Source organism: Callorhinus ursinus, unplaced genomic scaffold (assembly GCF_003265705.2).
Source record: "Callorhinus ursinus isolate GAN/ISIS: 27379988/994484 unplaced genomic scaffold, GSC_fseal_2.0 scaffold3, whole genome shotgun sequence".
Lineage (NCBI taxonomy): Eukaryota > Metazoa > Chordata > Mammalia > Carnivora > Otariidae > Callorhinus > Callorhinus ursinus.
In genome coordinates this window covers 41,008,116-41,136,067 of record NW_027397065.1, presented here as the reverse complement: position 1 = coordinate 41,136,067, position 127,952 = coordinate 41,008,116, and the positions used below count along the sequence as shown (strand labels likewise).

General features: G+C 36.1%; 1 protein-coding gene across 3 annotated transcripts; it reads left to right on the top strand.

Annotated features, from left to right (window-relative positions):
- The first annotated feature begins 12,976 nt into the window (after positions 1-12,976).
- GABRA1 (gamma-aminobutyric acid type A receptor subunit alpha1) lies at positions 12,977-72,276 on the top strand. 3 transcript variants are annotated; one of them, XM_073890303.1, is made up of 10 exons: positions 12,981-13,642; positions 15,959-16,047; positions 19,419-19,531; positions 33,305-33,372; positions 40,470-40,690; positions 42,942-43,024; positions 50,223-50,366; positions 58,786-58,938; positions 62,852-62,931; positions 69,399-72,276. In XM_073890303.1, the coding sequence occupies exons 2-10, from the start codon at positions 15,974-15,976 to the stop codon at positions 69,708-69,710; spliced, it is 1,248 nt and encodes a 415-aa protein (XP_073746404.1). In that variant the 5' UTR covers positions 12,981-13,642; positions 15,959-15,973; the 3' UTR covers positions 69,711-72,276. The 3 variants fall into 3 exon arrangements, with proteins under 3 accessions (XP_073746408.1, XP_073746404.1, XP_025722412.1); XM_025866627.2 differs by having other exon boundaries at positions 12,984-13,642; positions 62,729-62,931; XM_073890307.1 differs by lacking the exon at positions 58,786-58,938 and having other exon boundaries at positions 12,977-13,642; positions 62,729-62,931.
- Positions 72,277-127,952: the final 55,676 nt, after the last annotated feature.

Here is a 127,952-nt window from a genome sequence, read left to right as displayed (position 1 = left end):
ACTGGGCCGCGGATCACAGTTTATGGCAACCCCGAGCTGAGAGCCCGCGCCTCGGCTCCATCTCTGCAGCCGGCTTCCCCGCTCCGATACCTGGGAGCTCTGTCGCACTCAGGCACCCCCGGCCTTTCTGTGACCCCGAGGGTCCTGAGACCACACTGTCCCGCGAGGGTTCCACCCCCCGCTTAACCACTGGAGCGATGTCCCTCAGCAGAGTCGACTTCTAAAAGTTCCGATTTTGTGCTCCGCGGCGCTATCACTTGCCAGAAGCAGCCAACGCAGGCTCCCTCCCCCGCCGTCTATCCTCCCGAATATCGCCTTGGATTCACTTCTCCGCACGTCCTACCTTCCAGAAAGTGGTCACTTTTCTGTTCAGAGAGTTGTTGCTACTCTCTTCTTCGATCTCCTCTTGAGTTCGTAGGTGTTCAGAATGGTTTGATCCCTATTCAGCTGAATTCCTGAGACCAGACAAAATCCAGGTCTCCTACTCCTCCTCCATCTTGCTCCGCCCCTCCTAATTTAGGCTTCTTAAGAAAAAATGGCTCTTATTCCTAATTTTCAGATGAAAAATTGGAAATACAAAAAAGTTAAGTAACTTGTCTCAGCTCAGTAATTAGCTGAGTTCAGACATGACCCATGTTTCCCTGAAACTGCTTTACTGTTCTGTTGGACTTTTATTGAGTTTTGAACAGAACATCTCTGCCATCTTTATGCCCATCCAAGACTGGACACTTAGCCCCTACTGCCAACATCTACTCTCATTTGATTTCAAGAGAAAAAAGGAAATCCTTTCTACAACCAATCTGGAGACAGATGCATGCTCACACTACACAACTCTCAACTTTATCTTTACTTACCTACTCTTCTGAAAGGCAAACCTATTTTAGCTAAGTGAAAAATAAGAAATGCTAATCTCATCTACCACAGCTTAATAATAAATGTAATGATCAGAGTTTTAAACTTAGAAGTGTTTTAGTAACTGATCTTTTCATCCTTTAGATAGAAAGCTAGGTTTTCGGGGTGCCTAGGTGGCTTAGTTAGTTAAACATCCAACTGTTGGTTTTAGCTCGGGTCATGCATGATCTCAGGGTCCTGGGATTCGGTCCCACATTGATCTCCTTGCTCAGCATGGAGTCTGCTTGAGCATTCTCTCCCTCTCCCTCTGCCTGTCCATCCTCTCTCTCTCTCTTTCAAATAAATAAATGAATCTTAAAAGAAAAAAAAAAAGAGAGAGAGGGAAAGGTTTTCAACCCATAGAAAACAGATGCCCAAAGTCGAGTGTTATTCATATATGGAAGAATTGTTTTTCCTTCTTCAAACAAAGATGCAAAGCAGAATTATAATTCTCTCCTGACCATGAGGCTGTTTCTTTAATGTTTCCATAAACATTAACTTATGATAGTACATTTTTTAGCAGTGAAACAAAGAAATTTGTTTCATTTAAATTTACTCTCTATTTAAAACTTGCTCTTCTTGCTAAGGCTGTGTGTGTCAGGGGGCAGGGGCAGGGGGTGGGGAGACAACCTTTCAAATGAGAGAAAAGAACATGCTTAATAGGAATTTGGAGATGTTTACTTACATAACTGTTGTGGAAAACCACACAGCCAAACTTATACACGCTTCAACATAAGGAAGAGGAGGTGATTCATTTAACAATAGGACTGTGAGAATTATGTGACTAGTGAAGAGTTCCAAGGTCTATAGGCAGAGAGCTAGGTGAAGAGCTTTGGTTCCCATCAATGTGATGCTAACATATTTAAACATATGCTCCCTAGGGTATCCAGCAGGCACAAAATGAATTCTGCCTGAAACCAAAAAAAAAAAAAAAAAAAAAAAGAAAGAAAGAAAAAGAGTGGCTGTAAGTCTCCAGACTGGTAATATTATAAAATGATCTGAGATTTATAATATGCACCAGAGTCTTTTATACTCAACCATGTCTGTTTAGTTGATTGACAGCCTTTATTTTTCAATCATTTATTGTTGAGTTTATAGTAAACCTATAAACATTTCATTTGGAGTAGTGCCTATGATTGTGAACTAAGTGTCTTATTTCTGAAGGGAAGTTTTACTCCTGGATCACTATATAATTAGGAAGATGAAGAAAGTGAGTATGAATTTCTAGCACTGTGCTACCATTTCCTCTTCAACTTCTAAGACAAGTGAATGAAATCTCAGCAATTTTGAAAATCCAACTCTTCCTGGGTGATAACAATTACAATAAAAAAACCTAGAGTCACAATTCTGGGGTTAGTGTCAATGTTTCATTTCTTCTGTATCCAGGAAGCTAAATCATATCGCTTTTCTCTTTTTCTTTTTGTTGTTTTATAAAAAATTTTACAAAAGGTATACATACACAAAAAATACTGTATGGAAAGGATAAAATTAAAAGGTGTGATCATTATTGACAGCTCTATGTATCTGAAATGTGTACCATTTCAGACCTATATTTTGTCATGTTATTATATGTATTTTATAAAACAGTAATCATACTATTTATATGTTTGCTTTTTTGATGTAGCAATACACTGTAAGTATCATTTTATGTGAATGGGTCAAAATTTACTTCATTTTTTAAAGTACTACATATAATTTCATGATATGAATATACTAAAATTTATTCAATTTCTTCCCTATTTTTGGACATTTAAGATGCCTCTAATTTTAGGGGCATTTACAGATAATCCTACATTAAGCTTTCATCTGCATCTGGGCCAGAACTATTTAGTTTATTTACTATATTTTCTTCATGTACATTTTTATATCTGATAGAACAATCCCTATGCCTAGAATTTTCTCCCAAAAATATTTTGATGATTTTGTTCCTATTTACTCCTCAGAAGAACTTTTGAATTGACTTAAATAGTTCTAAAAATAATCTGATTAGATTATTCAGTATATTTGTAAAGATTTTATATGAAATAAGTTCTAGAAACTCAAAGGCAGTAATAATTATAGACATGAATTTTGCAAATGGGTATGAGAAAGTGAAAGTAGTAGACCTGAGCAAGTGAGTCCTTTAATACAGTGTGCTGTTAAATGAGGAAATCTCAGATTTGGTTTTAGATTTGGAAACTACATAAAAATCAGGATCTATACAAAGGATAGTTACTGAACCTTCTTTCAATAAAAATGTAATGAACAAAAAACTACTTAATATTGTCCAGGAGTCATTTTTGTTAAGACTTTTATATAAAATTTTAGTTTTGCAAGGTATTTGGTGTGCTGAGCTCTGAAGACTATACTTCTCTTTATGTCTTAATGTGCTTCAAAAGAGGGGTGCCTGGGTGGCTCAGTTGTTAAGCGTCTGCCTTTGGCTCAGGTCATGATCCCAGAGTCCTGGGATTAAGCCCCACATTGGGCTCCCTGCTCAGCGGGAAGCCTGCTTCTCCCTCTCTCACTCCCCCTGCTTGTGTTTCCTCTCTTGCTGTGTCTCTCTCTGTCAAATAAATAAATAAAATCTTAAAAAAAAAAAATGTGCTTCAAAAGAGAAGGAGTTTAGCAACTTTAGAGTTAGCACGATTTTTCAAAGGGAAAGAATGATAAAATTGGGGATTACAATTTCAAATATTGCAAACACTTTCTCTACCTGTTCCCATATATTAGAGTAGAAGAACTGCTCTACAGTCTAAACAAATTTAGTCCTAAAATATTTGGGTTTTCTCTTACCTTTTTTTGGTGACTCACAAGCTCTTCTCAAGGAAAATATTAACCCTTCTTCTATTTGTTTTTTTTTCTTTTGTTTTTATATATTGCTCACAACAAAAGCACACACTTATTTTAAAAAGTGGGAGGTGAGGTAGGCAAATTTTCTAATGGTTTTTTTTTTTTTTTTTTTTTTTTTTTTTTTTATGGGGCCTTCCATGAGAGTGTAAATGGGATATTGATGCTGTTTTGTCTGGGAACAGGGCTTGTATTTTTGTCCTCCTTAAGCCTTTGACAAAGGCTTCTGAACCTTGACTGACCTTCCCCAACCATGTTCTTCCAAAACCACAAGGCAATTCTCCTGAATTCGCTGACTTGCTTGGGAGCCTGACAAAAATTTCTCCAGGCACTGAAATCATGATTTAAACATATGGCTGTCAGACTAACTTAGGACAGTTCAATCCCTGAAATAGCTAGTTTTCCTAGAGGTATCAAGTCTCTCAAGGTCACCCAAAGAGTAACTATAATATTTTAACATGGTTCACAGAACTAATAATGAAGGAAAGGAACAGAACAGCAGTCTAGTGAAGCTGGTTTTCAAACATTTTTTCTGACGTCTGCCTTTATTCCACTTTGGCAGTTTAGAAAAGCATACATTTAACTGAAATTAGCTTATAGAAAGAATTATAAAACAAACAAAATGCTCTTCATGATTTTCAGTCTAGGAGTAGTTGATATTTGTGTTTAATTTGAATTCTAAAATATTGATATGATTCAAATGGTCTGTTATGGAATGAACCTCCTTGATAAAATCATATATTCCCACACAAATAAATAAAATCAAAAGCATGGTATAAAAAAATGAATCTCTGCACGACTGGTCCCTGATCCTTTCTTTGTCTAGTAAAAGTTACTTTTCAATTTCAGAATTTGCTGAATCCATAAGAAATAATTTGCCTTTCTGTGTTCCCTTCTAGAATTTCTGAACTGCTTCCTCTTTCAGGGGTATCTATCTATTCCAGTTGTCAGAAAAAAAGTAAGATGTAGTAAGAGTAGATCATTTTTCTCAACTTCTAATTTGTTCATTAATTTTCATCCCATTTATTTTGTTTTCCATTTTATCTGATTTTAATACTAAGCCATCCTATATTTTGACTAAACCTACATTGTCTTATTGGCAAAATAGTTGAGCAGAAGTTGGATAGAGAGAAATTTTCACCTCCTGTTGTGGAGTTATGGTTGAGTCTTGCAGTTGCTTCCGCCTTAAGCATTTTATGTCTTATGTTCTACCACCTGCTGAGTCGAATTTCTCTGAAATAATGAATTCACTTTCTTTGTAAAAGCCAATGCTTTCTTGCTTCAGGCAATAACTATATGATTAAAAAAAATCAAATGGCCAATCTGATATTTAATAAATTTGGGCTGAATGAGTTGGTCCAACTGCAAAGCCATAACTTAATTGGTTGCCATGTATAAAAACTTAATATTTGAAAAGCTAAGAAATGTTTTAGGGAAAGTTACATGTTATCACAAATTGTTAAGGTGTAAAGATTGTGTTAATAATAACCATAGTTACCAATTGTTGAAAATATTTTAATGTATTACCTACTTTATGGCTATTATCTCATGAATATTCCATGTAAAATGAAGTTATTAATCCTCTATTACAAAAAAAGAAACAGAAATTCAGAAAAATTAAGTGGCTGAACAGTAAGTAATTGACAGAGAAAGAAAACGTCTGACTCCAAATTGCACTTTCTTAAATATGTTATTCTGCTTCCCTGTTCTAAACATTTTTAAAATTTTAATTCATTTCTTCACAAACCGCAAACTGTGATCAGAAATATATTCATGAGTCTCTCATGACAGTTCTACTCCCAGCCTCTGAGGAAGGGACTTACCTTCACTTACCTTATAATCATGAGTTTTTGGAAGCCACAAAATCAATGTCTTCATTGGGTTCAAATCTGGGCCCTGAATTATGAACCAGGTGTGTCTAGGAAAGTCCACTATTCTTTTGAATCTAGGTTCTCTGTGAACAACATTATTGCAAGACTGCAATGGAAAAGATTATGTGGGGGGAAAAAAACAACACAGTTTCTGGTATACTTTAGCTACTAAAATAGGAGATAATCTCTTTTATGGGGGGAGGGGGAGGCATTTTAGAATTCATTCTCTCACCTCCTTAAATGAAATGTAAGAATGGTCCACTTTATGTGGAAATTCTAATACTAAATGTGAGTAGTGACGAGCAGTAAGCCCGCTCTATTGCTTTCAGAACCACACTTTACATCTTTCAAAGGCAATTATGTGCTGTCATCTTTATAAGCAGATGAAGTGTGGAACAAGTAAATCTAGCTTCACTTGTCATCTTGATCCTTTATGTTAAGTTGATATTGGTCTATATGGTTTCTGATGTTGTATGTCTTTACCCATCCAGAGCAATGCTTTCTGGGCTAAATCTCCAGTTCTATGGGGGACAGTCCACATTCCTGAGATATGCATGGGCTGATTGTTTCAGAAATGAAATTACTCAAGAGTAATTATTACTCATCTTTAAAACTCTTTTGTTCCCTCCTGTCCCTGCCCAAGACCATATATATAATTAAAATGGAAGTTGTGGAATTTTCTCCAAGAGAAAGTATGGTGAATGTTATTATAAGCAAAATTGGAAGTGAGTTAGGTTGAGATTGTTTAGTTGTAAATTATAGTTAAAAAAATTAATTGGTTCTATGTTCTACATTTAACACAAGGACATTAGATAATTTGGGATATATTTAAGACCAACCATAATAAAAATGCATCCATATCTACAAACTCATTTTCATTTGACGCCACAGAACACAATTATTGTAAACATCAAAAATTGGGAGCTACTGAACAGATGGGGCATTAGTGTCTTAATTCTTGATCTTTGTTCTAGTAAATCCTTCCATTTCATATCCTTTCCACAAATCCTATGGCCATTCAGGGCATGATGAATGATTTTTTCAAATGCTGCTTTAACGTTTGTGTCACTTTTTGTGTTTTATGATTTCAAACAAATATGTAAATGAAGCTGCCCAACAGGATAATGAGGCCATGTTGAAATCCTCAAATATTCTAAACTAGTTGTATCCTTATCATGTCAGAAGATTCTGCATAAACTAAATGCACTTTCTTGGTACCAACATGCCTTTTTTTTTTTTTTTTTTTTACTGTTTCTGATAAGTAATCTTTCTAAATTGATTTCCCAACTCAGATCTTTTTCTTTTCTGTATGCTAGACACTTAATAACTGATATTGATTGAAGAGCTATTCATTATGTTCACCTTAACAGAGAAAAATATGCATTCTAATGGGTTAGAGGAGTTTACCCAGACTATGTGTACACATACACACTTGAAGTTTACCAAAGAAAACACATCCTGAATGGCTTAATGTTACCATAAAAATAGAGACTGCATGTTTCCTCAATTCAAGTTATATAGGATGTACCATTTAAAAAACCCAATCTAGAGTTGTGACATTTTATTTATTTATTTTTTTAAAGATTTTATTTATTTATTTGACAGAGAGAGACACAGCAAGAGAGGGAACACAAGCAGGGGGAGTGGGAGAGGGAGAAGCAGGCTTCCCGCCGAGCAGGGAGCCTGATGCAGGGCTTGATCCCAGGACCCTGGGATCATGACCTGAGCCGAAGGCAGATGCTTAATGACTGAGCCACCCAGGCATCCCTAGAGTTGTGACAACATTTTAATAGACTATGCTCATTTTCTTACCTCTCTCCTGACTTGCATTGCAGTCTTCACATTGCTAATGGAATCTAGAGTCTAAAATCTTCTCAAAGTTTTGAAAATTATTGATACATGATATTTGAAAATAATAATTCTTAAAACTATCAACTTATTATCATTCCTCTGAACTCTGAGTAAATCTGCGTTTTCTTGGCTGAGTTGATGTGTTTGACATCTGTGAAAAGAAAAGATGTTGAAAGAAAATGGGTGAATCTGGGTTACATGTGAGTTGCTGATAAACTGAAAACTGCCACAAGAAAACTGGGTACTGTCCTACTTACGTGACTATTAAAAAGAGTCTGGCTCTCACATATATGTTTTATTCCTAAAAGGTATTAGTTGTGTTTTTCTTAAATCTTATGGGAAAACGTTGTAAAATGTCCCTTGGAGGAGGGGGTCTGTGGCTGACTGTAGAAGCTGTGGTTGAAGCATGCGCTGTGGTTGGTTCTGTCTTGGAGCTTACTCCAAATTTCCTGGTTTAGAGTGTATGTTAAATATTCAATGTCTAAGGCAGGTGTAGTGAGAAGCATTCTTCTTCTCAGAACACCTTAGAGATAAGAATATGGGCCTAGGATTAAGCCTGGCATGTAAGCCAGTTTGTTGTGGTATCTTGGCCAATAATGGGAGTTCTGTGTTTCAGTTAAATCTTAATATGTAATAGGGACAATAGAATCACTATTGTGAGTTATATGAAGATGCTGTGCAGAATGTGTTACAATGCTTGAAAAATAATGAATTCGCACTGAGATAAAAGAGAGTGAAGGAAAGTGGCATTCATTGGATACCTCCTAGGTGTATGCAAGAGGACTATGTGACTCACATTTGTTTTCCCATATAATGCCACAATCAGCAAATGAGGTAACATTACCTCATTTCATTTATTTTTTTAAAAGACGTATTTATTTATTTTAGAGTGTGCATGAGTGGGAGGAGCAGAAGGAGAGAATCTGAAGCAGACTCTGCGCTGAGCATGGAGCCCCATATGGAGCTTGATTTCACAACCCTGAGATCATGACCTGAGTGGAAACCAGGAGTCCGTCACTTAACCTACTGTGCCACCCAGGTGCCCATAACATTACCTCATTTTAAATCTTCAGAAAATGCGGTTCAGAAAAGTTCAGCAATATACCAGGGGCCATGAAGCTATTAGATACCAATGACTTCAGATATATATCCATGTGTGCCATGCTAACCCAGGTTCTACTACAAAGATCACAGGTTTTTCCTTACATAACTTTGATCTGTTAAATTGGTTGGGGCAGAAAATCTCTAAATCCCTTTAGAGTGACAAACATTTATGAGTCAAATATGAGAAAATGTTGATTTTGTTTCTATTATACATACCCTGTCTCTCACTATGCTAAGATGTCAAACTAGCCTTCTAGCATGGGAAAAAAGAATTTGTCTAAGTAACCCAGATGACAAAGGTGTCTAGGTGAAGGTACAAAAAGTACTCTATTACTTAAATCAAAGTTCTTTTTCCCACTGAGCTATTATTTCAATACCAATTAGAATAGAAGGTATAGCCCTCTGGATGTGCTCATATAGTTCATTAGCAAGATGGTCTGTATGATAAATAGGGAAATTAGAAAAGGGGGCCTAGTTTAGTGAGTATAAAAATTCCATTTTAGGGACGTCTGGGTGGCTCAGTCCTTAAGCGTCTGCCTTCAGCTCAGGTCATGATCCTAGGGTCCTGGGATGGAGCCCCACATCGGGCTCCCTGCTCAGCCGGGAGTCTGCTTCTCCCTCTCCCACTCCCCCCGCTTGTGTTCCCTCTCTCGCTCTCTGTCAAAAAAAAAAAAAAATCTTAAAAAAAATTCCATTTTAATACCCAAGTGTATATATAAATAAATGTAGGTGGCATCATGTTTAACTGCAACCTGTACATTTATTGTTGCAGATTGATAACCATGTTCCCTACATGTTAAAATGTACTTTCAGCATACATATCTAAGCCATGCAAAGACATTAAAAAGACCACTTTATTCTAGATTTCAGTTGACACTTATTTGATATCTCATTATTTTTACTTCTTCTTCTCCCTCACCCCAAATTATTTTGTAAATGATAAAAAGCCACACTGAATTAATGAGAACACTCTTGCTACTTTTTTTCTCATGTGGTTCACATTTAGTTGGAGAAAGTAAAAACATTTTTGTTGAAAAGAATCAGTACCACTTCTTCAATTAGGTCAGGGCTTCCTGCCATTTAAAATTGACAGAAAAAGCAAAAATGTACCAGACTACAACACTGGAAATAGAGCTATTAGGCCTCCCCAGGATCTGTGGTCCTAGGTTTGACCTCAAATCCTTTCTGCCTACAACCAGTGATGGTTTGGAGGTCCTTTGAGGGAGTGGCCTCGTAAGAAGGAAAATAGCAGAAACCTCTGAAACACTAAAGTAAGTAAGCCTGACACTGTGTTGCCATTTGATGCACTAAACCAGCAAAAGAAAGAATCTTGTCCCGAACAAATTTTTTTTTAAAGATTTTTATTTATTTATTGAGAGAGAGAGAGAGAATGATAGAGAGCATGAGAGGGAGGAGGGTCAGAGGGAGAAATAGACTCCCCGCTGAGCAGGGAGCCCGATGCGGAACTCCATCCCAGGACTCCAGGATCATGATCTGAGCCAAAGGCAGTCCTTAGCCAACTGAGCCACCCAGACACCCCCCGAACAAATATTTTTAAAAAATGTTCAGAGGTAGGTTTTATGTAACTGATATGAAGATGGTAAACATAGATATAAGATGAATAAAACAGATTTTAACGTGAACTTACAACTGTATAGTAATTAAGGAAATAAAGTAATGTAGAAGGGTGGTTAAGAAAATAAGCTTTGAAGTCAGAAGATCTGGGTTTGCATTCTAGCATGAACATTCCCTACCTACGTGACCTTTGGAAAATCTCTCACTCTCTCTAATCCATAATTTATTGAATGATTTGTAAAGCACGTATATTAAGACTATCTCTCACAGACATGTTTTGTGAATTAAAATAAATGGTTTATGGAAATTTGTTAGCACATTACTTGGCACCAAGTAAACACTTTAAGAATATTAAATATCATGGTTATTACTATTTCAAAAACTTACTTCAATCAGATGCACACACACTTTGAAGGGATTTATTCCCCTAGGTAGGAGAAAAAACAAGAGTGTCACCAATTATCTAAAAGATTCAATATAACAAGACAACATAAAGTAATTATTTCCTTGCCATTAATTTCTTATATTATTTCTTATATTTATTCCTTGGTATTATATGCATATCTTAATGATACCTTGATGGGAAATAATAAACACACTGATAATTTAGAGTTGCAATTGCTATTTTTGGAGTAGTAAAATTATCAGTGTTTTAAACGGCCACAATTTATTTATTAAATTCATTTATTAAAAACATGTGTCCTGGGGCACCTGGGTGGCTCAGTCAGTTAAGTGTCTGCCTTCGGCTCAGGTCATGATCCCAGGGTCCTGGGATCAAGCCCCGCATCGGGCTCCCTGCTTGGTGGGGAGCCTGCTTCTCCCTCTCCCTCAGTCTGTTGCTCCACCTGCTTGTGTTCTCTCTCTCTCTCTGTCAAATGGATAAATAAAATCTTAGAAAAAAATATGTCCCAAAACAAATCATACATATATCATCTAGTAAAAACTGCTTTGTTTTACTTAGAGGATCGTAGTATGGACATTGCCATTTCCATATGTGCACTATAGTTTTAAGATAAACCCAATAATTATTTATAAATATTTATTGTTTTAAAATGTATGGAAATGCTGTGCAGTTGTATCCTGTTGGATAGTCACATAACATTTAATCTGAAGAAAGATGTGATTGACATTGTTCTCAGAGAGTATTGTGCAAATGATAATGTTTCAGTAACTGTGATTGAAAAAAAAAACAATGAGTAGAGTGATTTGTTGTATGGTATTAGATATAGGATATAAAGTTATTCCCATTTGCAGAGGAGAATAGGAGCTGTGACAGTTTTACCGGGAGGAAAAAAAAGATGAAAAGATTACATTTCTAGGACTATCAGTCTTTGTGGAATCAAAACAAAACTATGGAATTGCATTTTATATTGTCAGGTAAGAAAACAATATTTTCTAATTGTTAACCCAGGGTTTCAGAACTTTACTGAAGTGAGTTTTATTCTCAGAACTGCTCAATAAGTAAGTGAATTAATGTGTAAGTACATAAGTAAATAAAAATTGAGTAATGTCATATAGGGAAGCTGTGATGATCCTCATTGGGTATCTTTAAGAATACATTGACCTTTGTCCTATCTGAACAGAGTAGGCAACATAAGATGATCTTCAAATCTCTCTTCCTTGAAGATTTATTTCTAAAATCTTTTCCCAATAACATTTCCCTTTCAAAATGATTTCATGATTACCAAGCCCGATTCTGAATGTGGTCATCAATTTTATTTTCCTTGTTTTTTTCAATAGGATAGGTTTATTTTCGATCACTTGTTCTAAGTTTTAACCACCTAAGCTGGTTGCATTGCAGCACAAGGTCAGGGAAGGCTTATAGCCTCAAAAAACAGTGCGTGGTATAGACTGGCCATTTAGGTTTTTCTTTACTTTGCCAAGCTCCGCCCCTATAAAAAAAAAAGTCTCCTCTGCTAGAAGTCTTCTTGGGCAAAATGACTAGGGAGCTCAAATTTCGGAATTTAGTCAACAAAAGAATTACCTGGAGGCACTTTATCTTTTCAGCGCCTCCTACCTAGTCTGGCCCAAGTACTGAAGGGAGTTTCCAGAGCTTCAGGCCATTTCAGAAAGCACCCATCTAAAAAAAAAAAAAAAAGAAAGAAAAGAAAGAAAGCACCCATCTCCTCTGTGCTACAAACACCCATTCACAAAATCCGAAGAGAGAACTACTGTTGCCCCTGGTTCCTTGGAAATTTAGTTAGATTGATGTTGAAACACACCCTCCTTCCCTAAGTGTATAATGATTCGTGGGTGGAGAGTCACCAGAGAGGGTAATAGAAGAGGGCAGGGGGAAAAAAAAACTCGAAGGCAGTTTTGTCCTGACTTCTAAAATCTTTTTGTTAATCTTCTCTCCCCCCCCCCCCCCTTTTCCTAATCCAGAGAATGATGGAGTTCGAGGCAAGGGAATGATTCCGGAAATGGAGATATGACTCTCAAACCTAGAAATGATCTGAGTGATTTATTTAAAGTTAAATACTCCTCGTCCTGGGAACCCAGCACAATTCTTATTTAAAGGAGCCTGTGTTTTCTCCTTCAAAACATAAACAGTTGCCTCCAGAGATTAAAAACCCGGTTCCGGAGCGCGTTTCTTGCTGCCCTCTAAGCTACTGACGAAGGGGGGCGGGGGGTGGAAAGCACTCACAACCTGTGAAAGTGCGAAAGCCTCGAAGCCTGGGGGCCAATTCCCTACTGGCCAGAACTCTTCTCCGCCATCCCTCATCATTCGTGACTCCGCAAGACACAGGGACTCAGACATGTGTGTGGGAGTCCGTGCGAGGGAGCCAGGCGAGAGGACAGCGGCTCTCCACATGTGCAACCCTGCAGCTCCCTGCATTCATTCAGATGCATGCAGTGGTTGAATCTTTGATCAAAGCTGGACTAGTTACACTGATCAGTTGTTTTTTTAATGGGCACACCTTAAAATAGTGTTCATGAATTGAAAGTGTGATTCTGAGGGGCGTCCCTAGGTCTCTAACCCTTTCTACCCTTTTCTCCCCCCATTCCTACTCCCCCACAAAAAAAAAAAAAAAAAAAAAAAAAAAAGGAAAGCTTGCAGCAGATTGTAGAAGGATTTGACTCCGCAGCCAGAGAGAAGGGGATTAGGGCCAGAGCGGTGCAAGTTAAATTGTGCTGCATATAAAAAATGGGCGGATTGGTCTCCAGATCCAGAGGCTGGTACCACCTTCCTTTCTAAAATAAAATCTCTCTGGCATGAAGTCACCGCCTATTTCACATCCGGTTTGCCCTGGGACGTATTACTACTGTCTTGGTAAAGAGAAATCTTTTGTTGTATAGCTGCAGATCGGATACTGGGAAGCAAATTTGGGTGTGAAATCTTCAGCAAAGGAGCACGCAGAGTCCATGATGGCTCAGACCGAGTGAGTGAGAGGCAGAGCAAGGACGCCCCTCTGCTCCCGGCGCGCCCGGACTCGCGGACTCGCGCTGGCTCCAGGCTCTCCGCGATTTTCTCTCGCACACTTTTCCCGGGTCTTGAGCGATCCTGTGCCCAGAGGGGGCCCGAGGTAAGTGCGGCTTCGGACCGCTACACACTGAGCTTTGAACGTGGCTTTTCCTAGCTGGAGAGACTGGAATGCTAGAGAAAAAAAGAGAAAAAGGGAACAGGACAAGAGCCTGATCCCATAGCAGGTAGAAACAACGAAGGTTTTTCTTTCAGGGTGAAAACCGCAGCAATATAGAAGCATTATTTTTCCCTCCTCTGTATCTCTTCTTTTCTTTCCCCCTTTCTTAGGCAGATATGAATTTATTCCGCGGGGTGGGTGGTGACATGTTGTTTTGATTCCTTTTTTTTTTTTTTTTTTTTTCAAGAGGGAGCTGGGATGAGCTGGGGAGGGGCTTTGGGGGGCATCCTCTAAAGTTCAGATGCTGGGACAGAAAGCCTGTCTTAAGGTTCTAACCTAGGGAAGGCACTCTCACATTCTGGCTGCAAAAATGACTCTTTTCTCCTTTCCAGTGGACGCCGCTAAAATGCCCTCTGGTGTAGGGGTCTTTCTGGTTCTGAACATGAAAAACTCAACTTATCATTTAATATGGATAGCATGGGATATGGGTGTTTGGAGGGTGTGTGTCTGGTGGGGGAAGGTGGAAGGTGGAAAAGGGTAAGGAGGCAGCATAGCATTTCTTTTAAACTATTATGCTTGTATTTGCAAGAAACTTTCTTACTCAACAACTCAAGTGCCATGATAGGTTTGTTTTTCTCTTTAAAATGCCAGAGGAGGACAAAAAGCTATGGTACCTTATTTTGGGATTTTGTTTTGTTTCATTTACCCCTTCAGGAATCACCTTTTTTTTTTTTATATATAAAGACCAATAATTATTAAGAGGGTAAGAGAAGTTGCTTTTCCTTCATAACAGATGTTGAAGATTAATGCAAGGATGAATTATAACTGTGCAATTTAGATGCAATATTTTAACATAATGATATTTATCCAGTATTTCTTGTCATCCATGCCAAAACCAGTGACTAAATTAAGTAAAAACTATAAAGCTCACAGCTCTTATCTGTAGATCTAGACCATTTCACTCTAAACACATTAATTATGTTTCATTGCTTACATGCCTGTTTGTAATGGTTTTTACTGATATAAATGATCCCCAAGAGTGTGGAAAGCATTTGTGTAGAGGTACTTAAAGGCATACCACATTAAACCATAGAGTGGTCAATGAAAAACATGCTTTAAAAGACATGCAATCCATTAATCACTGACTGTACTAAGGAGTATAGATTCAGGGAAGTGCTAATAAATACCCTTAACATTTCTCATGTTATAATTGCCATTAATTGTAGCACATTAAATAAAGTGTTACCATATCTGCTCCTTAACCAGGTAGTACACCGATTTTTAAAAATTGACACCACAAGTAAATCATAATTTTTTTGAAATTCTCTAAGCTTTCCATGCCCCTCCTTTCCTTCAGCATCCCACTATCAAGTCTAAAATTCAACAATCAGATGGTGATTGATTGCACTTTACCTAAGAGGGAAAAAAGATTCCCGTATTCATGCAAAGCAAAGCACTCCAGCTTCCATCTGCTTGAGATGAAACATTTTCTAGCAGCAACCTGGCAGAATATAAGAGGGCTTAAAAGATATGTGTGGGCATGTTTGTATGCACTTACGTGAGGGTGGTTTGTGTGTATGAGAGAGATCAGCACATGGCTTGACTGTAAAGTGTGTCCTTTAGCCTCACAGAAGCATTAGTGAGCATATTTAACAAGGCAATCACAGGCAGAGAATATAAGCACGACTTCAGCATTCAACAGTGTGTTTCCTATTTTTTTTAAGATAAATACAGTTGCTTCTGAAATCAAGGTACATCCAGAATTCAAAGATGAATTCAGTCATTGAAGCATATTAACCTACCCCATCTCAGCTCCAAAACATGCTTTCCCCGTTATAGACACCAGCTTAAAAATTTCAATGCACAGTTCAGGCGGGGAAACTCCAATCAGAAAGGTCAAAATTTTCAAATGATAAACAATAAGAAGAGAGTAATTCACACTATATTGGAAATATAAAACCTACAGGGAAAAAAAACTCACAGTTTTTATGTTGAGCAATATTGTCACCTGAAAGCATTTCAACTTGTATTCTTTTACAGGAGAAATTAAGACACTGATATATTTCTGAATGGAGAAATGGAAGGGAAAGTGGAGAATGGATGGTCCAGGTTTCCATTGCTTCCAATGAGGTGTCATATCCTAGTGAGGTCATTTCCTGACTTCAAAGCATTCATCTGAACTGCCTCAGTCAGCCCTAGTGGTTATAAACCTGATGTTTCTTGCAAGAGACATTGATCTCTACTTGTTCTACTTTTCAGCTGCACAAGCCCGCGATGAAGAAAAGTCCGGGTCTCTCTGACTATCTTTGGGCCTGGACCCTCCTTCTGAGCACATTGACTGGAAGAAGGTGGGGACACTTTATTTTAAATCTGCATGAGAATTTCTGTAACTTTTCATTTATTCTTTCATGGGGAAGAAAATTGTCCTTGGATGAATTCATGACTAAGGGAATTCAAAAAACTTAATGGCAATAAAATCCCAACTAAGAATAAAGAAGAGCAGTATAAAAAAATAGCCATCTTATTTGCATGATGGTTAGAATACACTTAACACGTTTTTGTTTAAGGAATGTATTAATTCAACATTTAAGTCTTAAATTGAACTTTTCACTGTTCAGTTGTAACTGAATGAAATATGTGATTTCCTAATTCAGAGAGAAAGTTACCCCAATTAATGTCTGCATACTCTATGAGTTGATTTTCCAACAAGAAAATTTCTAGCCAAATGTAAAGATCATAGAGTAACTTGTGACTGTATCAAAATGGAAAGTTTAAAATAATATTTGTAATTCGAAAGTCCTAAGTCTCTATAAATGTGTGTGCATATTATGTTTTGAAACCATTCTTTGTATAATCAATAGAGGTAGAATACACCGAACAAATATTTAAGAACATTACATAAAATCGAACTTCTCTATTTAAGCGTAACTATTGTGGGGACAAGTTATGAGAAAAATGTAGTAATAAGCTTAACCATACTCAAAAATCTGTTAATGATCAAATCAAGCATATAAACATATTATAGTAGCAGTGATATAAGTGACCAAATATTTTAGATTCTTCTTTATCTGCTTTAATACTTCTTGCATGGTCTACTCCTATGGCCCTTAAGAAAGTCTTAGACATATTAAAAAAACCTAAGGTTCTTCAAGATGTAATGGAAAGTGAACTCTTAACAAGTTAAGGCGGAGAGAAAGAATAATCTGGAAAGATATGGATTTAGGAGGATTTTTTTAATTGAGAAGTTGTCTGTTTTTATTTTTTGCTGTTGTGTGTGGTAAATAATGACTACCAGATGAAGAGGAGATTCACTATTGCCAGATACTCTTAATCTGAGGAGTTAAATGTTCTCCATTGCTTTTGAAAAATTATATGAAGTGTTACTATTGTAATGACCTGTAGATGGAGTTAGTGCACAGTGTTTTATTATATAGTGGTTCATATGGAATCAAAATCAGGTACTGTAACTGACATTTCTCTTCAAATTATATATTCAGTTTAGGAAACCTTACATTGGCATAAGTGTTTAAGAGCAATAAACAATCTTGATCTTTATCCTGGGGTTATTCTCTGACAGTTATAACTGGACATAGTAAATTAGAAGAAGAGATGAAGAATAATCTGATTAGAAAATCACAGGAAATAAAGATCACTATTCCAGTTGGGGTAGCAGAACTAGTTTTCTGGGAGGGACAGAAAAGTCTCTTTTGGCATTTGAATTCTGATGCATACAGTTGGTGGAAATGACACTTAGAAGATAAAACTGGGGATGAAAGCTTTTCCTGAATTTGGTATAAGCTTCAACACAGAGAAAATGCAGGAAAAGGTAATAGACAACTGCATATTCTAGGAATTGTATCCAGAATCGAACTGTGCTCTGTCACTCGCCCCGTCTCATCTTTACCCCTTCTTATTTGGCTGCTTTCTTCCTTGGACTACTTGGTCAGGCCCTCCTCACAACTTACAAAGTGTACTGGCATTTCTTTTCCACCTTTATCAAGATGACCTTCCTATGTCCTTGAAAGATGCATGCATGGCAGTTCGTTTTGTGACGAGTTTTTATAAATAATTGCATTTAGACAACTATCTTTGCTTTACTGGTATCACCTGCTAATGAGACATCCTGGAAGACACAGAGCTCAGTGAAAATTTGATTTCAAAAATTAGTAAGATGTTTAATTTTGCCAAAGGAGAGTAAACCGTCAATCTGTGTGGTATTAATGTTGAATTTAGGAGAATGGAAAATTATTCCATAGAGTTGCATTTCATATATTTAACATCCTGAATAGCTTTTAGTTATAATAACTTTAATTATTAAATTAAAATTTTATCAGAAAAATGGCCATTGAGCTTTGCCAATATAAAAGTAATTACCTTTTTAAAAATAGTGTTTGTTTTTGAAATGATACTTTCATTATATTTCTTGTTCCTGTCAAATAAGTAAATCCTGGTTTCAGATGTTACTATTTTTTTACATTGATCAGTAATATAAACACACAAGAGTGAAACAAAAGCATATTAAACAGAGAGTATGAAAGTGATATTTTTGTGGCATTTCTTAGTTTACACTCTGTATTCATTTTTTTTTTTTACTCAAGGTCAGAGCTATCTTTGAAATATATCAGTGAGTGTGATCCACTGAGATAAAAAATAAACTTTTCTCTCAAAGGATTTTGGAGGTGTCTTCCTAATCATTACGTAAAATATGATTCAATGACCATAAATGATAATGTGATTCATAATAAGACATATACAATATTTGAACTGTGGTCACTATGTGGTTGAAACTCTAAGACTCATAATGGTAAGGGGTAAAAACTATACCTGCAAATAGAAAGAAGAATTATAGAAGAATAGGATTAAAGTTTTTAGACTAAAAGTTGAAGAAAACAGGGTTCTAGTTCAAGCTCTGCTCACAGATTGCTGTGTTTTCTTAAACAAAACGCTAATCCCACACTACAGGTCAGTAAACTATAAATTAAGAATATTGGACCGTATTTTTTTCAAGGTATCTTTTACTTCTAATACTGAAATGACAAGAATTCAATTAATTAGAGGTTGAATAGACACACTGTAAAAATTGGTTCATAAAACTTAAGGAGAATGGAAATTGCACACTGATTTGAAACTATAATTATCCTAAGAAACAAGTTTTAACTATTTTTCTCATCTAAATATCCTAAAAGAACATAAAAAAAACAAATATATATATATATATATATATACATATATATATAAAGTGGATGAAGGAAGTGTATGTTGGTAGGTGAAATCTTAGGCTAATGCTACACATTAAATTAAATGAAAGCAAAACTACTAATTTGATAACTCATAAATACATATTTTTTTATTTGGGAAGAAGTTTGCCAGATTTTTTTTCTCCCTAGCGTGTATTAACATTCTTGGCCAGAGAAAACATGCATTATAGCATTGTATACATGCTGAGATTTACACATGCAGAGACAGAACTCATTTCCTGTAATTTTCCTTCCATAGTTAGAAATATTAGAATAAAGAGCTTATCATGCATGATAACAAATATGAGAAAATGGTAAAAATTAAAATATGGCTTTTTTTTTCTTTGCCAGAAGGAATTTTCAAATTAAAATTCAATAGAAAAGGAGATAGGAAAATCTAGGGAAGGCTTTATTTGGGAAAGGGTTTTAATTAAAAAAAATTGTATAATTTATATTGTTACCTGCCTTTATATTTTTTTCAGCTATGGACAACCCTCATTACAAGATGAACTTAAAGACAACACCACTGTCTTCACCAGGATTTTGGACCGACTCCTAGATGGTTATGACAATCGTCTGAGACCAGGATTGGGAGGTGGGTTGCATTATTGTGTTATTATTATTCTTATAGAGAACAGTATCAAATCTTTACTAATGAAGCCTTGCTTTCCTTTTAAATGGTAAAGTAATAAGAATGGCAGCATGTAGTTTAAGGACTAATCCTATTTTTAATAGGTTGCTTAATGTTAATTCAATTTACTATGGTAATTTTGTGCACATACCTATATGTAGTAAAAGGCAAATACAAACATCTCATAATTACATAAAAAATGTTATTTACTTGGCAGTCATAATGTTTTCTGTGCAATGATTTGATTATCCAGAGAAAAAATGAAGATAATATTCTCCCTTCCAGCCCAAAGACTGCATCTACTTCATTTGGCATTGCTATGTTTACATTGAATTCAAGTAGATTATCTCTGAGCCTAATGCTGTAAACATTTATTTTGGAATATTACATATTGATCCACTGTTTTGCATTAGATTAGCACCAACTCTGGGATAAAAGGTGAATGAGATAGATGGTAATATTTTTTAACCATGCATTTAAACTTAAACCCTAATTTTCTATGTAAAAATATGTTTTTCTTTGTATACCAATTAATTAGTTACACTAATGGGTTTCTACTTAGAAAGAAAAAAGCACTTAATAATACAATATTTATAACAATAAGAGTAAATAGTGCTAGACATTACTCACTTATTTAAATAACATTTGAATAAGATAATCAATCAATTTTATTTAAAGAGACTAATAAAGCCAAAACAAAATATTGATCTAAGACTAAAACAAAGGAAGCAAGGAAATAAATTATTGTTTAAAGTCACACAGGAAACCAAGGTGAGAATCTGTGATTCCTAACTATAGCTAATGCTGCATCTTCTCTGAAGCATTTGTTAAAAACTACTTAATAGCAATATTTAAATTGCAATTAAATGGTGATATTAAGAAAATCATCTCTTCTTCACTTAGAAAATATATACAAAAAATAAGAAGGTTAAGACTCCAAATTTTGATTTTAGAACTGAATGATAACATGGATTTAAAGTCTTTTTCTTTTCCTCAATATTTTGGGTAGCGTAATCACATGGATGTGGATCATAGGTCTGTTTTGAGGCTGCCAAACACCATTAGTGTCTCAGAGGTTTAAGGGGAACTGCTTTGTCAAAGACACAACTCAAATATACGTCAGAGGCCTTACCAGGTGTCCTTTCTTGTCAATTTCAAACATCCATTCTTGGACATGCTATACAAATTCCTTCAGGTTTGAATTCCACCTAGTGTTCCTTTAGTACCTTCTGAGAAAAAAAATCTTAAGGAACAAAATGTATCGGTCATAAAATGGAATGCATGACTTGGGTATGTGATGTATTACAATAATATTTGTGCATATCTAAACTTCTAAAGTGGCTTCAAGAAAATTGTTCTTAATTCATAAAATTTGAAATAAATTACAAAGACTGTAGGTAGGGAAGGAATGCACAAAAAGAAGAAACAAGATAGCAATATAACTTTTAAAAAGTAAGGCTTTCTAGAGTACTAATGGGCATGCAACTGATTCCCCTACTTCCCACTCCATGATATCAATCCTTACTAAATCAACAGAATTTTATAATGCATCTAGGAAACATTGTTTTCATTCTAGTTTAGGAAATCCCTTTTAATACTTTAACATGTAAATAGGAGTATCCTCTATAAGCTCTATGCATAATTTTCAGTTTGTTAAAAATTTTAAACACACACACACACAGGCACACACTTTAATGATCAGTTGTATTGTTGTTTGGAGTATAAGTAACAAACCCAGAACTGCTCCTTTACATTTAATTATATATAATAATTCTTAAATAAATGTGTATGTTAACTCTTTAATCAAATGTAGTGTAAGCAGGAAGCATTTTACCTACTTCTCATCTGCACACCTGGACTTTGGAGAGCCACAAAACTTGAGGATGTGTAATATAGACTAAGAATGAGTTGAAAAGCTAATTTTCAAGAATTGAGATAATGCGAGATCTATTAACAGAAACAACTGCATTGATTCAACCTGCAACATTACTATTTTGGTAGAATCTACTTTTAATATCTATTTACTCCCCCAAAATAAGAAAAATAGACATGTAGTTAAAGAACAGAGATATTAGTTGGCCAAACGTAGTCTAAGTATATTCTTTTTAATTGAAATGGATATAATGTGCCATGAGAATAGAGAATTTGACTCAAGAAAATGTAAGAGAATAGATATACTTTAATCTTTGCTAAAGATGACTTTTCTGATATCTATGATTCCTGGAAACAGTGATTTTGAGGATATGGTAGACAAAACAAATTAAAAAGTAGCTCAAATATTTACCTCTGTTTCTATTTTATGTATCATCCTGGAATGTACTACATACAATTAAATCTGATAAATTTGACTGTTCTGAAGAAGCTTTAATACTAACTTAATTTTTGTTAAATTTTTTGGAGTGCATCTTTAAACCTTGAGGGATATACTAACATGTGTTTGTTACATGTATCTCCAGAGTCATCAATATTTTTATGTACATTTTGAGAATGTCTCTCCGTCTTTAGAAAACTACACCTTAAAATATTAAATACAGTTTTTAGGTGTTTTCAAAAGCATAATCAGCTACAGAATTAAAAAAAATATTACCACCATGCTTTCTGGATATTATAAACTGAAATTGTTGAATAAATCTGTCTCTGTAGTTATTTAATTTCATTTCTTTCCATAGATTTCTGCTAAGTATGACATACATTCCAGTAGATCTCCATTGCAGAAATGGACCTTTCTTCTTGTTGTTGTTGTTGTTGTTACATGATCCATTTACTTTTTTATCTACGCATTTTCATAGATGAAAAGCCCATGTAAAGCAAATACTTGAAAGATTATCATTAGTATAAGAGGGTAAAAGTTTCCTCTTAACAGCTTCCTGATCACCACTGAGATAATCTCTTGCAAGAGAAATGGGCCCACTCTCTTCTCTGTTATGACAAAAGTCTGGTTTTATAAAAAGAATAACGTTATGCAGAAGGCAAGGATATTTTATTCTGAATGTCCTCAGAAGGTATAGAAATGTGATAAGTTGAGACTCGAGACTAATGGAAGAAATTCTTTATGTGCAAATTCATCATGACCTGTTTTTCAGAAAAACACACTGCCACCCAAAGGCATAGCAATACTCTTTGGAGATACACACCCTGGGTCCAATAACTAAGAAATAAAATATTACAAAATATGTAACTTGGTTCACCTAGATGATAGAAATCAGTTTGCAGATATTGTTACACTATTTAAAAACTTTACCTTTTCAGAGCCCAGAGAGCAATCCTGAGAAGATGGAAATGAAAGGATAATATAGAGATATCCGAGAAGGGACTTTTTTCTTTTTCTTTCTTTCTTTTTTTTTTTTTTTTGATAGAACACATGAAAAGAAATACAGTGTGTGGAATTCTAATGATGTAATGTACTCTATTCAGGAATGAGAGAGAACAATAATTTGGCCATGTTCATATTTTAAATACAAAGTTAATGAAGGAATCTTTAAATAGACTTGAATTGAAATAATCAGTAGCTAGAAAATACAAATCAAAATTGTCAGAAATTGTGGAATTCATTCTCGTTTAAAAATCTCTTTTTTTGAGGGCAAGGTGTAGAGGGCCACTTCTTCCTTGCAACCAGGCACTAAACAATGTTTCTGAAAGGTTTTTGCCTAAAGCCTGATCAGTACAGAAGAATAAAATGGTTGGGGGAAGGGAAAAGGTAAAAGCCAGAAAGAATGGCAAGATAGGAAAGGAAAGGTTAGAGAAGAAAAGTGAGCAAAAGGGGGCATTGAAAATAAGGAGAGGGAAGTGAGAAGGTGAAGGAGAGCAATATAGAAAATGGTAAAAGAGAGGGATCTGTGTTCTAAGGATGCGCAGCCTCAGATGTTCCTTGAATCAAGATTCCTTTTCTATTTTAAATCAGAACCAAACCAAGCACATTCTGAGACAATTCATTTTCCGAAGGTTTCTCCTTATTGACTGTGATTGAAATATACTAAATAAAATATACTAGAGAAGCTTGAATTTTCTCCAACTTCCTAAACAGCTAAATGATACAACCCCTGAACTGCAACCATCTAAGTTAAATTTCGGCCACCATCACATTGGTTCCCCCTGCACTCTAGGTTGGGTAAAAACGACCTAGAAACGCAGGTCCCAAACTTAACTCTGAAGGGAGGTTTCAGGTTTTTAAGGATAAGTAATGCCCTTCCAGTGACATCTTACCCTTCCCTTTGGCCCAGCCTTATGTACGGGCTACACTTTATGGATGATATGACAAAATGCCAGGGTGAGCTGGGTTGATGTGTACAGTTTATTGTCTGGAACATACTGCCAGGCTGAGGGGTTGCCCTTCCTCCTGTTCACAGGCTTCTTCTTAAGCGTCTTGCTCACAAAAGACCTTTTCTTCTATAAACAATTTTATTTCACTACTTGGAAAACTGATTAGGGTAAACCATTTTTAAATAGAACTCAAACAGGATAGTGCCAAAGGAATGAGATCTTGGTTGAGCCACATTTTCAAGGGACTACAGAACTTTTCACTCTCTCCCTCCCTGCTTTCTAGAAATATTATTCTAAATTTCTAAATATTGCCTTTAGTTTAATCTCGATAAATAATATATAGGTTGATTATCATCAACCATAAAGATGAAGATGGTAAAGGAAAGAGAGTGAATGCATACTCATCATGCAACAAACCCAGGTGGATGGAAGTAAATAAGGAAATGAGTACATAGGAATGTAGGTAGATAATGGACTTTATTTATCCCTACCACACCCTTAACAGATATTTAGTTGTGATTTTCTTCTTTTTCCTGTAAGTCTATAGAGTTAGGGTTTTTATTTATTTGTGTCATATTTTACTTGAATGTATTAGATGAATATTTATAAGTGGAATATAATTGTGGTTTTCTCTCTCATTATTTTAGCACTAACATAATGTTTAACAGACAATCATACTGCAAAGCAGACTTTCTGCTTATCTTCCTAATTTTCCCAGCTTTGGATTTGTAATTCTATATAAGACCTTTGAGACTTACTTTAGCCCAATCATTGCACGAGATCTCAGCTTCAAGTTGTAAACGTCTCCAGCTAAGCACAGTGACCCGGTTGGATGTGCATGTAACTGGCAAAGTGGTGTTGACTCCCTGGGGACTTAGCTTGGGATCTTCCATTATGGGGTTTTGTTTTTTTACATCAAAATAAGTAAAGGTGGAAAACTAAGTGCTCTGGAAAAAAAGCAGATTAACTTTTTGGAAATTTTGTGTAACTTTGTAAAGTTTAGGTCACTAGGGGATAGAGAAAGCATCATTTAATTCTTTTACAAAATTCAGCTTTGTTCTATCAGGATTATAAGGCATCCAATATTCATGTAATTTTAAAAATTATTAATTTATAATTTATATATTTATTATTTTATTATAATTATTATTTTTATTTGTATCCTGTGTGATGCTGAGATCAGAGGCAACCATTTTATTCATCTTCAACTGAAGTTAACACACATATTTTATATTTCTATTAAACAGCCAGAATTTCAAAAATTAAGAGAATGAGATATTAAGAGGACAATGTGATGGCTTTTGGCAGAATAAAAAGATTCTAAATTACTAACAATATCCAAAAAAATTTAAAAGGTTAGATTCATCTAATATTTTTTGTTGGTGGAAGTGGTGTTATATTTACTTTACCAGATCATGGCTTTAATATTATCTTTTGAAATTTGACTCTGGAATCCTTCATTCTGAATTTGCTGTAGCTTTATCTGGAGCTTTTAATGCAAAGTGTGGAGCAGATACTCAGACTCTGGCATAATGTAATCCATTTCCACAGAAATACTATATCTAGACATTCCATAATTCAGTTGAAGTTTTGAGAAAAAGCAGTTACCAAAAACCCAAGAGGAATTGTTAAAATGAACAGAGAACACCTTTTAACCTTTACTGGCTGAGATCTCTAGTCAGCTCCTGAAGCCAGCTTGTCTAATGAATCCAAGTTGGATACCCAAAGGAATGTTGTAGCATGTTTAGAAACTTTCTACTCTCATCTTTTCCTGTTATATATAAATCATCGACTGATCAGTGCCAAGAATTTCCTGGGGTAAAATGTAGCCACTGAGACTATGCTCAAGTTATAAAGACCAAATTATTAGTAAACAGCTGCAGTTTATTTTCTGTGCAGTTACTTTTGAACTTTTCATAGTTTTCATTTCCTGTCTTGATTCTAGAACAAATGTAGGATATTTTTTAAATGTTTTCTGTAGATGATTTTTTTTTCAGGTAGAATCTGAATTCCTTACTTGAAAAATAATGTTGTAGTGTTTCTGAGATGAGAAACTGCCATTTTGGAAAACTTAAGAGAAAACAAAGTCCTAAGTGGTTGCCATATTCCTCCAAAGATTGCTATAGTGTTAGTCTTATGTAACTAAAATGCTGTAATGGGAACAGGAAGTATGATGCCTCAAAGCTATTACAGGTTATACAATTTTGATCAAGATTTATAGAGACCAAAAGAAACCCATTCCTCCAACACAGCCATCATATTCTTTTCTATAGGTTACCCCCTCCCAATAGAAATTGCTTATAACCTAAGGAGGGAGGGAGGGAAATTTCAAATGGAAATGAGATAAATCTCTGCTACAGTAAAATTTACTTTTTTTTTTTATTCCCCTAGAAGATGCTTGTATCATTTGAGTACTTGGAATCTGAAGACACAAAAGGATCAGGGATTGGTTAGACACCTCGAAATGTGGGTTTCTACCCCATATCCAGATTTAGTAGCTGAACATAGCCACAATTAACTAGCTCTACATATCAGCTAGGGAAAGTTGCCAATTATTTTAAAGAATTTAGGGAATGGAAATGAAGGACAGGGAGCAAAAATGTTGCCCCAGGCAGACTGGCAAGGAGTTGAAACATTGTCCAATCCAGGAGATATAGGGAGCCCAGAATATTTTCAATTTCCAAACAGGACCATTTCCAAGTGGGGTTTTAAGATATACTTTATTATGATGACTAATGTTAGTCCATTTAGTCTCCATACAGTGACTGCCTCTGTAAATTAATAGATAGAAAGTAACTTAAAGGAGGCAATAAACCTCCTTCATAAGTTATAAGTCCATACAACAGGGCCTAGTGAATGTTGCTCCGAGTTCCTCAGTAGACAGCATTTCCAGTGAAAATATGGTCAATACCATATTAAATAAATTGTTGTGATAGGCATTCCTAATAAAACAACACCTATAATTCTTCATTGTTGATTCCCTATTCCATTTTTTAATTACACTCTTACAATGCATTATTCACACAGCATCAGCTGTCTTCTTAAACTGCAAGTAACACCATTTCACTTCATTACCCAAAGGCTTCTTACTGCATTAGAATAAAGGTCAACTGCTTAGTGAAATGCACAAAGCTCTTTAGGTGTTGCCCCACTTGCATCTGGATTGTCACCTTGTACCATTATCATCGGCATCACCAGGCTCCAGATATATTATTGGACTTTCTGTTTCTTTTTTTATTTATTTATTTTTTTTTTGGATTCTGTTTCTTTTTTTAAAGATTTTATTTATTTGAGAGAGAGAGAGAGAGCACAAGTGAGCGAAGGGCAGAGGGAGAGGAAGAAACAGACTCTCCACTGAGCAGGGAGCCCAATGCAAGGCTCAATCCCAGGACCCTGGGATCATGACCTGAGCCAAAGTCAGATGCTTAACCAACTGAGCCACCCCTGGACTTTCTGTTTCTTAAACATCACACATTTACTCTCACCTCAGATCTTGTTCTTCCCTCTCCTCAGTTAATTGTCTTTCCCTTTCTGCTCATCCCTGAATTTTTCTCATCATTGAGGTCTCCGTTCAAAAGACATTCTTTCAGAGCATTTATAGTGATCTGAAATGAATTAGTATAATTTGTGTATGTTTGTATATAACTATATGTGGAATTATATCTGTCACCTTCCTATCATCTACCAATCTGTGTGTCTAATCTATCATCTATTTATCTATCTTAATGTTTCTAATCTATCTAAAATAAGTTTTCCCCAAGACTGTAAGATGTGTTAAAGAATAGGAACATTTGCATTTTTGTTCACCAATGCATTACTATTACTTAGAACAGTGCCTGTCTATCACATAGAAAATGCTCAGTAAACATTTGTTGGTTAAATTAATATACCCAACAAATACATCTCAAAGTGTTTTTGGCATCAAATCTTATTCCACCCATACTCTAGTGTGATGTAGTCAACTGTGCAGGTGTTCTTTCTTCACTGAAAAGGCGAAAAAACAGGCTCAAAGAGATTAAAGGATTGTACCTAAAATCACACAGCTTGTTCTCCAGGAGAATCAAGTTAAAATCTGAGTGTTTTGACTTTTAATCCAGTGTGCTTATTATTTACTACACTATACTGCTTTTCTCATTTCTGCCTCAAGCACTAATCATCTTTTTGAATTATCACTTCAAAACATCTGTTATTTCAATACTTATCAGCAGGATATCAACATTGTAAGAAATCTCTGGTAAAAACAGATTTACTACTGTCTAACAGCTATAGAGTACATAATACAGTATGTGTACATAAATGTGTGTGTATATATAGTGTGTGTGTATATATAGATATATATTTGTGTATATATAAAACATACATATATATAAATCATATATATAAAGCACATAAAGCATTTATATATGTATATAAAGTATATCTTTGAAGAATATGCTTCTTTAAAGACTGATTTTAATTAGTTTATCACCAGAAATTTTATTTACATTGATGTACTATTTTAAGATGTCCCAAATCACTATAATAATCATCATCACCATCATTATAATCTCATTTTACACAACTATTCCATGATTATCCCTGTGACACTTGACCATGTATATAAATTTATACAAGGTTTAAAGACAGTTGATTTTTTTTTTTATAGTAGACAGGGAAGGATTATTGTGAAGAAAATACTTTAAAAATTATTTGCTCATTAATCTCTTTGAATATTTCCTCCAACTGAGTTATTTTAATTGATTTCCATTTTCAGAAAATTTCCTAGTTACATAAGGGGTTCATTCATGTTTAACTTTGGCTAACTATAAAATCACTCTAACAGAACTTCATTAGAAGTTCCTGACTCACATTGTATGGTCTTAAATAGAATATTTTGAAATATAAAGTATTTTCACTTTTCCTCATGTGATCCCTAGAAAGGCCTTGAGTACTTTCTAGATATTTCTTTTTTTTAAAAAAAAAAGATTTTATTTATTTATTTGAGAGAGAGAGAGAGAATGAGAGATAGAGAGCACATGAGAGGAAAGAGGGTCAGAGGGAGAAGCAGACTCCCTGCTGAGCAGGGAGCCCGACGTGGGACTTGATCCTGGGACTCCAGGATCATGACCTGAGCCAAAGGCAGTCGCTTTACCAACTGAGCCACCCAGACGCCCCACTTTCTAGATATTTCTAATAACACTTTAGAGTCCAGTGCTGAGTCAATAAAGTCTGGTATTAGAGCATGCAATTTGGATTTTAATGATCTAATGTTCCTTAAATAATAGATAATTCCTTAAGTAATAAATAACTCCCTAAAATTATTTATTTATTTATTTATTTCTCCCCTTCATGGGGATTTATGGGGATTTCAAGTTGGAAAGGAGGGGAAAAGACTAAATTTTCCCAGAATTGGGAAAAAGAAGTTTCCTCAACAGTTCTCTTAGATATCAGTCAAAGCCCTTAGTATGAGCATATCTTCCATTTAACCCTGGTCCTAGACCTAAAGAGGTCTTGATTTCAGATCATCATTTCTTTGCTGAAAAGGCAAGTTAACCATGTCATTTTTTACAATTTGACTAAAGTACATTCATAACAGTCCTCAATCTTGAACCTTTGCACTCTGAATTATAAATCTTCTGTCTAAAGAATGGGGAGGGTATGTGCTATGGTGAATGCTATGAATTGTGTAAGACTGTTGAATCACAGACCTGTACCCCTGAAACAAATAATGCATTATCTGTTAATAAAAATAAATTAAGAAAGAAAGAAAGAAAGAAAGAAAGAAAGAAAGAAAGAAAGAAAGAAAGAAAGAAAGAAAGAAAGACTTCACGTATCACTAAATTGCTAATGAGCTATAGTGAACGACATACTTTTGGTCAAAAGACCCTATTTCTTGTCACTGAAATTGTACTCAACTGAATGAGAATGTGGTTTGAGGATAATCACTTGAATAGAAAAAAAAGAAGGAAAGGAATACATCAAGATATTAGCAGATTTATGTGAATGAAGGTATTCTGGGGGGGGTTAATTTTTTTCAATTTCTTTTTAAATTTCCAAACATATTATCAAGTTTAAAAAAATTAAACAACATGATAAATTACATTAGCCTTATGTTTACCATAAAGCTTTTATAACATTTTATAATAGCATTCTCAGATAAGTTTGGGAAATATGGGGGTAAACAAGTTTGATCACATTTATTTAAAACATGATTTCTTCGAGACACTGGCATGCTAATTTTCGTGATGAGTCTTCCAGAGACAGACATAATAAGCAGAATTTTTCAGCAATGGAAACTGGCCACTCACAAACAGCTGATGACAAATCAAAGAAAACTGTTTGGGTATGTGGCAAGGAAAATATATTAGAGGGAAAAATACAGAAAGTGTTGTTCCCTTTCTCTAATTATCTTATCCCAAGTTCCAGATGGTTTCCTGGATCTTATTTCGCCCTCCTCCTTCCTCTTCTGGTGCCATGACCCACCTCTTCCACTTAGTAGTTGAGTGTCCCCGCACCTTCCCCACCCCCACCAGGCAACCTTCAGTTTGGTGACTTAGACATTTTTCTACCTTAACGTTAGGGTTTGTGAATATGTTTGGAGGAGAAACAGAATGAACAGAGAGCAAAAATCAGAAATTCTTTAAGAATATCTGTATGATTAGAGTATGTGGTGAAAAGGTCATCTGAAGGACTCAGGTGAGGGCTTTCAGTCAGGGTACATGCCTTGGAATATTAAAATGGTGACTTTTGGGAAATATCAGAGGGAGATAACTAGTAGAAAATAAGGTCAAGCACTTGAAGATGATGAACTGCTATGGTAAATATACTTAGGGGCAAGGATAGATAAAGGATTAAAGAAACAGACTTTTAAAATGTGATTATAGCCATTTGTGTGAACTGCTTTGCCTTTATGCCTAATCTTTCTATATGGCACACTAAAAATTATGTGTGGCAATAAATGTGTATAAACTTAACCATGCTCTACATTCTATTTTATTGGTACAGTAATCTTTATAAATAGGTTTTTTGGTCTTTATAGTTTGTTAGTTATGTAGCATCATCATTTACTAACAATTTAAAAATGGCAGAGGGAAATAGCCCATATATTTGGCAAGTGGATATCTCACTTCTTTAGAGCACTTTATCATGATAGATAAAACAGATTGGTTGCTCCTAAAACATCTGCTAAGCCAGTTTTTGTAAAGCTAGCTACCTTGCAGAGTTACCTTGAAGTGCAGAAATTATGCCTTCCCCACAATCAAGAAATAGATAATGGTGATAAAGGAGTTCAGGAAAGCTGCCCTACACTGCCAAGCACTTGCAAATATGCAGACAGGGATTCATACCTATTTCCCAAATGAACATACACTTAATAGTAGATCCCTGCCACAAAAATAAAAATGAAAGAATGTACATAACTTTAATTCTGTAGATGTTACCCAGATCTATAAGATAGTCACCGTAAGTCCCACAGTTTATAATCTGCAGAGAATGAAAACTCAACCTTAGAAACAAAATTAGGTTGAGTCAACCACTTAGAAAAGTAAATAAAATAACAGGAGGACCCAACTATTTCAAGATTTATGTAGAAAGAAAATACAGATATTAATTTGATCACATAACATAGGGTGCTTTTAATTGCAAAAAAAATCTATGTAAATAATAAGAATCAAAATTATTTCCAATAAGGAGCATACCTTGGGACACTAGGACTTAGGATGAAAACAGGCCCAATTCTCTATTATCTGCTCTTTTTGTGCCTTTTTCATGGCAATAAGTGCATGTTTTTTTCATATCAAAGTCTGCTGTGCTTGAACTAGAAAGGAAAATGCTGAAAGAGAAAGGACAAAAACGAGCTCAATTAATAAGATAAATCCTAGCTTTTGGGAATAGATAGCATGCAGTTTCTTTTTATTATTGTTTTAATTGAAAGTCAGTCCTGGCATTCTAATAGTGTGAGCTCTAGATGGAGTCTTAAGAAATAGCAGATGTTTAAACTAAGAAAAAGAGCTAGTCGAGTAAAGAATACATATGGAGAGAGGGTGCAGAAGAGAAAGAGAGATGTGAGCGCTGGGAAACTGACTGCAGAAGGGGAGGGAATGGAGACAGCCAGAAGAAACCAGTGGTTACTCCAGCTAAGACATTGCTAACGGCTGTTCCTTTCAAGCTGTATAGTTGCCGTAGAACATTAACACTGACGTTGGAAGGAAGTGAGATCTAAAAACACAGCTCTATTTTCTTTCTTTCAAACTATGTCCTCCATTTTCAAGTTTTTAAAGAGTAAATCTCAGACGATTCTTACGTCAAGGGGCTTAGTTAAGCATTTTTGGAGCCAATGAAATTGTTAGAAAAAAAAGGAAGAAAAGAAAGGGGGGGGGGAGGGAAATGAGCCAAAAAATATTGTATTGGTTATCGAAGGGGTTATCTCTACCTCCAAATTATATTCTCATTTGTGGTACACATTATGGGCAGTATATAACAAGACCTTCTTGAGAGAAATTTATACTGAAAGTATTAACTGTTTACAGGTGAATTGCTGAGAGATAAAATTCTTGATTTTCAAAAGAATTCATTACTGCATATATTGGATCATCTTTTTAATGCCCTACCTCAGAGATATAAATGTCCTGATAAATAAAATGAATTGCTTAAGATACTGGACCATTATTTCTCAGAGCTACAGTTTAAAATTACAAAGCCATCCTTTTGATTCTCACCTCTAAACAAATCGTGTCCTTTTGTGAAAGCAACATTTTTCTATCTTTTTTTTTGGGGGGGGGTGACTGAATTTCCTTGAAAATGCCTCTGTTGTCACCAGACTACAATGAATATGTTTTATTGGTTGATATATATGCCTCAGAGACTAATAAAATAAAATCACATTGAACTTGAAATGGAGTCTATTAAATGAACTTTTGCTGTGCCATAATATATTCTTCTTATCCTCAAAATTGAAAATATTTATATAGGTTGTCAGCTTTTTCCCAGGGAGTAATTTGGATAATCCAGTTATGATTTAGTGCCAGAAAGCATCATTTACAAAACATACCCTTTAGTCCTTAAAGAGTTAATAAAGCTTGCCACAGTATACCATATACTTCCCAAGAGTATCCTAAATACCTGGAGGATCTGGTGAGCTCTGTAAGAATATTTAAGCTTAAATGACACCCATATACTAACATATTTTTTTATTACAATGTGGAGTGGCTTGGTATCATTTAGGAAATTGTGCCCATTCTTGAGGAATTCATTAAGCAGCAGCTGACTTCATAAAGTCTGCCTCCCAAAGTGGCATATTTAGGCTCTGTTCTCCATTGAAAAATATTAACTGTGAAATTTCATGTGTAAGCAGTAAATTATCAGGACTACACAGTGGACCAATTTTAGAAATAGCTAATCAAAGCCAATAAATTTCCCATTTGGGTGTGAGTATGTGGTAGTGAGATCTAATAAGGACTGTTGGTAGACATTCACTGTCCCAATTTCCTGCTTCATCAGAGCGTGTAACTGAAGTGAAGACCGACATCTTCGTCACCAGTTTTGGACCTGTTTCAGACCATGATATGGTAAGTGACACTGCGTTTTTGGTTTTCTTGGTATATTTTCTAAATTTAGCTTTTGAAAGGAAATTACAGACCAGGTATTTAGAGAGCAACTTGAAATAGCTTGGCTATACCTTTTTGTCTTTCTGTATGCATAATATGTAATATATACTAATACATAAAATTTATATAATAGACAATACCCACTTACTTTCCAGACCAAACCTATTTATGATATCAACCACTGCAGACTTCTTTTTTTCCATCCCTGAAATGATTGCTTCACCTTGGTTTATGTTCTGTAAGCCAAATAGTATGATCTGCCTTACATTTTATTTAGGAGGGCATGTTGATTCAAAGATGCTAGGTCTCAAGATAACCAGCACTCATATAGAATAGCCATGAACATCATGATTTCTGAATTATTCTTGGCTAAAAAGGGGATGTGAGTGTAAAAGCTGAGTGAATACTTGACCAGAATTAGACAGAGAAATAGTTAAACACACCGATGGGAAATGTTCAGCTTCACTGCAAAAGAAATTCATTAAATTAGTACCAAGAATGAAAATAAAATTAATACATACCTGTTCTTTCTTTTCCCAACCCAATAAGTTAACATGAATTTCTCTTCTATTTGATGGGAATTGGTAAAAGAGTAGAGCTCTGTTGTAATATTTGTGTACTCATAATAGCCAAGCTCCTATATAATCAAAAAAATCATAAAGAGGCCATGAAGACACACCGTTATGAAATATTTCAAAGATATATTTATTGAATATTATTTTTAAAATGCCTTTTTGTTGACACCATCTGTACATAAAATCCTCTGACTTCATAATAGTTTGAGAATAAAAGTTACAGAAAATACCAGTTTGGACCAGCATTTCTCAAAGTGTGGAAATTCTCAAGTGTACCCACTTTGGCAGAGTAAAATCTCTGACAAGTCCTGAAGTAAGGAAACCTGTTTACATTTAATCTAGTGTTTTCCAATCATATTTGTCCAAAACCTTTTATGCGATACCTGTTGACATTCTGTAGAGCTAGTACTCTGTGAGTCAAACACTGGGAAATGCTGTATCAAGATAATTAGATGGTCTAGATCTTAACACAGGTTATGAAATGTAGTGACTATGCCAATTAAAATCAGCAGAACATAAGAGAGTGGTAGGTAAGAATACAGATTTCCGAACCAGAATGCTGCCTTGGTTTATAATCCCACGTTCTGCTCTTATAAAGCTGTATTGTTGGGGAAGTTCCTTAATATCTCTTTGCTTCAGTTTCTTCATGTGTAAGATGGGAGTGATGATAATACCTCATGGGGTTTTCTTCATGTGTGAGATGGGAGTGATGATAATACCTCATGGGGTTTTCTTCATGTGTGAGATGGGAGTGATGATAATACCTCATGGGGTTATCACAAGTATTAAATAAATTCATACATGAAAAGCATTTAAAAGTTCTTAGCATATAGGAAGCACTCAATGTATGTCAGCCATTATTACTATGCAAGAAATAGAGATATAAGAATTAGCCATAATTGTGGATTTATTCCTTTGGCAACTTATTACAGTGGTTGATCTGTAGTTCACTTTCTTGAAATATTGTTATACACTATTTTTTGCTAAACTGATCACTCTGAGGACCTCTTGTGATTCTCCCATGTTGGAACTCTGTCTTACAACACTATTCTCTCATGCTACTTTTCTAATTAAGAACATTTAATAGAGCCCAGTCAGGTTTAAGGTCAAATTTAAACTCCTCTGCCTGTATTTCATATAGTCCACAGATGATGTTACCATTTGTCCTCATTTGTTCCTAATATTGACTATTTACTTTAGTCGTTTGCTTAAGTACTACTTTCTGTGAAGCCATACCACTTGGAGGTGAGCTGAACTTGTCTAGGATCCAGGCTGGCTGAATTCACACCTCACCACTACCAATAGCATCACCTTGGGCAAATCACTTACATGTGTAAGCCTCAAAGTCTCTAAAATTGGTATATTATTATAATTGCCTCTCCTTGTAAGATAGTTAGGAATTTTAAATGAGCTATGTAAATAAAGTGTTTATAGATAGCACTCAATAAATAATAATTATTATTATTTTTGTCTCTGAACTCCTTATCATGCTATTCCCTTCATGGAAAATTCCCTCTATTTCCCACCCATCTGAATCCTACATTTCCATAAAGGCCCAAATCAAGACCCAAAAGCTTAATGGAAACCTTTTTTTATTAATCCGATAATGGATTAAGTTTCCCTTTCTGTATTCTAGTCACATTTATTGACTGTAAAATAACAACTTAGCTTTTGGCCTCATTATAACACTGCTTTGTGAAGTTATTTCTCTTATATAAATGTCTTATTTTCCTAAAGTAACGCCAAAAAAATGTAAAGACATTTGTTTCACATCCCTCACAGTATCAGCACATTGCTGGCTTATAGTAAGTGTTGAATTAGTACTTATTTAGTGATAGGTTTAGGAGTCTATATTGACTTTAAAAACATAAAGTCTTATGGGACTCAATAAATAATACCCTCTTTCCTGAGTTCCAAACCTTCCGAGAAATAAGATAATAGAATAAGGGATTTGGAAAGTGAGAATATCATCTTTATTACTAATAATTATGGCCCTGCAGAAGGTGGTATATATCTGTAGATATGTGAGTTTTCAGAGAATAAATATCAGAATCAGTCAGATTAACCCACCCAGTCACCTGGCAAGACTTTGGCCTCCCTCTGTTAGGGCAGAGACTGTCCATATAAAACTTCTAGCATGGAAAAACATCAGAAATTGTGAGTCTTGTGGACAGTGCAGCAGGAAGAGGCTGAGATAGGCAAGATTGATTTCTCCTTCCATATTTACCCATCAAATGAAATTATTCTTCTCTCTTCCCCTCCCTAAATAGAGAAGTATGAGGGACTGGAGAGCATTCAGAAGTTTTGCACTGGTGAAGCTCTCTTCTCATAAAGGGAAACATCGAGAGGGATGAAGCATTACAAACATCACACACTGATAATGATATTATTCCTCCTCCTCATTATCATTATCATCATCGTAATTAAAAATGAATATTCTCTATCGCTGGCATCTTTCATATTGCCTCACAAAGGCTAGATGCTCAGTAGGAGTTGTTACGGGACAGTGCTCAAATAAAGGCACATTTTCTCTTGAAAATATTTGGTATACCTTTGAGTTATTGGTTTAGATTGTCATTTAAAAAAACTGATTTTTTTTTGTCTTGGACTAAAGGTGTACGTTGGGATTTTTGATACATCATTAAGCCTATGATTATCGTGAATTACTTTTCATAAATGGCCTTTGGTCAAATATCACATAGGAAGAAGGAACAGAGTGTCTAAGCCAGTTATACTCCCTGTTGCCTAAAATTCCTGAATGAGATAATGTTTGAATTGTTCTGTCAGAGGACCAAATTAGCCCTGCCTACAACTGATATGCTGAGTGGCTAGTGGAAATTATACCTGGCCAATTCATTTAAGGTTACTCATTTAAACCACATTATGGGTGAATTACACATAAAGAGCAGTATGATTTAGAGTCTATCAAAATCAGGCCAATGACAAAGCTATTTTTCAAGGCAAGGAAAACTTTGTAGTTTTTAAAAGTGAGAACTAGTAAAATATCTAATAAGGATAACCATAATAACAGAATTCAATAGTATTGAATGCTTACAATATGTGAAGCACCATGCTAATAGGTTTATAGATCATATTTCATCTAGTACCCGTACCATGATTTTAGCTAGGCATTATCATTATCCGTATTTTCCAGAGGGGGAAAGTGACCTAGCTAGGTAGCAACTTGAACTCAGGCTGTGTGTCCCTAGAGGTTCCACAGCTCCCAAGGCATCTGACTTCATCTGGAATAGAAAACAAAATTAGGACAACTCCTTAACTTTATTTTAAAAACCATTAATTGGCAATCAAACGGCACATTCCCAGGGCACTAGGTTCTGACAGAAATATCCAGGCAGCACAGTCACAGAGCCCTGTTTTCCATGGTGCTTAAAATGTATGAAGTCAAAGCACACACAGATGGTAATAGATGGTGCAAGTGGGAACACTTCAATACAGTATTTATTTAGGAACATAACGGATGTTTTGTCCCAGTCTTCAGAGTAAGACTCACATTCTCCAGCAACCTACTCTATTGAACAGGGGACCGTGGAGAGACATCTCACTTGAATGGTGGGGGCTGGCACGCTGAACCTTGAACAACATCTTCGCCAGAGCTTCCTACTTGTTCAGACAGTGTTCTGTAGGGTCTTTTCCTTTGCCTTCTGATTTTACTTTGCTTGGTTATGAGCACCTCACTTTCCTGAGGTTTCCTATCCTGCTACCAGTCCAAACAAAGAGCAACTTTTCTCATTCCCAGCTACATCGGAATCTGATAGAAATTTGTGTTGCTAAAGCAAAGAAATGGGGAGACAAATAACTTCTAATGTTTACTGAGAACTTCCCATGTTTCAGACATTCTGGCAAGCTGTTCACTTGCATTATTAACTCACTTCTCACAATAGGCAAGTGAAATCACTACTGCATGATCCCCGCTTTATAGAGTGGAAACTGGAGTTTAGAAAGGTCAGAAAATGACTTGAAGTTACACATCTGGCAGACAAACAATTTAGCTCCAGTTAGCAGGGGTAGAACTTATATCCATAACCGTCACGTTATGGCTCTGCTCTCCTCCCCTTATTCCAGTTTCTTGAAGAGGGAGCTCTGGCCCATGTCAGCCTAGTGCGCTATGACCCCCAGGGTAAGGTCATGCAGAGAACCTCCGGGTACTACCATGGCAATGTTGCAGGGGCAGTTCTCAGAAAATGGGAGACCAAATACTTACACTCTTGGTTAGACAGTATCTGATCATTATCAAGTGTTTTTATTTCAGTTTTCATTTCCACTTCTAGCTGAAGGGAACATGGAAATGAAAGCTTATCCAGTTACTTTTGCAGGGTGTGTGTGTGCCTGCTTGTGTGGCCAGTACAGTATTTGAAGGGAGAATATCATAAATGAATTTGGGGATTTCAATGTCTGCCATTTAGCACCAGTAAGTAAAGCTGGTTGTAAACATGACAAATACATAAACATGAGGAATTTGGCAAGTTTTGACATAATTTTTGGAATCATTGACTTTGGGGTGTATCTATTATGACTTGATAATAAATATATTTTAAGGTTTTTAAAATATTTGACATTTATTTCATTTTCAAAAATCTCCTTGGAGCAAGTAAACAAATGAACAAAATAAAATTTTGGGGTTCATAGGAATATGGTCAGTTGGGCATCTTGATTTACAAGTGACTATTCCCTCTACTGTTTGACAGGCTAAAGTAGTTCAGTTGGACAGAAAATAGAGCTTATGTGGCTGATTCCTGAGTAATAGAAATATCCCGATTATCATATCCCTATCTCGTAAGCCTGTCGTCCGGAGAAGAGAACACACACAGCTCAGGGTAAATCCATCCATTTGCTTCCCTGGCAAGCACTGCTACTCTGAATCACTTCCCAATGTAGTCTATAGGCTCCCTCCCCATCTCTCTCCTCATGGAAAATATCATTGTATGCCCATCTTACTCCATGAGTTTTCCGTACAGCATCCAAGTTTAAACAGTTTCTCCCTCTGCTAAATTTAGAGATGCTTAACAAATGGTTCCTGGTATGTAAATTCCTATCTCTTGTATCTCAGTGCGTTTTCACCTCACACTTCCAGACACAGAAAATTACCTAAACAACAAATAAGGTAGTTTCTCTTGCCCATAAATATAAACTGGCATCATGTTACACTTCCTTGTTGCTGCTCTCTCAATCGACATTTAGCACTATGCCTGGTACACTGTAAACTATCCAATGATAATACTAGTTACTGGATCAGAAGGGCTCAGCTATATCAAACGTGTGGCAGAAGGATAAACCTTTATCCAATCTTTACCTAATCTTACATAAAGCCTGAGAAAAAGACAGGTAGTTAAGCTCATGCACAAAATGCCTAGACACAGATATTATTTTTTATGCATGTTCTAAAGATGATATGTATAAGATTTAAAAAAAAAAAAAAAACAACAGCTTTCTAATGCATCAGAGTTTAGGGGATTAAGAAAATGTAGCATGATGTTTTCAAGTTAGTCTTCCTTCCAGTTTGGAGCATGCTAAGATTAATGGAGAATGTGGTAATCTTTATTTCAAACCATTAAGTTCCAAATTTAGTGTCAGTGTAGCAAGTGCTGCAAGGAAGATGGATATTACCCTTTTCTGTTTTAGGAGCTGGTAAGTCACATTGCTTGTTTTCAGATTAGCAGATGTTTGTCTCTGGGTATTGCCATAAGGAATGCTGTGTTTATTCAAATAAATAGATTCCCTGGCTGTGAATGATGACGAGCTTCACACATTTCTCATGTGTCTTATACACACATATACTCAGATACACACTCACACACATACACACACACCCGCATATTCTACATTTGTTTTTTTTTTGGCGAAGATCCCAATTAACAGTGAAACAGATTATTTTCATAATCTTCTTTGTTGTGAAAAATTTAAAGTCTATATACATTATCTGTAAACAAAAAAAATTTTTTTTTTACTTAGCCAAAAAGGAGATGGGGTTATCACGCTAGTATTAGAACCATGGATGATTTGAAATTGACTGTGAGGTTTTCAGACTGTGGAAGGGCCCCCCAAAAGACTATGCTCTATCTTTGTAGCTGTCATTATCTAATTTAAACATTTAAACATATATATCTAGTAAGCTCCAGGGTGAGCTTTGTTTTAATGTGTACTGTATTCTATTTTTTTGAGTGCTAGTGTGGTAGAGGTGTAGGGAGTAGGGCATGATTTTCTTTTCACATATCTGAGGAGATAGTTGTGGAGTTTTTCTGACCAAGAAATATTTCAGACACTTTAGATATTTTCAAAAATGATTATGCTGACCACTGATTCACCTGAAACCAGTATGTACAGGCCACCACAAGTTTACTTCTGAAAACATCACCTAGCTCATATTTTGCTTTTAAAGTTGCAAAAAATAAGCATTGTCTGTGTAAGCTATTTGCATTGCAAAATACAGCTTAGTGAACTCTGCCATTTTCCAAAATTACCTAGGAATATACAATAGATGTATTTTTCCGTCAAAGCTGGAAGGATGAAAGATTAAAATTTAAAGGACCCATGACAGTTCTCCGGTTGAATAACCTAATGGCAAGTAAGATCTGGACTCCAGATACCTTTTTTCACAATGGAAAGAAGTCAGTGGCACACAACATGACCATGCCAAACAAACTCCTGAGGATCACAGAGGATGGCACCTTGTTGTACACCATGAGGTAAGGATGACTTCATTTCTATCTGTGATTCTTTCTGTACTTCTTTCTCTTCCATATATATGTGACCATGAAGCTGGTGGGCCACAGTGGAGCATCTGGTTTCCTGTTTGCCCTCTTTTTCAACCTTAATAATTACTCCGCTATGAAAAATAAACCAACTGAAGTCTTATGCAAGTATTAAAGCATTAAGTAAAATGATTAGATAAAGTGGGGGGGAGTTTATAATGTATATTAAGTAATATATCTCAAGTATCTCTCCAACATGCTCTAATTCAGTATGAGGAACTTCTTCCCCCTACTACTAACCTCATATATTCCTGCATCCCAATAAGGTCTAGATCAGATTTCTAGAAGCTATCTCAAGGTATGTATCCAAAAATGTTTCTACTTAAAAAGAAGGAGAAAAATCCAAAAAAATTAGAACAGTTCAAGTGTCATAAAAACCTTAGAATCATGTGGAAGTATACATTTAGGAGAAGTATATGAATTTATAATAACATTGTTAGAATGAGAATATAAATATTCTTAATTTTGTTTAAGTTGAAGAATATTTATATATATGAGTTATAGATAGATAGATAGAGAGAGATATTTCTGCTTTACAAATATTTCTCCCATTTTGAGATTATTGGAAAACCTGGCAGCTAGGTTTCTTCATTTATGGTTCAATGAAGCAAACATGAATCAAAAAACGTTGTTAATATTTTTAAAGAAAAAATGTTTAAAATATTCCTAATTTGTAAGCAATTAAAAATTGTCCACAACTCATTCTTAAGGGAAAAGTTATTTCATCCCCAAGAGACTTGTTAGAATGTTGTTTTTGTAGATCTGGACAGTACTTGGTAGTTCAGACTGTCCAAGTATTCCTTTGGCACAAAAAGGTAATGGAGGCAAAACCCTAGACTTGGTGGGTTTTGTTTAGTGTGGGAATATAGTGATCCTTTGCTTTTGAAGAAAGCTGCCAGAATTTCTACCTTTTTATACAAAATATCCAAATGAAAAAGAAAGGAAATAATGCCTCAAGAGCCGCTTCAGATGTTGGACTCAACTAATAGATATTTAATAGAATTAAAGAATGACAAATCTCAAAAAAAAAAAAGAGAGAGAGAGAAAATGGAGGATCAGTGGAGGAGACCTGTTGAGACCTTTCCAGATCATCCAAGTAGGACCCATTTATAAGTGAAACTTGAAACATCCTCCCCTTATAAAACACCCTACACTTGTTTTTGAGCCTAAGTTCAGTATTTGTTCCTCCCAGCTGGCAATGTTCTGGGGCAGGATTTGCACCTATTGAAAAGTTGATCAGTTCTTACTTTCTGATGCATGTAATGTTCTTCATCAGTAACTAGCCTGTTACTGCCCATCTCCTAAACTTATCTCCACCTTTGCTAATACAGCATCACTGTCCTTAATATTTTGATTTCAAAATGCAAGTTTGATCATTAATTTGCACATTTCATATTTGCTTTAATCACTTAATGAGTTTACTGGCTATAAAGCCATCCCTACCACATTTCTTGAGCTACTTAATAATATGGGTAAATATATTTTATAAAAACCAGGTGAGGAATTTGGTATAAATTCCCTCATAATTCCACCAAACAAAATCAAATATATTTCAGTGAATTATTTTCTTTACCCTTTTTCAAAATGTAAATAGAACTGAAGATAGGGACTAAAGAGAAGACTAGCAGAGTCCGCCTTCCATTAGGCAGTAAATTTGTATAAAATGAAATGGTTGGAATATAGTGAAATCACCCACAGACTCTCCTTTGCCTGTTCCTTTGTTGTTTTATGGGGACCGGTGCTGTTTTAAGGAAGGCGATGGGGAGAGCTGCCCTGAGGAGAGGAGACATCCTCTTCTCTCCATGTCTTCTACTCCACCAAGTCTTTATCCAAGTATTTATTTGCTTACATCTAGTTTTAGTCTCCAAAGATTTTCTGGGTCTAGGTGGCCTAGGTAGATTAGGTAATGATGCTTGTCTTGGGAAATATTACAAATGCTTGCCCATCATACAAAATCATACCTATTTTCTCAAAACAAACAAACGGATAGAATCCAGTCATTGTTGTAAATAATTCCTTTTAGATCTTTTGGTTAACAGCTCAGTATCATGCTGCAGTTTGTGCCTGCCTCTCTTGCTTTTCTTAATATATTTGCTATAGATAATAACATCCTGGTCGTATTTATCAGTAAGTGTCTAATCTATAGGGCTCTTGTTTATGTCTTCTGTTTTCCTTAATTGATAAGGCTGACGGTGAGAGCTGAGTGTCCAATGCATTTGGAGGACTTCCCTATGGATGCACATGCCTGTCCACTAAAATTTGGAAGCTGTGAGTAAATTTTTAATTTTGATTTTCTTTATTCTTATGAGAGACCTAAGCCTTTGTTTTTTTTTAAATATTTTATTCATTTATTTATTTGAGAGAGAGCAAGGTAGCAGGAAGAGGAACAGAGGGAGAGGGACAAGCAGATTCCAGGCTGAGTGCAGAGCCTGATGCGGGGCTCAATCTCAGGACTCTGAGATAATGACCCGAGCCAAAATCAAGAGTCAGATACTTAACTGACTGAGCCACCCAGGCACCCCTGAGACACCTAAGTCTTTAAGCAAGAAATTTCCAATTAGTAAAGTTTGTTAGGAGACAGATAAAAACCATGAAGAAAGTTTAGTGATTTGCTGCAAATACTTTCTAGGGGTGCCTGGATGGTTCAGTTGGTTAAGGTTAAGCTGAAGTTGCCTTCAGCTCAGGTCATGACCTCCAAGTCCTAGGATCAAGCCTGCATCAGGATTCCTGCTCAGTCTATTTTTCCCTCTCCCACTACCCCCTTCTATTCCCCCACTTCCACCTCCTTGTTCTCTCTCTCTCTCCTCTCCCTAAAATATATAAAATCTTTAAAAAGGTACTTTCTATAAGTAATAATCTTTTATTTCATTTTTAATGTTATTTCAGGAAGAGATTATTATGACAAAGAATGGATTTAATTAATTAGTGGAAAAATTCTACTTTTGTTAAAGCTGTATTCATAGAAAAAGCAAGTGGAGTACGGATGTTTTTACCCCATAGATAATATCTCCCTGCCAATAAATGGGAGATCACTGTACTTATTTTGTATCATTGCTGACATTTGTTTGACCTTAAGAATATTGCAAGTTGTTTATCAGATGGAAATATTGGTAGGTGCCAGCATTGGATGATAGTTGTTTCTTAATAATGAAGTCTACTCCTAAAAAAATATTGCCTGATGAGAATTTACCCTAATCAGAGTCTTTTGAAAAGTTCTAGATCTGTTTGGATATCCCATGAAATTCATGTGTGGTAATGCTTTTGAAGGTATCCTAGATAACTTTATGATAACTGTTGGGGCTTCTGCTATTTGAAACTAGGTAGGCACACATTAGAGGAGCCAAGAGAACAGTGGACAGCAGAGTCAGGTTCTCTGGTCTTCCTCTCCCCTTCTGCTTTGGACTAGTATGCATATATAAAGGGAGTGAGAACAATGTATTCCTGGTTTCCTGCAGAAGAGTTACTTACAAGGACTGCGTCAACTCCGGGACTACCTAGCCAGCTTTCTGTTCCCACTAGACAGACAGTCTAAGCAACTATTTTGGTGAAGATATGATTCATAGAAAAAAAAATAGTGGTGGTGTAGGAAGACAGCAAGCAAAGAAAATAGCAAAGGCCTTCAGGCTCCTAGCAGCACTAGTCATGGAGAGACAAGTTTATTTATAAATCTAATTCTATACTGAAACCCAAGGACAAACCACTTCAAAAATTGTCAGCCAAATGGGCTGTGGTGATAACTCCCTCATCCCCACTCTTTTCCCAATTTAATTTATATTCTATGTTACGGACTACTATGTTTTCTCCTGATTACCATTTCCATTCCTAACAATATTATGTATTATGTGTTACTTGTATGCTAGGCAGGATATTCAACATTTGTATGTGTATCAGTTCGTCTAATCTACAAAATAATCTTTTACTTAGGAAGATCATGCATTATAGTTTGCCTGGGGCAGTAATTATTTATGCCTAATATCCTTGTATAACTACTAATAGTGCCCCCTTTTCCCTCAGAAATACCTTGTTTTGGACAAAAAATTACTTGTTTAGTATACTAGTCAGGAAGGCTTCCAAGCAGTGAGTATAGCTAGCTGAAAAGAAGAAGGGTTTATATTTTTACATGAGATGAATGATGGTGATTGTTGGTTGATTGTTGGTTAGTCAGCATCTTAACGAGGATGATGTTTTAAGATGCCCTTATATGTTCTTCCTGATCACGAAATGGCTGCTGCAACTCCAGCCATTGCATCTGCTTTCAAAATAAAGAACAGTGCACTGACAAAGAAGAAAGAACCAGCACCTGTATCAAAAAGATAAAAGCTTTCCCTAAAATCCTAGCAGACATTTACTCACATCTCATTAATCAAAGATGTGTCTCATTGCCAATGCTAACTGCCAATGAGGCTGGGAAGAAATACTCTTAACTAGGCACATTGTCAGCCTGAAGAAAATAGGAAGTATTTTTAGGAAGGGGGAAATGGATAGCGAGTAGAAAACAAACAGTGTCTCATGTAAGAAAACTGAAGCTAAATAAAAACCTGCTTTCTACCTCAGAGCCTTTATATATGCTCTTTTCTCTACTTGGGTTACTCTTCCCTTGGTTCTCCATGTAACTGGCTTCTTTTATTTTTCACTTCTCAGCATAAATGTCATCTTCGGGAGCCTTCCCTAATGACCTTGTCTAAATTTACATACAGTCCTACCCATCTTCTTCATTATAATACATATTTAATTTAGATGTATTACAGCAATAATTATTAGTTTTATTTATTGGTTGACATTTTTATTGTCTGGAGACTGTAAACTCCCATGAGAGCACAGCCTATTTTGTTTAGCATTTCCTAGCACAGAGCCTAATATAATGTAGATACTTAATAAATATTTATTGAATAGATAAAAATTATAATAATCAGGTTTTAAATGCCCCTTCAATGTTTAAGTCTTAGAAAAGATAGCTTCAGAAAAGGATTTAAGACCTGTGGGGAATTAAACAGAGAAGATTTGACATTGAAAAGTAAGCATCTGAGCTCAGTGGGAGAGCACCATGACTAATTACCATCGCCTGCCATTGGCTTGAGAAGAAGCAGTAGTGGTTGATTTATTGTATAGTTAGTTCTCTGACCTGGCCTAATTAGCACACTTCTGAAATGAAGAAACTGAGGCAAAAGTGGGCTAAAAATGCATTGACCCGGTTTTTGAAGCAAACATCTTGCCAAAATCTCACAGAAGAAAATAAGCAAAAGATAAGCTAGAGGATTTTGTAATAATTTAGTAGAACACCCTGTAATAAATGTTTATGAAGAGAAGTCATCCAAATGTTGATAAGAACTAAACTCAGAAAAGCAGATTTTTCCTTACCACTTTCCATTAGACCACGATTGTCAATGTTATATCACACTTTTTGCTTATTGGGGAAAGAGCCCTCTTCATAAGGCCAGATAACCAGAAGACAATGTACATGATTTAGCTGACATCTTTTAACTCCTTTTTAAGGAAAATACAAATAAGGCTTTGATTCTAAAAGAAGAGATTCAGATGATATTCTGACAATAAGATCTAGGCAAGTGCTAGATCTAGTGCGGACTTGATAAATGATGGTTTCCTGACTGATAATCAAGCACAATGCCTTGTAAATAAGGAGGGAGGGATACATAGATATTTAAATGAATTCTGAATAATAAATAACTTTGGAAATTATTTAGTGCACCTGCTTCATACAAATGGAAAGACAAAAGCCCCTAAAGTGAAGTGATAGTGTCTATTAGCAGATGCTCTTCTGATACCAACTCTCGTGTTGTAGCACCACAAAGTTCTTTCATAAACCCAGCCAAGTATTCTTTTTAAATTTTTTTTCTGAAGTAATCTGCTGATTTATTTGAAATCTGAGCTTAGCATTTTGACTGAGTAGCTGAAGACTTTTTAACCTTATTTTCTTTATACTGAATTGTCTCAAATGAAGGAAGTAGTCATAGGACCTACTTTCTAGATATGAAGAAGTAAGGCATATCACCTGTTGTGATGCCTTAGGTATAGTTGTCTTCTACATCTTAAAACACCAACTTTATTTTTTAAGTTTTTACTTAAATTCCATTTAGTTAGTTGGGGCACCTGGGTGGCTCAATCTGTTGAGCATCTGCCTTCAGCTGAAATCATGGCCCCAGGGTCCTGGGATCAAGCCCCATATCAGGTTCCCTGCTCAGCAGGGAGTCTGCTTCTCTCTCTCCCACTGCCCCTCCCCCTGCTCATGCTCGTGCTCTTGCTCTCTCTCTCTTTCAAATAAATAAATAAATAAATAAATAAATAAATAAATAAATAAAATCTTTTAGAAAATAAATTCCAGTTAGCATACAGTGTAATATTTATTATTTTCAGGTGTACAATGTAGTCGATCTTTAAAACATCTGGTGCTCCTCACAACAAGTGCACTCCTTAATCCCCATCACCTAAACCATGTGGATCCACTCTGCATTTTGGGAGATTTCCATTGAGAGACATGAGCAATATGTAATCTCCACTTTCACAGAAATGCTGTGTTTATTGTAGATTTCGTACACAATGGAGTTTCTAAGAGATTGCAAGTGTGAGACATTGAATTATATGAAGTGAAAAGTGGATGGTAACAGTTTTTTTCCTCTAAAACCATATTAGCAGCCCGTTGGCAACACATGATGAGGTACAAAAAGGTAGAGTCCAGGCACTGTCCCTAATGATAGTGCAATACTGTAGCAAGAGTTTTTTTTATTTGTTACAAAATGACACAATCTCTAGAATTGGTTTCATCCCTAATTACTTGACCACCAAGAATCCTTGCTTGGATTTTGAGCATATAATATACAGTTTTTGCCTAAGAAATTCTTATTAATAGCATTAAGGGAGAATGAATGTCATTCTATGCTCTTACCTCAGTTTTCCCATTAAATTGCTATTTAAATATGTAAGACCTTAAATAGGCTATTCAGGGTTTCTCTGCTTCAGTTTATCATCTGTAAAATGAGACAAACTATATGACCTCTAAAGTCCTTCCATGTTAACAATCAGTGATTCTGTGTTACCATAAACTTGAGATGTTTTCCTAGGTAAGACACTCCCATTAAAAAAAGAAAAAAAATTACCATGATCGGAAAAATATTTTACTGAATATGGGTACCTACAAATTGTAAGCAATATGGTTCTTCTCAATCTAGTGTGCTCTGCACTTCTTTGAGGGATTTTTAAAAATAAGTCATGTTTTAGATGCTAACAAATGCAGTCCTCCTCCTTAACAAATGCAATGCTGAAACGATTCAAAATTTAAGTTAATGAGATGTGTTAACTCAATGGTAGGAATTATTTCACAATGTATATGTATATCAAATCTTCATGTTGTACACTTTAAATATCTTATAATTTTATTTGTCAATTTTACCTTAGTAAAGCTGCAGATAAATACATATATACACAAAAGTCAATGAGGACAGCCACAATTAAGAAATAAAAATCGATGAGAACAGGGCGCCTGGGTGGCTCAGTTGGTTAAGCGACTGTCTTCAGCTCAGGTCATGATCCTGGAGTCCCGGGATCGAGTCCCGCATCGGGCTCCCTGCTCAGCAGGGAGTCTGCTTCTCCCTCTGACCCTCTTCCCTCTCGTGCTCTCTCTCATGCTCTCTCTCTCAAATAAATAAATAAAATCTTTATAAAAAAAATCAATGAGAACAAATTCCAAAGCCACTCATTTATCAGTCTTACACATTTATGAAAGAAGCAGTAACCACTAACTTAATTCCTAGCATATTCTCTCAAACTTCTGAAAAAAATTGATTAAAAAGATACCTGATTGTAAATTGGTCCAGAAATGATGCTGGAGCACACCAGACACCCACATAAAATCAGGAGAATACTGACTACACTTTTCTGCAAAACTCATCCCAGAGACAAGAAGTTTTGGTTCAGAGAAGGAGGGGGATGGCTTTCATCTTTCTTATGGCAGCTCCACATGTGTGTAAAAATGCCACCATCACTTCACATCTCATAATGTTTTAGCTTGGAGAAATACATATTTGAACAAAACACTCAAGTTTGTTAGCTTGGGGTGGGCATTGGGTGAAGCAAGAATGTATTATGACTTTTACAGGCTCAAGGCACTTGTGTTTGTGAACAATTCCTCAAAAAATAGATTAAAACTGTATTTTAATTTATAATTTGATATTTTTAACTTTTATATTTTAGGTTAATATACTCCAAGCAGGGTTGTATTCACTTTTTTCTGACTTAAAAAAATAATAACACATTGCTTGGCCACCTAGAAGTATTGTGGACCCTGGACACTTTGTCTACTGTGCCTAATGCAGAAGTTGGCCAAGGGGTAAAGCTTTCACAGTAAAGCCAACTTTTGGTATCATATCTGCCTCTCAAACACCTTGGAAACTCTTTGCTTTTGCTAATGTGCTCTTCTTGTAATTTTTAATATCACCCTACATCTAAACCAAGGGAAGTATATACTATCATTCCATCCCCTGTGTAGTGGATGTTCTGTGACTAGAAACCAGAAAAGGTATGGAATCCCTTCTTCTTTTCCTTCTCACTCATTCTATACACCTCTTCCCCCAACCTTCCTGAGTTACAGATCATGTAGAAGGATGGCTAGGTTAAAAGTGACATGGCGAATGAAAATGATTGAGAAGTGTAATGAGCTAAGTGGTGAAACTCATCAATATCATTGTCGTGATAGTAAACGTCCATAAAAAGGAGAATTAATTTAAAAGGAAGTAAAGTCAGACTTCCCTTAAAAATGGATGCTTGGTAAAATTTCCAGTGTTATATTTCACATTGATCATGACCTTCCCCTGGCCTGACATAATCTGGACCCAGGCTCCTTCCGTATTTCATCTCTCATGTACTCAGCTTTAGCCACATTGCTATTCCTGTTCTTCCTCAAACTTATCAAGCTTTTACCTCAACCAGAGGAAGAAAGTTCTTTGCTCACCTATCCAGCAAACTCTTCCCCAAGACATACCCTACTCTCATTTCTGTCATGCATATAACTGTCATTTCCTTAAGAACCCTCTCTGAGTCCTTTACCTAAAATAGGCCCATGTCCTTCATTCTCTACCCTCTTAGCCTATTGTGTATGGCTTTACTGCATTTAACGCTACTTGAAATTATGTTTATTAGCTTGTCTGTTTTTGTCCCCATTACTGCCGTGCATGTTCCACAGCATCAGGGAAACTTGTTTGTTATGGATTTTTTTAGCAAGGTACTTTGTCTTTTGTAGGTGCTTAATAACCATTTGTTGTAAGAGTGAACAGATGACTGAACAAATCAGGAAAATGTGTTTTAATTTTCCTAAACTAAGGGATATGGACTCTTCTTTCTTGGCCTGCCCTCTGGAGCCATGAAATTGAAAATATGAAACTAATAGGACTCACCAGCTAATGAGGAGTACCAAAGTAGCGTGACACATGGGCCATTTTCTTTCCTGTCCTTCCAGATGCCTACACCAGAGCAGAAGTTGTTTATGAGTGGACAAGAGAGCCAGCACGCTCAGTGGTTGTAGCGGAAGATGGATCACGCCTAAACCAGTATGATCTTCTTGGGCAAACAGTAGATTCTGGAATTGTTCAATCTAGTACAGGTAAGTGCCAGTTGATTATTCCAGAGATGTCAGAAGAAATATAAACAGTTTTTGTGAGAATGTGAGAGAGAATTCAGTAAGTTCTACAATAACACAAATAGAGAGACAATTTGACTAACCTGAGACCAGTTAAGCTAGGAACTAGTGTAAACTCTATAGATTTGTGCCCTTGGATTCCTCATTTGATGTCTTTTGGCCTCTGTTTCTTTGTTTGCAAAATAAGATGCTAGTTCTATGTGATCAGGGAAGCAGAGTATTTAGAAATGTGAACTTTTGGGAAGAATGTATGGATTAAATTCTTACTCTTCTACCTTGCCTGTTGACTGTGGTCACCTCACAGAGTTATTGGAAGGCATAAATTCAATCCATGAAGAGTACTTATGATAGCTCTGGCACATAAAAAAACTCTCAATAAATGTTAGCTATTAATATCATCTAGGCCTAATTATTATAACGATTCAATGAATCTTGGTGAATTTGTAGCAGTGATCATTATACGTAAGATACCAAAAGAACTAGAGCAGATACTATTAAGCAGCTGGACCCAAAATTTTAAACTTTTGAAGTTGTTTCAAGAAATAAGAGTTTAGTTATGCAAATATCCATTTTGTGACTAAATGTAATGTGATCACTGGGCTGGAAAATTATAAAAGTTTGGATTTTAACCCTCCCTCAATCCCAATAATTTTAATTATGTTCAATCAGTGAAGGCGTAACAAGAGCCAGCAGTTTTTATAGCTGTCTTCAAAATTTTAAATTAGTTCATTCACTTTGGTAATTTCTAAAAAAATACAGTTAGGTAACAAATAAGGGCAGAAGTGCTATTCTTGTCAGAAAAATTTCTTCCTTAGTTTTCAGGCTTTATATTAGGACTCTGATAATTCTAACAAGTTCATGTAATAGATCAATATATCTTATTCTGGTTATTGGAAAATCCCTGCTTAATGGGATCTGCCTTTTGCTTATTTTGTCACAACCATGGCTACTCTGGAAGCCCAAACATTTATGTTCCTTGTTTTGAAAAATGGAGAAGACTGTTGCTCAGTTTTGCCCACATTAAAAATTTATGTGGCATAGTGGAAAGGTTTTAGGCTTTGCAGTGAGAAAGATATGCACTCAAGTCCTGGTCCTGCCACATAGAAGTCTTGTAACTTTGGGAAAGTCATTTATCCAACTAGAAACTCTGGTCTCTTCTAAAAAGTGGGGATTTTATACTTTTGCATTAAAGATGAGATAATATAAAATACTAAGCAGAACATTACATTTGGTAAGTGCTCAAAATGTTATGTAGTCCGAGATTCCAGAACTTGGAAAATACTGAACATTTCTCTCCCTCATAAGTTATGTGGGAAATCATACTAAAATGAGCAGTGTTCACTTTTAAGAATCAAATGCTATTATAAGCTGGATATTGTGGTAGGCACTGGAGAGTCAGTGATAGACAAGGCGGAGAGCTTGCTGCCTTGGAAACCGAAGTCTAAGGGAAGACAAACACATAAACTATAATTATCAAAATGGGTGGTAAATGCTGTGATTAACATTTCTGTGAGGGCAGGGACCATATCTGTCTTCTGTATCCCTACTATAGTAGCTGAAACAGAAGAGGCACTAAATAAATATTGTGAGTTAATGAATAAAACAATAAATGTATCCAGCCTAGGATAATCAAGGAGGAATTGCTGCAGGGGTTGACTTTCATGTTGTTAATCTGTATTTGTTGGGAACCAAATAATCACTGTTTTAGGCCCAGAACATTGAGAATAATAAACATAGAACTTTCCCTCAAGAAATTCTCCATTATCATTAGAATGAGGGCTGAAGGATGTGAAAGCAACAATAATTCAACCCCAGGGACCAGTGACATGCATTCAATAGTAGAAGTGTATACAAGCCAGGAGGGTTACTAGAGAAAGGAGTGCCTCCACTCTAGTTCTAGTGGTAGTGACCTTGACATGTCACTGCATCCCTCTTGATGACCTATTTCCATGTCTGCAAAGTGAGTGGCTCATTCTGATGAACTTGGAGACATCTCTGGCTTCATCAGGATTTAGCCTACATATATTTTAGTTACTCAGAAATGAAATACAGGCATAAATGGAACTAGGGGATGAGAGGCAGTGGCCCAACCCACCACCACCAAACTGGTTGGACCTCATATGTTGGGTCTGTTAAAAGTACTCATTCTTCACTAAAGCAGCAAGTTTACCTATATAAATAAGAGTTTTTTCTTGTCATTCCCGTAATGGATATGGGGGGGGGAGGGAGGTGAGGAAAATAGTGAGCAAATTCTCAGATGTAGGAACTCAGTTTGGTGTACTTTTCAACCTCACAATAAAACACTGAACTATACTTCCTCTGGGTCTACTTTAGCTCATCAAAAATCCACCCTGATAGATTTCTGTGGGAAGAAACAAAGATCTTTTTAAGGTCTTCAATCCCATATTTCACATATATTTGTGGAGCCCTAAAAACATTAAGATAAATGGCATTGAGTGCTTTACCTCCCTGTTTCTGCCAGAAGACTAGGAATGACAGCAAGAAAGAGCACCACATGGAGAATGATTAGATAAAAACCATCTTCCTCTACCTTAAAATCCTCTGCAGGGAGAGAAACAATTCAGGTCACCTCTTAGAAGGGGTTGTCTTACTTGCCTGAGCCAACTCACATGTGAACACTCATTCAGACATACTACCAGTGATCTCTTTCAAGCCAAACACTTCTAGATCACTCCAGTGACATGGGGGGTGGGGGGAGGAATATAAGGCTCAATCCAATGCTTGGATTTTTTTAATTCAGTGCAAAACCATTAGAGGCCTAATATCTTTCCTGGGGTCTGCCATAAGATTTGGGAGAAGACAGTAAGTTGGAGATTTAGTTTGAAATACACCTACGCACCTGGCAGAGAAAAACCTTTATGGTCACATAAAAGGATGAGTCCAGTCAGCTCTCAAATCCAGTACAATTCTATGTTATTCCCTCATTTATTCACTAATTCCTTCAACCATTTGCTCACTTACTGTGTTTGACGTCGTAATTGGGCTTGGGAAAGATAGATGAAGGACACGTAATTCCTGCACTCAAGAAGCTCATATTTGATTGATATAAGTAGCTAACATGCATTTGCCATTGTTCTAATACAACAATCCCAGGATAGGGGTATTAATGTTATTATATCCATTTTATAGATGGGACATAATTGAAGCCAGAGAGATTTAACTGTTTTTCTTAGGTCACACAGCTAGGCATGGCAGAGCTGAGATTTGAACCTGCAGGTAGTCTAGCTGTAGAGTGCTCTCAACCACATGACAGGCAACATAGACATGTGTGAAATGCAGTAATGTAGTGCAGCATGGATTTAAGAGTATGGACTCTGGAATTATACCATGAAGGTTTAAATTGCTGGTTATACTACTTATTAACTGTCTGACCTTTGGCAAGACATTTCTCAGTTTCTCTTTCTCTTGTACAATTTGGAGATGATAAAAGGATCTACTTCATGAGCTACTGTGAGATTGAAATAAAAATGCATGTAACCTGCTTAGCAGACTATCTGACATATAAAATTATGTAATAAATATTAGATATTACTATTAATAATAATGATAGAGTTAGTGCAAAGGAGCTACACGACATAAGGAACTCATTTCTGCTTGAAGTATCAGAGAAGGCAGTTTGGAGCTGGACCCCAGACGTGGCACCTTATCTCATTCTATTATACCCCATTATGTTTCCTAAGTAATTCTTTAAGGAGAGCCCGTGCAAAAATTACAACAGTGACTAAAGAGCAAGAAAATATGACTTATACAGAGAAATATAATAATTAAATTAGTAACCAGGCATAATGATAATATCATGGCCAGAAAACAGTAAGAATATAATAATAGACAATGCCTTTATGAAGTATATGGTGATGGCTATAAAACCTTCATATTTACCTAAGTCAATAGACAGATTTGATCAAAGGAAATTTAGGTTAGCTTTGCTGAATAAGAATGTTTCTTCTTTATGAATGACTGTCTTTTATCCTTAGAACAGATGACCAAGAGAAATTGTGAGATCTTCTTTCCTAAAGATAGTCTTCTCTGGATAAGTTGATTTAAGGATGACCCTGCAGGGTCAAAATGAATGAGGAAAGCAACCATTTTCCCTGACCAGGGAGCAACAGCGGTGATCGACATTCACCCAAGGAGCTTCAGGGCCCGCATTTATGAAGCCTAGTACATGATCTCCAGAGAAATAATTGTAGCCATAAAATGTAAAAACTAGGGATTGAGTGTAGGGCAAAGAGATTTCTATAGTTTTCTGGTCAACCTATTCATATTTCAGATGAAGAGACACGTCTAGAAAGGCTAAGCGGCCTAGAACTCTAACCATTTTTTTTTCTTATTTCTATTCCAGAATTCTTTGACGCAGATATTAAAAACACCAATTCCTCCCTCAATGATATTTTTGATTCCTCAATCCTATTAAATATGTAACATAGAAACTTAGGGAAAACATAGCTTGGAAAACACAAAGTTTAAAATACTTGGAAGGAAAGTGACAGGTTATAGGGACCTAATGTTCACTACAACTTTGTTGACGTGAATGGTTGCTTTCTAGAGCTGGAGAGAATACATTTCTATTGTTTCTGTCTTCACACTGTCAATCTGCATGTGACTCAGCTTTTTTAAATGACTTTCGTATCTGTCATTTCATTTTGTCCTCCCAGCATCCTAGGAAATAGTTAAGTAAAGCACTATTATTTTAATCAAACAAATGAGGAAACTGAAGCCAAATAAAGTTAAGCAAAGTATTTACTCTTCAAGTAAACGGAAACCATTTACTAAACAAACCCTCGAAGCTGCTTTATAGAATTATATCCTTGTTTTTTGTCTTTCTTTCTCCTTAATTTTGTATGGTAATGTATCAGAAATATTGTCACATCTAATTTACAAGCTTCCCTGAGGGTTACATGATATGCAAGGATATTTGAATTACAGTTCTTCTAGACTGTTGAATTAGAGGAAAATAATTTAACACGTTTAGTGCATAAGCACTTGATGTCTAGAGATACTCTTTCAATTCAATTTAGGAGATTGATTTTTTTTTGTTGTGTTTTTCTTTTATTTTTAAACTATTACAAAATGATTATGATTTTGCTGCCTTTTTTTTCTCCTTATGTGTTTTGTGCCAAAACTTCTTAGATTTTTTTTTTTAATTTAAGAGAATGATTTCAATAGATTTGAAATCCTCCTATTCTTTCTCTAATTTGTTAGGAAGTGATTTATATAACAAATATAATGTGGAATAATAGCTCCTCCAAATTAGTATTCTTTGCAGAATCTTCCTAAAATGTCACATTGTGGACAACAAAAGATGATAATGGAATATGTATAGACACTCATCTTTCTGACATTATATGAAAGATGGGATTTTTTCTTTGAGCTGATGACATTTTGTAAACCACAGTTGAATGAATGGTTAGGAATCATAATAGCATACTCCTGAGAGGGTGAAATGTAACATGGCCATGTCCACACAAGACTACATTTTAGGAGTCCTGGGAAAATTGGTTTTCTGCCTTTTTCTCAAGTTTGAATCACTCCTTTCTTTCAGATGACCTTGGAGTCATCACCCAAAGTATCACAGAAACTGAAAAGAAATTAGTAAACGTTGTATTTCCCCTCCCAAAGAAAGAGTCTCATGGATGTTAATTTGAGTGAGTGCCCTTAAACCTCAGTGCCTCCTTTTCACCATACACAGATGTTGAATACTTAAAATATGTAAAACCTTCTATATTCAAAGAACTGTCCCTCTTTCCAATTAACTTTCAGTTTAATGAGAGGGATATAAGCATATAAGTTAGCTAAAATAAAAAGTATGAGATTTTATTATAAATGTAAACAGAAGCTATAAATAAATTTGAAGTTACTTCCTAGTGATCAGTCAATGGCAATTGTTATCATTATTAACAATTAGCAGTGAAAGCATACTTGTGTGTGTGTGTGTGTGTATGATTTTCTCCTATAAAGAGTAAATGCATTTATTTTACCAATATTTTTACGAATTCTGATTGGAGGGAAAAGAGGAGAAAGTGGAGAAAGGAACTAAAATTTATTTTAAAACTCTTACATAGCATGATCTTAATCAGAGCCCTTATTCTTTATTCTCCCCACAACATACTTCTCACTTTTTTATAGATCAAGAAACTGAGGATCAGAGACTGTAAGTGAGTTACCCAAGTCTATCCAGGAAGAAAATAGCATATCTAAGTTTTGAACCCAAATCCAAACCTAATAAACTTTCCTCTGTAGTGCATTTCTTCCTATTCTGCTATGGACTGAGCCCAGCCTATAGATGAACAAAATATTCAGCAATAATAGGTGTCAAGTAGAGAATTTTGTATCAAGATACTGAGATGTGAAAATGTGTGGTAAGACATGAGACACGATAGTGAAAAGCATATTAGAGCTGTGACACGGAGAGTCTTAAATCCAGGTAATGGAGAAGTTTGCTTGTCAGTAGATGATACTGGAGACATTGTTGATTGTCACACTGGGGGAGGGCGAAGTGTTTACTAGTGGCATCTAGTGGGTATAGGTCAAGTGAAAAATCCAAAAACATATAGGACAGCCCCCACAACAAACAACTATCTGGTCTGAAATGTCAATAGTGCTGAGGTTGAGAAACCTTAATGTAGATAATGGGAATCCATTAAGGTATCTTAAGATTTTATGTACACTTTAAAAAGATTACTCTGACATCAAAATTTAGGGAAAACTGGAGTGAGGAAGTGACTGGAGATAAACAAGGCAGTTAATAGATCTACAAAAGAGTTAAGAGCAGTGACCATGAGATAAGAGATAGACTAAGAGATACTGCACAGGAGAAATTAAAATTGTGATCAACTGATTCCTTTCTCTCTCTCTCAGAAGCCCTACTTAACATCCAAGGTTTGATTCTAGGATTTTAGTCTGAGTGAGCAGACAGATGAGAGAGTACCATGAATTTAGAGATGGACTCTAAGGGAAAAAGCAGCACAACTATACGTTGGTCATTATATTTTTTTATGGGAAAGGTTAACTAATGTCAGTTTTTGAACACATTTAGTTGATGATGTCAATGAAAAATCAGTATCTCTGAGATGTCCAGTAGGTATTTGGGCATACAGGTTGATTTTAAAGTAATATCCCTTAGAGCTGTAGATTTGGCAGCCCTCTAGGTACAAATGATGCTGGGGCAGAGGTGAGAAAGGCAATTCCTGGATAGAGACAAAAAAAAAAGGGGGGGGGAAGCTGAAAGCAGAACTATACCAGGAACCTCTATGATTACTTTGCAGAAAGATGAGGATTGGGATATTAAGAGATCATGGACAGTTTTAGCCACATTATAGGGCTGAAGGAGGATGGCCATGGGCTGGGATATAAATCCACAGATTGCGTAGGGCAAAATTTGGAGTTGAAGGGAAGGAGAAAGCTGGAGCAACATGAATACCAAAGAAAGTGATGTTTTCTTAGTAAAAACACACCTATTTCTCTCCTACCCACCCACAGATAGCTCAGTATATATTCAGAATGGATAAAGCTAAAATTTTAAGATTTATAATTGAGAAAATATAACATCAATTTAAAAAAAAAAACTCCTATAATTTGGGTTGCATGTCAATCACTTTGGATCTCTAGATGAAATCAGACTTTGATGTATACAAAGACCATGAAGTGTGCCCAGCTAGTCCACTGTTTCCTAGCCCAGGCTAGGAAAAATCTATATTGAAGTGGATTTTCCTTGGCCTCCCTTAAAGAATAGTTTGTGTATCTAGGTGGGACCTGAAGAACTGAATGTTTCAAAACCTTCCCAGGTGATTCTGGTGAGGGTATTCCTCAAAATAAATTTTGAAAATCCCTGGATTCCATCCCACTCTCCTCATTCCAAAGATCAGGCTAAGCTAAATGACTTACCCAGGATCACAGAGCTGCTGAAAGGAAGCGCTGGTGTTAGAGCTGGAATTCCCCTAACTTGGACACCAAAGCTCCTTCATTAGACAGCCTAAATGTCCTCCGCAATGGTAAACTGGGGATTTGGTCTGTTCTAATCCATTGGTATGTGTTGTCAGGATCTCGCACATTGCCTTCAGGGTCATTAAAGCCAATCTGTAAATAGTTGCTCATCTATGTCTCTTAAATGTGTGATATACCAGGATAAGGAGGTAGCAATATCCATGAGATCTCTGGCACCTCAATTTCATACTCAAACCCATTCTGGTGTTTTCACAACGTCTTTTTTCTTTCCTGGATAAACATTTTCTCTTCAGGAACCAGATGTCACATGGAGACAGGATATGTCTTAAGTCTAGGTTTTTGCTACTGATGGAAAAATCCAGAGATAACTTCTTTTCAAGGTCAAATTGCTCACCTTACTGTCTGTTTCACCCTCTAGGAGAATATGTTGTTATGACCACTCATTTCCACCTGAAGAGAAAGATTGGCTATTTTGTTATTCAAACATACCTGCCATGCATAATGACAGTCATTCTCTCCCAAGTCTCGTTCTGGCTCAACAGAGAGTCTGTACCAGCGAGGACTGTCTTTGGTAAGTGCCAATCAGGACATGCAGGCAAGGGTCTGGGGAGCAAGTTATATCATCCTGATGATGTTGCAAATGGAATGAAAAAATAACTATACATTAAAATCTGAAGTTAGCACAATAGAAAGGTTCAAAGAATTACCATTCTCATTATGGTGTGATTTTAAAAAACTCTTTAAATTGCAAGCTGTTTTAATGTATGTAAATAGATGCATGTGAATATCAACTAGGCACATGCTATGTTTAAGACTCTTTACTATGGAATAAAAAGCCTTAAGAGGCTTATAATCTAAACTAAAGATTATTCATGTGCAGAGATCCCTATGGTATCATTCTTCAAGAATAGGCAAGGTATGGAAAATCAGTTATCTCAGGAAAAAAGCAAGACTTTGCTACAAGTGCCCAGAAAAGAGTTTTTTCTTCTGAACTTAGCAAAGGGCTTCCAGGTTGGAAACCACCAAATCTTTGCTCTGACAGTAGCCTAGAAACACAGGTATATTAAGATCCAGAATGAGGGCACCTGGGTGGCTCAAATGGTTAAGCATCTGCCTTCAGCTCAGGTCATGATCCCAGGGTCCTGGGATCAAGTCCCGCATCGGGCTCCCTGCTCCTTGGGAGCCTGCTTCTCCCTCTGCCTCTCTCTCTCTCTCTCTCTCTCTCTCTCTCATCTCTCATGAATAAATAAATAAAATCTTAAAAAAAAAAAAAGATCCAGAATGATTCCAGCCGCAGAGCACAAGAGTAGTTCATTTCAAACTTCTTTTATTACCATTTGTTAATATTAACTAGTGTTGAAGCCACTTACTAGAACTGAAGATTGAACTCTTGTCAAGATGCTTATTTATAGATGTATATTCACTGGAATTTGAGAAAAATAGAATAGAGAACATATTTTATGTTTTATGTTTATTTTTGTAGAATGAATAATAGTACTAGGTGAAAAAGATTTTTTTAAATGCTCACTCTTCCCCCTTCTTACCCTAATAAATCCTACCCTTCCTGTTTGAAAATTCTCTAAAGCATTTTGGAATGTTTTATAAGTCAAAAACCTTACTCTTAACATTTTCAACAATCTGATATCTCAGCCAACTTATGCCCTTTTGGTGAACATAACTACATATCTGTAAACTCAACTGTGGCAAGTATTTCCGTGTATCAAGTTATATATTTCAATGTTTTAAGTTCAGTACAATCACAAATACAATTTCCCAAGACCTTTAGCCTTTTAACATTTATTTAGAACACATGTTTCTATTGTTTTTAGTCTCAACTCGAACATTCCTCCGCACTGGGTGAGATGCCTGAGAGGGTCACAGCTATTTAAAGAAAAAATACACAAAGGAAAAAGAAAAAAAAAGTACTTTGTAACAGTTTATTATAAGGCATCAAGAATGCAACATAGCTGAAGCCTGTTTTATGTCGTCAAAGGTCATCTTCTTGCTGGTGCCTGTTCTCTGTCATTTAGAGGCAATGTGATCATGTAATTTTGTTGCCAGATAGATCAAAGTTTTAGGTTCAATCTTCATTTTTTTTAAGATTTAGTTGCCTATAAAATGAGAATGCAATTAAAGTAAAATAGTGCTGTTTAAAAGATTGAGAAGAATACAAATATGTCAATTGTCAGGTTGAATTCTTGGAACTCGATATATGCTCAACCCATTTTTGTTCTTTTCCCTGTCCCTCTAGCAGGAATTGTAAGACCACACACACACACACACACACACACACACACACACACCCCTCTCCTTATGCCCTTCTTAATTTATGGATGCATTTGGTTTAAGAACACACATTCCCAAATTACTTCTGACAGTTGCCTACATGAACCAAAATTTGAGAAAAAAATGGAATTCACTGTAGCAGAGGTTTATTAACAAGGACTGAAGTTGCCAGTAATAATAGCCATTAACTTTGTTCAATGCTGAACACTTTTTTACAGTAGTTTATTTAATACTCATAATAGCCCTCTGAGTTAGACTTATTAAAATTAATTTGCAAAGAAATAATTTTTTTTAAGAAAACCAACAGAAGTTCAGAATTGTGAGACAATTTTCCCAAGGTCATTCAGCAATTAAAGAGCTGGGACTTGAAACTGGGTTGTTCTGTTCCTCAAATACCGACATTTAATTACCTTGCTCTTTGCTCAAGTTAATATTGATATGTAAATTTAAGAGCTGTTTACCAGCCACTATTTCTTAAAACGTTTGTTGGTTACATAATACAGATAATGCCCCAGAACTTTCTGTAACATCTCCAAAGTTTAAAGTAAGTCTATTCCCTTTTTTTATCTGTGACCGTGTATCAAAAATATGATTCAATAAAAGTCTCTGTGTTTCTTCTTACTCTTATCACTTCCTAACATAGTTACAAAGATCATCTACCTTAAAATTCATGGAAAACTAGGGAATATTGGATGTTTTAAAGCAGCTATGAAAAATTAACCACCTACCAGCTGTGTGATACTGCTGATTCTCTAAAAATTAATCAAAAGGGGTAATCATAGATATGAGTTTTAAACACATCGGATGACAATATCTTCCACAGCAATAATTTATCATCTTTAAAACGTTTTACATATTGTTACATTTAATCCTCAAATAATCTTGTGAATTACTGCAGAAATTTCTCTTAGAATTTCAGCAATGATATATAATTGAGAGAATGAAATCTAAATTACCCCTCTTACAGATATGGAGACTGAGGTCCCTAGAAGTGAATATGCCTATGCGGCCATTGAGCTAGTAAGTGGTGAGTCTGGGACCAGTCACTGAAAAAGGTTTGAAGTTTTTCCATACCGTGCAGCCTGCTGGGTTACTGTGAATTTTTTAATGCCCTTTCAAATGGCTTAAAATGTATCTTATAATATTAGATCATACTGCATTACATATACTAATTATCTAAATAAGCTAAAAACAACTGACTTGAAAACCGCTTTGAATATTGGTAACTTGAATCACTAAGGATGGATGTGCAGACCAAGGGCAGATGAGGCAGCATTAACAGAGAAAGGGAAAGATTGTGGACATCTAAATCAGGCAAGCTTGTGCTCAAATGTTTGTTTTGTCACTTCTGTGCCGTGTGCCCTCAAGCAAGTGACATGCAACACATTTCAGGAGTTTCTTCAAAAAAGGAGCTGTATCAGAATTAGGAGGGAAAGATAATTTAAAAGTAGAAGAGTTTGTAACAAAATATTACCCTAAAATAAATAATTAATATTACCCTAAAATAATAATTAAAATAAGTTTGTAACAAAATATTACCCTAAAATAAATTAATTAATTAAAAGTAATGTAACAAAATATTATCCTAAAATAATTCAATTATCTATCAGTGATTAACAAGAAGCTGTTGACTTCTTGGTTTATACATTTAGGATATGCAGATAGAATATTAAACAGGGCTGAGGATCCAGCAGTTTCTTGTGGATCAGAGACAACGAAGATCATTGCTTTCTGTTTCAAAAAGTTGGGGACAGTGAGACAGTATTACTTCCTTTCCTGCCCAGGACACCTTGTTCAAGGCACCCAATTAAAGGAATTCATGCTGTTATTAACAGCTTCCCAATAGCAGAGCAGTTTATCCCTCCAAGAGATCCCCCTCAATACTGCCGCACTGTGAACTGCCAACTACAATAGGGTTAAATTAAAACTCATCCATCCCAAACCAAAGTGGGATGAACTAAAAAACACAATGTATCTGTGGTCCTACTGGTTTCCCTTTGCCCTAGTAGGCTGACCTCCAGTGATCAAATTTTGTAGTGTGAACCTACAGATTCACTTAATTTCTTCCTTTACAGGAGTAACAACTGTGCTCACTATGACAACTTTGAGCATCAGTGCCAGAAATTCTCTTCCTAAGGTGGCTTACGCCACTGCTATGGATTGGTTCATTGCAGTGTGCTACGCCTTTGTGTTCTCAGCTCTGATCGAGTTTGCCACGGTCAATTATTTCACCAAGAGAGGTTATGCATGGGATGGCAAAAGTGTGGTTCCAGAAAAGGTAAGTACTTCAGTATCCCCCATGATCTGTCACTGGTATGTCTTATTAAACCTGTGAGATGGCATGTTTGGACTTTGGGGAATGGATGAAGAATGCAGACACAGTAATGAGGATTCTCTGTTTCTTGTATCATAAGTGACTGTCTGCTGTGGTAATTTTGGAAGTGCTAAAGAGAGAGGTTGTTTAAGTGAGCCGATGTGCAAAGTAGAGTGAAGGAGATAAAGGAGGGACAAAGGTAAACATTTCTACTCAAATATGCTTTCCTGTGGTCTCTATTGATTTGAGAACAGTTTTAATCAACTTGACATTAGGAGCAAATAAATTTATGCCATTTATAATTTGAACTTAAAAATCACAGTCTTTTGGTTGTTTTCTGAGCCTAATCACTTTGGTCATAAATACCATTAACTCTAATGCCTCGACTGAATTTAGTTTACAAAATGTATTATCTCCAATTTTCAGTGAAGTAAAGGACAGGAAATATATTTCCTTTCCAAATTAGGTTTGCTTTAAGGATCATACACAAATCACAGAAAAATCCTTCATTGTAGAAAATTATCAAGTCAAGCTCATTACCGTTTTCCTAAATTAGAACCTATTTTAGAGCGTATTTTAAAGCACATGAGGCGAGGATATTTCTACTTGTATGGCTTGAAGGAAAAATATGTCAAAATGCAAGCGAGCCTTGGAATGGTGGAAAGAAGTCGAAGTCAGAGACACAGAGATTGTAAGATGTCTAGAAATAATCTAGGAAGAATCACTCTATAGCAGCTTTTTCCCAAAAGTCTATTCCTCCGAGTACTAGTATCATGAGATAGTCTCTAAGAATAAAGTTCTATGGTTGAATACACTTGAATAATGCTGCATATTATATCACAGAGTCACGGGATATTCAAGAATATGAAAGTCTATTGTAAAGAAATTTACTTAATGGTGTTTCCCTCATAGCTCCATGGATGTACTAGAAAGGAAAATGCTTTGTGGTGGAAACATCTACCTTATTTAGACTAATTTAAGGGGCGCCTGGGTGGCTCGGTTGTTAAGCGTCTGCCTTTGGCTCAGGTCATGATCTCGGGGTCCTGGGATCGAGCCCCGCATCGGGCTCCCTGCTCCACGGGAAGTCTGCTTCTCCCTCTCCCACTCCCCCTGCTTGTGTTCCCTCTCTCGCTGTGTCTCTCTCTTTCTGTCAAAATAAATAAATAAAAATCTTTAAAAAAAATAAACTAATTTAAAGTGTTACTGATTATAAGATGAGCTATTAATATATGCATAAGTAGGAAAGAAAAGATTTTGCCAAGTAAAAGCTCTTTTAGATTTACCCATCAGGCACAGATGAGTCAGCTGAACACCCCAATGATCTCCTACACAAGTGAAAGCAAAAGAAGGTCTGTATAGAATGCACTATGGCAGCCAACAGAACCCTAACCAGGCCCTCAAAATTCACTTGCCTTGAAACGTGCTTGCCAAGTATAAAAAAAAAAAAATCTGAATTTGCAAACCAAGGACCTTGGCTCAGGTTCAGGAGAGAGAAGGGACAAGACAAAGGGATTGCATTTACCGGTTGGAGAGAGGAGTAAGGAGGAGTAAAAGAGTGAGCACAGAGTGATTGTCAGATACTTACTTTAGACATTGATGGTCTCCATTTGTCCTAGAACAGAAGAGCATCCCAAAGAAGAGAGATCCAAACATGGGGAATAGTTAATCATAAGACACTACCAAGTATAAGACATAACCCAGAGTCATAGATGTGAACATTTTTAAATTCGTATCTTAGAATCACTAAAATAGTCTGCTAAAGGGCTTCAGAATTAATGATCTGTAAACGTGGGTGATATACAACTGAAAAGTGATATGCCAACATTGGGAACAATTGCTTTTCTATCTGAATACTCTCTTTGTTGCAAGAGGCCAGTGTCTTTCTGATTCTGTCTCATCAGTATCAGTTGTTAATGACTTGTTAGTTGAACTTGGTCCAGAAAACATAGAATTTGTGTTGAGGCATTGGTTGAGCTCAAAGTTCAGTTATTTATTTCTGTCTGACCCTGTATTCGGAAATACTCTGATCTCTAGCAATCTACAGTCCATGTTATTCAGTATACAAATATAGATATAGAGTCGTATCTTATCTATATAAATATATACATATGTCAGTAATTCATCTATAGCCATCATCCAAATGAGAAAGATAATATTTTCTGTAAATTATCTATGCCTCTGTAAAAATCTTCCCCAGGGCTTTGCCAGTTTGATTGGCTTTTTACAGGGAGTGTGAGCACAGTGTAATCCAGGTCTCATTTTGACATTTAGAGAGAATTAATAAAATATATTTTCTATGACCAGGTGAGTGTTTTCAGGAGAATTAAATTTTCAATCTCTAACATGGTATAACTTGAAAATAAAAAGAAAAGTTCTCTAAGTCATCACATTATCAACTGAGCATTCAGGAGCCTGCTTAAGATCCATTTTCATATGGTAAATTGCTAAAAGAAATATCAGTTTCTTACAAATCAAAACCTCAATGAGATACCACCTCACACCAGTCAGAATGGCTAAAATTAACAAGTCAGGAAATGACAGATGTTGGCGGGGATGTGGAGAAAGGGGAACCCTCCTACACTGTTGGTGGGAATGCAAGCTGGTGCAGCCACTCTGGAAAACAGTATGGAGGTTCCTCAAAAATTTGAAAATAGAGCTGCTGTATGACCCAGCAATTGCACTCCTGGGTATTTACCCCAAAGATACAAATGTAGTGATCTGAAGGGGCACGTGCACCCCAATGTTTATAGCAGCAAAGTCCACAATAACCAACTATGGAAAGAGCCTAGATGTCTATCAACAGATGAATGAATAAAGAAGATGTGGTGTATACACATACATACACACACACACACACACACACACACACACACACATATATACACAATGGAATATTATGCAGCCCCATCAAAAAACACAAAATCTTGCCATTTGCAATGATGTGGATGGAACTTGAAGGTATTATACTAAGCAAAATAAATCAATCAGACAAAGACAACTATCATATGATCTTACTGATTTGAGGAATTTGAGAAACAGAACAGAGGATCATAAGGGAAGGGAGGGAAAAATGAAACAAGACAAAACCAGAGAGGGAGACAAACCATAAGAGACTCTTAATCTCAGGAACAAACCGAGGGTTGCTGGAGTGGAGGGGGTGGGAAGGATGGGGTGGCTGGGTGATGGACATTGGGGAGGGTATGTGCTATGGTGAGCTCTATGAATTGAGTAAGACTGATGAATCACAGACCTGTACCCCTGGAACAAATAATACATTATATGTTAATAAAAAAAGAAATACCAATTTCTTAAAGAATGTAGGGAGCTCAACATTCTTGAAAATTAAAAAAAAAAAGATTATTATTCTTTCCTGATAATCCAACCAGATATTTCTCAATATTTTATTCAACATGATGTTGCAAATAAAATCACTTAACTTGAGAAACTTAGTACTGGAGTATTATAATTTGGCACTGGGAGAAATGAAATCTATCAAAAATATAAACTCTTCCCCAAGAATTATTCCTGCTGCAGGTTATTCATTTCAGTTTATCTAACAGGGTGTCTCACTCAACAACTTTTGATTAGATTGGAACCCATTGCCTCTCTTCCACAATAGAGTACATATACTTTTTTTTTTTTTTAAAGATTTTATTTATTTGATAGAGAGAGACACAGTGAGAGAGGGAACACAAGCAGGGGGAGCAGGAGAGGGAGAGGGAGAAGCAGGCTTCCCGCGGAGCAGGGAGCCCGATGCAGGGCTTGATCCCAGGACCCTGGGATCATGACCTGAGCCGAAGGCAGACGCTTAACGACTGTCACCCAGGCGCCCCAGCAGTTCCTGAACTCTTAACAAACAGGCGCCTGAGTACATATACATTTTATCTAAAGGACATGCATGCTTTTTCATGTATTCTGCAATGTTAGAACTCTTATTTTTTAAGAAATGAACTAATACAAATTTGGGCTGGCTATTTAAGGGTGTTGAAATAATCAACCATATCTACTTTTTTATTCTAGTATAGATGATACAAAATGTTACATTAGTTTCAGATGTACAACCTAGTGATTCCACAACTCTATGCATTAATGCTGTGCTCACCACAAATGTAGCTACCAAGGGTCACAATCCAATGCTGTTATGATACCATTGACTATATTCCCGATGCTGTGCCTTTTATTCCCGTGATGTACTCACTCCATAACTAGAAGCCAGTATTTCCCACTGCCCTTTACCCATTTTGCCCATCCACCCCCTTGTCCTCTGCTCTGGCAACCAACAATTTGTTCTCTGTACTTATGGTCTGTTTCTGCTTTGTGTTTGTTTATTCATTTGTTTTGTTTTTTAGATTCCATATATAAGTGAAATCATATATATGGTGTTAGTCTTTCCCTGCATAACTTACTAAACCATATCTATTTTTGACCTGTAGTCATTTTGACATTGAAAGAATCACTGTTACTTGTTTTATTTTTGTACAAATAATTATGGAAATTTCTGTCACTCTTCATAAAGCTTAACCAAATCTGTATTCACTATAAAATAGGAGTACACTTGGAGTAAGTGGCCTTACTTTTAATGATGTAATACTAGAAAGAAAAAATTCTGAGCTCTTTGTCATTGTCTTAATGTAATTCTTAAGGATTCGGAGAAGGGAGAAAAAGTAGCAGATAGGTTACAGGGCTGGATAAAGAAATTAACCTGTTAAAATACCTGACTAGCGTGCCTTGTGAAAAGCAGCAGGTCTTCTGGTAGTAAGATTTTATTCTGATTCAATAATAAAAATACAAATTATTCAGAGAGCATTGAGTCTGGTTGGTCAGGTTTAGCTGCTCATCAGTATTCTCTGCATACCCTTTTGCAGTATCAGTAACCAGACTCTGCTCCTGAGGAATTTTGATTCAAAATATGGATTGTGCCCAAGATATTTGCCCTTTAAAATTTTTTAACTAGTGATTTAATGAGCACAAAAGAATGAGAACTACTCTTCTACATTAATGCTGTCCAGCAGAAATACGTGAGACACAAATGTGAGCCATATATATAATTTAAAATTTTAATAGCCTTATTTAAAAAGTACAAACCAGTGAAACTAATCTTTTTTTCTTTTTCGACTTTTTATTTAATTTCTAGTTAGTTAACATACAGTATGGTGTTAGTTTCAGATGTTGAATTAATGACTTAATAATATGATTTAACCAATATATCAAAAATATTATATTTACAATGTGTAAACAATAAAAAACACTATTAAAGAGATATTGCATTCTTTTTTCTTTTTTTTTATAGTAGACCTTCAGAATCCTATACATATTTTATACTTAGACACTAGCCATATTTCAAGTACTCAGTAGTCGTAAGTGGCTAGTGGCAACTGAATCAGACCACATAGCTGTAAACAATGATCCACTTCGGTTTTTAGAAATTTCTATATGACAGAAACCCCAAGAAATGCTGCGCGTTGAGACATCATTGCACAGATAACATGGACAAGCAGCTGACACTGAATAAGAATTGACTTCAGGATACCCTGAATCACTCTGCTTTATCATTTGCCCACTTGCAACATAGGGAGAAGGAGCAAATAATAATTGGCTCAGCATCTTACTGCTGCAAAACAAACCACTCCAAAACTTAGTGCCTTAAAGTAACCACCAGGCGCTTGGGGCTGGGAACAACCTGGTGGTACTTAAGGTTAGTAGACCGTGGGCTCAGTAACATGGTTGCAGTACATGAAAGACTCCACCAGGGGGAGAGAATCCACGATGGCCTCTCATTCGTCTGGGGCCTGGTAACTGGCGGGCCCTCTCTACTGCACATGATCTCTGGTCACCCAGTTTTCTAGTCCAGGCTTCTTCATGAGGCAGTAATATGTTTCTAGAGGGTAAAGGCTGAGGCTATAAAGCTTCTTGAGGATAGGCTCCTAAACTGGCATCACATCACTCCTCCTCCTGATTGGAAAGCCTGGAAAATACTGTGCATTTTTTTTCCAGCTTTATTGAGATACGTGACACATGACATTGTGTAAGTTTGAGGCATACAGTGTGGTTCATATGATACATTTATATGTTGTGAAGCGATTACTGCCATAGCATCAGTTGTCATCTGCATCCTGTCACAAAGTTACCATTTCTTTTTTTGTGGTGAGAATGTTTAAGACCTAGTCTTGGCAACACTCACGTCTAGGATATGTATTATTAGCTGTAAACACTGTGCTGTACGGTAGATGCCCAAATTTGTCAATTTTATAACTGGGCATTTGTGTCTGCATTTTTCTTTTGTCTCAATAATACAGTCATACATGACATTTCTCACGTTTTAAACAAAGCATAGGTTTGGGTTCCAAAGTAAAGTTCACTTTGCTCAACAACTTATAAACTTCCTTCCCACAGTTTACTGAACAAAATGCTTTTACTCTTTCCTTCTATAGCCAAAGAAAGTGAAGGATCCTCTCATTAAGAAAAACAATACTTATGCACCAACAGCAACCAGCTACACCCCCAATTTGGCCAGGGGTGACCCCGGCTTAGCCACGATTGCTAAAAGTGCAACCATAGAACCAAAAGAAGTCAAGCCGGAAACAAAACCACCAGAACCCAAGAAAACCTTTAACAGTGTCAGCAAAATTGACCGACTGTCAAGAATAGCTTTCCCGCTGCTATTTGGAATCTTTAACTTGGTCTATTGGGCTACATATTTAAACAGAGAGCCTCAGCTAAAAGCCCCCACCCCACATCAATAGGTCCTTTCATTCACATTCTGTTGTTCAGTCCTCCGCACTGGGAATTGCTTTCTGTTCTCAACGCAGTGATTTCTACCTGCTTTATTGCCTCTGTCTTAAAGAATTTGAAGGTTTCCTTATTCCATAATTCATACAAGAACAACAGACCCCTGTCCAGCAGTCCAGAGCAAAGCAGAGCATACAGCTGAGAGACAGGATTCTGAGAGAGGAAGCAAGAGAGAAAAGTCACGACAGAAGGAGACAGAATGAAAGAGAGGAAAGGTTGGGGGAGTAGGTCCAGGCTATGAAGAAAAGTAGAAGGAAAATAAAACTTTTAACTCTATAACTCCCAGGTCATTTGTAGATATATATTTCCAAATATTCTAAAAAAAAGATACTGTATATGTCAAAAATATTTTTATGTGGAGGTGTTTCAAGGAATAAATTATAAATGTTTATTGAAAGAAATTTTAAAAATCTATGTCTTTATTGCGCAGACTGCAGTGTACTTTACATTTTGTTTTGTTTTTTAAACTGATGTATAGCTTTAACGCTTTGTTTCCAAAGCTTAAGATCCCCATTTTTTTCTCCGTTTAAAAATGGCTAATGCATTATTCTGTTTTTAAAGGATATTTTAAAATTCATGGAAATTGCATAGGCAAACGTGCAGTTCCTTACCGTTAAGCACATTTAATCCAAAAGAGAGAAATGCTTTAAATAGGTTACTTCACCATCATCTGAGCTTTTATCACTAGATTCAATGAGGAATCATTTTAACAGAGACATACACTCAATAAAAACTAAATACTAAAAAAAAAAAACAATTAAAAAATATTCCCTTTGCCACCCTGTCTATATCCAGATAGCACATGGGTCCAATAATCACTTGATTCTCATTATGAAAAGATGTTTTTAGAGGGGCAAACATATTTTGCAAGCTCTAGAATTGTTGAATGTATTATTTTATATAACAGTACATTAAAAGCTTTAGATTGAAATTTATGACTAGTAAGCAAATATAGAATATAGAAATTATGTATGTAAATATACGGCATGAGATTGTACATTTTTTACTTTTTTAAAGTTGTGTTCTTAAAATATTGTGTAGGACTCACCGCTCTTAGCTGTTAGAATGTTGTAAAGTGCTATGGAAATACCTTAGAGCCTGCATTAAAAACAGAACAGCCTGTGGGAATCAGATGGAATTTAAAATAGACGGGTATAAATTCTGCTTATATAGAGAAAGCTTATAATTTCAAACTATCGTCCGGTGTACAGTAGTAAATCACTTGCTCTCTGCTCAAGTCATGCCAGATTTCCCTATTTGAGGCTCTTGTAAAATACAAAGAAAATGGAAAATCATTAGTTGGAGCTAGAAAATCAACTGTATATTATTGCTATAATTGCTGATACCAACTATCTCAATAAGTGTTATACCATATGTAGCATTAAATATAAAAACACATGAAAGAATGTACAGGAAATAGCTTTTATTGAGTAACATTATTACATTTCATTTATACTGTAGCAATATATTTGTAGGTATACTATGTAAGGGCTTTAACTACAAGAGGTCCATTAATACTCCCTATAAAAATTCTGGTCTGTTTCATTACTTCCCAGATGTTTTAGAGATGAATATTTATGCAGAAGGTATTTTTGAAGTCTCCTTTTGTCTGATAGAATTTCAGAGATGTTTAAATTTAGCATCCAGAATCCACAGGTCATAGTCTAACCACATTTAGAATACTACAACATAGACCTATCAGCATAATTGCCAAATAAGTCCATTGGGATCCGTACCCAAGTTTTGAGCAATGTTTCTTTCAAAAAGCTGCTATCCAATGATGTAGGAAAAAACACAGTTTGTGTTTTCCTAAACAAACTCTGGTTTTCTTTTTAAATGTGCTTTATTGTTTGATTTGGTCCTGCCTAAATTCAACGAGCTATGCCAATAAAGACTGAACCAAGGACATTTCATCCTCTGGTATCATGTGTAGATATCATGTATAAAAAATAAAATGAAATATGGCTCTAATCTCCGTGTTGCTGTTTATATCTGTTATTTTTCGGCGTTAACCCAATGTGTTTATTAAGAGCATTTTATCTTCCAGACTCCTCATGGCTAACATTTGGTCTGTATTTTGCTCATTAGATGTGAATATTTCTTACTAGTCTGCTTTCTGCTATGCAATGATTGCATTTCTATCATTTCTTAGTTTGTTAGTATGTGTGAATAGTATTCTATTGTATAAATTGATTGCACAATTTATCAAAGACAAATTATTCTATGTAGCTTTTCTACAGTGCTTTGCTAAACCATGTAATACTAGTTAAGTCTTCCTTGAAAATAAAGATACACTCTTATAGAGGACAGTTCCTGTTTACCCCCAGGAACATTTTTTAAAAGATGACACTGAATGTTTTTTGCACCTTAGTGCAATGAAGTGGCAATAAAACCTAACATGAATCGAGGTTGTTTATGGTAGATGCATGTATTGCTTTACACAGTTTAGCAAAAGTTCTTAATTTTATGTCATACTGTATTCTATTATAATAATAAAGCTAATATTATTCAATAACCAAATGGAATGTTTGACTCTCTTTTCCTGTTATCCATAGGACTTACTACTGACCTGTTTTAAACATTTTCGCGTGGGAGCACCTTAAAGTGCCAAGTGCTAGCAACAATCTAGGGTACAGAGAAGAGTTTTGAAGACATGTCAATAATATGACCCTAAACTATGATTTTTAAATGAATCATTTGAAAAGAGGAATTATTAAATGCCCGATCTCTGGTGCAACCAGTAGCACTTCAACTCAAAATTCATAAAACATAAATAGAACGGAATCAAAATGCTGAAATGATAGTAGAGTATCTATTGTCAATACAGCCAATCTGTTTTCTGAACTACTGCACAGAGACTCTGGTTTAATTGTTTTGAGGGAGGAGTCTGAGCATTGTCATTTGAAAATCTCCCCTGGGACTGTTCTTTTCCTCAGTGTTTCTATGACCACAAAGTCAGATTAAAGTACAAAATACTTATAATCACTTGAAAGACAATAGAAAAATGATTTCAATGACAGGGATAAAACTGTACCGGGTTTCCACAGACAAGACTATGTGAGGCAAAATCTTTCTGTGTTAGATGGTGGCCAGGCAAAATCAAAATAAATTCTGTCTCTACAAATAATCTATCAAAAAAATGATTCATGATTTAGCAAAATTAATAATTTTAAAATCCTCCAACCAAATTGTTTATTCAATCCAAATAAAACTGCTCACGTAAACTAGCTGAATCCACATTCACTGATTCCTTGGCTCTCACAAAAATGAATGTAATGAACGATGGTAATTTTGGCTATCAAAATACATCCATGTCAGGGCCCACCATAATAATTAGCTAAGAAATCAAAATCAGAATGGACCTGGCATAATTGCTGACCATCTGTTTGAATTTCATTATACCTGTTTGTTAAGTCCTTCTGTTGGAGTTTTCTAAAATCTCTCCAACTCTGGTGACCAACAAGAACAAACATCTGACTTGATTACATTATAGTCACATTTCAGTCAAACTCCAAATGTTAATTTAATTATGCTAAATTCTGCTAACATTTGCTGAGTCTCTATCCTGTATTAAGTATTGTGCTCCATGATAGGGGTGTAGACATAAATATTTCATGGCTTTTTTCCTTAAGGAAATTGCAATTAGGAAAGGAAGACAGAGAATCAAGCAAAGATAATATAAATACTGTGAGAAAAGTAGAGGGTGCTAAGAGACAAATAGCAGGGCTAACTTGGCACTCTTCATAAGTTACATAGTTGTATCTGTAGGAACTAATCATGCCCAAGCTAAAACTTGAACTGTAAGAAGAATTGAAGTGGTCCTGGACCATTTGTCAATGGCTGGGGGATATAAGGCCAGCCCTACGCGTTGTGAGCCATTTAACCACCATCTAACACATGAGACCTCTCTTCAAACCCTTCAGCTACTGTGGTAGGTACTGAGATGAGAGAAGTGGAGATGACAGGATGACCTTGGAGAGTTCGTAATTCATAGAGAATCCAAGTGAACCTAAAGTTATAACATTTTGAACAAAATGCACATCTACCCATAAATGTACAAGGTATAGGGCATTTAATGCTTGGGCAGTTTTATGAGTTTTTAAAAGATGACTCAATATTTATTAGGCATTCTGTTGTTGGGGATGGCTGATGATGATGAGGGACAGGCCTTTCATTGAAAGGTGATAGTAACATATTAACACTTAACTCAGAGAGTCACAAACTCTTTTGTCAGGGAACTAACATGTGTGTGGAGTAGACCTAATATGACACCAGAGCAAGCGCTTGGGCCTGTGAGAAACAGGCCACATGCCCAGTCTCCTTAGCCTCAGCCACAGCCATTTTGTACCAGGTAGAGAAGGGGACTGTGTATTGCTGCAAATATCCCAATGTAACAAAAAAAAAATACTGAAATTCTTTTTAACTCCACAATTTTGAAACCACTGTATTTGTCAAACATAATATATGAGCCAGTTGAATTTGGCTAATTCAACTGATTAATGACCTCTGTTTTTCAGAAAATCAATACAGATTCATACATTAATTTGATAATATTAATTGAGCAACTATACTATGGTGCAAGAATTACTTCACAGAGAAAGGGAAGGTGTTCTTTCTTATTAATAGTGAGCGAACTTCAAAACTGTATTTGAAACAATGCTGATTACCCACATTTTCTAAAGTCACATTATTTTTCAACAAAACATTTGTGGTCTAAAGAGAAGTCGATATCTTCATGGGACTGTAAAATATTAAGGTTCTTTGGTTTGGGTTGGTAACTTACCTGTATTTCTCTAACTGTAACATGTAGCACGTTTGATTATGGAAAGTATGATTTCTTCATTAATAGTCCATCAAAGTATAATTATGGATATTACTTTCTTTGATTCTTACCATAAGCAGTATAGTTATAAAAGAGAAATTTATATAGGTCTGTTGATTTGCCTAAAACACTGTGTAAGTAATATTGCCTTCATTATAAAGCTGATACTTTCAAAATTCATTTTTTTTAAAAAAATTTACACTGGATTTCCTTGACTAATGGTCTATTAGTCCAGTCTCTTAGCACCCTATTTTCTTGTTTGAAAAACTAATAATCTTATAAAATATTATGAACAACACAAGTAGTAATTTCATATCAAAAGGAAAGATCATGTGAAGTATGCTAGAGATGAATAGGGTGGCTCATAATGGACACTTTGGTATCCATCTCCATCATAGCATAAAAAGCCACTGAAGTTAGAGATCTCACTTTAAATACTGACATGGCCCACTCGGCAGTTCCTGCTGAGCCTTATTTATGCAGGAAACAGGAGTAATAATAATAATTAATGTGAATATTCCTAGAATGGCAAAGTAAAGACCTGAGCAAATCTACTTTCCCAAGACAAAATGAAACTTGACAGGTTTTCTAAAACAATAATTCAGGACTCTAGAAATCAACCAAAGCCCCACAACAAAGGAGTATTTATTTAAAACAAAAATTAAACAGGGCTGAAACTTTTGTAAGAATATTTACATGCCATGTTTGAACCTGGATTTACACTCATGATCTCTTTATCTACATTTTTGAATAATGCTACCAGAGAAAGACAGGCTGTGTTAACAAACACCTTCCCACCTGAAGTGGTCCTTAATTTAGGGCAAAGCATGCAGAAGTTCCATACCCATGGATATTGTTAGAAACAGTAGTAATCTTATAAGCAAATGAATAGGAAGACTAATAATACTGACGGTAACTAGAAGTTACAATCCCAGGTAGAGCAAAGAAAAGACCAAAAGAACCAGAAATGGAAATTTAACAGAAAGATGAGGAAAATAAGGCATGCAGAGCAGGCTGACTTCAAAGCAGTATAATCAGTGTGTCTGAAGAATCAAAAAGCTATGTTCAAGTAATAAAAGTATTGTGACAATGATACATTAAATAGAGGATCTCAATAAAAACATAGAAATCATTAAAAAAGTAAATCTAAAGGGAAAATCTAGATTCAGAAATAAGAATAGCTAAAGTGAGGGGTCCCTGGGGGGCTCAGTCCGTTAAGCGTCTACCTTCAGCTCAGGTCACGATCCTGGGGTCCTTGTGTCAAGCCCTGTGTCAGGCTCTCCCTGCTCGGCGGGGAGCCTGCTTCTCCTCCCTCTGACCCTCTACCTGATCCTGTGCTCTCTCTCTCAAATGAATAAAGTCTTTACAAAAAAATAGCAGAGGCGATACAGTCATGCGGGGCTTGATTCCAGGACCAATAAGGAGGATTTTATATGAACATATATAAGGGGAAGTGTAACGGGTTGAACGATGACCTCCAAATTTGCTCAAAAGCAAATTTGAACTATTATTTTATTATTTGCATGTGGTATCCACATTACCCACGGCCTATGTTTTTATGGGTTCATTGCTTTTATTTCAGAAACTAAAGTAACAATTCAAGGATGAGGAAGGAGGTAAGACTGAGGATTTAAACAACAAAGCATGGCTTTAATAGGGAAAGTATATACATTTTACTGTAAATGACAAGGAATTCAAAATTTTATTGAATTAAATCTTAGAGAGTTTGTCTCATTCAGTGTAAAACTGGTAACTATTATAAATCCCACCCACAAATGGAAAAGTGAGTACAAATAAAATGAAGAAATAAAATTTAATGAACCTGTTAAAACAGAGCGTTTTTTTTCTGACATAATAAAATTTGAATATTTCTGAAAATTAAATTGCTTTGTCCTTTAAAGAGAAAACTCAATTTCAGACAGTACAAATGAGAGTCTATTCTGCTCTCTACATTCTAGTACAGCTGTTTGTAGGTCATTCAGTAACATTTGCTCCTGCTGTTGGCACCTCTCTCCACTGGCCCATGAGCTGCAGTTTTCAAATGATTTAAGAGCAGAAAAATGTCTGTGGACATTATAATTATTATAAATGTGTATGATCTTGAAAGATGAAGTACAATCTATGCTTAGAATGATCTAGTTTTAGAGTGTGGCAAATGTGCACACAATAATGAAACACTGCCTAGGTATTCCCCACATTGAAGGTTATGAAATGACATTGTTGAATAGAATTAGAATTTCCAGCATCACAATTAGCTCAGGGTGAGGGGTGCCATAAAGGGTCTCTTCAAAATACTGTTGAGCACTTCTCTTTAACAAAGTTATTCAGATACTGAAAGGTTAAACATGTAAATTTGGTTTTACAATAATGTGATTCTCTGTTCTTCAGCAGTCCTATTTCTGCACTGATTACCATTAGGAGTTGATGAGTTGACGTGGGGAGATTGAATCCACATATTTGGAGGTCAGCTGTCCACATTAAGTTCTGCTTCTTCCCTTCATGGCCACGGCAAAAATAGAAGACAGAAATAATATACCAAAACTGCTTTTTAAATCCAAGCCTTAGGTAGTACCAGTAAAGAAGTTCTCTCGGGAACATTTTTTATTCAAAAACAATTTCTTGAGTGAGGGATTATTCAAAGGTAAGATTAAAATGCTATGTGGTCCAAAGAAAAGAGACTTTTTCTCTTCAACCAGTTATGACCCGTGCCCAGGATAAAGTTAAATCTTGATGTTCAATCACATCTGTGTATTCCGTGGATCCTAGACAAAACTCCCATAGGAAAATAAGCCATTGTATGATATAACAGGAATAATAATCACTGATGAATTGTTCCCAATAACGTATTGCTTTCTTAGTGTCAGGGATTACACTATATTATTTTCATATACTATTTCATTTAATTCTCATATCTCTGTGATGCACTGATGACAATTCTCATTTTACAGATGAGAAAACGAAGCCTTGCAAAGATTATAGAACTCACCAATTGGTTTGGAGCTATAAAATGCCAAACCAGAAATAGGAACAGGATCAGAACTAGGTCACTTTTTATGAGTTTAAATGGATTTATAAGGTAATCTAAATTAATTCCTTTATAAATAAAAAAATTATGCAAGCCATAATGGATAAGCTCCCTGCTAATGGTAGATTCAAGATTATAGTACACATTTTTTAAATTTTCATAAGAAATAAAAATATAAACTTATTCTTCTATACTGGACTTTCCATTGCACTATCTTAATCTTTAGTTCTTATCCTTTACAGAGAAGAGAGATATTTAACTGAAATGATACCAAAAGAATGTTTAATCCAATCAAGATGTTGAAGGCTATGGGTATTTCCTTAAGCAGATATGTAAGTCGATATGTGACAGGAACTGTGCTAGACACTGGTGTTCCCCTAGGAACAGATCTGCTTTAAGAACACATACATGGCACACAGAGTAATAGAATAAAGAGGTTTTTTTTTTAAGATTTTATTTACTTATTTGAGAGAGAGCAAGCATGAGTGGGGGGAGGGGGAAGAAGGAGAGGGAGAGCCAGAATCCTCACTGAGCAGGAAGCCTGATGCGGGGCTTGATTCCAGGACCAATAAGGAGGATTTTATATGAACATATATAAGGGGAAGTGTAACGGGTTGAACGATGACCTCCAAAAAGATAAGTCGATGTCCTAAACCCTGGAAACTGTGAATATGACCTTATTTGGAAAAAGAGTCTTTGCAGACATAATTAAGTTAAAAGATCTCAAGATGAGGTCATTCTAGATTATCTGGTCCTAGATTCAGTGACAAGTCTTTTTAAATCATTATAAGAAAAGCATGGGGAGAGGGCTTTGCCACAGACAGAAGATAAAGCATATACGGAAAAGAAGGCCATGTGAGGACAGAGGCAAACAGCAGGATGATGCAGCCACTGGGAACTCTCGAAGCCACCAGAAGTTTGAGGAGACAAAGGATTCTTTCCCTAAAGCCCTCCGAGGGAGTGTGGCTCTGCTGACACCTTAATCTCTTACTTTTGGTCTCCAAAACTTTGAGAAAATAAATTTCTGTTGTTTTAAGCCATCAAGTTTGTGGAAATTAGTTAGAGTTGCCCTAGGAAACTAATATAGGAACATAGGTGGATTTTCCTAGACCTAGAAGAAGAGGTGTTTTCTCTAAGCAACAGTATTTCCATTTGTCATTGAGCTCCTCCTCATGTGTCAGTAATCTAGATAGCAAACAGATACAGACCTTCCTTATATCAAAGCAAGGAAGAGTTAAAGCTTCTAATTTAAGAAATTTACCTATTATCAATTACCCAAGGATCTGCGTCTTGAAGTATTGACAACTGTTGACTATAATCCATGGTCTATTTCTAAGATTTTATCACAGTAATATATAATGGTATAATAATCTATTTAATGATATATAGTAGCTCTTCCATAGCCAACATTTGAAACCAAATAATTAATACTTATAAATCCAAAGCACGCAAGTGTTATTTACAATAAATTTAAAACCTAACAAAGGTGCAACAGAAATAAAAGCATTGTTTTCTCTGTAAACCTGTGTCTCACTGGGAGGAAGATAGGATCTTTTGACCAAACTAACATTCTCATTCTCCTCCTCATTTTTATTGTTTTAGTCATCATCCAAAAAGCCTTCATTTACTAAAGTCCTCCATCATGGATGGGACTGAATAAAAATGCCAACATACAGAAGTAACATTAACTTGTAAGAAAAAAAAAAAAACGAAGTATTATATATAAACCTGAATGGGTTATTTTTAAATACTAGGAATCAGATCCTCTTAGTTTAAGAATGAAAATGCAGGGGGCGCCTGGGTGGCTCAGTCGTTAAGCGTCTGCCTTCGGCTCAGGTCATGACCCCAAGGTCCTGGAATCGAGTCCCATATCGGGCTCCTTGCTCAGTAGGGAGCCTGCTTCTCCCTCTCCCTCTGCTGCTCCCCCTGCTTGTGCTCTCTCTGACAAATAAATAAAAATCATTAAAAAAAAAATGAAAATGCAGGACGTGAGACTTGAAAGCTACATTTGGCCAATAGCCTCATTTCATAGGTGAGGTTACTAAAGCACAAAGACATGAATTACCCAGTCTGCACAGTTTGTGGTAGAGATGGTGTCTAAAATGTGATTTCAACTTCCCAGTCAATGCTATTTCTAAGATGCCCTATTTGCATGTTCCTATCTAAACAATTGTAGTATCAGTGTTACTTAAGATAACTATTATAGGCATTGGTTTAGGGAGAAGAAGCTAGAGAAGATCCTTCTATTGTAAGTGTCAACAAATTTCATATAATCACAACAAACTTCATATGCAAATAGTGGCCCAAATTATATTTAGCAATCATGGATATCTGGAAATTATTTTGATGGCTTAAAAAATAATATGATGTCTCAGTAGGCGTTATTTTCTAATAGATGGCATTAGGCTATTACTAAATTCTCTTACTGACCCACTGAAAGCACATAGAAGGGTTTCCAGGCAAAACACAGGTCTTATCTCCTAAAGCTTGCCAGGCTGCTATGGGATTATTTATTTGAACTTCACTTCCTTGTCAAGTCATATAGAAGTTTATGATTCTTTTATACATTCTGTCAAAAGTAAGAGTTACAATGTGAGCAATACCTTTAGCAAGAAAATAATTCCTCAAACTGTACTTATATGAATATAAATATTACACTAATCAGTACAAACTACTGTGCAATTTTCCTCATGAAAAGTCAGTTTACCAGAGCAGAGGGCAGAATAGCCACGAAAAAAATAATGATTTTTTTTCTTTTAGAAAATGGGGATAATCTTGGTAAGCATTTGAAACAGCCTTGCAAATAGTTAAGTTTTATGTAACTAACACTAACCTTCCTTTCTCCTTTGCCATAAAAACCCTAACAGGGCGCCTGGGTGGCTCAGATGGTTAAGCGTCTGCCTTCGGCTCAGGTCATGATCCCAGGGTCCTGGGATCGAGTCCCGCATCGGGCTCCCTGCTCCTTGGGAGCCTGCTTCTCCTCTGCCTCTCCCTCTCTCTCTCTCTCTCTCTCTGTCTGTCTCTCATGAATAAATAAATAAAATCTTTAAAAAAAAATAAAATAAATAAAAATAAAAAAAATAAAAACCCTAACAATATTTACACACAGAATAATGAAATTGCTTATGGCATTGAGTGTGAGGATGATTTAACAGGGATATACTTATCCCCACACTCATCAAGTTGTATATATTAAATATGTACAGCTTTTTGTATATCAATCATACCTCAATAAAGTAGCTCTTAAAAGTTAAATCACTGGGGCAACTGGGTGGCTCTGTTGGTTGTGTCTGCCTTCGGCTCAGGTCATGATCCCAGTGTCCTGGGATTGAGCCCCACATCAGGCTCCCTACCCAGCAGGATTCTGCTTCTCCCTCTCCCTCTGCCTCTCCCCCCAAATCATGCTCTCTCTCTCAGTCTTGCGTGCTCTCTCTTTCTCTCTCAAATAAAATTAAAAAAAAATTTTTTTAAAGTGAAATCATTAAGATAGTAAGTACAATGAAGAACATAAACCACTATAGATAACGCCTATGGTTGATCTTTGTGGGAAGTCAACATGTTCTGAGACATGAATGACAAGGAAAAGCCAGAAATTGATAATCTACCCCAGCCAGACAGAAGGCTATATGGCTGAGATAAGCTAGTAAAAATTCTAAAGGATAAATAAAGTACACATGCTGAAGTGTTATGGATAGGAGCTGTAGGAGATGGTGGCCAGGTATGTGGGGACCAGATCTTAGCAGGTATTGTAGACTATAAATAAGAGGCTGGAATTAATTTTAAGTTTTTGAGACTCTATGGCAGTTAATCAAATGCTAGTGATTAGTCTTGTCTGAATTAAAAATTCAGGTCCTTTCAACGCTACCAATATTATACCCACATCTGTTTTCATAAGAGAGCTGGGGAGGTGGGCATGGGGAAACATGTAGAGTTGATTTGAAAATAGATAAGAATTGCTTTGGGAAAAAAAAATCATTATCACATACCACTTAGATTTTAGGGAAAGAAAAAAAGACAAAAAGGAAATAAAGAAAATAAAGCATATTTCTCCCAAAGGAAAGAGAAGTTAGAAAACCCAGCCAAGAGATTAGTAGGTCTTTAAATTATTTACAGATTTAAACAGTATGTCTTCTGCTTGGATATGTAGTGATATTTGAGTTTTATTAATTTTTTATTGATCAGGTAATGTATGGAAAGAATGGAAATATGAAAAATAGTAGGCACAGGTTGGAATGTGTTGTAAACTTAGACATGTAAAGAAAGATTGTCAATAGTAAATGAGAAAGGGCCATTTGAATAATGAGTAATAGATGAGGGTGAGGTTGGGATAGGAGAATTAGACATCCACAATTATTTTTAAGAATCTAAAAAATTTTGCATATATATTTTTCCAGTTTTATTGAGATATGAAAATCTGCCAACAATAAAGCTGCATCCTGCAAGGCAACTAAAGGCGAGTGTCTGCTTCCCCTTCCAGATCAGGCATGGAACTCCCAGTTCTTCATAATCCCCCCACCCTCTTGTATGCTCTCGCCACCACCCAGCACACCTGTCTGGTTTCATTCATTAATATTATCATTCTCAACTTTGTAGGCATTTGGAGGCCCCTAGTCTACAACATTGTGCACATCTCAGTGGAAACTGAACCGTCAGACTCTCTAATGCAGTACCTTCTTCATAAATCTGGGTATTTAACTCTTTCTCTCTTTCCTATATTTGGGAAAATAATAACTGTATGTATGTGTATGTTATGTAATGTGTGTATCTCTTTGCATCTCTCTCTATATACATATATAAATAGAAAAAGAAAAAGATACAGACACACACACACATCCGAATATACATACATAGTTACCATCTCCCCACATATTTCCTCCTATTTGCAGAGCCTGGTAAAAAGAGGGTAAAAGGCATAACAAAGATGGTGGCCATATGGTTTTTTGGTCTAGAATTATAACAAGCCCACAGGTGATCTTGATTCTAAATGAACCTTCTCAACAGTTAATGGCTTCTTGTGGTACCAATGACACCTGCATTTTTTAAAGTAAAGAAAGGGCAAATTCACTATATTGGCATCCTTGGCTTTCGGGTACCTGTTTGCTTTTGTTGTCGCCAAAGGTTATTGGGACAAAGCAGAAATGACAGATTGTCTGGAGACCATAAGGCTGGTAGCAGCCCACGGCAGTCCAGACAGCACCAGGGAGCAAACCTTCCACAGACTGCCAGGCCCTGTGCTCTTTCATCAGGACTGCTAACGGATGCAGGTGGCCTGAAGATCAGGACACCCTTGTATAACACAGGAGAAATACTGAGTATTTCCTTCCCACCTGTTCCATTTGGCTCTTCTTCATTTGATACAAATATCCTCAGGAACAAAGAGGACTTGCTTTTAAGGAGAGGTCAAATATCCTCTTTTTTATATCCATAAGAATAAAAAATAAATGCAAACCTAAGGAAAAACAAAACAAAACTATAAGCAAATAAAGCTTGTTTATCAGAAGCAGAAAGGGGCAGAGATAACCACAAGGTCAAAGATTTCTATAACTATGACAGATAGTATGTGTGATTTTTTTTTAAAGATTTTATTTATTTATTTATTTGTTAGAGAGGGAAAGAGAGAGAGAGCACAGCAGGGGGAGTGGCAGACAGAGGGAGAAGCAAGCTCTCCGCCGAGCAAGGAGCCCCATGTGGGACTTGATCCCAGGACACTGGGATTATGACCTGAACCAAAGGCAGACGCTTAACCGACTGAGCCACCCAGGCATCCCAGGATGTGTGATCTTAACCTTTCCCTGCCCTGGAGAGAATTATCTCTTGCATGTATTTGGTCAATTCCCTGGACAAAAGCATAACCTCCCTGGGAATATTTGTCTTACAGGGTATATCTCAACCACTCCAAAGTCTTCTCCAACCTCTATGGTGGAACTTTTGTTTTAGATCGATTTCTAAGTTTTATTTCTCCCATTGAATAGCAGGTTTTCCCTTCCTTATTCTCCTTATTCTCTTCCCTTGCAACCCAGGCTCCACAGGACTTGCCCAGTGCTCACAGCCTCTGGCTGTATCTGTCTGTCCCTGGATCCTGAGACTCACTGCCCAAGTGAGCCACAGTGGAGGGTCAGCATATCCCGAAGCAAAGCTACTGTGCTGCTGAATTGCCCACAACCTCAGCCCTGATTGACTCCAAGGACTGTGCTCCTAACCTCAGCAGAATTTCACTAAAACCACAAGAAAAAGAATGAAGGGACAAAATGCACTGTGAGCTCAGAGATGAGTGTATCAGCTGGAGTTCAGAAAATTAGGGAAGAATGTGACTTCAGCCACCCCAAATGGATAGTGTCTGCATAAATAGACCAAAAGTAGGCAGCATCACAAGAGGGAGAACACAAGACAAAGGTGCCAATTCAGGAATATCTGAAGTGTGTTGGGAGAATGATGAGAAAGCAGGCTGTTTAAGCTATTTTATTTTTAAATAGGGGACCAATAATGGAAGCTTGCCTTGTAAGACCATGTTCTAAAATCACTTGTCTTGATGTTTGACTTATTTCCATTCCCTTATTAGAAGGGGTCTAATAAAGTGCAGTACTTATGAGTATAGATTCCACTCTAGAAAGATCAAATTCAGATTTCCTCTGGCACTATCTATGTGGACAAGGATAAATTCCATATCTTCTCTAGGTCTTGTTTTCCTGATTTAGAGTGAAAATAATACGATCTAGCTACCAGATTCACTAGAAAAATCGAAAGAGGTAATGCAAGGAAAAACTAAGTACAATGCCTAGCACATAGAATTTTTCAGGAATTATAATATATTAATAACTAATACATATTAGTTATTCAATCATCCAATACTCTTTGTATTTTTGTACTTTGTTGTAACTTTTGTGACTTTGGGCAAACCCCAATTTCCTTATCCATAAGATAGGACAATTCTTCTCATAGAGTTGTGTGATTAACTGAGATAATGTGAAGAAGAGGTTAGCTCAGTGCCTAGCATATAAAGAAGACTGTTTGCTAGCTCTGCTTATCAGTCATTATTTTATTAATGGTAATAACTGCCAGTTAAGAGTGTTGGGCAGAGTTCCAAAGCCATGCCTGCTGCTGTCACCACCTCTGCTTGTGTAAATAAAATATAATAATTCATAAAATTTGTACAGAGAAAAGGAAAACTTAACCTTGAAAATAGACACCAGATTACAAAAGAGATGGAATTAGAGAAAACCTTGCTTAAAATATCATGCATGATACTTTGGTTTCTCTTCCATGTTTCCTCCTTCTCTAGACTTCTCTCTGTTCCCCAGTTCTCCTCCCCACTTTCTTCCATGATCCACATCCTGCCCACAATTTTCAGACTGTCTTCATCCCTGTACTGTATGAAATAGAGGAAAAGGTCATATAAAGAAGTTGCAATGGAATGGGTAGCCCTTTATCACATGGGACCCTACTCCCTTAAACAGCTAATTTTATCAAGGCTTGAAAATGGACAGAAAGTTTCTTCAAGGAATTTGGAAGTTGAGTCATTTGAATGTTATGTTTGAACTAAAATGTGACAATAGAATTATCTGATAGCACTTAATTTCTTACCATGTGACAAGTATTGGCTAATAACTGCATATATAGTATAGTGTGATCCAATTGTTAACTATATCTTTCTTATTTAAAAACAGAGGACTAAAGTAAATTGGGGAAGTCATCACAACTAATGGACTTTTGTTAATTCAGAGTCTTTGATAACAAAGAAACTCTTAAATTCGATTATATAACCCGAAAACTCCAAACCAAAAAAGGAAAAATAAGTTTCTGGCTAATCAGTTGGTGGGCATTTATGGGCAAGCCTTCTTCTCTCTAGCCATGGACTTCCAAATTTGTAATGTCAGTAGATATGTTTGAGACATCTTTACAATTTTATGTTTCTATAATTTTATATGAACCCTCAGTAGATTTCTCAAACTGACATTTCCTACATCTCCCTGGGAAATTCCTGGAACCATTTAAATCAAAAGGCAACTAGAGGATAATGGATTATACCAGCATATGAATGGAAAATACCTATCACTCCTGTTCAAACTTTCTCATTCCTCTTCCAAGGCAGATATTGCTAGTCAATCACCATACTCATTCATGCCAAGCAAGACTGGATGAATCCTCATTATCCCACTAAAAACCAGACTGACATGTGAGATAAAACTTACTTGTCAACAGATCTACATGACGCTGAAATGCTACCTTACAAAGAGCTGATTTCACATGCATCATTCGAACACACAGGTTGCAATGCTAGGGCCAAAATGTTTTCCCCATGTCTTTCCTGCATCCTTCCTGGGTAACCTGACCTAGCACAGTTCTATCTCTCTTTTGATCTCAACTCTTTCTCTTTTTTTTAATAGCCAGAAAACTCTTTGCCTAGGCCTTGATTATATTCAATGGGAAGCATGATTATACAATGTCTTATAGAGTTAAATAAGATTTTCTTATGTTCATTCATTCACTCATTATTCAACAAATATTTGCTAATTTGCTTTTATGTACTAGGCACTGACCTAGGCACCATGAATAAAATACGAAGAAGATAGACACAGATTCTCCACTTATGGAACTCCATCTCTCACGGCAGTTAAGCAACAACTGAAAAGTGTAATAAATGGGTTATAGGAGCATAAAGTAAAAGCATCTGGGATATAAAAGAAGTCTTCCTGGAGAAAATGCAGGCTGAATTCTAGAGGATATGTAGGAATTAGAGAAGTACAGATAAGAGGAATAGAGTTTCCACAAAAAAGGGGGGCATGGGGAGTAAATATCTAGAGCCAGATGAAAAACAACTAGGGCACTTTGTGAGAAGGATGGGAAAAACAGGCTAGTGAATTAATGAAGGACAGAGAATTCAGTTAAGTCTCAGATGTAAGGTGGAGCATTGCAAGAGATGGGGTTGAAGGTCAATGAAGGGGTCTGTTAATAACTGTTCTTGAAAGTAATCAAAACCAAGTGTGGATAACTTTTTAGAAAATAAAGGAACTTACTGAACTGGTTAAATCACATAGTTATTAGAGGAGCTATGTAGCCAGATCCCAAGAAATACAGGAATTAGAAAATTCCCAGGGAACTCAGTTGCAGGAATTCATGACATTTTCTTTAAGGCACATTCACTGCATTAACTTAACTCCAACCACTTTGGGTCGTATTGGGCACAATGTGGATTCAGTTCTTGGAAGACTGTGATTGGTCTAGCTTGTGTCATGTACTCACTCCTTAAAGAGATCCTGTAGTTGGCAGTTCTAACAGAATACCGTGAAATGGGAGAGTAGTTTCTTTCAAAACAAATATGCATGGAACATGCTGTGCTAACAAAAGGAGCTAGAATAAAAGGAATAAAAGGCAACAGACCCAAGAGACGCCTACTATATCATTATGGGAAATGTGAATGCTAAACTGAGAGCAATGGAGTGACACTGGAGAGTTAATACAGGAGAATAATATGAGCAGGCCTGTATTCAAGGAAACACATAAGGAAGAGTGGATTAGGGGTGGATCATCCTGGGGGCTGCAGGCGTAGAGGTATATAAGGATGGATGGAGATTTGTACAAAGGAAAAGTAGGAGGTGCAGAGAGAAGAAAATTGGTTCAAGAGACATTAATCCTGTAGAATGAAAAGGGCAAGAGATACTATATGTATCATAGCAGCTAGCATATTTCCAGGAACAAAGCAGGAGCTCAGCAAATATCTATTGATATGACTTAAATGCAGAATCCTCTGGCTTAGGAGGAGCTTTAAATTTTGGCATTTGTATACATTCTATGCATTACAATATCTACATTTTTCCTAACTTGTTCTTCATTTTTCACATCATTTACAATAATTATTTTTAATTCCACAATTTTATAGTTTGTTGCCTAATTGTAAGTGCACACTTGTTCATAGGGAGAATATAATCATTCTATTTGAATGAGAATCTTCATCTGAGAAGAAAAAGGATCATGTAGGAAAAAACAGTGTTGCTTAAAATGCAAGACAGTAGAAAACCTTAGTAAGAGAACACGTGGGAATAATTGTGATAAATATTCTAAAACTTTAGGTTTGTTAATAGTAGTGGCTTTTAAAAAGCTCAAATTTCAGCTTCTCTCTCTTTCATAACTCTAACACACACAGCAATGTTCTTAACCCATTTCTTTTTCTTTTTCCTTTCCTTTTTTTTTCTTTTTGAGAGAGTGCGAGAGCACTTAACTGAGACACCCAGGCACCCCTACCCATTTCTGAGAAAACAGAAATAATTGACTCTGCACATGGAATTTGACAGCAATTAATCAGAAGATACAGATGTTAATATTTTGATATAATCTGATATTAATTAATTAAATAACTTTACTTGTTAAGTTAGTAGAATGGCCCAAATTGCAAATAATTTTACGTTTCTCGAAAAGAGAGAGATGAGCAAGGGAAAAAGAAAATCACCAAAGTTCCAAAGCAAAACAAAAGGAAAACATTCTGGAGAGAAAGCTGCTATAGCATACTGACTCCAGTAGAGATTTGGGAGTTACTGATGAAAATCTGTAGTCATCACCCTATGCACCACTGTCACAAAAAGAAGAAAATGAGAAAGCAGAGCCAGGGCTCAAGAGAGTCAGAATTGAAATATAAATTAAATGTAATCATGCCATGTATTACCACCTCTGCTCCCGCACAGCTCGAAAACCCATTTCGGTATAAACACAGGGCCATGCTGTTCCATCTGTCACAGATTGACCTCAAAGGGGGAAAAAAAATGATCTATTCTCACAACTGAAGCTTACTCTTGATTAAGGGAATGTGATTGTAAGGGCAGTTTCAGCACACCATTGCAATTCAAATGAACTCTTCAAATTTAAAAGAATCTCATTGATCAACCTGGCAGTAAACCTTTCCTTTTCTTCCCCTATTAGTCTCTCTATCTTTTTTTATTGTTGAGCTATATGTTATAATATATATTATTAAAAGCTACCATTCTACTCTCTACTTTCATTCTACTGAATATTGAGGATAACAAAATGGTTAAAATGTAAGAAAAAGATAGGACACATAAGATACCAGAAGAAATAAACATAAGACAGACAACTACTATTATCTTCAAAGTGCTGGAAAAAAAATACTGACAAACTAGAATTTAGTGTGCACCTAAATTATCATTTTAAAGTGAGAGAAAAAATAAAGACATGTTCAGACTTATAAAGAATGTGTGAGTTTACAAATTAACTTTACTAAAGTAGTTATTAATCAATGTAATCCAGAATCCAGAAGGAAAGTAAACAATATAAATAATGAAATAACAAACTCCTAAACTCTATATAGTTTAATTAAATATACTTTCATTAGCAAAACTAAGTTCAATTAACTAATTGTTTAAAAATAATTTTTTTAATTTGTTTTGTCAGCTTCTGGCTATAATGGAATAACTAAGATCAAATGTACCTTCTCATTGCAAACAATTAGAAAACTGGAATAACACAAAAATCCACAGTATTCAGACATTAAAAGATAGACAAGAAAGACCGTGATCACAGAGAAAAGGGAAACAACTGAGGTGAGAGCTGTGATCATCCCAGCTTTCTGTCTAGGTACAATATCCTAATGTCTCAGCAAGGGTGGTGTTAAGTGGGGGAGCATGGTGGTCTCATGGACACGAAATGATGCTCAACGTCATTAATCATCAGGGAAATTCATATTAAAACCACAACAGGCGGGTTGGCTGGGTGGCTCAGTCATTAAGCATCTGCCTTCGGCTCAGGTCATGATCCCAATGTCCTGGGATCGAGCCCCACATCGGGCTCTCTGCTGAGCGAGAAGCCTGCTTCTCCCTCTCCCACTCCCCCTGCTTGTTTTCCCTCTCACTGTGTCTCTCTCTGTGTCAAATAAATAAATAAAATCTTAAAAAAAAAAAAAAACCCACACACACAACAGGGGCAGCTGGGTGGCTCAGTCAGTTAAGTGTGCGGCTCTTGATTTCCGCACAGGTCATGATCTCAGGGTTGAAAGATCCAGCCCCGCATTGGCTTAGGCTCTCAGCAGGGAGTCTGCTTGAGATTCTCTCCCTCTGCCCCTCCCCCTGCTCGTGCATGCTCTAAATAAATAAATAAATAAATAAATAAAATCTTAAAAATAATCAAACCACAACACATACTAACCCCTACACACCCACCAAAGCAGCTAAAATTAAAAATATTGAAGGATGTGGACTCATCATGTGATCTAGCAATTGCCCACCCAGGTATTTGCCCAAGAGAAATGAAACAGGTCCATGTGAAGATTTGTACATGATATATATAGAAACTTTATTCATAATAATAAAAACAGAGAGGGAAACAACCCAAATGTCCATCAACAAATGAGTGGATAAATAGTTTGTAATATGTTTATTCCATAGAGCATTATTTACAAATAAATGGAACAAAGTACTAACATACATAGCATCATGAATAAAAGCCAAAAATATGCTGAGTGAAGGAAGACGGACAGAAGAGACTGGGCACTTCATTTCACATTTCACATAAATGATTTCATTTATGTGAAATTCTAGAAAAGAAAAATCTAATTGAGAGTGACGGAAAAGAGGTTAGTATTTGCCTGGGTCCAAGAAAGTGAGAGACTGATAGAAATTGAGCTTCATTGAGATTAAACAGGCAAATTATTTCCTAATTTGTTGAAACTACACACTTTCGTTGTTTTTAAGCTATACCTTAATATAGCTTATTAAAATGTGATAATGAAAAATCTAGGGAAACATCATACAGCTAATACACATATGAAAAGATGTTCAACTTTATCAGGATTTAGGGAAATGCAATAATACGCTATAATCAAATTTGCAAAAATTAAAATGTCTGAAAATACCAGCTGTGGACAAGGATGTGGCGAATCATGAAATCTCATACTTGGGATGTGGGAGTGTCAATTGATACAACAGCTGTGGACAATCTCAGGTAGATTTGGAGTATGCTGACTCTAGGGAGCTACCTGTACAATGACACTTGTAGTCAGATGGCCTTGGTTCAAATCATCTTATCTAATTATCATAAACTTTTGAGTCCTTATTTGTAAAGTGAGGATAATGAGTAGAGCCACTTCATAAAAATGTTAGCAGCAGATCAGTTAATATATGTAATATATGTAAAATCTTAGAACAATGCCTGGTTTGATCTTAGAAGGTTACACAGGGAATTTTAATTCTTTCAACATTTATTTTTGCTTTTTTCTTTGAAAAATACTTGAAGCAAATTGGATAATGTCACATTTTGTAAACCATGTGTTGAGTCACAGATGTTTATATTACTCTATTTGAATGGTTCAAGATACTGGAATTTTATCTTAAAATCATAATTCGTCATGTCTTTATAAAAAGTAAGAAAATAAAGGATAGGCATATAAACTTTACAGTTTTCTTACACTGGAGCTAATTGATTTGCTCATTGTATCAGCAAGCCCCAGCAGCAATTATATTTATAGTCCCTCCTCTAAACTAATGAGACTTATTATCAGCATAGCTTTCAAACATATTTCACATTTACATTTTCATACACATTTTCATCCATGTATACATACCCTTGTAGTTTTACCAGATATGGATACTAAAATTGAATTTACATTACTAAATATTAATATAAAATGTTTCATTTTTTCATTGTATCTAATATAATTTCTTTTACTAAGATTTTGCCTTCATTATTTTTTGAAAACTTTTTTATTTTGCTTAATTCCTTTATACTCTAGTCAGGTTTAAAGATGGGGAGCCTAGACTCAAGCATCTGGAAGTAAGTTGCTTTTTTTTATGAGTTTAACTGTTGATTTTATGCATTGCTCAGAGAAGCATTAACTTTTTATCCTAGTGCTCCAGATTCCATTATTGGTTATAATGTTTTTTGAAAGAGCATTTTTAATTATATCAAAAGTTATTTCTGAACATTTTCCAGAAATCAGTGGATAAAAGTATGTAATTTCAACATTTCCCTTAGAGGAAAATTGAGTTGGTGGACTGAATAATCTGAGAATTAATAAAATTAAATTAAAAATTCCTTTTTGTGAAAGAGAGAGAAAGGGAGAGAGAGAGACAGACAGAGAGACAGAGAGACAGAGGGAGAGAGAAGGAAGGAAAGAGAAAGAATGCAATGAAACTAATAAAATACTAGTTTGTAACAAAAGGTCTTCCTCATACAGACTCTCATGAAGCTGAGATTTAGAGCATTAGATCCATCACTAAAATAAACAATAGATGCAGTGAGAAACAAGAACAAATATTTGCTAAATAGATTTAAAATAAAAAAACATGTTTGTGGATTATTTGTTCTTTGGGTGTTGAGTTTGATAAGTTCTTTATAGATTTTGGATACTAGCCCTCTATCTGATATGTCATTTGCAAATATTTTGTCCCATTCTGTCGGTTGTCTTTTGGTTTTGTGGACTGTTTCTTTTGCTGTGCAAAAGCTTTTTATCTTGATGAAATCCCAAGAGTTCATTTTTGCCCTTGCTTCCCTTGCCTTTGGCGATGTTTCTAGGAAGAAGTTGCTGTGGCTGAGGTCGAAGAGGTTGTTGCCTGTGTTCTCCTTTAGGATTTTGATGGACTCCTGTCTCACATTTAGGTCTTTCAACCATGTGGAGTCTATTTTTGTGTGTGGTGTAAGGAAATGGTCCAGTTTCATTCTTCTGCATGTGGCTGTCCAATTTTGTCAACACCATTTGTTGAAGAGACTGTCTTTTTTCCATTGGACATTCTTTCCTGCTTTGTCAAAGATGAGTTGACCATAGAGTTGAGGGTCCATTTCTGGGCTCTCGATTCTGTTCCATTGATCTATGTGTCTGTTTTTGTGCCAGTACCGTACTGTCTTGATGATGACAGCTTTGTAATAGAGCTGAAAGTCCGGAATTGGGATGCCGCCCGCTTTGCTTTTCTTTTTTAACATCCCTCTGGCTCTTCGGGGTCTCTTCTGGTTCCATACAAATTTTAGGATTATTTGTTCCATTTCTTTGAAAAAAGTGGATGGTATTTTGATGGGGATTGAATTGAATGTGTAGATTGCTCTAGGTAGCATGGACATCTTCACAATGTTTGTTCTTCCAATCCATGAGCATGGAACGTTTTTCCATTTCTTTGTGTCTTCTTCAATTTCTTTCATGAGTATTTTATAGTTTTCTGAGTACAGATCCTTTGCCTCTTTGGTTAGATTTATTCCTAGGTATCTTATGTTTTTGGGTGCAATTGTAAATGGATGGGCAGAAGACATGAACAGACATCTTTCCAAAGAAGACATCCAAATGGCCAACAGACACATGAAAAAGTGCTCACCATCACTCGGCATCAGGGAAATCCAAATCAAAACCTCAATGAGATACCACCTCACACCAGTCAGAATGGCTAAAATTAACAAGTCAGGAAACGACAGATGTTGGCAGGGATGCAGAGAAAGGGGAATACTCCTACACTGCTGGTGGGAATGCAGGCTGGTGCAACCACTCTGGAAAACAGTATGGAGGCTCCTCAAAAAGTTGAAAATAGAGCTACCATACGATCCAGCAATTGCACTACTGGATATTTACCACAAAGATACAAATGTAGGGATCGGAAGGAGTATGTGCACCCCAATGTTTATAGCAGCAATGTCCACAATAGTCAAACTGTGGAAAGAGCCAAGATGTCCATCGATAGATGAATGGATAAAGAAGATGTGGTGTATATATACAATGGAATATCATGCAGCCATCAAAAGGAATGAGATCTTGCCATTTGCAATGACGTGGATGGAACTGGAGGGTGGTATGCTGAGTGAAATAAGTCAATCAGAGAAAGACATGTATCATATGACCTCACTGATATGAGGAATTCTTAATCTCAGGAGACAAACTGAGGGTCGCTGGAGTGGTGGGGGGTGGGAGGGATGAGGTGGCTGGGTGATAGACATTGGGGAGGGTATGTGCTACGGTGAGCGCTGTGAATTGTGCAAGACTGTTGAATCACAGATCTGTACCTCTGAAACAGATAATGCAATATATGTTAAGAAAAAAAAAAAGAAGAAGATAGCAGGAGGGGAAGAATGAAGGGGAGTAAATCAGAGGGGGAGATGAACCATGAGAGACGATGGACTCTGAAAAAGAAACTGAGGGTTTTAGAGGAGAGGAGGGTGGGGGGATGGGTTAGCCTGGTGATGGGTATTAAAGAGGGCACGTTCTGCGTGGAGCACTGGGTGTTATGCACAAACAATGAATCATGGAACACTACATCAAAAACTAATGATGTAATGTATGGTGATTAACATGACAATAAAAAAATTAAAGAAAAAATGTTTGTGGATATTTCCTAAAATATAAAGAGAGTAAATGCTTTTTAGCTACTAGGATTTCATTTTCCTTATTTTTTAACACAAAATTAATTACAGTGTTGGTTTTTATCCTCTGGGTGGTGGCATTGAAGATGATATTTATTATTTTTGAGCTTTATGTTCTAATAAAACATATATTACTTTTGGAAAATTTTACTGTTAAAAATTTATCTGGGAATCTCAGAAAAGCACAAAGCTTAAGGTAAGAATTAGATTTGATGGCATACTCAACATCTAGGAACATTCCAGTCCCTGAAATTAGCCAGTTGTTAAAGAAAATAAAACAGCATATTATAGATAACCCTAATGTAAAAGATACAGATTTAACTTATTTTTCTGAGTAGCTACAACATGTAATCAATCACACTGTACAGCATAATACATGTACAGCACAGAGTGCAATGAACCGAACGTTTGCATCCTCCCAAAATTTATATGTTAAAGCCTTAACCCCCAATGTGATGGTATTTGGAGGTGAGGCCTTTGGGAGATAATTAGGTTTAGATGACATCATGAAAGCAGGGCCATTGTTTCTCTCTCTCTCTCTCTCTCTCCACCACAGGAGGACACAGAGAAAGGGCTACCAGCTAAAAGACAGGAATAGGGTCTTCGTCCAGACCCCCACCATGCTGGCACCCTGATCCTAGACTTCCCAGCCTCCAGAACCGTGAGAAATAAATACCTGTGGGTTAAACCATCCTATCTATGGTATTTTGTTACAGCACCCCACACAGACTGAGACATGTAGAAAACTAGTATATAACAGCAGTTACTAAATAAATGTTATTTTATATCATTTCATCTTTTGTTTGTTGCTGAGTATGTAATTTGCGCTCTAGTTTTTGATTTTGGCACATTTACTAAAATGTGAAGAAGGAAGGAAACACAGAAATTTAAAACTAAAGTCAATCTGGAACCATTTGCCCTCCTTCACTTTTGCGATTTACGGCACAGTCATGGTCCAACATTTCACAACCACACAAATAGTGAATAGGACCAGGATGGAACCCAGGATTTCTTGTTCCAGAGTCAGCACTTTTTCCACAGCACTTCTCTTACTGATCCTTAAGTACCTTTTCAAATAAATAATAGGTCATAACACCCTTCTAAGAATGTAGTTTAGAGTGATAAATATGAAATTATAATTCAACTCCCGCATCCCGCCCACCCAAAGTAGCATATTGGAAAACTTTTCTCTAGAGAAATTTGATTGTTCCAATACAAAATCAGAAATCTGGAGACACTAAGAATTTTGCTACAGAATTTTTGACACATGAGCATTTATTTCTTTGTATTTTTTGTTTGTTTTTATTTGTTTATTTTTGACATTGAAAGACAACTGAGAGCTTCAAGTTGAAACCCATGCCATTTGGACATTTCCTATTTCTTATTTCTGCTGGGTTGTCTTTCAACTGTTCTAGCAGTTCGTTGGTCTGCTAACTTTTCAACATCCCCATGCCTGTTCAGTTCCAGGAGTCATCATTCCTCACCTGCAATATCCTGATAGCTTCCTTAAATGGGCTCACAGCCTCCGGAATGGTCTATTTTGGGGGACTTTGTGTACTGTAGCTACTGATTCCTTCAAAACGTGAGTCTGCCTCTGCAATTGTGATGTATTGACTGCCATTTCTACAACACCCAGAAAGATTTTCTAAGCCCATGTATCATTTGTCTCTGCTTGATTACTTGCTTTTTGCTTCATTTCTTTTCTCATTTGAAAAAGTAATACATTTATTACAGAAATATAGCAAGCAGATTATGAAAAGGAAGAAAGTAAAATTACCTATACTTGCACCATTCAGACGAGGTGAGTCACTTTGAACATTTTGGCATGCATTTTTCCAGTAAAGCCAGGTTTTGATCTTTCTACCTACACTAATTTGGTCATAAGGACATTGTTTACTATGAAGGCATTTTGATCTCATCATTCATTTGCTTTTCATTTTGAAAATAGCATGGAGGACACCTGGCCCTGGGATCAAGTCCAACAGCAGGCTCTCTGCTTAGCAGGGAGTTCTCCCTCTCCCTCTGCCTGCTTGTGCACGCTCTCTCTTTTTCTTTCTGTCAAATAAATAAACAAATAAAATCTTTAAAAAAAAAGAAAAGAAAATAGCATGGAAATGTCAAGTACAGAATTCAAAGTCGTCAGAAACATATCACAAAACTATCACTGTGATAATATCTATCCATCTTGAATCATAGTTCAATACTGAAATAGAGACAATTTACTCAAAAATTTGTAAATTAGCTAAGAAATAAAATACAAATCATAAATCTTTTATTCAGTTCATAAACCATATAACTACATAAGAACATCAACCTAGAATAAAATAAAGAGTAGCTGGCAGTTAAAATTTGACATAGATGAGAAAATTTCAATACCATTTAGAAGTTACACTAACTGACACAGTAAAAATTAACTTTGTATAAACAATCAACAGGGACTAAAACTTAGAGTTTCTAAAATTATTTGGTAAAAGTTTTATTGCCTAAAATTGGTACAAGGATTGATTCTTACTGACAAAACGTGACTTCAACTTGACTTCTCTGTGGTTTGTTTTCTTATCAGACTATTGCCCTATCAACTTCGTTTTTGGAATATATGATACAAAGAACTGAAAAGAAACAAAACCACAGGAACTACAGTTAGCAAGAATCAAACAAAAATTCACTAAATTAAGTGAATCTTTATTGTAAAATGTGTCAGAAAATAACTGTTCCTCTTGTCAATTATGCTTAAACTGTCCTATTCATACTATTGATCATAGAATTACATTTGCTTAATTGCATTAATATCAGAAAACACCTTTTGGTAAAAATCCATTAGTATTGGTATAATTTGGCTTAATTATTCCCTAATGAACTGAGACTGAAAAGGTCTGGGTCAACAGAGCAGGAACAAAATGGTGGGATCACATTTCATACATCTCTTATTCCGCACTCATGCTAGATGGAAAGCATCATGCTATACATTTTACTTGATCTCTAATTTTCTTTAGTAAAGAATTCAAAATAATTAAAAATCATTAAATATAATTACACATCTAATTTATTTTGTGTCCAATCTTACTTATTCTAGACTGAGAAATTTCTATTCAAAATACTGTCATGTCATATTTTGCATCTTAAAAGACAAAAACCCCTTGTAGCTTAAGAATGAAACTGTGACTAATGCTGTTGAGGCTCTCTGGGTCCTTCTATACTCACATTCTCATAATTTGTTGTAAACAAAAGCTCCATCATACTCCTGATACGTTTCTTCTATTTATAACCATTCAAGTCTCTAGACAGACTGGAGCTTAAGCCTGGCTCTGCCATTTATTAATGGCAAGATCTTTTTTAATTTACTTAATCCTGATAGCTCAAAGTTCCCTCAGTGAAAAATTGGAAGAATAAGCTTACCATATCTTTTGTGTTGTTGTACTGACCAATGGTCATTCATAAAACCACTTAGCACTGTTCTTGGTGCATAATGTTTATGTAATAAATATTGAGCTATTATTATGGTGATTATCTTTAATAAAATTAAGATTAATTCCTAAATCCATATGATGTCCTCCCTGTGTGGTGGCTTTCAACTAGAGGCTTAAGAATAAAGTGGGTGAAGGGTTAGGAATAAATAAAACTTAAAGTCACACTTTACAAAAGACACATAAAATTGCCATGCAAATATTGAATTATTTGTGTAATAGTACAATAATATTTGTAATGTATTTCATATTTTTTTCAAAATGTATAAGTAACTAACTGCATTAAGGCAGTACAGAAAAATGTCTTCCAAAAGACAATGGTGAAAATAAAATAAATTACAACCTTCAATATTGGCATGGTCTCTATACCACTTTAAGACAGCTGATAGAAATTCTTTATGCACATTGATACCATAACCTGTGTGCATGAAGAATAGGTGACATACTACCAACATTTGCATGATATCCATTTCATATTTGAAGTGCTAAATGTATTTCTGGTCATTTATTTGTTTGTTTTTACACATTCTCCTTGGTAACTAAATCTAATTACACTTAACCATGCCCATGTTTACTCAGATCCACACTAAGGAATAATCTTAACCAAAAAAGGATCATTCACATTTTTGAGCCTCGAATAGAAACATTGAAAAATAACCATTTTAAAGATTTCCATGGGTGCCTGGGTGGCTCAGTTGGTTAAGCGACTGCCTTCGGCTCAGGTCATGATCCTGGAGTCCCGGGATCGAGTCCCACATCGGGCTCCCTGCTCGGCGGGGAGTCTGCTTCTCCCTCTGACCCTCCTCCCTCTCATGCTCTCTGTCTCTCATTCTCTCTCTCTCAAATAAATAAATAAAATCTTTAAAAAAAAAAAAAGATTTCCAAATGCAGAATAAGTAAACCATTCAGGAATTGTTTTCACATATGTAAACCATTCTAGGAATTGTTATCACATAATCTAAAATAAACTATGTTTAGTGTCAAGTGAAAAAAAGGGGGCATGGGAGAATACAGTGTTAAATCAATATGACAAGAAAAATATTTTCTGCAGTAATTGCACTTCCAATGCAAAGACGTAATGTTAAAACGTATCCTATCAGCAATTTATGTTAAATCACATGTACTTTTTATAAAAATTTAATGAAGTAGAAATTGCTGTTTAACTTCCAATTGGCTTGTCTTTTGAATTGTTCAAAGGAAAAAGTAGCAGAGTATAATTTAAATATCATTAATCTTCAGGGTTATCTTCTAATACAACCACTAAAATTGGGTACCTGTAAAGGATATCGATGATATGCACATATCTCATCAAATACATCTTTAATATAAAGGTATAGATATAATCAGTGCTACTGATCAATGCTTATCTCTTACTTAGTGAAAGATCAAAGACATGGGAAAATAGGCAAGAAGTGGAATACTTTTTTTTTCAGCTGTCTTATCAATAGCTAATGGACAGAGTACAATTAGGCCTAAATATATTTAATATTGCAATATTTTTATTCTTAACATGAATTTCATGGAATGACAACACATATATTGGCCAAAATAAATGTTTACAGTATAGCCTTCTCAACCTCTTCATTTTGCAGGTTTATTGATTCTAAGAATTTCAGTTTAAAATTTCATATAATTAATGTGTATATATATACTTTAAAACATTAAGTGATTTATATACATACATATACACACATATATACAAGAATATTCTTTGCAGCATAGTTTCTAATCACAAAATATTGTAAAACTCTGAAGTCCACCAATACGGAATTGAGTAAATAAATTATGATACATTATTACAATTAAAGAATATATCATCATTAAGAAAATATAGTATATCTACATGATCTTGATGTGCGACAATCTCAAAGATTTATTTTTAAGTGATAGTAAGTTGTGTAAAAACAAGTCGAGTTGAATAACATTGAGATTAATAAAGAAATGTACACACACACTTATAGAGATATTGTAGATTAATTAATGGCAAAAATTTCTCTAGAAGGAAGAATTAATGGCAGTGAGGTGGGAAACTTAGTTTACTCTATATACTTGTTTACATTTAAAATTTTTTATCTACAGAAAAAGTAAATAACCTATTCTTTTTAGGAAAAGAATATCTAGCCAAAATATTTTTGCTTAAGTATTTTGAGCAACTGTAATATCTGAACAACAAGTTACTGGTGCAATCATGTTCAGAACTAAATTCCAAGCTGAGCATCCCAAACAACTCTACCAAAGACAATAAAAGATATATAGCATAACACTATATTGTATGATTGAAATATGCTAAGAGAGTAGAACTCAATGTTTTCATTAAAAAAATGAAAAATGTAAATATGTGAGACAATGGGTGAGTTAATTAACTCAATAGGGAAACTCCTCCCAGTGCATGTGTACATATGTATCTATATGTCACATCATCACACTGTATTCTACAATCCTACAATATTATTTGTCTGTTATACCTTAATAAAGAAAAATACATTTTAAAAAATGTTTAAATGAAGTTATATAACATTATAGATAGAGAAGCATTCCTATAATCTTGATAAAGAAGCTAGCTATTGAAATGAAGTTAGGAAATTAGCAATGCTAGTTATAAAATGTGAAATATTGTTATTATTTTAGTGATAACTTGGATTATTCATACTGAAAGGCTACCATATGTAATATATTCATTATATATGAGATGGACAAGGATGCAGCCAAAAAGCTCCAATATGCTGACATGACCCAATTTATTCAAGGTCACTCAACCAATCTGTGTTAAAATCAGAAGTGAACTACAGCTCGTAATAGAGCCCTCATTTCACTAGACAGCACTATCTGATAGAAGCGGGTGGCATTCATCATGGTGACACATTACCTGTAGGCTGCACCAATGAAGTGAGACATCCATAATGAAAGAAAAGTAGTAAAAAAAATGAGAAAGAAAGTCCATTTATTCAAGTTAAAGAGTATTCCCCTTCTACAGTAGTTCCAGATTAACCAGTATACTCATTTTGTCCCATGGGCCTATTATAATAAGTAGGAACAAGATGGAAAAGCAGTATTTGGGGTTAAAAAAAAAAAAGCATCTGGCGTGACATACAAGTTTTAGACGCCATCCCTTCCCCTTTAGTCCTCTGACTGAATTTGTGGTCAACACTAACCAAATGCAAACATACTTTATAAAGTCACTTTCTCAGCTCCCTATTGTTTGCTCTCCTTAGTTATTATGATTAAAATGCATTTTCAGAAACAGAAATGTATCAAAGGTATTCAAATCTGACTTATTGTCCTCTAAATATGGCTCACACCTTCACTTATGACGTTACTTATCTGCAAAAATCAAATGCAATTTTATTAAATGGATGTATATTTTGCAGCTCACAATATTCAAATAAGTTTGAACAGTAATTGCATTTTCTCAACAGTCTCCTGGGAGGAAATAAAACATGATTTTTTTCCTGACCTTCAACTGTAGGAAAATGACTTCATTATTACTTTCCTCTGTTTGTAATAGACTGTCTCTATAATCATTTACTTTGATGTTATATAATCTACAATATTTTTACAAATAAATGAAAAACATTTTCCTTCAAAGATACCTTTCTACACACACACACACACACACACACACACACACACACACTCCCCAGAATGAAAAAGTTGTATCAAATAAATATTTGAAGATACAGACAAAATTCTTCTAAATTGTCTCTTTTTTCAGGTTAATTCTCTTCAATATTTGCTAGCCCATCTATGGATACATTGCCTTTGTGAAACCATCTTGGAATGTAAGATCCAGTACCCAAAGCAAAGAATTGTTTTCTTCCTTATGTTGACTCTATCCTTTCATTTATTATTACAGAGGAGATCACAATTATTTTTTAGGTACTTTCTATTATGGCTAGTATTGAATTAAAATTCCTACATCTTTTCTACCTTTATTTCAGTGGGTAACTAACTTGTTCTTGTGAATTTCCTTATGGCAAGCAAACATACATTTGTATTGTCACTTAATATTTTTCTTCTTAAAATTATTTCAACCTCTCAAGGACTTTTTTATATCTGATACTGTAATTAATTAATCATCTTTGTTTCTTTACAGTATCTGTCGCCTCAAAATTAGATAGGCAAGCTATCAGTGTCCTCATCCAAGTCATTAATAAAATTTTGAATGTGCGAAAGCCAAAGAAAATGCCATAACATTCTGACTTGACATTGACATATATCATCACTTTTAGACTGATTCCACCCCTCTCCATTATTAGCTATGATATATTTCTATACCTGGTCCAATAACATTTCTTAGGACCTGTCAAATATGTCACTGAAATGCACTATGACTTCCAGTCTATGAACCTTGGTTTGGGGACAGGTACAACAAATAGAATATTCACTTTGGTTACAATAAATAGCTTAACATGCATGGCTGTCACAAAAAAAATCACTAATTCTAAGCAATATTATTAAAAAATGATACCATATATCATTATCCTTTTTAAAAGCCTCTTTACTCTTACTTTTTTACGTCATCTACTTATGTCCTTATTTCTATGCCTCATTTCCTTTCCACCAGAATTTTGGATCTCATGTATAGTTAAATTTAAAAAAAGAGAGATCTCAGTAATAGAAGTTGCCAGCTTTTTAGTTTTCTAAGAAAATATAAACTAATTCATTTATTATTGCTTTCATTTAATTAAAGAAATATTTTTCTAAAATATTTATTTTTTAGAAAGAGAGAGAGTGCATGTGTGGGAGGGGCAGAGGGAGAGGGAGACAATCTCAAGAAGACTCCGTGCTGAGTGCAGAGTCTGACGCAGGGCTCGATGTCATGACCCTGAGATCATGACCTGAGCCGGAACCAAGAGTCAGTTGCTTAACCGAAGGCACCCCACCCAGGTGGTGCACCTAGGTGCCCAAAAGAAATAATTTTTATCATTAGAATAAGAAAAGCATATCTCAGAAATTAAAAAAAAATAATTACATTTATCTTTATGAAAACTGACTACATTTTCTTATTTACTTTTTTCACTGGCTGAGAAAATATTTCCACAGACCATCTTTTTAAAGGCCACTGATCTAGAGCTTGTTCTCAGTAGACCCAAAAAAGAAATACGCCATTTATTCAATATACATACAGAAAAAAGTGCTACGTGTCAGAAATTGTGATAGGTGTGTCAGGGATGGAACATTTTTGTAAGATACGCTTTATTGAGGAGAAGCGACAGGCCAGCAAACAGATAATTATGGTACAGACTGTAGGTAAGTGTTCTAACAGGGTCAGTATAGAGAGCTGAGAAAACATGGAGTGAGGGCTACTGTGTTAGCTAAAATGAGCTAAAGAAGTCTTCCCAGAGAAAGTGAGGGTTAAAAGCTAAGTAATTGACAATGATAATGACTACAGTTATGATGATATTAAAGAACAGTAAGGAATGAGGGAAAGAGAGGGGAAGGTTGTTCAGATATGGAAGCAAGAAATGAGGTCAGGCGTTGAGAACAAAATGGAAATTTTATAGTCACTAAAAGTAGTTTAGCATAAAGCACAAAAATCCAAGTATAAGATTGATCGGACATGAGAGATATTATTAGATTATCGAAGATAACAGTTCCTACTTTCTAATTAGTTTCTACTTGATGCTTTATAGCCATTTATTTAAATTAATTTCATTCCTACATTTTCTTATATTTAACAAGCACTTTTAAAGCACTTATATTGCCAGACTTTCTTCTAAGCGAGAGAAAGGAGAGACTAATTTAATCCTCAAAATATCTATGTATGTATATTATTTTCCCCATAATATTTATGGGAAAACCAATGCATATAGATGCTGCATAACTTGCTCAAATGATAGAGCTGGTAAGTAGCAGAATTTGGCATCAACACCAATCTAGCTCCAGAATCTATGCTCTCAAATACTACATTATGCATAAGAAATGCACAGTATCTCCATTTTGAAGCTGATGAACTCATTTAAAAGACTGGTCCGAGATTACAAGGACAAGAATTCATGTCTATCCTACCTCAACTTCCTGTTCTACAACTGAAAGAGCTTAACTATGAATATTCTGAAGCCAGACTGCCAGTGTTCATATTCTCAACTCTACTATTTATTAACTACCACTTATTAACTGTATTACTCTGGAAAACTTTTCTTGCTTCCCTATGCATCAGTTTCTCCATCTATAAAGAATTCAATTGTAAAATATATGCCATATAAGGTCGTAGGTAAAAATTAAAGGACTACTACTTCTAAAATACTTTAGAAGAGAGCATAATTGATAATGCCCAATAAGAATCATCTGTTACTATATTGTTTTACATGGCTTCCTGGTAACAGCAGGCTCTGAAAGTATTTGTCATGATCAAACAGAATTTCACAGATATATGTCCAAAGAAAATACTCTCTGTTTGTTAAACCACACCTAACCAGATCAAATGACCAAACTAATCATGTAATTTTCTAAGGCACAATTGGACCATTAATAGTTTTAATATTAAATTAGTCATTCATTTTAAATGTTTTGTTTTTCTTATTATTAAAAGTTTAGATTTAGGACTTGCAGGCATTGGTTTTAGCTAATGGGAAAATTAAAGACATTCCTTGGCTTTGTTGCTGAGCCTTTTTGAGAACTGGATTTCTGTTCAAGAAGCCAGTAAGCCCATTTAGAATGGTATGATCAGTCAGCTGAATGTACCATTTGTTGATTTCAGCAATGAGATGCCTACAGTTGATTTTTTCTATCTTTTAAGGCTCTTCAAAAAGTTAAATACAATAGAAATTTGGCTGAAATTTAGTGGGGGAAAATAAGATGAATTACTTACAATGAAAATGAAATTTTCAGGTATATTCTCTAAGCCAATCTATAACCTCATAAACTTGTCTTTTGCACATTTTGAATTCAATTAAAAAAAAAATTCTTGAGTGTCTATTGTATGTTGGGCCTTTTCAAAAATCTGCTGAATCAGGACTATCATATTGTGTCACATCATGTATCACACTGTGTGTCAGGTACATGTGTGTCAGACACCAACCATACACAGAATAGCAAGAAATGGTCCCTGCCCTAAAGGAACAGTTACCTTATAATTCTAAAATTTATGGGGCTCCTGAGTGGCTCAGTCGGTTAAGTGTCTGCCTTCAGCTCAGGTCATGATCTTGGGGTCCCAGGATCCCCACGTTGGGCTCTCCGCTCAGTGGGGAGTCTGCTTCTCCTTCTCTGCCTGCCTCTCTCCCTGCTTGTGCTCTCTCTCTCTCTGTCAAATAAATAAATGAAATCTTAAAAAAAGTTTAAAAAATATAATTTAAATGACCCCTAAACCTGATATTTAGCATTGATATTTATTCAATCAACAATAGTCAAAATATTTATTGGTTGCTATACTGTTAGTATCTAATTAATATTTATCTTCCACTTGAAAAGGGAACATACAAAGATACATTCACTGACATTTTGTTCACGGAGATCTCTCTTTCAAATTAACAAGTAGATATTTAAAAATTTGGTATCAATAATTTGGCCTATCTTAGATCCAGAATCAAGAATTATTGATATAGTTCTTAGTGAAAGAGAAAATTGATTACCTCCACTTTTGTATGGGTGAATGTTTTGTACTTAAGAAACAAACCTTATTCTCAATTAGAACAATCAGATAAGTCCTTTCCAAAGTAAAGTATAGCTAAATGTAAGCATTAGCATTGTACAATGTTCAATAGAACTTCCCAGATAAAGTCCTGGTTCCTTAATGATAGTGGTCCTTTTGATTTCTGCACTGATACTAACATTTTTTTCCTGTACATAAAAAAGAAAATAGTTATTAGCATATTTTGAATAAAATGCTTATTTTTCCATCAGGTATAAACTAAATGTTTGTCACTATCTTTTTAATGTCTTTTTGCTCTCATCTGACAGGAACTGCCATTAAAGAATATTTCATAGTATTGTAGGTAACCCTTCTTTTTATTTCCCCAAAGCAATTTGTTTAGAAAGTATTTCTAAAAAGAAAGATGACTTTCTTTTTCAAAAGGAGAAACACAAAAGCATCTGAATAAATTAGGGGGATAAATAATCATCATCCATAAATTTGGAAGTCTAGATATGCCATTTTATTAATTGTAAATAACATCCCTGATACTAATCTAGAAGAGAAATAGTTCATCATCTTATTAAATTAAGACTGTGCATGTCCCTCTACAGAGTTAGTGAGTGGAAACATGCACGCTGCATTTGACCTGCAGTAAGACAAGAGTTCCTGAAATTTTATTATGAGTTCCACATCAAATTTAGCAGGACAGTCTTTTAGGTTTAAATTGAATGTATGTGCTTTCTGAATACTGATTTTTTTAACTTTGAAAAGGAATATTTTATGCATGAATTGCTATGGGATGACTTAGTTGAGAAAAATACCATGATTATCCTTTTTATTTTTTTTACTGTGATTATCTTAAGATGACATTCAATCAGCTCCCTATTAAAAGCAATTGTGTTTCTATATCCAGAGGAATAACTAGACAGTTTTCTCATCATTCGAACTGGCATTGTTTTCTCTAATATTACAAAAGAAATGTTGGTCTTGTTCTGAACCATTCCACTAAATGCAAATAGGAAGAATGATGAGTTTTTACTAATTACTCACTTTGACCTTCATCCAGTTACCTCCATTAGGAGGAGCTCCAGCAATATTTGGCCCAGCTGGGTTTAACTTGGCAAGCCTCAGAAACTAGTCATTTTCACAATGCTATAAAACATAGTGAACTTTAAAAACCAGAACACATGCATTTTCTGTGCTTTCCCTCTCCATGTAACAGCAAAGTGCTTTGTGGGTTTTTGTTGTTATTGTTTTGGTTTTGTTCTTTTTTTTTTTTAATATATACATCTTAGAGTCTACACACTACTTTGGTTCTGTTGATCCATGCAAAAGGCCTCTTCAAGAATATTGGCTCAATAACTGAGTCTATTTTTTTGAAGCACTTAGAGATGGTGCTGGAAGAATCACAGACAAAAGAAATGGTAGGGACCTGAGAAGCCAAGTGAGTAAGCAGGGAACAACTTACTCAAATTCTTACTCAAGTATAATTTAATAATTGATTTCTGATGTTCATATTATACAACAATAACTGGGACTGTTTGAAGAATTTGCTATAGCTTATCTAATTTATTTCTAAATAACTTTTGATGTAACTAAAACAGAAAGTTCAGTAATTTGCCCAGATTACACAGCTAGGAAAGGGAGAAATCTGGCTTTCATTAAATGGCATTATTTATTATTCAAAAATGTTCACAAAGATTTTTTTTTTTTGCCCAGACCTCTCCTACCACGTCATTTTTTCCCATTCTAATAATCAAATGAGGAAACATAAAAAGAAATTGGAAATATTAGCTTGTTGCTATTGCTTTCATTTTTGATGCTAAGAGGTATCTGATTTTGTTTTGTTTTGTTTTTCCCCAGTGAAATTGTCTCGTTCTTTAATATCCCGGGTTGATCATGAACAAATCTTTAGGTTCGTTAAGCTAAGTTTCAAAATTCCTAAGAGTGGGTTTTCAGGTTCATAGGATAATGGCAGCTAATTAAATTAAAATCTGTTTTTCAGGTATAGACAGATCCATAAGAAGAGATTTCAAACAAAACCAGAAAACAGAAACCCATTCATACTGTATTATCAAAGCATATAGGGTAGTACTACTCTCAATTTCCATGTAAATGGCAAGACAAATTCCTAAGCTTGGCACAGCCTGCTCTGGAGCCCACGCTGAGTAAGGCCCAGTGAGGATGGAAAACAGGTGTGGGCACACCTGAGTGAGGAAATAATAACAGACCCAAGATGAACTGGGATCAGAAGATGGTCTACAGGGAAATCAACAGAAAGGACCTTGAAATTGGCCAGAAAAATAAATGACTGTTTTGAAAGAGTATTGCTTCTGACATATCTTAGAAGCTTGGGATAAAGGGAATAAATAAAATGGGTAGTGGAAATTAACGTTCCTACAGAACAAGGTGAATTATAAGTCTCAGCAAGGAGGTCAGCTCTTGTGAGTATGAAGTTCGTTACAGGCCCCTGGAACATAGAACTCACACAGTTCTATTAATCCCATTATGGACATACCTGTTGTTATAATCTTTAAAATGGAAGGAAAAACTAAGAAACAAATGCCTCCGTCTCTTCTTAGAGGATAGAAATGATTTTCTATTAGACATTTACTCTAATTAAATTATACATTTTTAAGTGTCTAACTTATAGATGAGTCTTAAGTCTACCTGGCTTTGTACCTTATGCTCTTTACCATGAGTACCACAACTCTACCCTTTACTTCATCACTGTTCCCTCAGTTTATGAACAAACACATGAAGACACTCAAAAATATATGTTGTGTTAAAAATTTAGAATTATAAAAGCTCCTATAGAACAAATTGAATCACAAAATAGAACCTACCAAATATTCTCTACCAAAAGAAATATTGCTTATTAAAGATGCTGCACTTTCACTACACAGCAGATCAGGACACTTCTAAAATAAGAAACCTAGTAAGTTATCCTAACTTTGGCTTCCTATCTACATGTATCTGTTTATTTTTCTTGTCCAAGAAAATCTGTTGTTTTAAAATTGACAGAAAATATCAGGCAATGTATACACAAAGTTACAGTAGGAAGGAAACAGAACCTAGTGCAAGGATTTAGTTGCAAGCAATTTATTTGAGATATGATCCAAAGACAGATGATGAAAACAGGGGGAAATGAGGCTCTGTAAACCTGTGCAGAGCATATATTAGAATTATCCCACTGAAGAATGTAGGAGCTGATTGATTTTTCCACCAACTCTGTCCCTCACTGGTTTAGGATAACTCCTGGGACAGTAACTTTCTAGCGATTCCAGCCTGTTCTGTGTCCAGAGTGCACATGCCTATAGTCAGTGAACTTTCTCAGACAGAAAACTCAGGCTTCTGTAGACCTTCCAACAGCCCTCATATTTGTGCTTCATATTTTCCAACTATATGCTATCGAGTTAACAACAAAATTCTCTCTTTCTTTCTCCATGTATATGAGTGTGTACATGGACACTCACACACACAATTATTAACTTGTTCGTTTCAAATATGATTAATGTTACCTTCTTCTTTTTCCGTGAATAATCTTGTTTGACTATTGAACCAGTGAGCATAACAGATGCCATAACACATCATCATTGAACATCCTGGACCTCATCTTTGAAACATTTTAAGCCTCTTCAATCATATCTAAACATTCATAATGTCTTTGATTCTTGTCTAACTTCTCACAAAATCAAGTAATTCATTCCATTCTCACTGCTATAGTCCTTTCTAGGCTGGATTACTACCACAGCCTTCTGACTCCACTCCATAATGCTGACCTTATCTTCTCCAGGTAAAGCTCCATAGATACTATCTGTTCTAAACTCCAAACCAACCAGATATCACTCCCGCTTTGTAAGACTCCAGTAAGTCCCCATTGATGGAGATGTTCCCCGCCCCCCGTGGGGGCCATTATGCCTGAAACACTTTCTCCATATGGAGAGCTTAATCTTTCTGTATCAGCCCACTTATCTCTTCCTTTCCCCTCCTACTGCCAACCTTTGTCAAATGACCTTCTATGTGCTTCAGGGATACCCTGCATTTCCCCATCATTGGAATAGCCTTTTTATCTCTCTGTCTTCCCCTACTAGACCATGAGCCCCTTGATGGCAGAGGCCAGTCTTTCTTATTTACAGTTTTGTTCCTGATGCTTTGTAGGAACATTAAATTTTGTTTGGAGTAACTAATGATGTCTTGAATGAGTAAATGACTACACATTTAAAGCTTGGGTGATTATTGAATATCATGTACTGAGAAACCAAAGTTTCAAATGTCCGGGGGATGTTTGGTTAAAAGTTTATAATAAATTTAAGTGCAGATGGAAGAGTTACTGAACTGAAAAAATGGTGTAATAAAAGATTTCCTCCATATCACTGGAAATTTACTTGAAGCTAAAAAACACAGTAGATAAGTTAGTGTTAATTAAACTACTTTCTGTTACACTAGATTTTAATTACACTTTTTTCTTGTCTGATAATTTGTCCTTTTCTATCATCTTTTTATCACCCCAATATTTTTTGCTACCTAGTAACCATTACACAGTCCTCAATAACTTACAATGTGTCTTGTGATACTAACTTTGAATTTAACAAGGCTGTTAAACCCTCATTGGATGTCTTAGTCGTAAGGATTACATAAGTCATAGTAGCATGCCCTATAGGCCCAAATGTTGTCAATTTACACTGTAAATATTTAAGCATTTTTCATCTAATACCTGTAACTTAATTCTTTTTTTAAGACTTATTTATTTATTTTAGAGATAAGAGAGTGTGCGTGCAAGTGGGGTGGGGGAGAGGCAGAGGTGGGAGAGGGAGAGAGAGAATCTCAAGCAGACTCCCTGCTGAAGCTAGACGTCCAGCACAGAGCCAGGCACGGGGCTTGATCTCATAACCCTGAGATCATGACCTGAGATGAAATCAAGAGTCAGACACTCAACTCACTGAGACACCCAGATGCTCCCTTTAATTCTTTTTTTAACTTTTTATTTTGAAATAAGTACAGATACATGGAAAGTTGACAAACAGCACAGGGAGGTCCTGTGTGACTATCCCGTTTTCCCTAATAAATAGTACAATATTAGAACCAGGAATTTGAGATAACTACAATGTGTGTATATAGTTCCCTGTCGTATTATCACACATGTAATTTGTGTAATCACCACCACACACAATCAAGATATAGAAGTATTCAGTTCCACAAAGATCTCCCTGCTATTATCCTTTCACTGTTACACACAACCCTTCCACTCCACTATTCCTAAACTATGGTCATAGCTCTGTTTTCTTCTATAGAATTTTGGAATTTTGAGAATATTATATAAATGAAATCAGAGTATTTGACCTCTTGAGATTGTCTTTTTTTCACTCAGCACAAGTGAAATAATTTGTTTTTTTTTTCTTGCTGAGTTGTATTCCAAGTAATGGATGTACCACAGTCTGTTTAAATATTGACCTATTGAAGGCATTTTTGTTATTTCCAGGTTTTTACTATTACATAAAACTGCTAAGACAATCTTGTATAAGATTTTGAGTAGACATCAGTTTTCATTTTTCTGGGATAAATGCCCAGGAGTGCTCTTGTGTTGGAGGAGGTGATGAAGAGGATGTGACTTTCATTTGACCTTGGAGCTGGACCCAGGCCACTGGAGTCTCCCTGCACCCAGTCCTGGGAGGGTACTTCTGCCCACCATTCCCACAGCTGAAGCTATTTCAAGGATGTAGCTTTGAAAGAGTAATGCGTTGTTAAGATCATCTGGAATGGATACATAATTAAAGCTCATTAAGGCCTCTATATAAACTAAGATCCTGGCCAGCCAGTGTGGAGATTTACCTGCGTTGTGGTCGCCCGAGGGCAAACCTCATATGTAAGTTTCCTTGCTTGTTAAACCTGCTATCTACTAATTCAGAGTGGTCTCCCTCTTTCTCTGGTCTCTCTCTGCCCTCTGTTCAGAAGTCGATTTTAGATTTCATCCAGGAAATTCCCAAGGTTACCAACACAATTGCAGAGCCAGCTAGGAGAAGACAGAAATGGGGTTTGGGAAAACGCTATCCTAGAAAGAAGTCTCGAGTTGGCGCTGAGCTCTAGGTGGTGGGAGGGGTGGGGGGTGGGGGGTGGGGGAGGGGAGTGGGGGGGTTGTGGGTAAGGGAGGTGGGGGCGAGGAAGTGACCCCGATGTTAGGTCCGTGTGTACCTGCCGCCTGTTGAGTACAGGGATGCCTCCCAAATGCCGGCTGGTTTAATAGGTTTTTTTGAGGAACTGTGCACAGTTTGATATGGAAAAACAATAAAGGAATCTTTGAAGAGCTAGTATCGAAGTTGAGATCCGAAAGATGAAAAAGAGATCATTTGTGGATTTGAATATGACTGTGAGTTGGAGGAGTAGGTCAATTTGAACATGATCATGTTTTAGGCTAACAGAACAGCAGTAAATTAGAGGATGGGGACAAGGCAGGAATCTCGGAATTTTTGAGGAAAAGAGAGGAGGCCAGTACTCCAGGCAATAATGCGTGAGTGTTAATGTGGCATAGGGTGGTGCTGGAAAAGGAAACGGAGTCAGATCTTACACAAGGAGCAGTGGAAAGCCATCAGCAATTTTGAAGTTAGGGTAATAATTTACATTTTAAAAGACCCCTTCTTGTTGCTGTGTGGATAATAGATCATCTGAGACCAAGACTGAAATAATACCAGAGGCATATTGCAAGAGATGGTCAAGGTGAGAAAGGATATTTTGGTCACAAAGGATTACAGATTTAGAGACTCTGATGGTAAATATCTAGAGGATTTGGAGATACTTTGGATGGATGGATGGATGGATGTGGTAGGGGGAAGAATCATTCTTACAATATGTTTTGATTTATATTCTATGTTATATCTGTACATATGTATTTTTATAACATACTGTTGAGTAGATAGTGCATGCGGTGTGGACAAGAGCGTCAGTTCCGGACTCAGTCCATCTGGTGTAAAATCCTATCTATAGTACTTATTGCCCATTGGAAATAAATGAGAGTGCTAAAACCACAATACTAACATGTGGGTTGTAGGGCGGTTTAAATGGAATACAACTACAGCATCTGTAACAGAGTCTGGGATTTTGTATCCAGGGAAATGCAGTATAATAGAGTGAAAGCATTTATTGAACATATGGGAAATAACCATCAATTGTACCTGTGCAAAGTCAGGAATGGGTTTGTAAAAAAAAAAACAAAAAAAAAACGGTACTTTGAGGCTCAGAATATCAGAAAACCTGGGCCAGGTGAACAAAGCAGATAAGCAGTGAAATCTCTTGATTTAATTGGAGGGGAAAAGCTAATCCTGCAAATAAATAAACATATCAGTGAGAAATGTCTGTAGCGTACAGGACACTTGTTCTTTTCAAGTAATATAAATTAAACTGAAAGTGAAGTTTCTTTTCCAAAAACATTTTGAATCTACTTACTGGATTTAATGTTGATGCATTTTAGAAGATTTTATGTTGATAGTGATGCTGTGTTCTTCTCATAAATCAGTCTGAGGGACCACCGATGTGTAATGCTTATCCTGCATGTCGTAGGTCTAAACCCGTGAAGCTGGGAAATGTCTGTCGAAGATCTCTGCAAGGTGAACCTCCTTTGGCTGGTACTGAGTAGTGTGGACCCTTTTCCGCCAGGATGTTTATAAGTCAGGCAGCCACTCTTTTCACTCAGGCTCTTCCAATTTATATTATTTCCTAGATCTTTGCAATGTTCATGTTAATCCCAGTCCTTTTAATTTTTTAAAATATTTTTCCTAAATGAGTCCCTGAGGTTGCTGGAGTTCATTTAATAATGGAAGACATGAAAGGAACATCCACAGTTCCTCACTGAAAGCACTTCAATGCCAGGGCTTTAGTAATATCTGGGGCAAAATAAACAGCTGCCAATGCCCTTTGTGATATCTTCATATGACCATAGATTATTGAGAAGTATGTTGTTTGATTTCCAGATATATAGAGACCATGAGAGATAACTAGTTATTAATGATTGCTAACAATAGCATTTTGGCAAGAAAATATAGTCTGCTTTATTTTTACCCTTGAAATGCATTGAGACTTGTTTCATTGCACACTGTATGGTCTGTACTGGTGAATATTGTCTATGTATTTGAAAGGCATGTGTATACTACAGTTGTTCAGTGTGTTTTAAAATGTCAGTTAGAAGTTGGTTGATGCTGTTTTTCAAATCTTCAGTGTTCTTGTGGATATTTGTGTATATATTATAAACTGAGAAATGCCATTAAAATATCCATGATTCTCTATTTTTGTTTTCTCCTTTAGTTTTTGTCAATTTTTCATTTTATAATTGCTTAATATCCCATTAAGCACATGCATATTCAACATTATGTCTTTCACATGAATGGATCCTTTTTATCACTATGAAATGCCATTTTTATCTCTGATAATATTCCTTATCACAAAATCTTTTATTTCATTAAAATTACAGAATCAAGGCCACTCATGCCTTAAAATATTTTTTAATGTTGCTATCTGTATTAATTAGATTAGTGGCACAGATTAATTTGAGATCTTATTCTATGAGGGGGTGAAAAATGAAAAAAACTGAGTTGCTCATTTACCTCCGCTTCAATTCATGAATTCATTAATTCAACTCAGACAATAAAGAGCACATATTCTGTGCCAGGCACTCTTCTGGGTGCTGGGAACACAGTAGTGAAAAGAAAAACCACTCTCCCTGCCTGCCCTCCCACCCCCGGGCTTATATTAATCAGAGACGCTCACCTTTTATCTATTAGAATGATATTAAATTCTTAGAGTATCATTCATTCCTAGAATTTAAGGAAAATATATTGTGTTGATAATAAAGTCATTGTAAATCTATTTTTTTTTCTCATTAAACTTTTGTTTTAATGGGTCTCAAAATTCTGTGACAGATTTTTGGTCGTTTCCATTAAAAAGTACTGATTTTAAAAACTAATAACTTAAAACTGCCACACACACACAAAAAAAACATGGTCCACAAAACATTCTCCTTTCCTTCTGAAGGTTTTATGATGCATTGTTATCATTAACCAGTCTTTTACTATTAAACTTAAATGGCCAATTGACACAAACAGTTCTGAGACCATTCTTCCACCACTGATTAAGACTGGGGTGGCAGGTATTGGGGATAATATTCATTTAGCCTTCTGAGCTTTCTGGGCAGACTTGGTGACCTTGCCAGCTCCAGCTGCCTTCTTGTCCACTGCTTTGATGACACCCACAGCAACCGTCTGTCTCATGTCACGAACAGCAAAATGGCCCAGAGGAGGATAGTCAGAGAAGCTCTCAACACACATAGGCTTGCCAGGAACCATATCAACAATGGCAGCATCACCAGATTTCAAGAACTTGGGACCATCTTCCAGCTTTTTTCCAGATCGACGATCTATTTTCTCCTTCAGCTCAGCAAACTTGCAAGCAATGTGAGCCGTGTGACAATCCAGCACAGGTGCATATCCAGCACTGATTTGGCCTGGATGGTTCAGGATAATCACCTGAGCCGTGAAGCCAGCTGCTTCCATTGGTGGGTCATTTTTGCTGTCACCAGCCACATTGCCACGACGAACATCTTTGACAGATACGTTCTTGACATTGAAGCCCACATTGTCCCCAGGAAGAGCCTCACTCAAAGCTTCATGGTGCATTTCAACAGATTTTACTTCAGTTGTAACATTGACAGGAGCAAAGGTGACCACCATCCCAGGTTTAAGAACACCAGTCTCGACTCGGCCCACAGGAACAGTACCAATACCACCAATTTTGTAGACGTCCTGGAGAGGCAGACGCAAGGGCTTGTCAGTTGGACGAGTTGGTGGCAGGATGCAATCCAGAGCTTCAAGCAGTGTGGTTCCACTGGCATTCCCATCTTTACGGGTTACTTTCCATCCCTTGAACCAAGGCATGTTAGCACTTGGCTCCAGCATGTTGTCACCGTTCCAACCAGAAATTGGCACAAATGCTACTGTGTCGGGGTTGTAGCCAATTTTCTTAATGTAGGTGCTGACTTCCTTAACGATTTCCTCGTATCTCTTCTGGCTGTAGGGTGGCTCAGTGGAATCCATCTTGTTAACACCAACAATTAGTTGTTTTACACCCAGTGTGTAAGCCAGAAGGGCATGCTCACGGGTCTGCCCATTCTTGGAGATACCGGCTTCAAATTCACCAACACCAGCAGCAACAATCAGGACAGCACAGTCAGCCTGAGATGTGCCTGTAATCATGTTTTTGATAAAGTCTCTGTGTCCTGGGGCATCAATGATGGTCACGTAATACTTGCTGGTCTCGAATTTCCACAGGGAGATATCAATGGTGATACCACGTTCACGTTCAGCTTTCAGTTTATCCAAGACCCAGGCATACTTGAAGGAGCCCTTTCCCATCTCAGCAGCCTCCTTCTCAAATTTTTCAATAGTTCTTTTGTCGATCCCACCACATTTGTAGATCAGATGACCAGTAGTGGTAGACTTGCCCGAATCTACATGTCCAATGACGACGATGTTGATGTGAGTCTTTTCCTTTCCCATTTTGGTTTAGGTTGAGCGGTGGTTTTCACGACACCTGTGTTCTGGCGGCAAACCCGTTGCGAAAAAGTTGTAAATCTATTTATAGTCAGAGTTTAACTAGATCTTGGGAACTGACAGCATAAAATTAAACATTTTTACTTTCCATTTTATGAAAATGAGTGGCTTTTGAAGCCCATGCTGCTAAATAGCTATACCTTTCTAAAAGCGTCAGAAGGAAATGCTAGAAGGAAAGAATAATTATAATAAACTTAAAATATAATTAATGACTTTAATAGTTATTTACACATGCCAGAAAAAGAATAAATTGTCTGGAAGATAGGCTTGTAGAAAATGTCAAATTTGAAGCCCAGAAAGAAAATAAAAGAATGGAAAATACAAGAAAGTAAATCTGTTTTGGAACATAGAGAAAATGTCTCATGTGCTTTTTTAAATGTGAAATGAACATAGATTCTGCAGACTTTCAAATTGGAAACCCATGAAGTGAAAGGAAACTGGATGGCTCTAGATAATATCTGAAGACACTATTTTCTGAAACTAGTGAGCTAAAACTCACATAGTTAAGAGTTTCTAGATACCCTACGTAAAATAAATCCAAAGAAAACAACACGAGCATATTACGTTAAAATTCTTGAAATCTAAAGATAAAGAGATGATCTTAAGTAGGGGAGGGGGAGAAAAGGACATAAATTATTAGAAGGAGCAGCTCACAGCATTTTAAAAGGGTAGAAGGCAGAAGAAAATCAAAGGTCATCTTTAAAGCACTGGAAGCTGGAGAGTTGCTTAATTATTATAATACCAGATGAAATAGAAATTAAGAAATTTTACAAGTATAAAGAACTTACCATACGGGGGGGGAGGGAAAGGATATGAATTCCACAGACAAATACAACCATGCCAGAGTCATATGCACGCAATCATGTAGTCTTAAGACACGCAGTAAATTTCATTAGTGCTTCAGTGAACATTGAAGTGCTAATATCATCTTGAGGTCCTGATTGGAAATTTTTTAGATGAATACCCAGAAGTGGGATTGCTGGATCATATGTTCTATTTTTTTGTTGAGGAAACTCCATAACTCTGTAACTCCATGCTGTTTTCCACAGTGGCTGTGCCATTTTACATTTGCACCGATGGTGTGCAAAAGTTCCAATTTATCTACATCCCAACCAATACTTGTTGTCTTTTGTTTTTTTGAGAATAGCCATCCTAACAGGTGTGAAGTGATATTTAATTATGGGTTTGATTTCCAGTTCCCTGACAATTAGTGGCATTGAGCATCATTTCACACACCTTTTGGTCATTTGTAAGTCTTCTTTGAAAAAAATGTCAATTCCAGTCTTCAGCCCATTTCTTAGTTTGGATTATTAAGGTTTTTGTTGTTTTTGTTACTGTAGAAGTTTCTGATGTATTTTAGAAATTAGTCCCTTATTTTCTCCCATTCCTTAGGGTGCATTTTCACACTGAGGTTGATATCTTTGCTGTGTAGAAGCTTTTTAGTTTGATGAAGTTCCATGTGTCTATTTTTGTTTTTGTCATTTCCATGAAATCCTTGCCAAGACAACTGTCATGGAACTTTCCCCTTTTGTTGTCTTCTAGGAGTTCTGTAGTTTCAGGTCTTAAATTGCCTTTCATCCATTTTGACTAATTTTGGTGTGTGGTGTAATAGAGGGTCCCAATTTCATTCTTCTGCATGTGAATATGCAGTTTTTGCAGTTGTCTCAACACCGTTTATTGAAGAGACCCTGCTTTCACCATGGCGGTGTAGTTTTGGCACCCTTATTTAGGATCAGTTGACCATAACTGTTGGTTTATTTCTGGCCTCTCTATTCTGTTCCATTGGTATATTGTATTGACTCTTATGTTAGTACCATACTGTTGTAATTATTATTGCTTTGTAATATATTTTGAAATCAGGTGATGCCTCTAGCTTTGTTCTTTCTCTAAAATTGTCTTGGTTTTTTAACATCCTTTTGGTTCCATCTCATTTTAGAACTGTGTTTTCAATTTCTGTAAACAATTGCTTTGAGATATTAACAGGGATTGCATTGCTATCAGCACTGTAATGTTTGCTGCGGCACAATTCACAACAGCTAAACTGTGAAAACAACCTAAATGTCCACCAGCAGATGAATAAAGAAAGTGTAGTATATACATGCAATGGGATATTATTCAACCCTTAAAAAGAAATCCCTAAAGAATTTTAAAAATAAAAAAAAGAAGAAATCCCTGACATAAAATGTAAACATGAGTAAACCTTAAAGACCTTAGGCTAACTGACATAAGCCAGTCACAGAAGGACAAATACTGTATGATCTCGCTTATACTCGAGGCGTCTAACATAGTTAAGCTCATAAAAGCAGAGTAGAATGGCAGTTGGTAGGGACTGGGGTGATTGGGAAGTAGGGACTAGCTAATCAATGGAAACTTTCAATTATGCAAGATGAAAAGTTCCAGAGATCTGTACATTTTGTCTATTGTTAACAATATTTTGTTGTACACTTAAAAAGGTACAAAGGTACATTTCATGTTAAGTGTTACTAGCACAATAAATAGTCATTGTAACTAAAATGGTAAGTAGATCAATACACAATCATAATCGAAGATAACTCCTTTCTGTATATAAAACAAATAAAAAATCAGTAAAAATAGATGAAGAAAAGTGATTTTGGGGAAATAGAGTGTTATACTAACCCAAGGCAGAATAAATACTGTGTGTTAGTGCATCCAGAACATTTACTAAAATATACCAACACTGGGCAATATATTCTCTACCACAGAAAAATTCTTCACAGGAAATTATTTACCCCCACCCTCCTTCATGCTTGAGAAATAAGAAATTGCATTCTATATAATCCAGGTGTTAAAAATGTCACATGGGAAATTAGAAAATACCTTTAAATAATAATGTAAATGCAACATATTAAAATCCAAGGAATGGAATTCCATGTTTAATGGAAAGTAATAGCCTTATCTCTGTAGAGTATACAAGCATACACATGTAGATCCTCTTCTAATCCTGTAGTAGGTTACTTTAATGAAACTGTTCGGACGTTTGGTAATCAGGGGAATTGTAGTTTCACTTGTCACAGCTATCCACAATTTCTCTGTTAGGTTCATTATATTTTAAATTATTTTCTTAAAAAAGTCTCATTTTAAGATATATAATTGAGATCTTATTTTTGCTTTTGTTTGCTAAAAATAACTCCTTACTATCAAGTTTGACCTTATAAGATTAAGGGCACCTTTTCTTCTTCAAGGCTACCAGGCTACCAAACAAGTATATATCAGTAGGAAAAAACCCATGTAAGAAAAAAAAGAATACTTGGATGTTAATAAGTGAAATGCTCATTTTATTAATAAAAACATTGAAATGCAAAAATTGTACATCAGAGAAAAACATTCGATGCATTTAATGAATATAAGCTTTTGGTTAGCTAGATAAAGACATACTTTTTAACTGAGCACATTACTTCTGTTTTCTTAACAGAAGGAAACTTAACAAAATTTTAATAATAGTTTCTAATCTTTGCTTCAATAAAGTCAAAAGCTCTTAGGAAATAAAGTCTCCCCGAAACAAGAATTAGGAGATCTGTATCCTACATATGCACTCCTATTAACTAACATCAAAACCTTGTTCAGAATTCCCTTAAATTTGCTGTTTAGAATCCTTCTTTACATAAATTAAGATTTCATGAGCCTTGATTATGATACAGTGGTGTCAAGGTCAACTGATGCAAAGTGAGGGAGTTTGCAATCTTCAGTTTAACTCACCCAGTGGCATTATTAGGGTTGTAAAATTGCTCCTAAGCTTTCAGTACAACCCAAAATTTTCTAAGGAAAGAAAAGCATTCATGAACAATCTACTCTTTAAACACACACACATGCACACACAATCTTATATTCGTTAGTTTATGAAGAAATATTTGATAAGCAACTTCACCACCCAAAATAGGATTTTTAGCCAAATGTCCTTTCATTTTCTATATTTATCAAAAAGAACCAGAATATAAAAATGGCAAAAAATAGCTGTGTTATAACATTACTCTTTTATATACAGGAAAAACTTAAACATAAAGTTTATCCATGAAGATAAATGTAAAAAGTTATCTACCTCTAGCATGCTGAACTAAATGAACTATAATTTACTTGACTTTAAAGATAAGCCAATAAAAAATGCATTATTTCAAAAGTGGAAATGAAAAATTAATCTTGCTACTCTCCTTATCAAAATCAGACTTCCTTTACTCATTGTTGAAAAATGTCAGCAAGATTAACTAATAAAATGGTGAGAGAACTTGCATTCTATGTATGTACTAATTATCAGACAATAAGTTGGAAAACAAATGATTTTAACCTAAATATTTAATCAGATACTCTATCATCATGGATGTAGCCAAATGGCAAAAGTGACTGTTTTTAGTGAATGCCTTATTTCACAATAGACACTAGGTTTTGGAATCCATGTATAGTTCCAAAACTATTACTTCTCTTCATCTATAAGATGGCTATAATTTCTGAAAATCTGATTTTGTTGAATAGAAGATATTGATAAGTAGAAAGATAAATTGTATTCTGGCATTTTCTATACATACTCGTTATCCTATACAATCTATAGCTATCATCCAAATAACAATAGCTATACTGACTATTATTACGGCTTTGAGGGAAAAGTATTTTTTCTGTGTATAATATTGTCTAAAATTTTAGTAGTTGCCTAACAAAAAATCAAGTCCTCATACCTTCTTAAGCATTTATCAAAATAGAAAAGTTTTAATATCACATTAAAATATTGAGGTATCTGAGCCCCTGGGTGGCTCAGTGGTTAAGTGTCTGCCTTCGGCTCAGGTCATGGTCCCGGGGTCCTGGGATCGAGCCCCATATTGGGCTCCCTGCTCAGCTGGGAGCCTGCTTCTCCCTCTCCCACTCCCCCTGCTTGTGCGTGCTCTCTCTCTCTCTCAAATAAATCAATTTGTTAATAAAATATTGAGATAGCAACCCAAATTTTTGTCTCCAAAATCCAGCTAATTCCCTGAATAAAATGTTACTTGAGTTGAAGTTTGAATACTTTAAAAACCAGCTTTATTGCAGTAGAATTTATATATAGTAAAATTTACCAGTGTGAGTATTTGTGTGTGTGTGTGTGAGAGAGAGAGAGACTATGATATAATTATAATACTAAGAACCCCAAAAGTTGTCTGCTTGTCCCTCTTTAGTCCATCCTCTTTCCCCACCTGACACCCCTGGAAATCACTGATCTGATTTAAATTTGTTTTTTTTTTTGTTGTTGTTGTTGTTTTTTTTTTAAAGATTTTATTCATTTATTCATGAGAGAGACAGAGGGAGAGAGAAGCAGAGGGAGAAGCAGGCTCCCAAGGAGCAGGGAGCCCGATGCGGGACTCGATCCCAGGACCCTGGGATCATGACCTGAGCCGAAGGCAGACGCTTAACCATCTGAGCCACCCAGGCGCCCTGATTTAAATTTGTTAATAAAGCCTCAATTTTTCTGAACTTTCATATAAATGGAGTTCTGTGATATGCAGTCTTTCTATCTACTTTCCCCCACTTAGTATGATGCTTTTGAAAATCACCTATACTGGTAGATATATCAGCAGTTCATTCCTTTTTATTTCTGTGTAGTATTTCATTGCATGGTTATACCAAAATTTCTATATCTACTCACCAACGGCAGGCAAGAATTTGACCACTGAACCACTAATGCTCTACTCACTAATGGAAAAACTTTTTCAAATGAAATTCTCAAAAGATGTTTCCTTTCTAAATGTCAAAAGTAAATAACATTGGGAAAAAAATACTCAAAACCTTCTAAAATCCCCATCTTCCAAAATCTACATCACTGTTAGTCACAATATACGCAGTCACTGAGGGCCCATTGTCAGACACTTTTATTTATTATTTTTTAAAAATTTTATTATGTTAGTCACCATACATTATATCATTAGTTTTTGATGTGGTGATCCACAATCCACTGTTTTCGTATAACACCCAGTGCTCCATGCAGTACGTGCCCTCCTTAATACCCATCACCGGGCTAACCCATTCCCCCTTCCCCCTCCCCTCTAAGACCCTGTTTGTTTCTCAGAGTCCGTAGTCTCTCATGGTTCATCTCTCCCTCCAATTACCCCCCCTTCATTTTTCCCTCCTTCTCCTAATGTCCTCCATGCTATTCCTTATGTTCCACAGATAAGTGAAACCATATGATCATTGACTTTCTCTGCTTGACTTATTTCACTTAGCATAATCTCCTCCAGTCCCATCCATGTTCATGTAAAAGTTGATCCCTTCTGATGGCTGAGTAATATTCCTACATATGGACCACATCTTCTTTATCCATTCATCTGTTGAAGGGCATCTCAGCTCTTTCCACAGTCTGGCTATTGCAGACATTGCTGCTATGAACATTGGGGTGCATATGGCCCTTCTTTTCACTACATCTGTGTCTTTGGGGTAAATACCCAGGAGTGCAATTGCTGGGTCATAAGGTAGTTCTATTTTTAAATTTTTGAGGCACCTCCACACTGTTTTCCAAAGTGGCTGTACCAACTTGCATTCCATCAAAAGTGTAAGAGGGTTCCCCTTTCTCCACAACCTCTCCAACATTTGTTGTTTCTTTCCCTGTCCATATTTGCCATTCTAACTGGTGTAAAGTGGTATCTCAATGTGGTTTTAATTTGAATTTCCCTGATGGCTAATGATGATGAACATTTTTTTCATGTGTCTGTTAGCCATTTGTATGTCTTCTTCAGAGAAGTGTCTTTTCATATCTTCTGCCCACTTTTTGACTTGGTTATTTGTTTTTTGCATGTTGAGTTTGAGAAGTTCTTTATAAATCTTGGATACCAGCCCTTTATCTGTAGTGTCATTTGCAAATATCTTCTCCCATTCTGTGGGCTGCCTCTTTGTTTTGTTGACTGTTTCCTTTGCTGTGCAGAAGCTTTTTATCTTGATGAAGTCCCAAAAGTTCATTTTTGCTTTTGTTTCACTAGCTTTTGGAGATGTATCTTGAAAGAAGTTGCTGTGGGCGATGTCAAAGAGGTTACTGCCTATGTTCTCTAGGATTTTGATGGATTCCTGTCTCACATTGAGGTCTTTCATCCACTTTGAGTTTATCTTTGTGAATGGTGTTAGAGAATGGTCGAGTTTCATTCTTCTGCACATGGCTGTCCAATTTTTCCAGCACCATTTATTGAAGAGACTGTCTTTTTTCCATTGCATGTTTTTTCCTGCTTTGTCAAAGATTATTTGACCATAGAGTTGAGGGTCCATATCTGGGTTCTCTATTCTGTTCCATTGATCTATGTGTCTGTTTTTGTGCCAGTACCATGCTGCCTTGGTGATCACAGCTTTGTAATATAGCTTGAAATCGGGCAATGTGATGCCCCCAGCTTTGTTTTTCTTTTTCAACATTTCCTTGGCGATTTGGGGTCTTTTCTGATTCCGTACAAATTTTAGGATTGTTTGTTCCAGCACTTTGAAAAATGTCATTGGAATTTTGATCAGGATGGCATTGAAGGTACAGATTGCTCTGGGTAGCATAGACATTTTAACAATGTTTATTCTTCTGATCCATGAGCATGGAGTATTTTTCCATCTTTCTGTGTCTTCAATTTCTTTCATGAGTGTTCTATAGTTCCTAGAGTATAGATCCTTTACCTCTTTGGTTAAGTTTATTGCGAGGTATCTTATGGTTTTTGGTATTATTGTAAATGGAATCGTTTCTCTAATTTCTCTTTCTACAGTTGGCGTTGTTAGTGTGTAAGAAAGCAACTGATTTCTGTGCACTGATTTTGTATCCTGCCACATTACTGAATTGCTGTATGAGTTCTAGTAATTTGGGGGTGGAGTCTTTTGGGTTTTCCACATAAAGTATCATGTCATCTGCGAAAAGAGTTTGACTTCTTCTTTGCCAATTTGAATACGTTGTATTTCTTTTTGTTGTCTGATTGCTGTTGCTAGGACTTCTAGTACTATGTTGAACAATAGTGGTGAGAGTGGGCATCCTTGACGTGTTCCTGATCTTAAGGGAAAGGCTCTCAGCTTTTCCCCATTGAGGGTAATATTCACTGTGGGTTTTTCATAGATGGATTTTATGAACTTGAGGAATGTTCCCTCTATCCCTATACTCTGAAGAGTTTTAATCAGGAAAGGATGTTGTATTTTGTCAAATGCTTTTTCTGCATCAATTAAGAGGACCATATGGTTCTTCTCCCTCCTCTTATTAATGTGTTCTATCACATTGATAGATGTGACACATTTGCAAATGTTGAACCACCCTTGCATCCCGGGGATGAATCCCACTTGGTCGTGGTGGATGATCCTTTTAATGTATTGTTGGATCTTATCAGCTAGGATTTTGTTGAGGATTTTGGAATCCATATTCATCAGGGATATTGGTCTGAAATTCTCCATTTTGACAGGGTCTTTGCCTGGTTTGGGGATTAAGGTAATGCTGGCCTCATAGAATGATTTTGGAAGTTTTCCTTCTGTTTCTATTTTTCGAAACAGCTTCAGTAAAATAGGTATTATTTCTTCTTTAAATGTTTGTAGAATTCCCCAGGGAATCCTTTAGGCCCTGGACTCTTGTTTTTTGGGAGGTTTTGATCACTGCTTCAATCTCGTTACTGGTTATTGGCCTATTCAGGTTGTTAATTTCTTCCTGTTTCAGTCTTGGCAGCTTATAGGTTTCCAGGAAGGCTTCCATTTCATCCAGATTGCTCAGTTTATTGGCATATAGTTAATAATTTCTAATAATTGTTTCTATTTCCTTGGTGTTAGTCGTGATCTCTCCCCTTTCATTCATAATTTTATTAATTTGGGTTCTTTCTCTTTTCTTTTGGATAAGTCTGGCCAGTGGTTTATCGATCTTATTAATTCCTTCAAAGAACAAACTTCTACTTTCGTTGATCTGATCTGTGTTTCTGGTTTCTAATTCACTGATCTCGGCTCTACTTTTAATTATTCCTCTTCTAATGCATGGCTTAGGCATCGTTTGTTGCTTTTTCTCTAGTTCTTTAAGGTGTAGAGTTAGTTGGTGAATTCGGGATTTTTCTATTTTTTTGAGTGAGGCTTGGATGGCTATGTATTTCCCCCTTAGGACTGCCTTTGCTGTATCCCATAGGTTTTGGTTTCATTCTCATTGATTTCCATGAATTGTTTAAGTTCTTCTTTGATTTCCTGGTTGACCCAAACACTCTTGAGCAGCGTGGTCTTTAGCTTCCAAGTGTTTGAATTTCTGCCAGATTTCTTCTTGTGATTGAGTTCCGGTTTTAAAGCATTGTGGTCTGAGAATATGCAGGGAATAATCTTAATTTTTTGGTATCGATTGAGACCTGATTTGTGACCCAGTCTGTGGTCTATTCTGGAGAAAGTTCCATGTGCGCTCGAGAAGAATGAGTATTCTGTTGTTTTAGGGTGGAATGTTCTGTAAATATCTATGAGGTCCATCTGATCCAGTGTATCATTCAAAGCTCTTGTTTCCTTGTTGATTTTCAGCTTAGATGATCTGTCCATTGCTGAGAGTGGAGTATTGAGGTCTCCTACAATTAACATATTGTTATCAATATGACTCTTTATTTTGGTTAACAGTTGGCTTATGTAGATGGCTGCTCCCATGTTGGGGGATAGATATTTACAATTGTTAGATCTTCTTGTTGGATAGACCCTTTAAGAATGATATAGTGTCCTTCTGTGTGTCTAACTACAGTCTTTAGTTTAAAATCTAATTTGTCTGATATAAGAATTGCTACCCCAGCTTTCTTTTGAGGTCCGCTGGCATGGAAGATGGATCTCCAACCCTTCACTTTCAGTCTGGATGTATCTTTAGGTTCAATATGAGTCTCTTGTAGGCAGCATATGGATGGGTCCTGTCTTTTTATCCAATCTGCAACCCTGTGCCATTTTATGGGAGCATTTAGGCCATTCACATTGAGAGTGATTATTGAAAGATATGAATTAATTGTCATCATGTTGCCTTTGAAGACGTTGTTTTTATAGATTGTCCCTGTAAATTTCTATTGTATATCAGTCTTGGGGTCTTTCTCCTTTTATAGAACCCCCCTTAATATTTCTTGCAGGGCCGGCTTAGTGGTCACATATTCTTTCAGTTTCTGCCGGTCGTGGAAGCTCTGCATCTCTCCATCCATTTTTAATGAAAGCCTTGCCAGATAAAGTATTCTTGGCTGCATGTTCTTATTTAATACCCTGAATATGTCTTGCCAGGCCTTTCTGGCTTGCCAGGTCTCTGTGGATAGGTCTGAAGTTATTCTGATGTTTCTTCTTCTGTACGTAAGGAATCTCTTCCCCCTAACTGCCCTTAAGATGGTTTCCTTGGTTCTAAGATTTGCAAGTTTTACTATTAGATGCCGGGGTGTTTGCCTGTTTTCCTTGATCTTGGGAGGGGTCCTCTCTGCCTCTAAGATGTGAATGTTTGTTTCATTCCCCAGATTAGGGAAGTTCTCAGCCACGATTTGCTCAAATACATCTTCTAGTCCTCTCTCTCTCCAGTCCCTCCGGGATTCCAATTATTCTGACATTGGAATGCCCATGGTGTCACTTATTTCTTTGATTCTATTTTCATGGATTCTGAGTTGTTTTTCCCTGGCCTCCTCTTTTCCCTTTTTATCTATTATATTGTTTTCCAGGTCGCTTATTCGTTCTTCTGCCTCAGTTACCCTAGCTGTTAGATTATCTAGATTGGACTGGATCTCATTGATAGCATTTTTAAGTTCTGCCAATTCAGCTTTCATTTCTGCCCTTAGAGAGTCTATGTTGCCATTATTTGATTTCTCCATTCTAGCCATTGTCTTCACAAGTGCTAGCCTGAATTCCATCTCCGATATCTTGGTTATATCTGCATCCATTTGTAAATCTGCAGCATAAGTCATAATCTCTGAGTCTTTTCTATTTTGGGAGCGCCTCCTCCTAGTCATTCTGTTGATGGGTGTTTGAGGGAATGTATAGAGTCCAAATTATTGACCAGAACCCAAGCAAGATGCATCTGTTTTATGGGGACCTTAGGGTTACTGGTCTCTTGTTTTCCCAGCCTGTCTTCTGGGGTGGGGCCTGCCTCACTGTTACTCAGGCAACCCTGTTTGGGCGGAGTTGCTCTGCCCCCTCCTGTGGCGGGAGATGGGCTCAATGGGAATCAGTTTTGGGGGCTTTTCTTCTCTGACAGCTTTCCCTGGCAGCTTTCCACGTGTCTTCTCCGAGTCAGAGCAGAAGAGACCGTTTCCCACCCTCTGCCTCAGAGCAGAGAGATTGCAATCTGTTCTTCAGTGAGCTCTCCAGGCCACACTGTCTCCGTTTTTGTCCGTGCTGCTATAAACTGCAGCGGCCTGGGTTGTGCGCCCCTCCACAGCACCCCCAGTCCTGCCCCCAGGTTGGAGCACGTCTCTGCCCTTTTTGCTTCTAAAACCACCAGCCACCCCCAGATCACACCCCTGGCCCCGCCGCTCTGGGTTTCCGCCCCGGGGGCTGCCCTAGAGTTCTTTCCCCGCCGCTACTGGTCTATGAGTCTGTGCCCCATCCCCAGCGCGCGAGGCTGTTGCTCACTGGCAGTGTAGGATCCCCATGGCCAGGCTCCCTCCCGCTGCCGTTTATCCTCCCATATCTGCCCTCGGAATCACGGCTCCCCTCTTCATACCTGGAAACCAACCGCCTGTGATATTCTGTTTGTAGAGATCCAGATCTTCTTACATCTCAGGCTGGTTTTGTGGGTGCTCAGAGTGGTCTGGTAGATATCCAGCTCAATTCCAGGGACCAGTTGAAATAGGGTCCCCTACTCCTCCACCATCTTTTCTAGTCCTCCTCAGGTCTACTGTTTTTTTTAGGTGACTCTACTCAAGATCCTGTATTTTTGAGCTGGAGATAGTGACTGGAGAAGACTCTGGCTTGTCCTTTCAGAGGAGGAGGAATATTAGTTCTGGAGGCTGGAAGGCACTGATCCTGGGCTGGCAGGGCAGGTTTCTAGAAGAGCTCTCCTGTCTTGCGGCTGGCAATCCTTCGGCTGTGTCCTCACAGGGCAGACAGCCAGCTTGGCTCTGGGGTCTCTTCTTACTAGGACACTAATCCTGAAGGATCAGAACCCCACCCTTATGGCCTCATTTGTCCTTAATCACGTCCTCAGAGGCCCCACCTTCAAGTACAGCGACACCGGGGGCTGGGACTGTGACGTACTGTTGGAGGGGATCATCGAGGGGCCATGATCTGTCAGACACTTTTATAAGTAATTCATTCTTTTTTTGCCTTAATGAAGATTTTACCAAAAAAAAAAAAAAAAAAAAAAGGCTATCAGATTCTCAAAGTTTTAGTATATTCTTGCATTCTCTCTGGAATTTCCTATCTCAGTTTTGGTTTTTGTAATGAAGCATTTAATGCCAGATACTTCCACAGTCATCTTGAAAAGAGGCTAAATTTC

Excerpts from the sequence above, each read along its gene's own strand:
- GABRA1 (XM_025866627.2), top strand. The coding sequence starts at position 15,974 with ATGAAGAAAAGTCCGGGTCTCTCTGACTATCTTTGGGCCTGGACCCTC. Across the intron at positions 43,025-50,222 it reads TCCACTAAAATTTGGAAGCT|ATGCCTACACCAGAGCAGAA; the intron begins GTGAGTAAATTT and ends CTGTCCTTCCAG. Across the intron at positions 58,939-62,728 it reads ACCAGCGAGGACTGTCTTTG|GAGTAACAACTGTGCTCACT; the intron begins GTAAGTGCCAAT and ends CTTCCTTTACAG.